The 144179-nt window shown below is 37.8% G+C and overlaps 1 pseudogene; it reads left to right on the top strand.

The window, feature by feature from the left end:
* Positions 1-32643: 32643 nt before the first annotated feature.
* Positions 32644-138786, top strand: LOC130028626 (uncharacterized; annotated as a pseudogene).
* Positions 138787-144179: the final 5393 nt, after the last annotated feature.

Here is a 144179-nt window from a genome sequence, read left to right as displayed (position 1 = left end):
TTGCTTTTACCTACTTGTGATTCAATGAACTTGGATCTTTGTCTTGTAATTTATAGTTTTTTATTTTTCCTTTTGGTCATACAGATCTCCAAGCCTGCTCGGATTCGGACTGGGCCTCCTCCACCCAGATCCCCCATTTTCCAGTAGCTAGGTGGATACACCCACAAACTGCCCCAGGCACCACGAAATCCCATCAATGGCCAAGATACAGAGACTATAAAACAAAGCCCTGGAAGCGTGTGGCCATCTCTTATAGTCTAGTTCTCCTTTTCGGAGAACCAGGCCAGCTACCAAGAGTATCCTGCCCGGACGGTAGAGCTTGGCAAGCTCCCGTGGTGTATTTGATGTGCCAGAAAACAGTAACAATGATGTGTCTCATTCCCCTGACCCTGAAAGAGCCTCCAATGGGAAGGACGAGTAAGGAGAGGCTGCTAAAATCTCAGGGCTAGGACGAACGCAGATGCAAATAGATTAATAACGGGATGATAGTGATACAGTGATACAGTGATTGGCCATACCAGGCGATGCACAAAGGTTACTCCTGGTTTTGCACTCATGAATTACTCCTGGTGATGCTCGGGGGACATATGGGATGCTGGGGATTGAATCTGGGTTTGCCATGTGCAAGGCAAACAAATGTGTACTATTGATCCAGCCCCATATATTATATCTATGGTTAATGCATATCTCATTAATTTCATGTTTGAGATTTTTTAGTCTTTTTATCTGAGTTTATTTTGTATGATTTTTGTTTTATGTAAAATGTAATGCTTCTTTTCACAGCCTATAATTTCCTCTAAATCTTTCTATTTTTATGCTAGATATTATTATTATATAGAAGTTCAGGGAGTTTTTAAAATTTAAATGTTTTTTATTGTGTTTGTTTTATCTTCTATCTTGCTGAACCCATGCAAAATATTAAATAGATTTAATAATTCTATTAAATCGAAGAGTGCTGGTATCTCTACTATTTGGGGATCTTTTATATTCATTGACTTATTGCTGGATTGTGAATTTTGCTATGCTATTTATTTATTTTTTATTGAATCACTGTGAGATATACCTTACAAAGCTGTTCATAATTAGGTTTCATTCATACAGCGTTTTTAAAATTATAATGATTTATTTCCTGTTACATGTTTAAGTTACCTGGAAACAGTTTGATCTTACCTGTAAGATTTGTTAGAGTGTATACAGACTCGGTGTTCATCAAGAGCTAATTTACCCCCATTACATAGTTGTTATCTCTCTGAAGACTACCCCAATGCCCACTGAGTTATGATTTGTCATTATTATTGCATTTTGAACACAAATAGGAGCCCTGAGTGAGCTCCAGTTATACCTATTTCTGGTCTTATTTCTTCTTGTCTCTCCGGTATGTGTGACTCAGAATGCAATGACCTAAAAGAACCTTCTAAATCTCTAGAAGTCAGTCTCTTTTTCTTTGTGCAACTTTCTTTTTTGTCTGCCACTCACCACTCAAATTCTAGTTTCCTTGCCTCTCCATATTTCTTTTCATCTCATCAAGAAAAAATGATCATGCTAGATTTCCCACCCTAATGTTTTTGTACTACAGTCTGGAAACTTCCTATAAGTAGCTAGTTGAAAAACCTACAGGACTTATAGAGAGAACAATTTTTCTTGGTTTAGACAGATTTTTTTCCAGTTTTAACACTGAAAGTTGTATAGCCTGGAAAACTTTCAAGTTCCATGTAAACTGAGATAATTAATTATTACTGCAAATCTTATTGCTACTTATAAAGAAGGTGGAAGAATCACAGGAGCTTTTTTGTCAGTTGTGGAGACTGGTTATTTTTAAGTTTATTTACTTATATATGAAAAATTAATTGTACATGACTAAAGTAAAATTGGAAAAATCAATTAATGTGTATTGCTGTGGTCTTAGGCAATAGTAGTCTTTGTCTGTCTGTCTGTCTCGCCCATCTATATATATGTATGTATTTGAATATACAAATATACATATATATAAAATATACATATATATGTATATTTGAAAATGCTCAAACTTTTCCCTTTAGAAATGACTGAGGATCCATACTTCTACAGAGAATTTGGTAATTAGTGAGAAATTTTGAAAAAAGTGAGCCATTTCAGAGAATGTAGAGCAAGAGATTGCAATTAAGGCATAGAAGTGAGACATTGTGGTTTCTTCTTGTAATGGAAATTCCCCTTGAACCTAGGATCATTTGAAGGAAAGAGGATGTTATGTATCTATTTACTCAGTGGACCATCTTCTTTGACTTCTGATATGTTCAAAGCTCTTCAGGTATTATCAAAGTAATGACCCTGCTAAAGTATATTAAATAGAGGCCTGGTCTTCTTCCCCTCCCAGGTCAGTCCAAATTTGAATCCGGAATTCTGCTTTCCCTGTGCATGTGCCCCAGGCATCCTCTAGACCTCCTGGGCCTCCCACCATCCCTGAGTCTCTTGCCTTTCATTCCGAACGCCCAGGTTGTACCCCCAACATACACCAGGTAACTGTAGGGGGTGTGGCCTCTTCAGAAGTGGGCGTGGCCTCTTCAGAAGTGGGCGTGGCCTAATTCTGGGCCAGTGGACACTCATGTGGCAGTAGATGAATTACTCATACCCAGCAACCTTGTGTAACATCTCAGTCTCTGTACCACCAAATCAACATGAAGAAACAATGAAAATCCCCACCACGAGGAGAGGACAACGAAGAGAGTCCAGAATCCTCATTACGTGTTACTCACTTAAGGGAGCTCTGGGAAAGAATTCAGACATGAAGTAATGAAGATTTTCAGTAAACTCAAGGAAACAGTGTGACAGATATCCAGTAAATTAAGGGAGGGCATGAAAGAAACAATCAAGAAAATACGGGAAGAAATGAGAACAGAAATTGGAAAGCTATGCACAGAAATGTCACGAATAAAAGATTCAGTAGATGAAACAAAAAACTCAGTGTGTGCCTTCAACAGTAGAATGGCTACAGCTGAAGACGAAATCAATGAGCTGGAAAGTCACCTGCACAAAACCTACAGGCAACAACAAACAATGGCAAGAGACTTCAAAATAGCTCTGGAGCGAATCAGAGTCCTAGGAGATGATTCCAAGAGGGACAACATTAAAATCATTGGAGTACCAGAAGCTCAGGGAAACAGTCCCAATGAAAAAGCCACAGTTAAACAATTCATTGCTGAAAAGTTCCCAGAGCTGGACAATGCAGCCATCCAGATTCAAGGATCCTGAAGGGTGCCAGCTAAAAGAAATCCTAACAAAAACACTCCGAGACATATCATAGTTAGAATGATGGATGCCACCGATAGAGATACAATATTGTAAGCAGCAAGATCATAAAACGAAGTCATATACAAAAGAGCACCTCTAGAGTCACAGCAGACCTATCAGAGGAAACCCTCCACGCCCGAAGGCCGTGGTGGAATATAGTGGAAAAAAAAAACTCACTGAAATGAACGCTTCACCAAGAATATTTTATCTGGCTAAATCTCACTCAAATTCAAAGGAACGGTACACTATTTTTTGGATAAACAACAGCTCAGGAACTTCAAAGACTCAAAACCAAACCAAAAAGAAGAGCTAAAGGGGCTGCTGTAAGACTAGACAAACCCCTACAAGCACAACAAACCCTCACAGAAAGATGACACAAAACCCCATAACATTAATCTCTCTCAATGTCAATCGTCTAAATTCACCAATTAAGAGACACAGAGTGGCAAAATGGATTCAGAGACAGAACCCAACATTCTGCTGTCTACAAGAAACACATCTGAACAATCACAACAGACTCAAAGTCAAAGGATGGAAAACAACCCTGCAAGCAAACAACTCCCTCAGAAAAGCTGGAGAGGCCTTACTAGTATCGGACAACATAGATTTAAGGTTGAAAAAGGTTAGAAGGGACAGCGATGGTCATTTTTTATTAATCAAGGGATATTTACAGCAGGAAGAAATCACACTCCTAAACATATATGCACCCAAGGAGGGACCACCCAAATACCTACAACAACTGCTAACAGACCTTAAGAAGGACATTACAAGCAACACAATAGTAGTTGGAGACTTCAACACTGACTTATCACCTCTGATCACTCCTGGATACCCTGAAAATGAATACACACTCTTTTCCAGAGCACACAAAATATTTTCCAGAATAGACCATGCGCTGGGCCACAAAGTATACCTCAACAGAATCAGGAAGATAGACATTGTATTGAATATCTTCTCAGACCATGATGCACTGAAGGTAGATGCATGTACAGATGCAGAAAACCAAATCAAACACATGGAAATTAAACAACTCATTGTTGAACAAGGAGTGGATCAGAAAAGAAATCAAAAGATACTTGGAAACAAGTGAGAATGAAGACACGAGCTACCAGAACCTATAAGATGCAGCTAAAGTAGTGTCAAGGGGAAAATTTATAGCCCTGCAAGCATTTCTCAGAAAGAGAAAGCCCACATAAACAACTTGACTTCACAGCTCAAGATCTTAGAAAAGGACCAACAAAAGGAGCCCAAACCAGGCAGAAAGAAAGAGATCATAAAACTCAGAGCAGAAATCAACGACATGGAAACCCAAAAAACAATTCAAAAGATCAATGAAAGCAAGAGCTGTTTCTTTGACAAAATAAACAAGATCAATAAACCATAGCAAGAATCACAAAGAAAGAGAGAGAAACCTAATAAACTGAATCAGAATGAGAAAGAGAAAACCAAAGAAATTCAGAAAACAGAAACCAAAGAAATTCAAAAGATCATCAGAGACTTCTTCGAAAGTCTGTATGCCACAAACCATGAGAATCTAGAAGAAATGGATAAATTCCTGTAGTAATCTCTAAAGTCTGAATCAAGAAGATCTAGAATACCTGAATAGTTCTATTAGTATCAAGGAAATTAAAACTGTAATCAAAAGTCTTCCCAAAACCAAAGCCCAAGTCCAGATAGACTCACTAGTAATTTTTTCCAAACATTTATTTTATTTTTTTATGTAGGAGTACTACTATTTATTTAGCCACTGGTTAGCTGATTGAATTGTGCATGAACTTACTTTTTTATTTTTTATAATTTTATTTATTGAATCACCGTGAGAGCAGTTACAAAGCTTTTGGGTCTAAGTCTCGGTCATACAATGAAACACCCATACCTTCACCAGAGCCCATTCTCCACCCCCAACAACCCCAGTACACCCCCATCTCACACCCTCCCCCTACCTGTGGGGCAGATGATTTACACATTACTCTCTCTCTACTTTGATCACATCCAATATTAGGACCTATTACCAGTTCTTCTCAAGCTTTTCCAGGAAATTGAAGAAACAGAAACTCAAACAGTTTCTATGAAGGTCATATCACTCTAATACCAAAAGGAAATAAAGACACCACAAGAAAAGAAAACTACAGGCCTATATCCTTGATGAACATGGATGCAAAGATTCTCAACAAAATACTAGCAAATAGAATTCAACAACTCATCAAAAGATCATACACCGTGACCAAGTGGAATTCATCTCGGGGATGCAAGGATGATTTAATATTCTGAAATCAATCAACATAATTCATCATATCAACAAAAGAAAAGATAAAAATCATATGATCATATCAATAGATGCAGACAAAGCATTTGACAAGATCCAGCATCCGTTTATGATGAAAACCCTCACCAAAATGGGGATAGAAGAGACTTTCCCCAATATACTTAAAGCCATCTACCACAAGCCTATGGCAAGCATCATCCTCAATGGGGAAAAACTAAGAGACTTCCCTCTAAGATCAGGGATGAGAAAGGATGCCCATTCTCTCCACTGCTGTTAAATATAGTACTAGAAGTACTTGCAATGGCAGTTAGGCAAGAAAAAGATATTAAGAGCATTCAGGTAGGAAAGGAAGAAATCAAGCTTTCACTATTCGCAGATGATATGATACTATACTTAGAGAACCTTAAAACCTCTACCGAGAAACTCCTTGAAACAATACACTTCTATAGTAAATTGGCAGGCTATAAAATCAATACCCAAAAGTCCATGGCTTTCCTATGTGCAAATAATGAGAGAGAAGAAAGTGACTTGAAAAAAACAATCCCGTTCACAATTGTGCCCCAGAAAATCAAATACCTAGCAATTAGCTTAACTAAGGATGAAAAAGACCTGTATAAAGAAGACTACAAAACGCTACTTCAGGAAATAAAAGAGGATATGAGGAAATGGAAAGACTTCCCCTGCTCTTGGATCGGGAAAATTAACATTGTCAAAATGGCAATACTCCCCAAAGCATTGTGCAAATTCAATGCAATTCCTGTAACGATACTCATGACATTCTTCAAAGAAATGGAGTAAACACTCTTGAAATTTATATGAAACAATAAGCACCCATGAATAGCTAAAGAAATTCTTGGGAAAAAGAAAATGGGAGGAATTAACTTCCCCAACCTCAGTCTACTACAAAGCAGTAATAATTAAAATAGCAGTAATTATTTAAAACTGGAACAATGGCAGAGCCGCAGACCAATGGGACAGGGTTAAATATACTGAGACCTCCCCCCAAATATATGATCACCTAATGTTGGATAAGGGAGCAAGAAATGTGAAGTGGAGAAAGGAAAGCCTCTTTAACAAATTGTGCTGGCAATACTGGATGGCTACATGCAAAAAAGTGGGCTCAGATCTCTGCCAAACACCATGTACAAAAGTAAGATCAAAATAGATTAAAAACCTCAACATCAGACCGGAATCCATAAGGTACATTGAAGACAAGGTTGGCAAAACCCTCCATGACGTTGAAGAGAATGGTATCCTCAAAGATGACATGCCACTGACCAAGCAAGTGAAAACAGAGATAGACAAATGGGACTATCTTAAACTAAGAAGCTTCTGCACCTCCAAAGAAACAGTGACCAAATACAAAGACAGTCTACAGAATGGGAAAGGATATTCACCCAATACCCATCTGACAAGGGGTTGATATCAAGGATATACAAAGTACTGATTGAACTACGGTCCTCCCGTTGTTCATCGATTTGCTCGAGCAGGTCCAGTAATGTCTCCATCATGAGACTTCTTGTTACTGTGTTTGGCATACCGAATATGTCACGGGTAGCTTGCCAGTCTTTGCCGTGCAGGCGAGATACTCTCGGTAGCTTGCCGGGCTCTCCGAGAGGGGCGGAGGAATTGAATTCGGGTAAGCCATGCTGGCCGCTTGTAAGGCAAATGCTCTACCGCTGTGCTATCGCTCCAGCCCAGAAGAAAACATCCAACCCCATTAAAAAATGGGGAGACAAAATGAAGAGAAGCTTTTTCAAAGAAGAAATCCGGATGGCTAAAAAGTCACATGAGGAAATGGTCTACATCACTAATCATCAGGAAGATGCAGATCAAAACAACAATGAGATATCATCTCACACCACAGAGACTGGTCCACATCTAAAAGAACAAAAGCAAACCGTTTTATTGCGGATGTGGTGAGAAACAGACCCTCCTTCAGTGCTGGTGGGAATGCTGACTGCCTCTTTGGAAAAATTAGAAATTGAGCTCCCATTTGATCGAGCAATACCACTTCTGGGAATATATCCCAGTGAGACATAAATGTACAGTTAAAATGACATCTGCACTTCTATGTTCATTGCTGCACTGTTCACAATAGCCAAAATTTGGGGGTAAAACAAAATGAGTGCCCAAGAACAGATGACTGGTTAAAGAAAGTTTGGTACATCTACACCATGGAATACTATGCAGCTGTTAGAAAAGATGATGTCATGAAATTTACATACAAGTGGTTCTACATGGAATATATCATGCTAAGTGAAAAGAGCCAGAAAGAGAGGGACAGACATAGAAAGATTGCACACATCTGGAGAATATAAAGTAACAGAATGGGAGTCGAACATCCAAGAATAGTTGAGATAAGTACCAGGAAGTCTGCTCCATGACTTGGAAGCTGGCAGCACATGCTGAGGGCAAAAGGAAGTTCAGATAGAGAATGGAACACCAAGTAAAAGATGTTTGGAGGACTCGCTCGGCATGCAAGATGTGTGCTGAAAGTAGACTATAAACCGAACATGGTGGCCATTCAACACCCCTATCACAAACTACAACACTCTAAAGGAAAGAGTGAGCAAAATGTAATGCCCTGACACAGAAGTGGGGTGTGGTGGTGGATGGGGTGTTAGGTGGCAGGGCTACTGAGATCATTGGTGGTGGAGAATGGGCACTGGTGGAGGGATGGGTGCTCGGTCATTGTATAACTAAAACCCAAGCACAGAAGTTTGTAAGGCTACAACTGTACCTCACGGTGTTTCACTAAAAAAAAAAAAAATTAAAAAATTAAGTATATTAAACAGAAAGCTGACCATAAAGCTTCATCCAGGACTCACTCAGAAGAAATGTTCTTATAGGCAGCCACTATGTTTTATTCACCCCAATCATCAAAATTCAGATTCAACAGTTAATCAGTTGCAAGACTTACTTATTAGTCATAGCATATGGGTCATCAGATGAGAATATACTTTGGGATGCATGTGGTCAAAAATTCATGCTGTGTACGTGGACTTTCTATTGCACCTACCAGAAGAATACAAAATCCTGTATTCTTCACCTTATTTTAGAGGAGTGTGTGTGTGTTTGTGTGTGTATGTGTCTGTTTATGTGTACAAAAAACAGGTGTACATCTCTGTATGTTTATCTCTGTGTGTATATGCATTACCTAATAATGAAGAGAAAATCACACAAACTAGTAGTACTAGGGGAAAAAAACTAGCAATTTTGAGAAATATACAACTAAAATCTTTGTTTCATTGCCTTAGAATAGTTAAAACAAATTCATATGACTACCAAATCTTTCCTAAGTGAGCAGAGGGACCGAAGTGTGAGTATTTATTCTTAAATCCTGATACATGGGAAAGAATCAGGTCCAAGGAAGAATATAGAAAAGAGGTGGGTGATGTTGTAGCCCAGTTAAGAATTCCATGCTCAGCTAAAACACAGACTAAGCCAAGAGAGGAAAAAGAGAGATGGAAAAAGCATTCATATCATGCCTTATTTTGAAAGCAGTTTTTAAATTACATTTTACAAAATCATGTCTTTCTTGAGTAATAACTTTTTTGAATAGTGATTTGTGTATTTCTGTTAATATGTGCCTTTGCAATGGAAGAATTCTGGAAAAATGACCTAGAGCAAATCTTTCCATAGAGAATTCCAAGAGAACAAAGGAAACCCTATTAGAATATTGATGAGCATTAATATTAATGAACATTAATAAACATTTGATTAGAACATAAAGTCTTTCACAATAGTGATATAATTTTGGTTAATCTCTGGTACTCATTATCCCTTGTGCATGCACATGATAGGTGTTTGGCAAATATTTAATGAATCTAAGATCAAAGCCAAATGTTTGGAAAATAGAAGCGTTTTTCCAACAAAGTATTTGACAATGCTCAAGCATCCCTTTTAGAGATGACCAAGCACATTTTTGCCACAAAAGGCAATAGCTCAGGGCTTGCTCCTCACTCTGTGCTCAGAGATCACTTACAGTGGAGTTCAGGAAACCACATGGTGCTGGGATGCAAATAGTCTGCCATGAGCAACATAAACACCTTAACGATCTTTACAGTCTCTCTGGTCCCTAAGACACTGCACTCTTTAAAGAAATTTTCAAAGTAGCACATTCTGTCGAAATACTGTTGTGCTGATTATAAATTTCAGATAATGAAGACTTTTCTAAAAACAAGAATTTTAAAAGATGATTGTGACTAAAAATTCTTATCATAAGAAAAATTAAAAATGCTATGGTGATAGATGCCAACTAATTGTTCTCTCATTGTGCAACATACACAAATATAAAGACATTAGTACATCAGAAGCTAATGTTATATGTCTATTATGCCTCAAAAAAAAATAAAGAGAAGAAAAGATGATTGCAACATCACATTGTTTCCTTGTTAAATTGAATGCAAACTGCAAAACCGTTTTATGTATTCAAGTTAAACTGGTTTATTATATGAGCTATACTTGTTAGGCCGAATAGAAAGCAACTTTAATTTGTTTCTGCCGTTTCAACTTGTGGGTTTGACCACTCACTCCCAACCCTAAACTCCCATGTATAATAAAACTCTGGACCCTAGACATTTCTGATTGGCCACTCTAAAATTATTAGCTAATAAGTTTAGAAGTTTTTTAGAAAAAAATGAATATATATATATTGAATATTGTATATATATATATATTCAAGGCTGCTTTCAAGTCAAGGCAAGCTCCAGCCTCAGAAAAAAAATGTGTTTTAAAGATAGTAAAATTTTAGTTAAGTAGAGGTCAAATTTACTTGACTTAGTAGTTTTTCTTTTCAGTGGAAAAGAGAAACTACTTTTATCACTCATTGTGGAAATCTAGAAATAAGAGAAACGAATTCATTTTTTTAAACTGCTCTTTTGTTTATCAATGCTTTCTTTTTTAGTATGTGTTTTTGGCTTTTCCAGAGAGGGAAGAAGGTGGGAAACAAGAAATAGGTGGAAGTGTAGGATAAATTTCACTTTGCCATTGCAATCTCAATCTGTCAATGTAATCTTCTGTGTACTGTACATCCTAATTTTTTTCCAGTAAGGATTTTGGTGAGCTTCTTAAAACGATAACTCTCTTTGTCACTATTATAGCGCATCTCACAGTAACTGTTCTCCTAACTCCAGTTATACTTTCTCAAGCTAGACACTACTGACTTCTTCATTTTCTGACTTCTAGTTGTACATGCCCATAATCAGGTCATGACATCCTTCCACGCAATCTTTCCCAATGACCAAGATCATCTTGGTCTTGAGTTATCTTGAATTGGGTTCTTTCATAACCCAAATATGTATTTCCCACATCAACTTCTTAAATAGCTGCTTGTTATTAACAAAACTTTGTACTAGATACAAAAAAGGGTATTCTCTTACATTTTCGGGTATGAGTCCGACATTGGATCCTCTGTCCCTTAAAGCTGAGGACCTATCAAACTCTTTTGGTGGTTCTATTGGTGTCTCCTGGTTTGTATTAAAGGAAAAAAACTTTCTTATTGGAACTGGACACTTATTAAATTGATAACATCCTCCAAAGAAATCCTTTGTGCCAGCACTTTAAAGTCATTCTTGAGAGATTTGAGGCTTTCAGTGTGATAATTTGGAAAAATCAATTTGCATAAGCTCTCAGAGGTTCCCTTTGTAAATGAACTATTGTCTAAATTTAAAATTTGGGGGCTACATGGCACCAACCATCTCCAGTCTTTTCTGAAAGGTCTAAAAAAGAGAAATGTCCAATTTGGCCTCCCGTGCATGTGATAAACTTAATCTACATGAAATTCTATAAAAAACAGAGCAAGAAGAAGCAGAGCTGAAATCAGAACTAGCCAGGAATATAACTGCTGAAAGGTCATCATATTTTTATAATGCATAAATCAGGCCTACAGAATAAGAAAGTAAAGTAGGAAGTATTAGCTCCTTGCACTAATTATTAATGTGGTATGGTGAGTTTATTGACTATTGAGATGTAGGCAGAGATTGAATTTCACTTTGCTCCATTTCCCAGTTCATGGCCATCAGATAACAAATTAATTTCCCCAATAAATACTGATCTCTGCTTAGGCTTGCACTTGGCCTTGGCTTTTGTTGTGTTTGGCCTTCACAGCAATACCTAGTTTTCTCAGTGAGGGACTTGTCAGCACTGGGTTCTAATGACCCCAGAGACATTAAGATCCCTCCATTAATGATGCTAGAGAATAAAGAATACCAATTAAAAAATACAAAATAAATGTTTACATTTAATTTTTATCCTTGGATATTCATTCAAGATGCATTTCATCTGGTTAACACGCACAGTTTATGAAATGCTTAAACTTTTCACAGTATCTTAATACAGTGCCTTTCAATTAAGATTATGTGTTGGAATCACTGGGACAGTGCTGAAAGTCCTCATGTTCAGATAGCAGCCTATTTTCTTCCAGTGAGAATCATCGTGCTTGGACATGGGTATTGTTTTTAAAATTACCAGATATTGTATGCATAGCCAAGACTGCCTATTCTAACATTATTGTCTGATATATTACTTCTATCCATTCAGAGCAAAGCATGTAATTAAAATCCTTATAAAATCCCTATTTATAAATAGAAAGTCATGCAAAATACACTGGCTAGGCTGACAGAATATTTGGATTGATGCCCCCCTAAAAGTTGGACTAGCTTTCATCATTTAAAAACCAAAATTCTCTGGTGCTTAGGGATGGCTTCATGGGTTAAGTAGTGTCTCTGCAAGTTGTATTTGAGTCTGGCAGCCCTGCTGTCTCTGATCTATAGCATCATGGTGATTTCCAACCATATCATAGCCAAGAATAGCTGAAAAGATGTGCAAGCATCATTGCTGGGAGTTCAACCACTCAACAAGCAAAGATCTGAATGCCACAGTTGAATGTGGCAATCCTCAAAAACACTACAACCTGAATGAGCCCACAAATCACACCTAAGGGACTTGTTATGTGACTCACTGGCAGAGCCAATGTCTTATATGAGTCCTTGGGTTCAATTCCTGTCAATGCAAAAACTGAAAGAAAAAAAACTTTAAAAAGAACCCTGGAAATCATGTATGCAAGCATTGCAACTAAAAGAGTAAAACTCTCAGTACCACAACCATGTTTGTGTGAAACCTACAGTTGCTGACGTCATTGAAATAACAGCATCAGCTGAGAAGAGGAATGGAGGGGGAAAAACTAGAACTCTAATGATAAGATTCTAGTTTAACAAATGGCCGCGTACAGGGTAGCAGCAGATAGCTTTCAAGGGTCTACACTTTACAGTTTGTGCATATGTTTCACTCACTGGAAATCCTTGCCTGTTGTATTCAGATAGAGTTCTGCACTCATGCTATTATCCAAGTTGGAGAAGTCTTTCAAGCTTGGCCCTTCCATTTCCAAATGTAGGCCACTTCACTTGCACCAAGAAGCCTTCTTTGATCCAAACAGTACAAACAATCCCTTAACCCCTGGATTGTTTAAAAGGTTACTCGTTTTCTTTCTTTCATTCTCTGCAGACACAATTTTCCCCAGAGATTTTGTTCTGTTCTTTTGCTTTAAAAAGAAAAACAAAGTGTGACTACACATCTATTCTCTGAAGACCATACCTCCACAAGGCAGAGAGCCAGATGCCTGGTTTGTTTTCCATCTAGAGCTGTATATACAGAGAAAGTCATCAATGCAAGGCCATTCTGCTTTTGACCTTCTTAAGGCTGAATGCACAGCTAGTCAACAGCAGAGCTGAAAATAGAACCCAGGACTTTCAAATCATTGTTCTGCTTGCTGGGCTGTGCTTCCTCCCATAAGGACTTGGTTAAACAATGTCCTGTTTTTCAAAAGTAGAAATTATAATATACATATGAGAAACTGGATCTAGAAGAAACACAGACACTGCTCTCAGAAAGATGGCACTGCAACATTAAAGGAGTGAATTAATTTCTCACACAGCAGCTTATAAGTTGGATGCACTGAAAAAAATGTGTGTGTTGAATCATTGACTTTGTAATGTGTGGCATTTTGAACAAGGATTTCTCATTGAGAGCCAGGAATATATCTGCTTGACAACCCACGGATAGGGAATTTAGAACCTAAGAAAGGTTTTGATGATAATGATAGGCCCTATATATACATGTTTTCAGAGAATGGATATTTGGGTGCTATACTGGAGAAAAGGGAAACAGGGGTTTGAACCTTAACTACGGTTTGCAGGTGAGGATCAGGGGTTTGGTAACACTGACATTTTAAATTAGAGTATGAACTGACTCATGCAAAAGGCAAAAAGCAAATAGGAACAGTAAGACTGTTGGGAGTAAAGGGAACTTCCCCCAGCTCCTTGAAGGAGTTCAGATCTCTCTCCAGTGTCACCATCCTGCAGAATGTACTCTGCTTCTAGGTGTCATCACACTGCATTGGTTTGGGTGAGTCCTTGACAGCAGGATCTGCGTGGTTCTTGTTGCCATTCTCTAGTTCTATGCAGCACAGCAGAGTCTAGAAGCAGACTGTCAATCTCCAGTTTTCTAGTCTCCGAGGGGTGACACTCTGGATAAAGGTACTTCACCTCTCTGGATAGCAATTTCTTTGTTTGTAAAACAGAGATATTAATAATAGCTTTTATCTCTAAGAATCATTATAAAAATTAAATGAATTCACTTTAGTTTTGAAGTAGATAGGATAGTACTTGGTACATAATAAGAATCCAGTATTTGTTATCTGTGGCCATCAAATTTCACATCTGAGAATGGATAGTCTAGCTAAAAAATTGGATGGTTAGAAAATGCCAGGTGGCTTTCATAAGTATTTTTCTTGGATTATCCCATTTAATACTAAAATAAGATACTAGAGAGACCTACCCTTATCACTTCAAATTACAGGTGAGACAGTGAGGCCATAAAGGGTTGAGTAGTTTAAAATTACATAGCTGATGAGTGACAAAGGATTTGAAACTAAACACTCTCATACTTCATCTTTCACCACATTCTGCCAATCAAGCATTTTCTTTGAGGAATACTAAGGTAAAAGCAGTTTTATGATGCTCTTATGAGGTTGAAATACAATCACTTATTAATACATTGAAAGTATTAAAAATGCACACATATGGTATGATGGTGATGATTATTAAAAACATGAGAAATTCCACGCTCTTAGACTCATTTAGCATATCAAAAGGTGTTAAAATAATAATTAGCCTTAGGAACCAAAGAACAAGTAAAACCAGTCATTTTGACACACCAAATGCAAGTTGTGAGTGTTATCTATTCAAGGTAAGTCATTGAATAAATTAACAAAGAGCTTGTTAAGAGCTGTAGTGCTATGACATTTTGTTTATTTATTGCTAAAATATAATTACTTATAACATATTTTCTCTGTTGATGTACTTTATCTCTGAATAGTTTCCCAACAATGAATATAAGAAATGAAAAGACTTATTCTTTTGCAGAAATTATTTGGAGTAAGAAGTGAACAAAATGGATAAAGGGATAGAAAGGCACAAAGTCCAGTTACAAAGGAAGTATGTCAAGATGAAGCATGTTTATTATACATCAATAAAGTATGCATTGCAGCAAAGAAAGAAACAGAAATGAAATATTCTGATGTCTTCAAAGCAAATCAAACTTTAGTCTGAGAGATGAAGTTTCTGACTCTAGTTTTACTGTCAAAATCTGGCTCATTAGAACCAGAAATAAGTCTCTCAGTCTACATGAACCTCAGATTTCTCTGCCTGAGAACAAGAGTTTTGGGTACCACTGATTATAAAATTCCTACTACCTTAAAAAATGTAATTTCTCCCTTGCATAAGTTTATTATGAAGTATACTACCCATGTATTTATTTAAACCTTGTGGAAATCAGATTATTTTGTAATTAAAATACATTAAGCTGGAGCCTGGCAAGCTACCCATGACGTATTCAATATGCCAAACATAGTAACAACAAGTCTCACAATGGAGATGTTACTGGGCCCGCTAGAGCAAATCGATGAACAACGGGAGGACAGTGCTATTCTAAAATACATTAAATTTTACTCTGTCCTCATATTTTTCTCCTCTTTTATCTACTCTCTTTTTTTGTCCTGAAATATTTTCATAAAATCCGTAGCATATCTTGGAATTAGAGGGCACACACAAAAAAGGAAAAAATAAACATATTCCAACAAAATAGCACTCACCACCATGAAAACAGTTAAGGTTGTTCTAAAGGCTCGTTTGATGCACATGTGAATGAAGTTGTATATTGAAAATTAGAGAAATGGCACTAAACATATCATTACTGCTGAACTTTAAAGTTCAGGCCTTCTTCCAGGAAATGAATTACAGTTTATCAGTAGCAACTCTGATTCCCCTATGTTTCCCTTATTTCTCCTGCCAATGGTGACAGCACCTTATCAAAGACAACATGTATTTAGCACCTCAAATGTCTTCGTATGTATGACTTTGCCATCATCTGCCTGTACCTATGATCAGTCAATCCCTATGAAACTGAGTCATTTCTTCCAGTTAGCTGAGATTAACTAGACCCCTTCTGTATACCAGATCAATCCAGGGAGAAAATAGCTGCCCATCATTTCATGAAATGATAGATAAAAAATAAACTCATGGGTAGAGTTTCCTGTTTGCAATGTCTAAACCAGAAAAGATCTAATAGTTTTGCAGGTTTTAGGAAGGGGAGGAATAGTTCTTGCTGGGTTGTGCTTGTATAATCGATGCCTTGGCATTTCCTTTGTGTATAAGACTATTATTATATTACTTTCCTGTAAATGGTCCTTCACTCTCTTTTCTTTGGTGCTAAAATTCAAAAGATTTAGCACTCTCTAAACTCTGTACAGAATTATATTCCATTCTTTGAATCGCATGGCTTTTTAGTGCTTGAAGTGATGTCAGTGGGCCCCACGGATGACTTATGTGAAGCGGGGAGGAGAAAGACGGCCACTTTCTCCCCACCCGCCTCTGCCACCCGGGATCCAGGGTTACTGGGTTCTTGTCTCGCCTGGCAGAAAGCAATTTCAGGAGTAGACAAGCAGTGAATTAAATAGATTTTATTTGGAGGATTTTTAGGTGCGGTTGGGGGGGGGGGGAGAGAGAGAGAGAGAGAGAGAGAGAGAGAGAGAGAGAGAGAGAGAAGTTAGACACGAAAGCATGAAAGTACACACCTCAAGAGGGGAGATGCAGGCGACACACGTGCTCGGGCACCACATGTGCTCAGCCACGTGGGCGCAAGCAGCACATGGGCTCAGGCAGCATATGCGCACCCTTCCTTTGTTCAAGGTGGCCTTTATAGGGTTTCTCCAGCCTGTCCCCACGTGGGGCTTCTTCCCAAGTAAAAGTCCGTTGCTAAGGAGATTACCAGGGAGGTTGGGAGTAAAGGGGAGGTCTAAAAAGAGGAACTTCATGGAGAGGTGGTTTATATCCTCAGGGTCTGCAGATGGTCTTGGATGGTATTATCAGGCCTTTGTTTTCTGTATCCACAAGATGGGTCATTCCTAGAGTTCTTCCATGAAACTTTGTTTTATTGCAAAGAGCCTTTCCCTATCTACCTGCTTACATCAGATCGACTTCATCACTTATTTACCTGGATAATTCAACCTATTCACATCTAGTTCAGTATTCTGTACTGCTAGACTTCTCTACTTAGTGTATATGGACAACTCCATGTACAGTGAACACGAAGAACCACAGCTTTATCTTAAACTTCACAAAATAGTATATTAAATGTTTGCATTTATCTTTCCCAGTCTGAGTTTCTTGATCAATGGAACATTTGGGGGCAGAAGGTTGAGCTCACATATGACTATGATCAGGACTCATTCCAATGCTCATGTATCCAGATATGGATCAGAGATTATCAATAGTGTTGGAAACCAAACTTGTGTTGGCCATGTGCAAGTTAAGTGTCCTTCCCACTGTACTATCTCTGTGTCCTGAGAATCAAGTATGAGGGGGTTTTTAATAAGTATACTATGAGAATAATTAAAGGAATAAATGAATAATGCAGAATCATACATACACATCACAAAATATCACACACTTATGTTTAAGAACTAATATGTGCTTATGTAGTTGATTAGGAATATAGTTGATCAGGATAAGGGAATGGGGGAAAATAGCAAACTCCATGACAATTCCAGGTGATTAGGACAAAGGATGTATTCTAAGAGAAGTTAGAAGTTAGTGCCTGAGAAAACCAAATTAGGTCTGAAATGAAAGCTGAGAAATAATAGATTAATTAATGTAGATACTAAAAAAAGGAAGAGGTCAAGAGGGAGGAGATCCTCATAAATAGCAAGGAAAGAGTCCTTTGACCTCAGGGGAGGGAAATTTCTAGATCTCAGGAACAGCCTGTGTCCAAGTCCTGGAAAAGGGAGTGTTATGTTCGAGGAGATAGATGGGCAGCAGTCAATAACAGGGAAAGATCTAGAGAATAAAGAAGAGCACGAGGAAGCTCCTTGGAGACCATGAAGAGTCCAATAAGACTCAGAGATACAGTGACATTTTGGGGGTGGGGCACTGGGGGCTGAGCAGAGGGGGGCAGGTAGCTATCTGTGTGGGAAATTATCCAAAGCTGAACCTCTGGCTCCCTTCTTTAAGTCTTTCAATTCATTCTAGTATCTCAGTGTGTGGGAGTTGTTTTCTTTAACTGATTGATTTAGGTATAAGATCTTGAATGTTAATGTTTTGTTTGACCATTTTTTTAAAAAAAAAAACTTGAATGCCTGTTCACTTTGGAGAGCCTTGAGAAACTGCATTTGTTTGTTGGAGGGGTGTACATTGCAGAGATGGAACCCCAGGACTGACACATGCAAGATAAATGTATTGATGAGCTACATCCTTGGCCTTGATTGCAATTATTAAAATGCTTTGCTTTTGGGTCCACTTAGAATATAAGCTTCATGCACGCTAAAACTGTAAGTACTGACTTTCAGCGATGCTTGAGAGATGATGGGCATTCAAAGTCCATTTGCTGAGTGAAGGAATAGGTCAAAGAATGAATGAGTCCTGAGACTTATCCAGACAGTCCCCCTCTGCAGTAACTCTACTGACAGAGCACAATAGTCCTCAAATGCATTCCATGCAAGTTCTGGGTAGACTGAGTAGCAGGAGGGGTCATAAACAAGAGACAAAGCAGCATGTCCAGAAAGAACAAGCAACCACACAACAAGCCCAGCAGCCCAGATTGTGGTGCCCTTCAAGTGGGCATCTATCACTTAATCCATCCTCTCTCCCCTGCCTCAAGTCTAGCTACCACTCTCTAGACCCTGTGCTCAGGCTCCAGTCAGCCCATCACCCCTTTTGCCTAGCTCTTTACAACACAGATTATAAAGACATGTCTGCAGAAGAGGTTCTTAACCAGTAAACAGATTTTTGAAGTCATTTCTTTTCAGAAAATCTCTTCTCTATGATGTCAGGATTTCCAGCAGAATGAACACTTCCTGGTGAGCTGTGGGGCTAGATGAAATCCTCTCCTTTTTCCAAAGAGTCAAGACTTCAGAGGAAATAATAGGAGCCATGACCTGCACCCATGTGGGTGTAGGGAAGTGGCAGTGGTAGAATGAGAAGAATGGTGAGTGAACACACCCCTGACTTTTCAGCAGTGTCCAGGGGGTGCCGGGCCCCCTGACCACCCACTGCTATGCTCACAATCTTTTCTAGCTATGCACATTGCTTCTATGAGTTATCTCCCTCACATCAAATATACCCAGTACATTAGGAGCGATCAGGCTGAAGCGATAGCCCAGCAGGTAGGGCATTGCCTTGCCAGTGGCCGACCCGGGTTCTATGCCTTCGTCCCTCTTGGAGAGCCCGGCAAGCTACTGAGAGTATCCCGCCCACATGGCAAAGCCTGGCAAGCTTCTTTGGCATATTCGATATGCCCCAAATAGTAACAAGTCTCACAATGGAGACATTACTGGTGCCCACTCAAGCAAACCAATGAGCAATAAATGGAAGGACAGTGCTGCTAAAAAAAAAAATCATTTATTTTGGCCTGGGCAGGATTGCTGAGACAGACACTATTGCAAGAGATTCTGGAGCCAGGGATCAGGAAAAAGGAACAAGCAGGTCAAAACATAGTCTATTGGATATAGATTACTTGGTATTCACACCAGAATTATAATGCACCTGAAACCTGTACAGAAGAGACTTGTCCTTTCCCCAATACTCCCCAATACAGGGCCTAACAAATTAACCTAGTGGCCAGAGACACTGTTAGCAGATCAGAATCAAACTTGAACATCTCTGGACACTGAACATTCTAACAGTATGGATTTGTTCTTTAAGGAACATAATATGCATTTATACTTAATATATGTTATCCCACATGATATAAAATAGGTTTTCTTATTGCTAATTTTATAGATTAAGACACTGACATTAATCTGTAAATTAAGGAACCGACTAGGGGTTCCATCTAACCTGAATGATAAATGGCAAATATCAGCTAATAAATTGTCACTGGACATTAATGACCTGAAGTCCCCCCCCCTCGCCATATGAAGCAGATATACTGTAGAAATGAAAGGAGGGGCTGGTGTTTCAAGTCTCCATCTCCGAAGTGGGATTTATCCCCCAAGTCCTGCTGGTGGATTAGTAGTCATTAAGGGATGAACCTTCTGTTAATAGTTGTCTCAAGTGTTTTTATTTTGAAAAGCTCCTACTTATCTGGTTCCAGAATCATTAGATTGGAGTGGTGAAGTTGGAATCCTTAGCCACGAATGGTGAGGTTATAAATCTCTTCACTTTGGAACTCTTAGCAAATGTATTTGAGGAGACAAGTTCCCTTCCTCAGAGGAGGAAAGATATACAAGCTTACTTAGAATTCAAGAACTCTATAAGATGAAAGAATGAGTATAAATGTTGGACCAATGTGCCTTGTTTCCTAAAAGAAAATAATGACCCATTAATGTATGAATTTTATAAGAAAGAGATGACCAAATACCATATAATGAATCATTAAAAATTTTAGTCTTGAAATATTCACTTCCCCATGTTATGGGGAATTTTCTTTACCTTGAGAATTCTTTTAAACTGTTGATAGTCTGTGTTCAGACAAGTATCTCATCTCTCTTGTCTTAATATATGAGGTGATTCCAAAATAAGGCAAATTTTGGCTATTAATCTATCTAATCAGTTTACTCTATGTAATGATGTGGTAAAGATGCCTGCCAATATTGATTCAATAATGTCAGCTTCGCTTATCAATCATCTATTATGATTAATTCTTCTGGAATTGTCGCTGTTGTAACAGTCTTCTTGCCAAGTACATTGGAACCATTGATTTTTGCCAGCCCTGAACACAACTTTTGCCTGTGAAAACTATGATCAGCCTTTTGTAAGATATACTTGCTTGTCAAATATCTCAGCTTCAACAATTAAGATGGTGTTGGAATATTTGACTATTAAGAAATAGCCTGTTTTCTTTAGGCTGGGATTGGGATAGCAGTAGGGTGAGAAGAGACAGTCATACTCAGCAGTGTCAGGGATTTCTCTGATGCACTTATCAGAATAATAGGTGATGCTGAGGATAGCACCTGAACCCAGGGCTCCTGCATGCCAAGCTTTATGTCCTTTGGACTATCTCCCCAACCCTAGCCTGGGTTTTGAACCTAACAATCTGTGTTGAAATGCTGACTATTTCATTCGCAAACTGTATGGGATCATGGAAATCTCAACCCAATGTAAGTTCCCTTCTCTATTTGTCTTTGTGGATAAATAATACGTGCTCGCCCTCTTTCCTAGTAAATCATTTTTGTGATTCAGTTATAAGTACACTCTGATCAATATGCCTACCCACAAAGCACATGATTGTGGATTTTATTCTCTACTACCTTTGTTGTCGTTGTTGTCATTGTTTGTCAAGAAGACAGAATTGAAAAACAAACCAAAGAAAAATCAGCTAGCAAACAGTAAGCGTTTCGTGGTCTGTGAAAAAAATATACCCCCATCTCTCAGTCTGTGTCTTCTGATAACAAGTTTGGACAAGTATTTTGCTAAATAATAAAAAGGGTGACTTCCAGAGACATTTATAATTGACCTTATTTCAGAATTCAATTGGCAAGTCTTACCTCACTTTTCAGAAAGACACACTGTGTTCTGTAAGAACTCTTCAGAGGTCTCAAAGCAAATGGTAATGTCTGACCCTAGGTGTCTCACTCACCCTCTCTGGTCCTTGTTTGGTTCTTTCTGTTAAATGGCATGTGGAATCTAACAGTTCTCAAATATTTTTATCCACTTCCCGTTGATGTATAGGAAAACACAACTTATCTGAAGTGTGATATTAAATGGCAAATATTTAGCAAGAGACCTGGCCTTTCTTGGTTTCTCTTTTATCTTTATATTTAAAAATTATTATAATTAATACTTTTCTATCACCTATTGTATCCTATAAAACACATCTCCCTATATAAATCTACTTGGCTTGTCTTCCTAAAGCTATTACTCATCTTGATCATGGGAGTCACATCTTTGGTAAAGGCTGGTGAAGGAGCCAGTATTCTGCTAGCAGATTTAACCTTTCTCTCTGCATAAAAAAATTTCTGTAACTGAAACCAACTCAGCATCACTCTACAGTCCTAAGAGAGAATTTCTAAAACTGCTGTTAGATGGTTTAAACACTGGCAATATGTACCATCAAAATGGGAGAAGGCAAGGAACATTTACTAGTAGAAATAAATGAGATAGAATACACTCTCCTTATTGTGCCTCCCTATATTGTTTGGTATTAAAATAATTGTACACAATTATTTCATATCTACTTGCATGTCCTTGATGGCTGAGACCATGGAAGCTCAGAGATGTTAATGGGATTCCCAAGGTCATCCACTTCTCTGGCTATAAATCCTGTGCTCATCTTATTTGGTTTATTTTCCCCCTGCCAGGAACTCTAAATATGCTGTTAGTGGGTAAACAAAAAATATTTGTCCCAGGGATAAAGAACCCCTGAGGGGATCTGTACCACTGGGATACAGCTACCAAAATGGTATATTTCTCATGTTAATAGCCTCAAAGATGTATCCTATAAACCTAGAAAATGTACTAAAATACCTGATACCCTTCTGCAAGCATTTCCCCCAGCAGAATCATATAAATCATATATTTTTTGAAATTCAATAATAATAGGTATCATTTGGTAGAACTCATTGTGCTCTTTGATCTGTGTTAAATGCTTCACAAGCTTTGTCTCATTTATCTGGACAATGTCCCATGAGATGGTCAGCACTCTCTCACATAGATGTGAACACTGAGGTCAGTACAGGGGCAGCACTTACCCCAATGGATTACCTTAGGAAGATGGGGATCTGGACTTATAAAAATATAAATAATTGCTTTATATTAACTCCCCCAAATACCTAAATACGACAGGGCAGAATAAGACTTAAGAGTCCTATTCATTTCCTCCATTGACTCTAGATTTCTCTGTGATAACTTAAAGAACTTGGATAAATTACTATTAAGAATATATGGAATATCCACAACTCACAATAGAATCTATAAGGAACATTAGTACTGCATGTTCTCACAGTCTTGTCGTATTTCTATTCATTAAAAATAGAAATCAAAGGGGAAGAAGGCGAAGGGCGAAATCTCTGTCCCAAATGTGGTCATTAGAACAATAGAGCCATCTCAGTAATTATTTAGAGGGAACAGACTGATTAGACACAGAAATAGAACTACAAAGAGACCCTCTCCAGAAGGCCACTTCCCTTGCAGTTATTTCCCTGAAATATCTCTGTGTTTATTTTTATAGTTTCAAAATAATATGGGATATCATGATCCAAGCTGAGTTGATTAGAAGATAAAATATTCCCAAGTAATGGAATGTTTTCAGTTAATTGCAGGCTAAAGAAGCCTAAACTGGTTGATCATCATTAAGAAAAAGTATGTAAATACTTCCTTTGTATTTTAGGGACATCATTAAAGCATTCCTGACCGAATTTAAGTTTGATCACCACATTGATGCTAGATTTTTATATCATGACTTTCTCTTTTAGCTGTGAACTTGTTGATTGTGGAAACAGAATGTTTCTTGGAAATTGAGCACATTTGAAAAATATAGTGATCTGTTATCAGTACATTGGAGAGGCAGTTTGAGAGACAGGTGATGACTCCCATCTGATATCCAGCTCTCACTGCTCTTGTTGCTGCCTGGCAGCCCAAAGGGCAGCCATTGCACTCCTCGGACTCTATGCAATGGACTTGCCTGGGGGGTTCTGCCAGTTTCTTTTCATCCGACTATAGGCACTCACATATCTTTCTTCAAATGGCAGAAGCAATAACCTCTGTTTCTGTACCCAGTTTAGAAACACTGTCAGCTCCAATTGTTAACTCAAGCCGAAAGTGCATAGGCCATTTGGAAGATGATGAGAAAGCAAATCCATTCACTTTTCAACTATTTACAGACCACTGATTAATGCACCAAGCATTGTGGTGCATGCGGTATAGATGAAGAAGCCCTCGAAAAAATGATTAGTGACGCTAAATGGCCTGCACACTGCAAAAAGAGACATAGGCCCTTTACACATTCACAGAAGTATGAGTGCATACAGCAGATGCTTAAGACAGAAGACTGCTGCTCTCAAAGAGTTAGTCAGACAAATCAAAACTTTCTTCAATGAGGAAGGTAGCATGGCTTTTCTGAAGTTAATCTATGTCTAATACTTTGATGAAAAAATTGTAACAAAAGAAGACAGAAGGAGAAAGGAAGGAAGGAAGGAAGGAAGGAAGGAGGGAGGGAGGGAGGGAGGGAGGGAGGGAGGGAGGAATGGAGGGAGGGAGGAAGGGAAGGAGGGAGGGAGGGAGCCTACAATGCAGCTCAGTAGTAGTGGAATACATGACACTCCCCTTCACTCACTACCCAGCCCTGCGAATTAGCTCATAAAATCCCACATTGGTACCACAATGAGAAAGCATGGAAGAGATCTGGGTTTAAAGACAATTTGGCCATATGGATGTGTCATTTGGGAAACATCAGGCCTTCCCAGGTGATGCTATGAAGAAGAGATAAATCTTCACAGACCAGTCTTGCTTGAACTACAGATTTGTTTGCAAAATAAATGACTGCTGTTTCTTCGTGTGGTTGAATTAAAGGTGGCTTGATACATTCTGATAGTAATAACTTCTGATCATTTGTGTGTATAACTAATTAACTGTGGCTTTTTCTAAGAACAAACCCTGCCTGATTGTTGAAAATGTTGAATGGCATCTTTTAGTCACATGTAAGTACCTGGTTTTACCTGGTAAAACCAACATATATGGACATATGCACATAACACTGACATATACATATATATGTATATATAGTTGTGTAGATATATAAGTATATATATTTATAGCTGACCATTAGGCACTGTGCATTTGAACTGTAGGTTGGTTGGAAACTCCAGATATAGAACCATGGATGTGTAAAACTGAGTATAAGGGACCTTAGAACTTTACATCCTCAACGATGCTGGGGTATATATTTGTATATGCAATACTGAGATACATTAATCTAGGCATTAATTTCTGATAACTAATGAACTCAGTGAATTAGTTTATACTCTGTCCTTAAAATATCTTAAATTAAAAATTACATATATTCAACACTGATAGAGCTGGCATTTATTGCAATCTTTATTGACTCTTATCTATAAGTTATAGATGTACTTTTTTTTCTGTAGAAATTCTCGTTTCAACATTTCTTTTAAAAATATGAAAACACCTTGTGTTGTTTGTTGGTTTGGGGGCCAAATCCAGCAGTGCTCAGAGATCAACCCTGGCTATGTGCTCAGGGATTACTCATGGTGGGCTCAGGAAACCATATGGGTTGTTGGGGACTGAATCCAGATTGACTGTGTACAAGACAAACTTCCTACCTGCTGTACTATTTTTCAGGTCACTGAAAATGCTTTTAATATCCCCATTTTAGAGATAAGAAAGCACACTCTCAATGTAACTAAGTGACCTATTTAGCTCACATTGCTAAAGATTCCTGGCCATGATCTAGACAATCCAGATTTCATATCCATCATCCTCTCTACTCATGTGACTGAGACTTCATCATAAAATGTTTCATTTACTACTGGCCCCAGAGAGCCTCTTTATACCCTGAATATTAGCCTTTATTTGAAGATGAAGGAATTTGCTCCCACTGCAGGGGTCAGTCTAAAATTTGTCTCGAACAACAAGATTTATTTGTATTAGGAGTCAGCAATTCTTGAGAAAAAATATGTCCAGCTACCTGTTATGTAAATATTATTTGTCTGTGTTTTAAACACAGCCACTCTTATTTATGTTTTTCTATGACAGCTTTTGCATGACATGGTAGAGTTGAGTAGTTATGACAGGAACCTTGTGGCCTGAAAGTCTAAAGGATTGTTCTCTGGTTTTTTAGAGAAAAAGGGTAGCTTACTCCTGACTTTGAGGGCAGAAACCTTTCTTAATGAAACTCTATTATGTCTTAATTGAGTCCATGGGAATCAGTGACAGAGATATCTGAACAAAGTGTCATTCCCATCTTGTTTATATGTGATCTCAGGAGAATCTCTCCTTTGGGTCTTACATTTCCTTTTTAATATTTGGAGAGACTAGTGTGACTTATTTATTAATTCACAGGACAGAGTTTTAAAAAATTATCAGTAATCTTTAAATGCTAAAACTTAAAGAAAAAATTCCTGGCTGTCATTGAGCTTACCAATACTTCTTTTATTCTCCACTATTACTGAATATTTTTCTTTGAGATTATGAATGAATTTAGAATCCCAATGACTAAACAACTCGATTACAAGTATTTTTCCCATGGCTGCTGATATAGTCCAAGCAACTGTCAGCAGGTTAGTTATTCGTCATCCCAAGCGTCATGATTTATTATTTTGGATGTTTGAAATTTTTGAAATGGAGCTAAGTAGCTGAATTGACTCAGTAACTTGGAAAGATGAGATATTAAAGTCTGCTTTCTTGGGGGAATTAGGAGAACCAAGTTTCAAGAAGGAAATTTGGGGTGTGTCTATTCCCATTTGATCTTGTTGTGAGACTTTTACCCCGGTTGTGAACCATAGGTCATCTCCACTCTCTTGGGAATCAAGTCAGCTTTGCAGGAGTTGATTGCACCTCTCCTTTCATGGGGGTGGTGGGGGAGGGTGACAGCTAGAGGTGTGGGAGAGTTTCTGCTCTGAGAAGAGGCCTGTTAGTCTGTAACACATAGTGGAGGCGGATGGGGGGAGTTAAGATGAGTGAAGAGATGAGTGATGAGGACTTGATGGGGCAGGCTAAGTAGGAACCGGCTGAACTCGATCTCAAAATCGCTGTGCTGAACTCAGGTTACCTTCACTCAAGTTTCTTTTCTTTCCCCTGTTTCCAATTGTCACATGCATAAAGGACAGTAAAATACCAACCTGACCCAACTGAAAGTCCTGGAGATATGAAACTGTAAAAGAAGATAATGAATAAACATGTGGAGATGATCAGAGCCCCCTTGATGGCAACTTTATGTTTCTGTTTAACCTTTTAACTAGGAAAAAAAGCACTAATTCAACAAACCTAATTATCATGAAAGAAGGAAAGGAAGGAAAATAAAGGGAAGTCAAGCAAGGAAGGAGGGAGAGAAAAAGAAAGAGAAAGGGGAGAGAAAATTTGTGTTAAATTATTTGGGTGCATGTTTAGTATGTTTAGTATGTTAGCATTCCATTGCTTTAGACTATTCAGGAAAACACAGACCCTAAAGTTCCTTAGAGGTTGCTTTGCCATGATTTGGACTCACGCAGAATTCTGTGTGAAACTGCCAAGGTAAGTTCATTTATTCATTCAACAATATTTTTAGAACGTGATTTATGCCAGTAATTAATCTAGGCAAAAGGCTGAAAACAAGAGTCAAACACTATTGCATTCAAGGAGACTGTTCCAAGACTGTGCTTGAATATTTCCAGTGACAGAAAACTGCTGTCCACTACAGTCTAAGCAATTAATCCAATTCCTCACCACAACATGTAGAAATAAACAGCTCTCCCTAGCTGAGCTGGCTTGAATATATAAAAAAAAAATCCTAAACTTTCCCATGCTGGACTAAGAAGTAAGAGGTTAGATAAAATTTTGAAAAAGCAGGGACAAAATGATGAATGAGTAGGGCACTTGCCTTGAATGAAGTCCAAAGGGGTTCGATCCCCAGCATCCTAAATTGTGCCCTAACCATTGCCATGAGTGATACCTAAGCATAGTGCCAGAAGTAAGTCCTGAGCACTGATGGGTGAGACCCTAAATCTAAATAAGAAAATAAATAAAATTTTTGATTAGGGTTCTAATGCTTTCCAAATGCTTCAAGTCAAATCACAGTTTGTCATAGTCATTTATTTGGGAGGAACTTAAATAATGTAATGTAGGTGTGTTCTTTCAAAAGCAATAGTCTCAATTCATCTCTTGGCATCAAATATAGTTATTTCTGGGCTGTCACTGTCACTATCCTCCTGTTGTTCATCGAGAGCAGCACCAGTAATGTCTCACAACAAATTGTGAGAACTTGGTTTTACTGTTTTTGACATATTGAATATGTCACAAGTAGCTTGCCAGGCTTTGCCGCGTGGTGAGATTCTCTCGGTAGCTTGCCGGGCTCTCCGAGAGGGCCAGAGGAATCGAACTCAGATCGGCCACTTTCAAGGCAAATGCCCTACCCACTGTGCTATCGCTCTATGATGGCATTGTTTTTCTAGTTGACATTACTAGTTTACTAGTTTCAGAGTTCTTTGCCAGTGAGTTTCAGAATAAATTTCTTTTTATTAGTCTTCTTACTTGCAGATTTTTTCTATGAAATATCGAATTACTTTTTCATGGTCTCTTCTGCTATTTTATTCTAAATAAAAGATTCTATCCCATTATTCCCTTGCTTTTTGACTCATGCAAAGCTCACAAGCTCACCTTATATCTTGTCCTCTTTTGCATGTCTTCTTTTCTTTTTTAAAGTTAATTTTTTATAAAGTTGTTCACAATAATTCATTACATTTAATATTCCAACACAAATTCCACCACCATTGCACCTTCCCATCACCATATTTTGAATGTTTCCACCCCAGCCCACAAGACTGCCCCCAGTCACATCACATTTAAGATCAATAAAGTTATAATAACAAATGTTGAGGTATGTAGAACGCAAATACAGTAGCTATTCAAGGTGGACATTGAGATTATAATTTGTTTGATCCTGTAAATAATTTATTTTGTATTGCTTGTTAGGAATAATATGGTAAAATTATCCAAAAAGATTTCCTTAGAGAAAAGTGTGTGAAGATTGTTGTATTTTTCCCTGGAACCATTAAGCCCTTGTCTTGGTACATCAGTGCTGTAGAGTATGAGATGTAAATCCAGGAATTCTAAAATTTTAAATACAGTGATACAACTGAGGTTAATTTAAATTTTTTAAACTGTATTATGACTTTGGGGTTCAGAGGCATCCCTGCAGTGTGTTGCTTTCATGTTGCTCTCTTCTGAGAGATTTATTTGTGATTCTCTAGATCATGGTCATTCATGAGGTTATATAGTGCCAGAGGCAGTTCGTGGGCATGACTACCAGGCTGCCGAAAGCACAGGGAGATGGGGGGAGGTCATCTATTCCTGACTCCATGTGAGTCTGGAGATTTTGGCCACAAGTCCTACATATCTGGGTTTTTCAGCAGATTAATTCATGGATGAGGTTCATCCATGTCTGTGGAAATTGCCATGAGCAGGCAGAAATTGAGTTCTGGAGATTTTCGGCTGCTGGGGTACTGTTAGGGTGGGCCTGGGGGATTCACTTGCCCCTCTGGGTTGCCCTGGATAAGACAGCCTGGTTCAGAGTCTGGAGACATCTCTCCTGCGTGTTGCTCCACAAGTCTTCTTTTGCTTTTCTAATCATTGCTCTTCCTTTTTCTGCTGACCTCCACTTCAGTTCTACCATAGTGCCGTTTTGTTATCTGTTAAATTGTTGTTTACAGTGAACAATTCCAAGCATGGTGGCAGTCACATCACATTTAAGACCAATCAAGTTATAATAACAAATGTTGAGGTATGTAGAAAGCAAATACAGTAGCTATTCAAGGTGGACATTGAGATGATAAGTTTGTTTGATCCTGTGAAAAAGAAATATCCTTTCAAAGTTTTTCACAGGCTTTCAAATTAGTTTCAAGGAAACTATGAGAATGCTGTCTATGCACATCTGCAAAATAGAATATTTTGGAATCAGAAGAGATAGTAGATAGTACAATGAGTAAGGCTCTTGATTTGCACATGTCTGACCCAGATTCGATCTGTGACACCACATATGGTCCCCTGAACACTGATTGGGTGATTCTTGAAGAAAGAATAAGGAATGATCCACAAACACAGCCATATATGGCCCAGAAACAATAAAATAAAATAAATAAAATAAAATAAAGGTTTTGTTTTTTGGAGGTGGTAGTGTTTAAGTCACATCCAGCAATGTTTATTGCTCTGTATTTAGTGATCATTCCTGGTGGGGAAACCACAGAAGTGCCAGGTACTAAACTGATTTTAGTAGCCTACAAGCAAGCACCTTAACCACTATATTTTCCCTCTAATTCCAATAAGTGTTTTAAATCAATAAAATTTTTATATCTTAACATCCATACATAAAACATGTTTGCAAGGGAAAGTTGGAAAAATTGATTTGAAATATTGCAACATCTCTTGAAAAATTTGGCTCAGATTCTGAATCCCTAAGACTAAGCATAGTTTCTCAGAACTCAGGTGAGTTCCTAGTTAACTCATAGGGGATTCTTTTTCTTTTTTCTAGCTGAATATTTTAAGTGCCTCCCGGTTATTAGTAAGGAAAGAAGTGGAGCATGAGTCATTAACTTAAATTAAAAAAAATAGGCATGAATGTTTTGGATGGATTTCTATTGCATTATTGGTTGAGTATATTCTTACCACGATAATCCACTTTTAGTAGGTTCATTTACATTAGCAATCACTCTGGAGAGCCATAGTAAGAGGCCCCTGAATTACCCAAGAGAAATTACTCTTGAAAGTAATCATAGTGAATAAATTTTCATCACTTGGTCTCATCATTTCATGCTGTTTCTCTCTCTCTCTCTCTCTCTCTCTCTCTCTCTCTCTCTCTCTCCCTTTCTTCCCCCGATAAAAGTAAAAATGTTTTTTATTATTATCAAATTTTCTTTAAAATTTTTTTTGCCTATTAATTGTAGCAGCAGGTTACAGAGATAACTAAGGGGTAAAATTCTAACACTCATGCACATTCACATAATCATCCATACACAGAACCCATATGTGTATGTATTTCTGTTTTATCTTTAAAGTTTTTAAAATTGGTATTCCTTACCACGTATTGTAGCTGTGCTGCAAAGTTTGTGCACTTGGTTATGGAGCCTGGAATTGCTCTCAAAGCACATGGGGTCAAACTGCAGCTTAAGCTTGCAGGGCTGATGCTTTGTCATTCTCAAACTCACTGGATTTCATCTTCTCATTATTTTACTTAAGCTTAGTCTACCATATCTCACAAAACTATTTTTCACATAATTTAATTGTTACAAGGTTTATGCTTAAGTATAGGGTTTCACGTTTTTAAGCAGAAGAACTGTGCTGAATTTGTTTCAAATTACCAAGACAAGAATAATAAAAGATGAAATTTAAACTCTGGGCAAAATAAACTTGAATAAATGAAGAACATTAATTAAAAAGTATTAAACAAACTCTAATGTCACACCACACCCTATTTTGAAAGCTTTCTAAAGATATTTTTGGTTGTTTGTTAGCTTTTGTTACTTCTCTTGCTGCTATAAAGTTGGTGCTACTATTTTTTCTTTTTTCCTCATTTTTAGATGAGAAACAGAATCTCAGAGAATAAAAAACATGCCTAAACCCACACAATTTTTATGTGGTAGACTCAGAATCCAAAATCTAATTTCTTAATATTTCCACTATATAGCACTGTATTCATAGTATTTCTAAAGGATGTGGAAGTGAATGGAAAGAAATAAGGGTTTGATTTAGTTATCATTTGATATGGGATTATAATGAAAAGATGATGCCTGACTTAGTTGTGGAACTGTTGAAAATGTTGCTTCCAAATGATAATTTGCCATCTATTCAAAATAAATTTTTGTTTTCGCATAGTACCTAAAAGTTAGCTGAAAAGCTTGTAATGTTTCAGTTTTGTTTGTTTGATTTTCTTTTGAAGTATCTAAAAATGGGTTAACAATGAGATAACCTCTGGGGTGAATAGACATCAACAGCTGTTTTCTTCTCCAAGAACATTGTGTTCAGGGTCACATTCAGCAGCATGAAATCAAGAATTTTGTAGGTTGAGAAACTGGAAGAAATTTCTGCCAGATTCCATTCTTTAAATGTTAAATTTAAAGTAATACAGAGAGACTGCAAATGTTATCTTTAACCATTGATAAATTTGGGTATTGACACTGTTTCCGGATGCCCACTTAACAATCCTTTTAACCAGTGACTGTTAACCCCTTGCTCTATAACAAGCTCTCTTGAGTGTCCCCCCTCCCCCCAAACCCCAGTGTTGTGGCAAACAGAATATACAGCTGGCTCTTAGATTTCTCTTTCACAAGGGAATTATGAAGTTAAACAAATAAATTCATAACTACATAATACAGTATCAGGAAGTGGTACATTCAATGAAAAAAAAAATCTGGGAAAAGGGAAAGAGAGAAGAATAAAGACCAGAAAATCAGCAAAGTCTTCTAAGAGTAATATTTGAGAAATTTTTGGAGGAGATCACAGAGAGATTATAAAGGATGATGAGTGAGTGACAAAATCAGAATGATCTCTCACACATGCAAAGTATAAAGAATTATAGTAAGGATCTCTTCTCCTCCCTGTTCATTAGAAGCCAACTCTTTTTGCTCAGTGTCAGCCAGATACATCCCTGAGACCTGATGGTAAAGGTCAGAGTGAGTGAATTTGGCAGTATTGGGTTTCTGGTTCCCAGGGCTCCCTTTACCTCTAGAAAGTGGAAATTGTGACCATCAACAACCTGTTCATTTAACTGAACTGAATGGTCTACATGAACTTACCCAAAGCAAGTTCAGTGTCACACAAGACCAAGAATGAGCCCATCTCCATGTCATATCCAACATTAATTTCGGTGACACTTCTGGTGCTAAATATTTTGCAGAGTCCACAGAGGTCTTCATGACCCTGGATGAGGTTGGGACTCATTTGAAAGGTGGCACCAAAAGTATTATCATCTCTGTTCCTTCTGTTGATGTCCCCACATCTGTGATGGATGTGAACCATGAGAAGTATGATAAACCCCTCAAGACTGTCAGCAGTGCTTCCTGCACTAACTACTTGGCCCTCCTGGCCAACGTCATTCTTTGTGGAACACGTTGTGAGGCATAGTTGGGGGCAGCTGCGGGTGAAGATTGAGCCCCTGAGACTTGACCCAAACGATGGGATGAGCAGTAGGTGGCCCCTTCCCCGAAGCTCCCTTTTTGGCTTCCCAGCAATGGTCCAACTCCAATGTGATGGAGATAAAATAATAATGTAAAAAATAAAAATAATGTAAAAAATAATGCCAAGGGATGGTTGAGAGAACAGGAAGTCCCCAGCCTAAAGTAATTAGCATCCCGCTTTATCCTGTTTTTATTTTGTGCAAGTATGTTCTGGAAGTCCCCTTAAGATGTTTGTTTCTTGGGGCTGGAGTGATAACACAGCGGGTAGGGTGTTTGCCTTGCATACAGCTGACACTTATTCGATTCCCAGCATCCCACATGGTCCCCCGAGTACCACAAGGAGTAATTCCTGTAACCCCTGTGCATTGCCAGGTGTGACCCAAAAAAACAAAAGCAAAAATAAAAGATATTTGTTTCTTGCTCCTTATAGTATATAAGGTTGACCCTGCTTACAATAAATGATCTCTGTATCTGAAGAGCTCCCAGAATGTATGCCATTTTTGCAACTCTGTGTACTCATCCTTCCTCAAAAGGGCTGCTTGTCTCCTCCACGATGGTGCACAAGGAGAAGATCAGGGAGAGCTGTTACGGCTGGCCTCTCTATCAGCCCAGAGACAACTGTGTGCTGAGAGTGACAAATCTGGCATCATGAAGAGTCTCATGACTACAGTCTATACCATCACTGCCACCCTAAAGACCATGAATAGCCTGTCTGTGAATCTGTAGTGTGATGGTTGAAGAGGGTCCCAGAATATCATTCCTGCTGCCACTGGCATTAACAAGGCTGTGGCCAAGGCAAACAGAAGCTGCCTGGCCTGGCCATTTATATCCTCATTCCCAACATGCTGATCATGAATCTGACCTGCCAGATCAGGAGATTTGAAGGAAGTTTTCAAATAGTTCAACATCCAGAAAGTGGTGAAACAGATCTTTCAGGGGTCCCACAAGGGCTTCCTGGGCTATATCATGGATCAGGTTGTCTCCTGCGACAGCACTCTTTCATATTCCATGCTGGGTTTTGCATGGTCTTCAAGAACCACTTTGTCAAGCTTATTTCCTGGTATGACAGATTTTGAGTATAGCACTAAGGTCTTAGATGTGATGGTGCACAAGTCCTCTAAAAATACACACCCCCCAACCACCAACCCTAGTGGTAGCACTAGAGAAAGAAAGAGGCTCTCAGCTGTTGAGGAATCCTCCCCACATGCACCCAACACACTGAGAATTCCTCACCTCAATAGTTTCCATCCCAGACCTCTTGAGGAAGAGGGAAGAATTTAGGGAGCTCTAATGAGTCCTGTTCTGTCAAATAAGTACACTGTATTCCCATCAGCACTGCCACAAAAGGAATAAACAGTAAGGAAATAATAGCTCTTCAGTAATGACAGTCCCTGAGAGTAGGTCTACAGAAATGAGTTTGCTGAAGAGGTGGAACAGGAAGGGCCCTGGTGACAGTGGTGGGGGGACATCAGCTCTGTGGTGATAGGTGCTGTGTAGTAACACTTTATGCCTGAAACCTTAATATTCACACTGCTTATGATGTAAATCATGATGCCTAAATGAAAATAATAATTGAATAAAAAAATTAGAAGCATTTACATAAAAATAAATAATGATGAACACCCAAAAACATGAGGTATGGAGACTTCTGCACACTTTCCGTTTGAATGTGAGAATCCCATTTTTAATCTACTTGCTACTACCAGCTCCTCCCTGCAAATGTTGTCTTTCAACACTGTTTAGAATATAAATTGTGGTTGCTTTGAACCAGTTGGCTTTTAAAAATGTATATAATTGTGGCTTTTTTCACATCTGTGAACAGTAGCCTAATTTGATAAAATATTTAAAAGTATTTTATATTTTTACTTTTTGAGCATTTGTTAATAAACCAACTTAAAACCTAGTCATTTGTAAAATGGGTGAAGAACCCAGTCCATGATTTTCCACTCCAACCTATCTTCTTTTCCCCTCATTGAATTTTTTTCTCTTCTTTTCTTGCATCACTTTGACTTAGAGTTCAGGAGACTCTTCTCATTGACCATGTGGGTGAACATGGAAAGCAGAACTGAATTTTGCTATAGATTCTACAGAGCTTCTGCTTCCATTGATTCCAGTTGAAATTATTGTCTCATGGAACTACTTTTTGATGAATTCTATGTGTTTCAGCATGGCCGTTGGTAATTATGAGTGAGTGCAGAGTTGGGAGCTGGAGCCAGAGATTCAACTACAGGTGAGTGTGACAGGGCATTTCAATTGCACTAGGTTAGGAGTCTGGAATCAAACCTGGATGTATGAATAGTCTGTGAGAGAAACATTTCATTAAAATATATCCATTCCCTTTCTGTTGATGGTGCCTTGATCTTTTCTTGGGCTGGGAATATGCTTTCTCCTGGTCATTGAAGACGATTCACATCCTTTCCGGTATCTCCTGGCATGACCAAATAACCAAAACTGGTCTGTTCAGAGCATTGAAAATCATTGCCTCAGGATGAATACTCCCTTAGATCTTTGCAGTGAAGCATAATGCCGGGCACTGGGCTAGACCGGGGGGAAAGGAAGTCTACTCTCCAGGAAAACTGTGGTGGTAGTATATGTGAGTGGGGTTGCTAGTAGCTGTTTTACCACTTCCTAGGGAAAAAAAAAAACTATCTGAAAAGGAGTCCAGTATACTTAAAGAAGTAGATAATTAGGACCAAGTTCTCTAGTTTATACTGGTTCTTGGATCTAACTAGGCTTGAAGCCAGTTATATTCACGGACTTCTGCAGAAGTCTGTGAGCTCACAACTCTATGCAATTTAATCTGGGTTTTTGTCACATACCACAGGACTGCTTATTAAACACTGAGAGAACTGCAGTAAAAACACACAAGAAATCAGTCAAAACAGGAAGATCAAAACAATGAGGTAATAGAAGGCTTAGGATGCAGATATGGATACATATTTTTAGACAGTCATACCAAGGAATAAAAGCATTAAGTTAGTTCGCATCCTAGGGTATGACCTCCTTACCTTCTGCTCTCTTCTATATTCATTGATGCTTGAAGGATACAAAAATATTTAAGACTCAGCTATGAATGGAGAGAGATTCTACAGTGATAACATAACCTAATTCTGATGGGAGAAATATATGAAAAATTAGTATTAGTTGCAAATTCTTCCCATCTTGAGCAGCTATATCATCAGTAAAAGGTCTTTAGCACAGGCCTGTAGTTTCTCCAACTTACTATACAAAACATCAATAAAGCATTTCCTGCTTTTTCTGAACTTATTTTTTTCATTGATGAACAGGGAAAAGTTCTACTACTTATTCCTTTCACCATTTCTAATGTTGTCCCAATGGTGGCACTTCTGAGAACAGCAGGACTGTGCATAATCATGATAAGCTCACCAGACTTAGTTATGACTTTCCAGAAGATTCATCAAATGTCATCTGTCAAAAAAAAAGAGGTGGATGTTGGAGTTCTTCCATAACTCCTAAAAGATCTTAAGAATATTTAGTCACAAATCACTCTTTTAGATCTCCTGGGTGACCTCAGGAAGAGGGTTGGCCAAATCCCTGCCCAGCTGATGCCCAGGCAGCCCCACTCACTCCCCAACAGCTGCTGCCGTGCCTATGGTCAGGCTCCACCGCCTCTTGACTGAGCTCCCAGAGATGCCAAACTGCTGAAAAAACTCTGAGCATCCTCAGTGTGGGGTACTTTCAGAAGCCCCAGCCAGCCACACCCACTTTCAACACCACCACCATGTAATCTCACTGCTCAGTTCAATATTTTGGATTTTCCGGAGCGATATCTCCAAATTCTACAATACTAACATCCCAGTAGGAGCACATTGGGTTGGACGGAAATGTAACACAGAAGCTGATCAAGCTTGCCTCACAAGTATAGTAGCACAGAAAATTCAACTGTAACAACAGCTTAGTAAACCCTGAGACAAGGACTTAATATCCCCATGATAAGTATAAAAATTTTCACAAATTTTCTTTTACTGAAGTTTCTTTTGATAATTTTATTGGCCATTTAATGCTAACAAGTAATATAAAGCAGATCATTTGGTGTCTGCTATGGGGCAGACTTGATGGGTGATTGGGAAAATGCAGACAATGGTGGAGGATGGTGGAATTGGGGTTGGAATATTGAATGTCTGAAACAAATGCATCTGGAACAACTTTGTAAGCCACAGTGTTTAAATAAGGTGGGAAATAAGTAAATAAATCACTCTTAGAACTCTACACCTACAAGCTGATGCTCTGGGATTGTCACAAATGATGTCACAGCCCTCACCAGTGGGACTCTTATCCTTGTTCACATTCCCTACTTTTCCTTAGGTAAGTGTGCTTTTCATATTTTAAAAAAATCTTATTTTAATAGACCTTATTTGTTTTAATTAATTTTTTCTCAATTCTTTTTTGTGTTGTGGATCTATATTTATGCAACTATAATATTTATTTTCAATTTCTCTGACAAGAAACCGAAGACAACTCACAGTAGACTTCTTTTCCAAAGTAAAAGGAAAAAAAGAAGAAAGACACCAATGGAATCATGAGATCAGGCTGATTCCTGGGGGATCTTGCATAAATTATCATAGTGCATTAAATTGTAACCCTTCATTGGTCAGTCAATAATTATTGAGCACCTAGTTTGTGCAGAATACTGTACATACAATACTGTGGGTAATGATGGGAACATATTTCACAACAGACATTGAAATATTCATGGACTCAGGCTTTCTTGGCAATTATGCTTTCAAGATTCATTTATAATAGAACTTATTTAGAAGGGAAGAAAGCTGGAGGCTCTTACCATGATTTGATGCAATGCTTTTTAAATAATATTTAACCATCAATGAAACTGAGCATTCATCTGAATACCTACCCATTCTTTGCACTTAGCAATGCTATACCACATAAGGTAGACAGGTAATAAGTGAGCAAATGTTCTGGGGTTGAGGGTTCAGTGAAAAACCTGCCCCGCACACATTTTTCCTTTCTATTTCTGTCATTTTGCTACAGTATTTTCTTCTCTGGAATTGTCTTCAATACACCTTTATTTTCTGCAACAGTGTATTATTCAGAAGAGGTTGTTTCTACCTAGCAACCTGTTGAGTAAAACATCACAGCAACACAATGCAGGAAGGAACTCCATAAGCAATTGCAACACAATTTATCTCAGATATAATGGGATTGGTTTGGGGAAAAGTTTGAAGAAAGGTCCTCTTCTGTAGCTGACAGAAAGAAAAAGAGCACTAGATCTTTCTTTGAGAAAAAAGGAGTATAGAAAAAGGAGTATAGAAAAAAAGGAACAGATTTTGAAGAAGAGAACTTGAGAACCATCTTGGGAGAATTGACCATGTTGCAATTTAGCTTCCATCCAGTCTAAGGAGGTAAGTTCTAAGAGTGAGTGGAGTGACTTGCCGAAGATCATAGAGAAGCTTTCATTCACCATCTGAACCAGGAAGCTCAGTCAGGGGAACTACTCATCAGGGTATGCATGGGACTTCCTAGGTTTTAACATTAAACATCTGTCTTCATGGAATTGCCCATTCATGTACATGCCAGAATGTTGGTCTTCATAACTATAATCAAAATAGTGAGAACACCACCACCATTCTATTCATAAGTCATTTTTTCTGTTTGTGAGAATATTTTATGAATAAAATAAAACAATTTAGAAAGTATGTACTCCCTTCGAGAATTTTAATTCTTCGATATAAAGTGTATCGAATTTATCACACCTAATTGATATTTAATGTTTTTAAATAGAGCTGCATTGTATTTATTTTATGTCTTTATTTTTGTTTGTTTTATTAAAGCATCATGATTTATTAAGAGAGTTTCAGGCATAGGATATCCCAACATCACTCCCACTATCAGTATGAACTTCCTTCCTCCAATGTGCCCAGGTCATAAATAATTTTTACAGGAAATCTGCATGAAAGGCACACATAGTATATTTTAAACTCAAAATATTGATTTCTATTTTTCAAAGCCCTGAGTTTCTGAACCTACCTTACACAAGAATATTTTGTTTCGAGCTTTTATGGAGATAGTCTTTTTTCAGCTGTCCAGTGTTCTCCCTCTGTACCCCACTCCCCATAATTGTTTTTATTTTTAATTTTAGAAACAGATTCATTCTAGGAACATTACCTTCTAACGTTATTTCTTGGTGTTATGCGAGAAGATTCTCTAAGGGCTTGAATAGGGGCTGTGAAGCCAATTGCAAATGTGTTGTTCTCACTAGAATTTAGCCGTGAACACCTATTTCCACGTGGAGACATGTGTGAAGTGCAGTGGTGACTTCAGGAATGTTAGATCTTCAGTTCCAAAAGATAAACTGTTAGCAATTTTCTCTTGGGAGGTCTGAAGCATTCTGATTTATGAAATGCATGTTTTTCTTTGTCCTAACAGGTCTTTAATTATAATTTCTGAAAAATTTATTAAGCTATAATCATGGTCTTCTATGTGCTAATAACTACAGTAGCCCCATAAGGTCATTTGTAAACTGCATAACTAGGCTATGTTTTCAAATAGTTTTTAAAACAGATTAAATAGTTTACTTAAATTCACTAGGTTAAATTTAATATATTCTGCTACTTATAGAGTACTTGTAACAATGCTTTATTTCATGCTAATTCTTTGCTGCAGAAATGTCAAATCCTAATTTCCTAAACAAGGAAGAGAATTACAACTTCTATAAATTTTAGAATTCTGTTCAGAAAACTCACTTTTCACTAATTTAATTAGCAGTGGAGATAAAACTCTTTGTTTTGCCTTTTTAAGCTGAGTTAAATCAAAGCTGGTAAACCGCATTACAAACCAGGCAAACATGCATGCTTTTCTCAATGCTTAGAAAAATTTAATCACTATTAAATGGATGGCATCTCAAAGGAAGAAACAAACTAAAGGACATTTGTTTAGGAATATTTTTAAACACTGAACAAAATGTGGCTGGGACAGAACCAATGAGAAGGTTTTGATCTCAAAATTGTCTATACGAATCTGAAACCTCCACAATGTTAGAAACCCATAGTACTTCAAAAAAAGAATATTTAAAAGCAGTTACTTTGTTATTGTTTCTTAGATTACTGCTTTATAATCAACTATTTGAACAGTAATCTCAATAGCTAAAGTTTACTAGTTTTTGAGTGAAATATGCAATGCTTACTGCTGTTTGAATATATAAAAATCTCATTTAAGTCACACAATCGTCATAAAAGATAAACAATTATCATCTCCTCATTTGCATCTTAATGTGTAGGTAGTACATGAAGAGGAGAATATATGTAACATTTAACAATTACCCATCTTTTATTCCTATTAGCTGTGCTTTTATCTCTTTGCGACTTCCCTGACTTAGCACATTGCTTTCAATTTTAGCTAGAACAGCTACATGAATTTTCCCTAGTTAGTTGGTAATGGAGGAGACTTTCTATTCACAAGAGGAAATCCATCTCAACAGAGTTCATTTTAAAATGTGACTATGGGATTGGAGAGAAAGAGCATGATTGGGTAGGGCCTCCCTTGCATGCATCCCACTAGAGTTCAAATCCTGGGCACATATGGTCTCCCAAGCCCCACTAGGAGTGATCCCTGAATACAGAGCAAGAAGTAAATCATGAGCACAGGCAGGTATGGACCCAAAATAAAAAGAACAAATATCTGCATCTAGCAAGAAGTTAAAGTGACCTGTTTTGATACAAACACCTTTAAAAATTGCTCCATCATTAAGGAAACAAAGTGTTTTATGTATGATTATCACATAGTTTCTACTGTGAAAATCCATCTTGATTCATGGTATCCTCTTACAATATCTAGTACAATTAATGAAGAAGTAGGCACTGGATTATATGAATATCAGCATAAGAACATCACCCAGGAAATTTATTTTAAAATGAGAAACATATGATATAAAGGGAGCTTAAGAGTAGACACCAGGGAAAAGCTGCTTAGCAATAATGCTAGAAAGTTTTGGCAAACAAACAAAATCCTTTGTATAAATTAGCAGAGTAGAGCAAATATTCTGAAATCAAGCTTTAGACAAATAGTTCATAGTTTGGAGTAGATTTCCCTAAAGTAACTGAAATAAAGGTTGGCAAGCTCTTTTCTGTCAAGGATGCATGGTGTACTTTCATATAAATGTGATCATCTAAATGTAAGTTTATGGAAATAGCTTTTAAGGCCCAAAGTACATTTTCCTCAGTGTAGCTTCTTAGGAATTTCCTTCTCTAATTATATTGCTTGCTCTCCCCAGAATCAAGAACACTTTTTTTTACCATTCCCTTTCTTTCCTCCCTTAGCTCTCTTATTTCTTCTAGAAATCTTCATTCCCTTGATTCATTTTTCTCTGTCTCATCTTTCTGAATTGTGCCTTTTCTCAATCATATTCTAATTCCCTCATCTTATGTTCCTGGCTGACCCACGCCACAGTAATATCTCCTTTTCCTGACTTCTCATATTACCAACTGCTTGTGCCAAAGAGAACGACTTTGGCTCATGGTTATTCTAGCAGTAGAGTCATCCAATTGTATTTAAACCCAGTTCTTTCAATTAGATCCGAAATACTTGGAATCCAGAAAGAGAACATATATGCCTTAATAATTTCCAGCAGATTGTGTAACCAGCGTTCAACAAATGTACAATATTTCTCGGCAGATAGCTTAAAGGGTGGATTTGGAAGTCATGGATTTTATCTCTAGTACTGCCTAGTTCCCTGAATAGTTCACCAGGAGTGCCCCTCAGCATTACCTTGTTTTCCTTCCTGCACCTCCCAAATAAATAGTATTTTGAATAACACTGAATAGTTTTCCACTTTCTCAATTACATGTATTTTCTTCAGAGTTCTTGCCCAGGTATACTAATTTCATTTGTAAATTCTTGAGAAGTTAAAGGGCAAAGAATACTTTATAATGATTATTTATTTGCAAAAGGTAATGCATTAAAGAACAGAAACTCTCCTGAAGTTTTTTCATGAATTAAACTGAATTTAGTTTACAAATGTATTTCTGTAAGGCAAGTTAAAAGTTACATTTCAACTCATAGATAAAATAGCTAGCAGTCGATTGATAGATCCCAATACTACATAGACAGTCAATGTACTACCAAATAGTCAATATAAGTTAAGTATAAACAGCTTTAATTTAGAGGTCAAAGAGAATACAGGAGGAAAGGTGTTAGTCTGGCACTCAGCCAGTTCAAGTCTGAATTCCCCATACCACATAGGATACCCATCACTGCTGAGAGTGATCCCTGAGTGCAGAGCTGGAAGTAAGCCCTGAACACTGCTGGGTATGACCTGAAAACATAAATAAATAAATAAATAAATAAATAACTTAGATTTATAAAAATGCCCTTTCTTATTAATTATATTGCTGCTTATACTGGAAATGGAGATTTTGTATATAGTTGTTTGATATTTAATGCTGACATTAACTTTTGTTGATTGAGCTGTTAGGTTTTTCTTATTTATAGTAAAACACTTCATTCTTAGTAATAACATTTTATCAAAGAAGAGTATTATCTCTCAGACAATGAGAAAAGTCAAAGGACAAATCATCAGCAAGCTTCAGGTCATTTTATGGAGTGAGAGGAAGATCTTAACAGAAGCAGACACTGGTTAAACATTGGAAACATATGAAAGAAAACACGTATTCATGCACTCATTCCTCAGTGTCCTGGAAAGGACATGAGCTGTGGAGTAGAAGAGCTTTCATTCCAATCCTACTTCTCTACTGTCTGGATTTGAGATCTTGGACAAGATTCCTAGTGCTTTTGAGAATTAATACTCTCTTCTGAAAAGTATACAAAATAATATTGCAAAGAAATTTTGAAAGTACCATAAAAATCTCTAATGCTTGGTAAAATAAAAATAAAGAATTGCAAATGCTTTTGAATGAGGTCAGTCATACCTCAGTTTCTCCATTTTGACAGCATATGACTAACAGATGCTACAAAACTAAGGTCATTAAAATTTATAGAAGACTCAGGCATAAAAAGATGTGACACAAGGGTTGAGAATTAATGTTACAAATATATTTGAAAAATTGTGCTTTCAGTGTGTGTTATCAAGACAAAAACAATACTGCAAAATCCTTCATTTCCTACACACACAAAAAAAGAAATAGAAGTTATAATGAATACACATACTTATAGCATGAGGTCTCAACATGCAGGTTAACAGCTCCAAAAGTGGCACGTATAGAATCATCCTCAAACCAACGATAGAATGGCACCTCCAATCAGATGTTAGGATTGTTGCAGAGTAGTAGATTGGTCAGAGAAGTCACACTTCCTAAGAGAAAGCACCAAACCTCAACTTTCCTTTTTTTATTAGGTGCTGGGTATTCTGCTCTATGCACTTGATCACTTTTTTTTTATTAGTGAGACATCATGAGGTACAGTTGTAGACTTACAAATTTTGCACATGATCATATTTAATTCCTTCAACCCCCTTACGTAGGTTTTGGAAGCAGCCTTCTGACTCCAAAGGCTGCTCCCTCTGACTCTTTCGGAAAGCAAACCACATTCCATCCACTTAGATGGACACCAAGGCTGATGGATGTGGGTCAGGAAGACTGAAGTATACAGGGAAGAGCAGCTTTGTCAGACTGTCTGAGTGACTCGGTGGGTCTGGTATGCTGTCTAAATGGCAAGAAATCTGCTCCCTGGACAAATGCAGCCTGAGAATGTCTGGAGATAAGAATGGCTGGACTTGCTGTGTGTGTTCCAGCAACAAGAGTGTTGTCTGTTTCTAAGATCTGGGGGCTGCTCTCCCTGACTTGACCCAGATAAGTGCCAGACAACAGAGCACAGGTGCAAGTTCAACTGGTCTGCTTCTTAGGTGGAATTTTCCTGCTTTTAAAAAAGGATGGTGCAGGAAAACACAGCTTCCTATGACCTCATTCTATTTAAAATTCCTGGATATGTCTCTATTTCCTTTCTGGTTCCAGACTTCTTATTTACTTTTAGACTAAATTCAGCCTCTTTAAAATGAAACTAGCATCAATTAAAGAATTGATGTTGAGGAGCTGGAGAGATAGTACAGCGGACATAGTGCTTGCCTTGCCAGTGGCCAATCTATGGTAAATCACTAGGACCACATACGGTCACTTTCCTGAACCCAGTCAGGTGTGAACCCTTACTTAGCACAGAGTCAAGAGCAAACTCTAAACACCTCCAGATGTGGCCCAAAACACAAACAAACAAACAAGAACAGGTGTTTATCCCCCCTCACCCCCATGGTATTTTAAAAGCAGAGTCAAAGAATTTTATTTAATTATTAATGCAGTTTTTTCTCAGGTAGTCAAATTCTCAAAAAAACATAAAAGTATATGTGGTTCATAGACTTTCTGCATTCATAAAGCACAGGGAGTGTTCATGAAATATAGTCATTCATTGTTCGACCTATTTACTGAGTGTGTTGTATGTGAAGATATTTTAGTGCTTTGTGGTACTTTCTAAAAACCATCTGTATTAGTGTCTCTGGAAGTGAATCAAGTAATCCAAATTTTATACATGTTATCCCATAAATTTTATGCCCTCAAAACTTTGACAATCACTGTGTTATACTGTATATTCTTTAAATCAAGAGATTGGGAACTTTTGTAATTTTGTTTCTAACCCATAACTGCTTGGCATGATAGTGTTTATGTGTGATTTTTTACAATTCAATTAAATTATGAATTTCCACACTCGTTTTTTGCAGTAACTTTGAAAGTTCAAGCCTATCATTTATTCTCTTTCATCTTTTCATACTTCTAAATTTGCTGGTCTTATGGCTACTTTCTCAGATCCTTATAAATCAAGAATATGTTTATTTTAGAATTTTAATTTGGGGGTGGGGGTGGTATCTAAGACTGTATTAATCATTTGGATTATATTTTTCTCATATAGTTTAAAAATACACTTTGCTTATTCAAAAGTTTAAAAACACAGAGTCTGAGTGGACCTTCAAAGGCAAAGAGGTAAACCATTCACAAACTTCTTAAATTCTCCTCACTATATGCTCTCTGTATTAAACAGATTGCTTTAGCAAACAATCTTCAAATTTTTGTTGGCTTCATCATAAAGAAGTTTATTTCTTATTCATGCTTTATTCCAATGCAGATTTGGAGGACACAGTGTCCTTTAGGGACCCAGGCTCTGTTCTTCAGATAATCAGTTTTCTTTTCCCCTTTTGATCAGAACTGGGATGAAGTCCTAAGGTGGAATTAAAAGCATAGCCAGAGGCGGGGAAGTATCTCTGCGGAGCGATAGCACAGCGGAAGGGCATTTGCCTTGCGTGCAGCTGGCCCGGCCTAGCCAGGCTGGATTCCTCTGCCCCTCTCAAAGAGCCCGGCAAGCTACCGAGAGTATCTCACCCACACAGCAAATCCTGGCAAGCTACCCGTGATGTATTCGATATGCCAACCACGGTAACAAGTCTCACAATGGAGACGTTACTGGGCCCGCTCGAGCAACTCCATGAACAATGGGAGGACAGTGCTACAGTGCTATAGTACTTGCAGTAGACTTTATTTCTCACACCACTGTCATCCTGTTGGTCATTGATTGCCTCGAGCAGGATCCAGTAACGTCTCCTTCGTCCTAGCCCTGAGATTTTAAAAAGTGACACATTCGAGGCTCTTTCAGGGTCAGGAGAATAAAACCCATCATTGTTACTGGTTTTTGGCATATTGAATATGCCATGGGGAGCTTGCCAGACTCTGCTGTGTGGGCAGGATACTTTTGATAGCCTGCCAGGTCCCACACCACAAAGAGTAAATAAAGTGCAACCTTACTGTAGCAGGTACTACTTCCACTCATATCAACTTTTAGATTCTACTCCTGGCACATATTGGACCACAAAGAAGGCCAGCACACCTGAAACCCATGTGCACATGTGCCCTGCCTTAATCTTCATGTGTTTCCATGTTCTTTCTGCAATGCATCAATAATAGTGATTTAACTGCTTTTTTGAGAAAGATAACATACTATCTTCAGATATTCTGCACAGTGAGAGTTCTTTCATTGATCTGAAGTATATTTTGCAACATTGGCAGGAGAACACAATACTTTAGAACTTAGCCTAGGGAATCATATTGCTTGAATGTGTATTCAAAATATCAATTTGGGGCAGTTACATATTCCTCAAAGTCTGTTTCCTCAGAGGTTAATCCAAGTTAATCCACTCCTGGCCTGTGTCTGACATGTAATAAATTCTGAATAAATGTTAGCAGCTATACGAAATAAAGACTACAAAAATGTCAGTTGTAGGTAGTATATTAATCATGTTCCATCTCTTGTCCTTTCAAAGATACATACTCATCCTGAGATATTTGAACATTCCTCTGCTTCTATTTTGAATATCTTCCAGTATCTTCAAGTGTCCTTTGAAAGGCCTCCGCCTGCATTTTCTACCTCCCCTGGCCATGCCTCTCAGCTTGACCTCCAGTGTTTGAGTGAATGAAAGAATGAACAGTGTCATTCTTACCATGGGCTAGAGTGATAGCACAGCGGTAGGGTGTTTGCCTTGTGTGCAGCCGGCCCGGCCGAGCAGGGTTTTATTTCTCCACCCCTCTCAGAGAGCCCAGCAAGCTACCTAGAGTATCTCGCCCGCACGGCAAAGCCTGGCAAGCAACCCGTGACGTATTCAATATGCCAAACACAGTAACAACAAGTCTCACGATGGAGATGTTACTGGGCCCACTCGAGCAAATCGATGAATAATGGGAGGACCATGACCATGATTCTTACCAGAATATAAGATTCAGGAATGCTCTGACTTGGGTTAAGAAGAGTAAAAATCCAAATCCCTAACTCTTAGCTGTTGTACACCTATTTATATAGATTTACATTTTATTATTTTCACTGCCTTCACTTTACCCAGCTAACATATATATTGTTCTTTTGAAAAATTAATTTGTTTATTTGGGGCCTCCCAAGTGGTACTCAAGGGACCCCCAAAAACTCCTCACAGAGGTTCTTTGTCCAATCTGCTTGTGGTTTTGTCCATAGGATACAGTACTGCCCTGACCTGTGATACCCAAAAGGCTTCAACTGGTCCTCAGGACACCATGTGATATTAGGGATTGAACCAGAGTCAGACATGTGAAAAATACCTTGTGACCCTGATCTTATTTTCTAATGAAAGTTTAACTTTTTTTTAAATGTAGGAGTACTGCTATTTATTCAGCCCACTGATTAGCTGATTGAATTGGGCATGAACTCCACCTTACTTTTTTTTTCATAATTTTATCTATTTACTTTTCTTCTTATATTTATTTATTGAACCACTGTGGGAAAAGTTACAAAGCTTTTAGGTTTAAGTCTCGGTCATACAATGATCAAATATCTTTCCCTTCACCAGTACTCATTTTTCACCACCAAGAACCCCAATATACCCCCCCTCCCATCCCTCCCAATGCCTGTGAGGCAGATGATTTCTACTTCATTTTCTCTACATTGATTACATTATTTTGACAAAAGATGCACCATTGTTGTTTAGAATTCCCCCCCAACAATCAGAATAGCTGAAATAGCTGTAAAGGCATTGTGAAATACTTTGTTTTCAATAGCTGGTTATGAGAATCATATAATGATTTTGGGTTCGTACAAAGAGCCAGATAATTACGAGGTTGGTTTCTATGCGTCTGGTGTTATGGCTGCGTCAGAGAGCCACTCGTGGGGGGCAACTCGTGACCTCAGTAGGTCGTGAAGGACTAGTTGGTACTGTGCCCCTTCCCATGAGACTGCAGTTGCCCCATCACCGCCGGCTCATACCTGGCTTTCCAATAAGCTCTCAGGCAGCAGCCACCTTGCTGCCGGGGAGGGGGGGGGGGGGTGGGTGGAGGGAGAAAGCAAAAGGGAGTAACACCCTTTCCCTCACAGGGAGGCATGGCGCCAGAGTTTAACACATGGTCCATTGACTTTTCTGCCGCAAGCTGCCAGGCTCTGGATTAAGTCCTTTTGCCTCTGAAGCCATGGCCATGCTGGAGAGCCTCTCATGGGGGGAAACTCATGACCTAGGTAGGCTTGAAGGATGAACTGGCACCGCCCCCCTTCCCATGAGACTGCAGTTGCCCAGTCACCGCTGACTCATACATGGCTTTTCTATAAGCTTTGAGGCGGTAGCCACCTTGCTGCCGGGGAGTGGGGGGAAGGCAGAAGGAAGCAACACCCTTTCCCTCCTGGGGAGGCATGGTGCCATAGTTTAACGATTGGTCCATTCAATTTTCTTCCACAAGCTCGGGCTCTGGATTAAGTCCTTTTGCCTCTGGAGCCATGGCCGTGCCGGAGAGCCACTCATGGGGGTAAACTTGAGACCTTGGTAGGGCGTGAAGGACGAGCCGGTACTGTCCCTCTTCTCATGAGACTGCAGTTACTCCATCACTGCTGGCTCATACCTGGCTTTCCTATAAGCTCCGAGGTGGTGGCCACCTTGTATGAAGTCCAGATGCATTTCTGCCAAAAGCTGCAGTATTTCGAGATTTGTTTCTGAGTATCTGGGATCATGGCTATTAATCAGCTTGATAAGGAGCCAGAAAGGCATTTGTAGTTGGCAACTCGGGGTCTCGTTTGAATGGCGAGAAAGGGCCGGTTTCATCCCCATCTGGTGAGGCCCCACGTGTCTTGTCACTGCAGGGTCAAACCTGATTGTCCATTGGCCTCTGGAGGATGGCGGTCACCAGTCCACCAGGGAGAACAGGCCAAGTCACGAAACCCATTCCCACCTGGAGTGGCCCAGCCCCAGTAACCTACTGCAGGAACAGGACACATTTCTGCCAAAAGCTCTTGGATTCCGAGATTCGTTTCTGAGTCTCTGGGATCATGGCCATTAAGCAGTTCGACCAGGAACCAGAGAGGCCATGCTTCCAATTATATAGCTGAGCAGGAGGTGGTTTGTGGGTGTGTCTCCCACATACCTAACTTTTGGCCTTTTACTTTCTTGGTAAACTTTGCCCCAAGTTTTTGGGGTCTGGCCAAAGGCACAGCAGCAATTTGGGGATATCTGAAAGTCTGATGGTGCCATTAGGCTGCTGATGCACTCACCTCACAGGTACAGATTGACCTGCTGGCGGCACCATAACCCCAACTTTAACTTTTTTTAAAATATAAATACCATTCTCCCACCCTTCAATTTTTTTCAAGAGATGATTCTCATATCTACATTGATGAACTCTATGTATGTTTCACTTGATCTTGTATTTTTAACCTAAAATGAATGTTTGCTATACTCTGGAGACTCTTTTGCTACTTAAAAGCAGCTAATGACATTTACTCAACAGGCAAAGACAGTGCCTAAGATCCTTATGTTAGTGTAGATTTAATTTAGCCTAGAGTATAACAAATAAAAAAATAAAAAACACTATTATCAGGGATATTTTGTAAGCTAGAACTTATACATGTTTTAAAGTTATATAAAAATGAAGTAAAAATGCCAACATATTTTTGTATTGTTTCTTGGAATAAAGACTATTCCTAAAACCATAGTTTTAGATTTTGAGTTTTGGGACCACACTCAGCAGTGCTCAGGTTGAATTCTAGATTCTGTGATCAGAGGTCACTCCTGGTGGTGCTTGAGTGGTGCCCTGTGGTGTTAGGGCTTGAACCAGGGAGGGTTGCTTGCAAAGTCAGTGCCTTAAATCCTATACCATTTATTTAGTCCCTACACCATAATTTAACCCAAATTTCTTTGGACTTTTTGTAGGCAAGCATTTCTCTGGACATGTTGTCACATCATGTGGATTTGGAGGACAGATGTAAACAAATTTATGCTGGAATAAGCAGCTGTCAGCTGCTGGGTACTGCAGGAATTACTTCCAGCTCAAGTTGGAGCAAGTTGAAATTGAACTAGATCATCCAGAAAGCTTCTGGTATCCTATGCTTCTGAACTTATCAAAATAAGTGAATTCAACCTCCAGTAGTCTCAAACTATCAGCCTAGAAAATAGGAAAAGGCTGATTTTGGAAAAACTTCTAAGTGCTCTACAAATCAACAACAATATTCTTTCTTCTTAATAACATCTTTCTCCTTCACCTCTATGAAAACCTGACCTTGGAGTCATATCCTCCAAACTTCCTGAACCTCTTTACTTAAGAATAATCTTTTGATTTGCAGTACAAAGACTCCCAAATAGTTGCTCAGGAGGCTCAGGCACTTCTTCCAGAGATTCTTAGTCAGCTGGGGCAGTGGTTCAACATGAAGGCCCCGAGGTCTATTGCAGCTACAGCCCCTACAGTGCTGGACATTACCCAGCCCATCCCTGTCTGCAGTGCCCAGGGGCCTCCAGAGTCACAGTCATCAGTTTGTTGGGTTCAGCAATGCTCAGAGTATTGCGTGGTGCTGGGAGTTGAACCAGACTCTGTCTTCAACTCTTATACTCTCTCTCTCTCTCTTCCTCTAGCATTTTAAGACTAATCTTCAGGGCAGGAGCGATAAAACGGAGGGTAGGGTGTTTGCCTTGCACGCAGCCGACCTAGGTTCAATTCCCAGCATTCCATATAGTCCCTCAAGCACCACCAGAAGTAATTCCTGAGTTAAGAGACAGGAGCAATCCCTGAGTTTCGCTGGGGGTGACCCAAAAAGAAAAAAAAACACAACACTAATCTTCAGTAAATCTTTAGAATAATGCACTGGCCTTTCCAATTAGAAGTGAAGCAACAGCCATAGCAATACTCATTGATTATACTTATCAGGCACACACAACTTATCAGGAGAATTCTATGGAGTAAGTAGGTTAACAATAATCAAGCATGCTATTGGAGAGAGAACTGAGACTAGAAAATATAAATGGAAGATTCAGTTAAGTAGATATCCAGCTGCGAAATGCAAACTACCACCCACATTATGAGCAAAAATGGAGACATTCACAACCCACCAAGGCCTCAGATGCTGCTACATTGCTGCTGTAATGTTTCAGAATGTTTGAGAATGTTTGTTATGAATTATCCTGCCTTTGACAGGTTCTCCTTCAAAAATAAGTATCTAATACCATAGATATTGGTAAGAAATTGGTAACATGCTGTTTTAGTGGGATTTCAAAATGATCAGCATGAAACACTGGACAGTATTTGAATCAGGGACATTTCAAAACAAACAGGGAGTCCATGAGGCATTTTAACATGATGACTGGAAAAAAAAAACACTAAAAAACCTCACAGGACCAAGGCTACTACTTCTACTTCACCTGGTTCCAGGGTGGGGAAACCCCCAAGAAACAGAACCATCCACGGTCTTTGCTCACAGACCACATGCACAGCTGACTTCTGAGAAATGGACTTGACTTTTAGAGGTTTCATGATCAGCTGCTAGACAATATCCGGCTTCAATATAACCAGTAATCTCAGATCATATAGCAACATGGATCGTCTGGAACCCAAAATAGTTCCACCCAGAGCTCTTTTCACTTCTTATCACCTGAGCAAGAGCATGTGTAGAAAAGGTGTCTGTCAGCCAACAGCTGCTAATTTTCCGAGAAATGAGTGGATGTGTGGCTGCTTTTATTTAATCAGTCACCATCTATTTCAGCAGTGTTAATGCTTCCCCTTCAGCAGCTACTTCTATCTATGCATATTTCTTTTTTATCCAAGAGTCTACTGGACTTTTTCAAATTCACTTACACATGAGATAGTTTCATTGGGCTTAACTTTGAGTGAAATCCTTTTTCAAGAAAATCTGCTTTTATTTTTTATCATGTTTCCTAACTTATTTCTTGGAAAAGCAGCTGGAAGTGTGGGGTGGGGTTAAGTTCCAAAACCTTTCAAAAAGCAAGAAAAACTTTTGGACTTTGTTAAAGAGCTCTTTAACCTGCCTCAAGATTGGAGATCATCTGATCAGAGCCACTCATTTCTTTAACCCTTGACCTCAATTAAGGACTGCCTGCATAATTCAGGAAGAGGAGTAGTGCTATACCATTGCTCATTGCTTCTGTTCATGACAGTTATAGAAACTGCACCATGAGAACACTTGGCTTGATAGTGAATGTAGTTTTGAATGGAATACTCACCTAAAAAGTCTTCTCTGGGTTTGACTTAGAGAGCTGGCTCACTAGACAGAGTGCATGCTTGGTATACTGGAAGCTTTGGGTTCAATTTCCAGTACCACACTGTTCTCTAAGCACCACTAGGAATGATCCTGAGCACAAAGCAAGGAGTAGCCTCTGAGCATCACCAGATATGTCCCAAAACCAACAAAGAAGGGAGAAGAACTGGGGACATTGTTGGCAGGATATGTGCACCACGGGTGAATGGATGGCTGTTGCACCATTGTATAACTTAAATCCAATCACAAACAATTTTGTAACTATGTACTTCACAGTGATCCAATTAAAAAATCTAATTAAAAGAAACAAGAAAATAAAAAATAAAACTCTCTGGTATTGTTGAGAAAAGACTACATAAGCAGAAAAGATTAACAACAACAACAAAAAACCTAGTGGAGTATTTTGTTGAAATTTGCTGCAGTAAAACTGTGTTATTTTATGATAAAAACCAATAATGATTTTAATAACATTTCTAGGTCACCTAAATGTGGTAACATTCCTACACTAAACTTAATATAAGAAAGCAACGCAGAAATTATTATTCTTACCTTAACACCTGCAAAAACTCTCCCGTCATTGACAAATTTGATAACCATAATATGGGAACAATTCCCATATGTTCTTATTCAAGGTAAAAACAACCAGAAAGACATTTTTGTTTCCTTTATAGGTGCCAAATATTTAAAATTCAATTTAAATTTATACCCAAAGAGATCTCCAAATTATGAAGAAAGCGTGGCATATGAGAGTGTGTTTATAAAAACCAAGTAAAACTATGATACTGCAGTAGGACCAAGTGTTTGGAATTCAATTTGTGAACAATGAACAATATAAATTATTTACTGTGGACAAGTCATTTGTTCTATTTAGAGAATTTTTTCATTTTTGTAAAGCAAATACAGAGAACAGAAAGAAAAGAAAGAATAATAAAAAGCAGAAGGAGGGAGAAAACACAATCTGATACAATTTTTTAAAGTGGATTAGGCTTAAAGGAATCTATGCACCCTTAGCAGCAGGAAGGTGTGGTTTTGATCCCTGAACTGCAAGAATCACCGAGCACCACCTGGAGCAACCTCCAGAACACAGAGCTTGTAATAGCACCAGAATACTGCCAGGTATGGTTCTAGCAGCCCCTACCCCCAACTGGATTTGTTAACCACCCCACCCTCTCTACTCCCCCATCCAATCCAAGGCATTTTCCTACCTTAGTGCTTAAAACAAACAGAACAAAGGACAATAAGACCTTCCAAACTTCGTGCCCCAACAATCTTCTAAGGGCCATGCCCCTCAATGCCTGAAGACTTATATAGCAACTAACATTTATTGACTTTTTAACTCTCCACACGTCTTAATACTTGGCTTCGTTTAATTCTCAGAAGAAAAAAAATGAGGTGGCCTATGTTATCCCCATCTGTAGAGATTAAGTTCCAGAAATTGAAAAATCGCTCAAAGTCACACAGGAGACTTGCTGGCAATCAAATATACAGATCTGAATTGGACTGCAAGCCATTGCTTGTCCCTTCATCTCATATTAAAGCCACCTCTATTTTGCCAGAAGACTGAGTGAGCATCGTCTTTCCAACCTGCAGGGCATGGTTATCTGGTATAGTTTATCTCAGTCTATGTCCCCATACTTCACAGGCAAGACACGCCTCATGTATACATTTTGCTTTTGCAGATCACTTTCTCCAATGTGGCTATGCATTTATTGTTTCCCACCATCTAGCAAAAGAGAGACTGCCTCTTGGATATAAATACCAACCTCAAAGTCCACTGGACAACCTCAAATCTAAACAATATTCACTAAAAATTCAAATATTGTAAACATGAATTGTTTTTATGTGGTTGGTAATATTGACTTAAAAGATCTATATATGTGTCTGGTCACATCAACGTTATCCTGAAGGGAGGGACGTCCTCTTAGTATGTGTTTTGGGGGTTCCCAGGGGCCATTCTCAGTGTTACCCTGTTTAGTGTTAGGAACTGAAATTGTGAAGCTGCTTTGACTGGGTGTTGCTGTGCACAGCAAGTAACAAATCAGTGATTCTTGGGTTCTGTAGGCTAAATTTCATGGTGTTCAGATGGATATGTGGTCGTACTGGGGTTGACATTTGGGTCTGCTGCATGCATCCCCCACTACTGAGCTATCCTCCCATAAGAATCATTTTTATGTAGAGTAGAATACTCTCTACTTTGGTGTCCATAGCTTCTTCAGTTGAGGTAATAATCCCCCAAATGTTTGACAAAGTATTTTTAAAGCATAGAGTGCAAAAGAGAGGAAAAATACTCTAGAACACACTTTGTCTAGGCTACACTGCTGAACAGAGGAGTTGGATTTGACTCTGTGACTCTCTGTATTGTTTTGATGGTGTTGCACAATCTTTTAATGATCAGGGCTCCATTTTGGGCTAGGTGAATTTAAGAGTCATAACACAAATGCCCTGTACCAAGAGGCTTAGGATTTAGGTAGAAAAATACATCAATTTAAAAGGAAAATAGCAACAAATATAAAGGAGGGGCGGGGGGAAGAGATGGCAATAAAACTTGCAGAAATTCAAACTGATTCCAGAAACTTCAATGGGTGGAATACTCCTCAGGAAGAGCAGACAGATGCTTGGAAGGAAGTAGAAGACTCAGAAATGTGGAGAAGAGATCAGTACCATGTAAGCAAAGGGGGCTAAAGTAATCTAAGACAATGCACAATGGGTTCTGGGAGCAAGAGCCAGGGTGGTGGTAATTGCTGGTGCTTCTAGAAGTGAGCTTAGAGGGGAGATAAGAAATGTCCCCCCAAATGGTGCATGAACCAGATACATAGAACACAGATCTACCCTCAGTGGGACTGTTTGAAAAATGAATACCTCAAAGAATGGTCTGACCCTAGTGGTCACTTATCAGTTATACCTCTATATACTTATACAGCATGTCTCTATATTATATTTCTGTCATAAAACCTAGTGCCCTGTTATGGGGAAGCATGTTAGAAATACAGATATGGGCTCTGAGCCAGAGGCATAAAACCCAGATCTGCATCTTAACAAGAATCACACAATTCAGGCAAATTCAAGTGTGAGGATGCCTTCTTTGAAGTAGGTTCTCTCTAATTTTCCTTTCTTTAGCTTCGCAGGTATGGCTGAAGAGGACTGATTCGTCTTTTTTTTCTTTTTACCTTTCCAGGGACTTCTTTTCTTTTCTTTCTCTAGAAGCCCAGGTGGCTGTCGGTGCACTCGGGGCTGGAGTGATGCTTCCTTTCAACTGCTTTGCCTAAAACCCAACATCCTCTTTCTGTAACTTCTGTGCGTCACGCTCTTCTTGCCTTTCACTGGCGCCCACTGATCTGTGAATGTCACACTTAAGAAAGTGGAGCAAATGCATTTTGTACACAAATACCTACAAAACGGACCAACTCAATTACCTTCCCAGGGGGCAGCTGTAAACAACTGTCCAGTTTGTAAAAGCGGTTGACCTGCTCTAATAGAACATTCTGTGCTGGAGTCACCCACTTCTTTAAGCAGTTAGGGTTGAAAGGGCAATGCTATCCTCAGTGGGACTGTTTGAAAAATGAATACCTCAGGAAGAAAGAGGCAGTTTCACTGTTTCACCCAATTTATTTGATTCAGATTCTGCGTCTCAGTTGCTTTTATTGATCCTCAGACAGGGCCATATGGGAACTTTCCAGTTTAGGGGACACTGGGGATTAAAGAACACTGCATACATAAATTGAGGACACTTCTGCTTTCCTGCCTGACACATAAAGAGCTTGGAGGTCATCGCTTGTGTGCACATAACAGAAACAAAACTGAACACACTGGAAAACCAACAACTCTTCTTGGAGCCTTTAGAGACTTGAGGGCAGAGGAGAAACCCATGTCCCAGATACTAGAGAAATAAACGGATGAATGTAGAGAGTATCTGTTCACTGGGATGAGTAGGTTTTGCAGAATCAAAGGAGAAAATTTTAAACTGCATTGAAAATTGGTTGTAGATCTTGTGTGGATAAGCTAGAGAACCATAACCTCCTAGAAGGCCTAACAATAGGGGTCTCCCTATATTTCTGTGAATTTTTTATAATCAGATTCTCACTGTGAGGTTGGACTGGGAAGCTTCCTCTTATTTTTTTTTAAGTTTTTTTTCTTTTTTAATTTTGGTAGGTCTATTTTGATAATTTCTGGAGTTCTCCTTTTTCCATAAGTCCTGCCCATAAATGAAACTATTTTAACAGAATCTGACCTAGCAGGGTTTTGCCAAGAACCTCACCAGAGTCTGGGGTACCAGGGTTTTACCACATTGAACTTCAATGGTATAAAACTAGGGTTTTACCAAGTGACTTCAACGATGATATAAGGGAAGAAAATACCTAAATCAGAATGATTGAAGAACTGAGTTTAAGCACAAGGTCTAAAATGCTTCCCCTAGTCCTGTGCTTCGCAACACAATAATGGTCCACTATAACAAGAGATTACAGCTGAAACAAACTCCTCCCCTTCTGCCAACCTCAGATCCAGGGCAACAAAAACAAAGGCAGAAGAGGAAATTTTTAGTCTCTAACATCACAGCTACAGTAAAGAGTAAACACAGTCTAACTCCTGGCCATATAAACATAAAACTTCTACCCACTTGCTTATCTACATAAACTAGGAGAAAGAGAAAAAAATCTGAAATAAAGAAATTCACCTCACCATATTTAATCTTTCCTCATATTGCTCTGCTAAGGAAAGGAAACAAAGGAAAAAGAAGCAGGCAGATGATTTGAGGGCTTAGGGAGAAATGGAGGGTGGGGTGTTGGGTGTGGTAAATGCCTTTCTGCAATTCTACCCTCTTTCTGTAACCACAGGTAATTCCTTATCTGCAGTTCTGTCCATCCTAGAAAACATATTTGAATACCCTACAGTATCCAGAAGGTTTGTATGTTGACAATCAATATTCTTATAAAATTTTTATAGCTCATAGAGGTAATTTGTCCACCAAATGTTGAAAGCTTGTAGTGATAACTTTGTCTTGGCAAGTCTTAAATGTTCAAGACTTTCTCAAACCTCTTTTGTTCAAACTGCTTGCCAATGTGTAGTATTATGGAGAAACTGAGTTCTTGAAAAATAAGAACATTTAATTGTGTAAATTTGTGATACAGTCAAGGAAAAGTCACATGAATTTTCTGGGGCTCATTTTTGCCATCTGTATAAGAGGCTAATGATATTTGAACTATTTGAGTTGCAAAGCCAGGATCCAATAAAGTAATAAGCTGTCATATCAATGTACAATTCATGATGCCTGTAAATTCTTAAGTGTGTATGTACCTACAGTGATAAGAATAAAGAAAAATAAATAATGCTAAATATAGTTCAAATGCAACTTAAAAGTCTATCTTAAAAAAGTATGTTCTAGTATAATTATGAGTTTCTCTTAACATTAGTTTTCTTGATATTATTTTCCTTGCTTTCTCCTGAGGTTCTTATTCCATTTTCTTTTGTATTCTTGTGCAGAACTCTATTATGTTTTGAAGGTGTTTGGGGAAAAACAGGTTTGAAATTTGCAAACATCTTTGGGGCACTCTAGACTACTTAAAATTGGCTCTGTGTGGATTTTCTCTAAAAGGAAACCAAATATAATGCTCTTGACATGGCAAACAAAGACACATCCTGAGGGCAATATTTTTAGGAGCGAAGTGAAAATGAATCAAAAACATCCGTGGTGATCCCAACCGTCCCCTTCCTTCTGCAACACACACACACACACACACACACACACACGTGCGCGTGCGCACAAATACACACAGTTTAAAAAAATAAATTCCCATTCCAAATGTAATTCAGATTGTACTAAATTGAAAATAATTGTGAAAAATTATTAAGACTATTTGAGGATCTCATCATCAGGCAGCTGGATCCCACTTCTGCTTAAACATCTTACCACTTATATATAACATGCAATTACTGGTTCACTGAGCAAGAATAAATCGTTCCAGTAATCCAGGAGAGGACAAAATTAGAAAAACAGCATTAGTCACCTCTCTGCAGGCTTGCTCCTGATGGCAGACCTGTTAAGGGGAAGTTCTTGCTGTCCTTGTGTCTGTGGAATGTGTAGGCACTGTGTTGGCTCTGTGAGAGCTCCACATGTTGGCTAGAATCTGGGAAACTTGAGGTAAGTCCCATGCATGACTGACTGACTTGATTAAAATGAAGGAAATGGAGCAATGGCAGGATTCTTCATGTCTTCAAAATAACTTTAGGCTGAAAGACAAGTTCAAACAGGACTATGAACTATGAATCAAGAGATCAGTTTCCCAATGGGTTTGGTCTTCTACACCCACTTTCCTTAGGTTGAACACAGATATTAAGAAACTGGGCTCTGCTGTATTACATAAACTCATAGCCTCTCTTCCTCAATATCCTCCCTATAAAATACTCAACAATAACTCCATGGGTTGTTGTGAGCATCAAAAGACGGTCACTGCCATGGTCCTCCCATTGTTCATCGATTTGCTCGAGCGGACCCAGTAATGTCTCCATCGTGAGACTTGTTGTTACTGTGTTTGGCATATTGAATACATCACGGGTATCTTGCCAGGCTTTGCCAGGCGGGCGAGATACTCTCGGTAGCTTGCCGAGCTCTCCAAGAGGGGGGGAGGAATCAAACTCGGGTCGGCCATGTTGACTGCGTGCAAGGCAAACGCCCTACCTGCTGTGCTATCGCTCCAGCACCATCAAAAGAGACAACCTATACAACACAGGTAGTCTTTTGTCTCACCCATGGCAGCTGCTATTATGCTTGAACCCCTTTCTCTATTCTGCTCTGTGTCCCTCTTCTCTGTTTGGCCTTAAGATACTATTATCCTAAGGATACTATTACCCTTAGGATATTACTAGCCTATACTCTAAGAATAATCCAATAATCCAAATAAAGGCCCAAAGTATCTTCTGCCAATCCACTAATATTTACATAGAGTCCCTGGGGACCTAAATAAAATACAGATCTTGATTAAGTCTATTTATGTGACTCCCAAGGAGAAGCTGTATTTCTAACTGGCTCTGAGACTCATTTGGGGTATCATGGCTTGGTATAACTGGCTATCCAAAGTCGTCATCATTTCTTTGTTGGGCCATTTGAACAATTGAGTTTTTCAGTGAGATCCTGGTTGTCTTTGACCTCTAAGCAATCACATCTTCATTTGATTATGGAATCAGTTGTTGCCTGGAAGACCCTTCACTTGGGCACACTTCTTTCTGTGCTGCACTTAAAATTCATTATATTAAATTAAGACATTGTGAAGAAAGCATCTTGAAGTGTGATCCAGTTTGGAGGCAATTTTATGTCTACTGAGCTTAACTCAAGGTTAATATGTAAGACAGGATTTCTAGGTAAATATATACAGGGAACAGGACAACACGTTAGTAATCCTGAAATATTATATAGGTATGTACAATGTTAAGCATCCAGTAACAGTAACTTAATGAATAAAATAAATGGCAAAATAAGCCCCTTTCCCCATCACTACTGGGTTAAATAATGTTACCTCAAATTCACATAACCAAAACCTATTTTTGGCAATAGGGATTTTGTGGATAATATTAACTGAAGGAAGTCATACTAGATTAGAATGAGTTTCATTCTAGTCATTTGTCTTTAAGAGGTGATCCACAAAAACACAAAGAGGAGAATGGCATCAAAGACACACAAGAAGAATACCACGTGGTTATGGAGACAGTGAATAGAATCAGGGAGCTACAAACCAAAGTATGCCTTGGAATTACCTGCAATCTCCAGAATTTAGGAGAGAAGCATTAAAGATCCTTTCCCTGATCCAAAAGAACCAGCCCTGAAGACATCTAGATTTTGGACTTTTGGCTTGTGAACTGCAAGAGAAAATAACACTTCTGTTGATTAAGCCAGTCCATGTGTAGCTATTTGTTATGTTGCATCTAAGAAATGAATGCAACATCCACAAAGAACAAGGTCAGTCCAGAGACCATGTGAGCCTCTGGTGTTCAAATTCCCAAGATCTTCTGCTTCTATTATCTGCCTTTGTTGGTAAAAGAAACATTAACTACCTGTGCGTCTATATTGCCTGAGAGGTACTCAGGATTATTTTGCTTTCAAATTAATAACGGAGAGGAGAAAGGGCTACATACTCCTCAGTTTGAGGATTAATCTCTGTATTGTATGGAATGCTCCTAAAAGAGGATCTAACCAGTCACTTTTGCTTTCACATTTGGCCAAAATACCCAAACATAACCCTCCCCACTCCATACCACCACCACCACCACCACCACCACAACCATCATGTAGACAGACCTATGGTGAAGTGGGTAGCAAAGAATATATGGTGATAGATAAAGCAGTAAATGAAATGTCTTAGGGATTACACCACTGAACATGAATTAATGAAGAGAGATAAGAGATATTTAGGAAGAGCAGGAGGACATGGTTCTAATTCTTCATTGCTGTTTTATTTTTATTTGGCAGGGTACTTAAAGTGTACTCAGGGGGTTACTCTGCATTTAGAAATCACCCCTGGCAATGCTCGTGATACCAACCCCTGGCATCCCATATGATACCAGGTTGGAAGTATGCAAAGCAAGTGCCCTACCCTCTGTGCTATCTCTCCAGCCCCATCATTGTTATTTTAACATCACTGGAGACACTCTGATTTTGAGCTTCTTGTCACTGACAGAACTTGGACTGAGATCTGAATCTTTTTCCTGGCATTCACAATCTCAGACAACTTAGAAAATTTTGCTTTGATTATTGAGGAGCCCGAGATCTACATTTATCCCAAGGAAACATACTCAATTAAGGAAAACATACTCCGCGCCCATGATTATTCTATATTCAGTAACACTGGTTAAACATAGACCTACTGCCAAAAAGAATCTTCAGTCTGTTTAAACAGAAAAAGAGAAATGCTTAAAATTACTCTTCCATTTCCAGCCAGTGTGTTCATATCTTCATTATTCTGTGGCATGGTTTAAAGCAGCACAGAGCTCTCAGAAAGCACCTTTTATCTACAGAAATTAAATGTTTCTACTAAGAGCCTCTAAACACACTTTTAATCTGCAAAGCCTGGATGAAAATTACATCAGTAAGTGATTGAGAGAGTTGTCAAGATGAACGCGTGTATCTGAAGAATTTTAAGATCCAGCATAGACAATAGCACCAGTGCAAAGTAATGCCTGAGTTCAAGGTCTGCCAGTTGCTAGGAATCCGGAGAACATTTATTGAAACTTTTGAAAGTCTCTGACTCTCAGTGTTTCAACACACACACAAAAAAATTACTGCCAGGGTTGCAAAGAAGAGTGTGTAATGATTCTTGTGTCCTATTATGGATCACTAAAGAGATACATCATTCAGATTCATCACATGGATGCACATTAAATGAGAAAAGAACTTCACTTTGAGTAGCTTCATCACTTTCATAATCTTATGAAACCATCTCCTTTCTGTAGAAAGTTCCTCTTTCTCTAACTTTATGTGGTCTGATCTATGCTTAAAATGGAACCATCTCACCTCACTTTGTTTTCACCAAATATGGACTTATAACCAACCTCCATATTTGTTATCTAGAATTTAATACCTTTCTCTGTCTCTACCATTTAAACATTCAAAATGTGTGCTTATTAGTTTCAGAAGCTTCTGGTGTCACTATAGTCTGAATCACAGTCTCAGTCTCCCTATCTACTCAATTTCCTCTCTCTTCCTATTATCTATTCCTATTATCATCCATAAGACATATTATTACTCAAACAACATGATAGGAATGACAACAACAACAAAATGGTTAGATTATTAAATAAGCAAAGTGAAATGTGAAATTGAACATATGTTAAAGAATCACAAAGCTCTGTAAGAAAATTGTTCTATATGTGAAAATTAAATTATTTTTTATTTAATAAAATCTTTCTGAGCATGTTGTCTGTGGCATGATTTTCAAACTCCTAAAACTTATCTCTAACACTTTAGTTATAGGGTACTGACTTAAAGATATCGTGGATGTTTATAATATTTTCAACAAATATGTTTCAAGCACTGAATATATCACTGATGCTTTTCTAAGAACTTGCTATAGTTTTATATTCTAGCAATGGAAACTAATAATAAGCAAATAGACAAATAATACAACTATTCTAAATTAGTTTCAATTATGAAGAAGATAAGTGAACAATGGAAAAAGACAAGTGAACAAAGAAAGGACAATTTTAGGTGACCACTTTGAAGAGACCTCTCTGTAAAGAAACATGTAAGTTGAGACCAAAGAATAAAAAGGAGTTCAATGTGAGTAAATACTTGGGAAACAATCTTCTAGGGAAAATAATGGCTGTGTCTTGAAATAACAGTAAGTAAGAGAGGTGAAAGAGTTAAGATGAGGGAAGAAGTTTTAGTGGAGTTGGAGAAGATCAAGGGTCAGATTCTATAAAATTCTGCATTGGGCCATCGGATGTTTTTTTTCCCAAAGTTTGTAGCAAGTCATTAAAGGAAATTGAGCATAAATGAAGTATGATTTTGTTCCTATATCATGAGGATTTCTCTGAAATATATAAAGAAAACAGTTTGGAGAGAGACAGAAAAAATATCAGAAAAATTCTTATTGAAGTATTGCAGTGTTCCAGCCAGAAGGTGATATTGAGTTGCATTTATAGACAAAAACAGAAAAGTAGACATAATTAAAGGTATGAAGTGTGGTAAAGCAGACACAATTGAAGTATGTTTTTGAGTTACACTGAGCAGGACTCACTAAGGGATTAAATAGGGGAATAGAAAAAGATGAATAGAAAACGATAGAAAAAGAAGAGGAGTAGAGTGAATAGTAGTGGGTAATGCATTTGCTTTGCACCACCGTGTGCACCCCACCCACAAAAGATGGAGAGAGAAATAGAGAGAGGCTAGAAAGAGAAGGATTCAGAAGGATTCCTAAATTCCCTTTTATGTCCCCACACTTTAATACATTTTTGCGAATCTATAAATATAAAATTGAATTTTTTAAATTCATTTTATTTCTCCCTTCCCCAGAGAAGCTAGATTTCCCAAACTGATAATATTGGAGAAAATAAACAGAAAATGAAAGAAGGAAGGAAGGAAGGAAGGAAGGAAGGAAAGAAGGGAGGAAGGGAGGTAAAGAGGAAAGAAGGAAGGGAGGGAGGGAGGGAGGGAGGGAGGGGAAAAAGGGAGGGAGGGAAGAAGACCTAAAATATGTCTACAGGATAAAATCACACCATTTCTGTGATGCTGAATAACCATCAGTGGTTCAAGGTTAAGGTCTTTCTTCATGTATCTCCCCAGGGAGTTTTCCAATAAATGTTAAAGAATGTCTCAGACCAGCAGCAGCAGAACGGAGTGTGGTGGAAAAGGAATAGACTGTATATAGAAATGACATTTTTTAACTTGTCTTGTGATTTAGGAAATAATTTTTCATCATTTCCTTGACTGACTTTGAAGAGAAAGTTTAAGAATAAAGAAGAGGATAAAGCAGATTGTCTGAAAATGATAGGACCCAGTGATTCTGTCTTGGTACATTGATTTGGATATTACAGACAACATTTTATTAGCATTCAATCCTAGCATTAATATCATACATGCACTAACATGTTGCTTTTCAACAAAATTTCTAAAAAAAAATCTAGATCTAGATAGGCAATAAAAACTTTGCAAAGATTTTTAAATAGGAAACATGGATATTCTCACATTTCAGACAAGTGAGGATAGACAAAAAATAGACAAGGGTCATGCATATTAAATAGTAATGCAAGTGACTACAGACACCATACTTTAATTGGCACCCATGGTTTGTTTCAAGAACTTAAGATATTCTAACACTCTTGGAAGAAGGATTTCAGGTGTCCACATTTGTCCCTAGTCTTTCATGATTTAATTTATGAACCATTTTTAAAAATACTGCTGCCTCCTCATGTAATTTTGAGTGGTGTCTACTAAATGAATGCCCTCTAAGTGAACTTAAAAAGAAAATAAAATTCACTTGCCTTTAGTCTCCCACCCTTATACCTAGGTCAGATGACCAATTTGAAGGACCTCCACCAGAGTTTCCTCTGGCTTCGGCCTGCCCAGGCATAGTTCACCATATTTCGGGTCCTAACACTTGCGCTCATGCTTGCGGCAGGTGAGACGGGCTGGTGGTGCGCCCTTGGCAGATTGGAGAAGCCTTGGGATCCCACCTCGGCTGGCCACCGACCCGCCCTGGCACCTTTGGGCTGGAGTGATAGCACAGCAGATAGGGCATTTGCCTTGCACACGGCTGATGTGGTTGACCTGAGTTTGATTCCTTCGGCCCTCTCGGAGAGCCTGGCAAGTTACTGAGAGTATCTTGCCCGAATGGCAAAGCCTGGCAAGCCACCCTTGACTTATTCAATATGCCAAACACAGTAACAACAAGTCTCACAATGGAGATGTTACTGGGCCCACTCAAGCAAATCGATGAACAATGGGAGGACAGTGCACTTGCCTTTATGCTAATACCATTTGGAGTCCAAAAGCTGATATTCACAGCATTAGTCTTGCTCTTTCTCCTCCGACTGCTCTAAGTCTGCCATTTGTGATTAATGGATAGGCTTTGATCCTTTAAATGTACCCTATCATCTACAACTCAAATCTATTCAATTAAAACAGTAATGTTCATGGCATTCTATTTATTCCCTGCCTCTACTTATGACTTTTGCTATTCTTCCTGCCAAATGTTATCTGAAGTATTGATAGCTTTCAAAACTTAATTTTATGAAAGGAATGATCTAGCTATTGCAGAAATGAAAGGAAACAGCAATAGTTCTTAGAGAAAAAGGAAGAATACCACGTAAGCACTGGCAAGGGGCATCAGTAAGCCCTGATGTAGAAACTGAAAGATCTCAGGGAGCATCTGACCTTCCCATTCTTTGAAAGCTATGGAAGCTCTGTAGGTAGGAGCTCCAGATGTGCACTGAGTACATGGATAAGAACATAGAAACATTTTAGTCAGTGAGATACACAGTAGGCATCCCAGTTTTACTTGTGGCAAGATTTCTTCAAATGCACTGGGTATTGTTCACACTGCAACCACCTTCCCCCGCTACCCTAGAGTGAAAATAGTGTAGAGCACTCAGAATCCTTTTATTATTTTTCAATGGTTATCCCATAATAGAATTTTATTTCTTTCTAGAGTCTTTTCTGAGGTCATAGAAGTGGTACTGGAGTTGAGAGTCTTGTCTTTGGCAGATTCCAGTTTAATCCCCGGTACCAAGTTGTCCCTTGAGCATAGAATCAGGAAAAGCCCCCGAATATCACTGTGTGTGGCCCCCAAATTATACACAAAAGTATAGAAAGTAAAATAAACTCTTTTCTTAATTCCTAACTATTTTCTCAGATGCAACTCATGTATCATCCTTTCAAATCTCATGTATTGGCTCCTCCTCTAACTTCCAACACCCAATTTATTGCATTAAGTCATATACTGTATTGCTGGTCTCTCCACCATTTGTCTTAGTAGAAGTGATTCATCATTGACAGATGAATGAATTAAAAAGTTGCGGTTTGTAAATACATAAAATATTCTATTATTAAAAGAAGATTGAAATCTTCCCCTTTGTGGAATGAATTGACATTAAAAGCATTATGCATTGAGAGGATTAAAAGGTTGTGGTACATAAATACATGGAATATTCTGCACTGTCCTCCCATTGTTCATCGATTTACTCGAGCGGGTCCAGTAACGTTTCCATTTTGAGACTTGTTACTCTGTTTGGCATATCGAATACATCACGGGTAGCTTACCAGGCTTTGCTGTGCGGGAGAGATACTCTCAGTAGCTTGCTGGGCTCTGCGAGAGGGGCAGAGGAATTGAACCCGGCTCGGCCGAGCTGGCTGCATGCAAGGCAAATGCCCTAATGGAATATTCTGCATTTTAATAAATAAATAGAGAAAGATATTATTATGGAGAATTCTTTTTTTCTGAAGTAGAAGATAGTACAGCTGGAAAGGCACTTGCTTTATACCCAGTTTAATCTCTGGTACTCCCTATGGTACCCTGAACCCTGCCAGGAGTGAACCCTGAGAACAGAGCCAGGAATTAGCACTGAGTACTGCCAGGTGTGGCCCCAAAACAAAAATAAACTGAATAAAGATTTAATTTTTTTTCATTGTCTTGAATGAATTATAAGTGCTAAACTAAATTTGTGCAATAATCATTTTACAAAATAAGTCAAACCATTATGTACATATGTTTCTTTTATTGAATCACCATGAAACACAATTACAAAGCTTTCATGAGTTTCAGCCGTACAATGATCAAACAACCATCTCTCCACCAGTTTACATTTCCCACCACCAATGTCCCCAGTATCCTTCCCACCGACCCCACCTCACCTCATGCCCTGTTTTTATGGCAGCCTTTCCTTTTTACCCTCTCTCTACTTTGGGACACTGTGGTTTGCAATACAGATACTCAGAGGCCATCATGTTTGGTCCTTAGTCTACTTTTAATACACATCTCCCATTCAGAGAAATCCCTCCAAACATCATTGATTGGTAGTCCTTTCTCTTTCCCATTTGCCTTCTACCCTAGCACATGAGACATGCTACCAACAGTGAAGATATCCTCCTAGCTCTTGTCTCTACTATCCTTGGGTGTTACTCTCATATTATGTTATTTTATACTCCACAAATGAGTCATTCTATGTCTGTCCCTATATTTTTGACTCATTTCACTTAGCATGATACTCTCCATGACCATCCACTTATAGGCAAATTTCATTACTTCATCTTTTGTAACAACTGCATAGTATTCCATTGTGTACATGTACCAAAGTTTCTTTAATCAGTCATCTGTTCTAGGGCACCTGGATTGTTTCCAGATTCTGGCTATTGTGAAAAGTGCTGCAATGAATATACAAGTGGAGATGTCGTTTATACTCTTCTTTTGTGCACCCCTGGAATATATTTCCAGAAGTGGTATTGCTGGGTCATACAGAAGCTCAGTATCTAGTTTTTTGAGGAATGTCTATATTGTTTTCCAAAATAGTTTGACCCACTCAGCATTCCTGCCAACAATGAATGATACTTGATGTAGAAATTCCTAAAGACTTTGCAGAAAAACTCTTATAAACAATAGGTTTGCATAGTAAAGTGACAGATAACAAAATCAATACCCAAAAGTTCATGCCGTTACATGTATACATATAATAAAAGAGAAGAAAGAGACATTTAAAAATATCCCCTTCACAATAGTGCCTTGGAAAATTAAGTACCCCAGAATCAGCTTACCTAAAGAGGTGAAGGATTTGTACAAAAAGACTACAAAATACTGCTTCAAGAAATAAAAGAGGACATTAGAAAACAGAGACTCATCCCCTGCTCATGGATCAGGAGAATTAATATTGTCAAAATGGAAATTCTCCCCAAAACATTATACAAATTCAATGCAGTCCTTATAAGGATACCCATCACAGTTTTCAAAGAAATAGACGAAACACTCCAAATTCATATGTAGCAATAAACCTCCATGAACAGCTAAAGCAATCCTTGGGAAAATGATGGGTGACATCACCCTCCCCAACTTCAAACTGTACTACAAAGCAGTAGTAATTAAAACAGCATGGTATTGGAATAGAAACATACTTGCAGACCACTGGATTAGAGTTGAATACCCTGACACAAAACCTCAAATATACAATTACTAAACCTTTGATAAAGGAGGAAGAAATGTGAAATTGAACAAGGAAAACCTCTTCAACAAGTGGTGCTAGGAAAACTGGGGAGCTACATGCAAAAACTGAACTCAGAGTTCTGTCTAACATGAGGCACAAAAGTCAGATCTAAATGGATTAATCTAATGGATTTAATATCAGACCTGAATCCATTATAGGTACAAGGGAGAAAATGTAGGCAGAACCTTCCATGACATTGAAGCGAAATGCATCTTTATACATGAAACACCACTGTCCAAGCAATTGGAAACAAACATAAACAAATGGGACTACATTAAACTAAGAAGCTTCTGCACCTCAAAGGAAGTGGTGACTAAAATACAGAGAAAACCCACGGAATGGGAAAAAATATTTACTCAATACCCATCATATAAGGGGCTAATATACATGGTATATAAGACACTGATAGAACTTAACAAGAAAAAAATCCAACTTCCTCAAAAATGGAGAGAGAAGATGAATAGAAACTTCCACAGAAAAGAAATATAAATGCTCAAAAGGCACACAAAAAAAACACTCCACATCACTAATCATCAGGGAGATTCAAATCAACACAATTAGATATCATTTTATACCACAGAGACTGGCACACATCAAAATGAATAAGAATAACCTGTGCTGGTGAAGATATTTCATTCATTGTTGGTGGGTATGTACATATATTAAACATATAGATCTCAAAAACACAGGGCTGGAAAGAGAAGGATGTGAGATTTATTCATATTTTATCCCAAACTACCTTATTTAGATGTTATTTTGAAATCTCACCCAAACAGAATCATAAAAAAAAACTCTGATTTTAGTCTTAGGAAATAACAAATATAAAAAAAAACTTGAGTTCTGATGGCACAGAAATACATCAGAAAGTTGGATCTGATATCCCAAATGTAACTTTTTTAATATGCTGTGTTTCAGTCAATAGAAAAATTTAAGGACCTTTTCGGTCCATTGAAAATGAAAGCTATCTTAAAAGAATTATCAGAATGACTTAAAAGAGAAGAGTTGGAACAATGAATAATAGTTTTAATTAGATGCTTCTCCATAGTCTCAGAAGCTGTCATTATTAAAAATCTCTAAATAATCATTTATGGTGCAGTATAAATTTTGTTATCTCTGTAACTCATAGTTCTTATAAGTTTTCTTTCTCCCTTCCTCGATTACTTCCTTCTACTTTCTAGGCCTAGATACTTTGGATAGATGTTGGATAAATTGGGTTGTCCTTGCTCCTCTGACAGGGATCTTAGGTTTATTGAGCTACTCCCACAACAGTGCCCCTGAGGCACACCCAATTCCATCAGCACTAATAATTCTAAATTGCTTTTCTCTTTCCTTTATGTCATTTGCGTAGTTTATTTAGCAATGTCCTTTTTGTATAGACACAGGAAGTTAGTTCATGCTATGCTTTGTAACATGAAAGTTATTGACTCCAAAATAATATTTACTCCGGGGTATCCATATTTACTTCATTTAAGCCTCAATTGCCCTTAGTTTCTAGCACTCCAAAAGGAGAGACCAGACGAAGGAACAGGATGGACCCAGGGCAAGCTGTAAGCTACTCTGTCATGGAAAGGAGATAAGCTAAGCACTGTAAGTATAATAAGTTAAGAGGATGGTCATGGGACAAATGCTGTCATGACCCAAAAAGAAGTAACTAAATAAGGACCCTGCTTGGGTTAGGAAAGACTAACCTGGCCTGTGGACTATGGTCTGGAATATATAGCAAGATGTCCCTAGGAAGAGCCAACCCTTAAGCTTAATATATCTCTTACTGTGTTCGTACAAAATGACTAGAAATATAAGAAGTGGACTTATTATGATTGGTCAAATGTATTTCTAGCTGAGGAAAGGATAAAGCAATACACTTTGGATGGAATCCTGTCCTTGGATCTCCTAGGAATCTGGATTGTTGAACCCTCAAATGATATTTTGTCCTTAAGTTAATCTCCTAAAGGAATGGCTTTACCTTTGTTTGTCATTATGACAATGTTCAACCCTACCTATGAATACCCCCACACTTTCATGATTCTCATATAAGTATGCTATAAGAGGAAAGAGGAAAGATGAGAATAGAGACTTTGGGACTTTGGAATTAGGAGAAATAGATGATAACTATGACTGGAAATGGAGGACTATGAGACTATGATGAGACAAGAAAGAAGATATAACAGAAAGAGAGGACGTTGAGCTCTACGAGGAGACTAGGACGATGCAACTATGATGACTGGGACTATGACTAACACTACGACTGCAATTTTGCTATAAGGGAGAGATGGTACTACATTCAGGAGGAGAGAGAAATAAACCGACTACCAACCAGCCTGGGGCCTAGTTCCCCAGTTTCTCTGTTCTTCTGGCCCTCCATCCATCGCTGTTGTCTGGCCTAGGAACATGGCTCTCTGCCACCGAATGCTTACAACCCGCATGCCCACACTTTTTCCTTGGAAATTCACAGACATAAATATATAGATATATAGATATCCATGTCAGAATCATAATTCAAGCCCAGCATTAAAAGAATAAGATATCCTGGTAAGCCAATTCTATCAGTTCCTGAGTTATTAGAATCAAGTTTTTATTTGATTAGCAAAAAGGAAAAATATTTAAAAAAAGATAAATCAGGAACACTTACATTTTATAGCACTAAACAAAAGATCTTGAAGTAGAAGAAAATAGAATTAAACAAGGATAAAATGTGAGTTGAGCCAATATTTCTCTTGACATATTCTAAAAATATTGATCATGTGTCCCTAAAAGTAAAACATCATCATCTGGGTTCAATCACTTGGAAATGAAATACAATTCTATGAGAGCACTCTAATATTCAGATCAACAATTATGACTTCCAGGAACAGAGAATAAAAATACAGATAGAGACATGTGTGAAAGGATGTCATTTACAGAGAGCCCAAGATATTTTACTGTAAGTTTCCTCTTCACTCCTTATTTCACTCCTTATCAATTAGCTTGGACTTCTGCTGAAGCATTTCCAATTGAATTAAAAATGAATCAAATGATTGGTTGTTCTTAGATTGCATTCTTAAATCCCTAAATCTCCTACAATAGTGTGAGATCTGGCTTTATAATCCTTTCCCCACTATCTACTTCTCATGTCAACTACTCTTACATGTAATCTACATTCTTCCACTACTGCTCCTTGTATTTTCCCAGAGTTCTTTGTTCCTTCTATTTCAGCATATTCTTTACAATTTTTTATTTTTATATTATTTATCTATTTTTAAATGTTTTATTAGTGAATCACCGTGAGGTACAGTTACAGGTTTACAAACTTTTGTGCTTGCATTTCATTCATACAATAATCAAGTACCCATCCCTCCACCAGTGCCCATTCTCCACCACCAATGATCCCAGTATCACTCCCACCACCCTTACCCCACCCCACCTCTGTGGCAGGGCATTTCCTTTTGTTCTCTCTCTCCTTTTGGGTGATGTGGTTTGCATTAGAGGTATTAGGTGGCCATCATGTTCAATCTATAGTCTACTTTGAGCATGCATCTCCCATCCTGAACAGGTCCTCTAAACACCCTTTACTTGGTTGTCCCGTCTCTATCTGAGCTGCCTTCTCCCTCAGCATGTGAGGCCGGCTTCCAAACCATGGAAAAAAACTCCTGGTACTCATCTCTACTATTCTTGGGTGTAAGTCTCCCATTCTGTTATTTTATATTCCACAGATGTGCAGCATATTCATTTTCTTCTTGCATTTTTTCTAGCTATTCCTCTCACCTCTCCTCTCTATTTTCTAACCTCTTTGCAGTCTTATTTATGGCTTTCTTTTTTCTTAAAGAGAGACCTTGACCACACAGACCACATGGTGCTGCTCACTCCAGACTGAGTACTTTCTAGTTTCCAGACACTGTTCTGAATGTTTCACAAGTTCTAACTCATTAATTCCCATAACATTCCTTGGAAGGAACAGATGCTACAGCCTCATGCTGGAGAAACTAGGACAGTAAGCAAATGACTCTCTGTCACAGAGCTGGTAAGAGAAAGAGCAAGACTTGAGTCTGATAATTGAATTAATTAAAGAGCCATCAAACATTTAATCACTTGCCAAAACTTTCTCTCTCAAGAAGCCCTACCTGAATTTCTTTGTTGCTGTACTATTCAGAACATTTAAAACGTTAACATTGACTATAAAGCCATAGGTATTGTTTTAATATATATTTATATATGTAATATATAGTTTATTAATGTATATACAAAACATAAATATATACATAGATTATATGTGCACACATAAATATTTATTATACCAGTTTTTAAATTAATTTTACTACAGAACTCTTTTTTTTCTCCACAGCACATCTTGTGGATGAAGGGTATTACTTAAAAACATGAAGAGGCCAGAGAGATAACACAGCAGGTAAGGCGCTTGCCTTATCCTAGGTCCAATTCCCAGTACCTTATTTGCCCCCCTCTCCCCCCACAAGAGCTCCAGAAATGAGTCCCTTGGTGCAGAGCCAGGATTCAGAGCTAAGTACAACTGGGTGAGGTCTAAAAACAAAAAAAATGGAAAAAAATATTTTTAATTTCACACATTATGTTCTCCAGATTATCATTGTATAACATTATTCACCAATGAGTTTATTAAGTGTATTGAGCAATGCCCAATAAGCAAGTCACTTTTTATTTTCTATCTTAAAAAATAATTAGAATTTGATCTCCCATTTGACTCAGCAATACCACTCCTGGAAATATATCCCAGAGAGGCAAAAAAAGTATAGTCAAAGTGACATCTGCACTTGTTTGTTCATTGTAGCACTCCTTACAATAGCCAGAATCTGAAAAAAACCTGAGTGCCCGAGAACAGATGACTGGTTAAAGAAACTTTGGTACATTTACACAGTGGAGTACTATGTAGATGTTAGAAAAGATGCAGTCATGAAATTCACATACAAGTGGTACTACATGGAAAGTATCATGTTAAGCGAAATGAGTCAGAAAGAGCGGGATAGACACAGAAAGATTACATTCACCTGGGGAACATAAAGCAACAAAATGGGAGACTAACTCCCAGGAGTGGCCGAGATTAGTACCAGGAATTTTGCTCCATGACTTGGAGGCCAGCCACACGTGCTAGGTGAAAGGGAGACTCAGATAGAGAAGAAATCACCAAATAAAGGGTGTTGGGAGGATCCTCCCAGGGTGGGAGAAGCATGCTGAAAGTAGACTATAGACCAAACATGATTGCCACTCAATGTCTCACTTGCAAACCACAGGACTCAAAAGGGTAGAGAGAGAGAACAAAAGGGAATGCCCTGCCACAGAGACAGGGTGGGATGGAGGGGATGGGGGGTGGGAGGGATGCTGGGACCCGTGGTGGTGGAGGATGGGTGCTGGTGAAGGGATGGGTACTTGATCATTGTATAACTGAAACCCAAGAACAAAAATTTGTAAGTCTATAACTGTACCTCATGGTGTTTCACTAATAAAAAAATTTAAAAAATTAAAATAGCCTATATGTTTACTCCTTGAAGTACTGATGCACATAATTATTTGTGAATATATGTAGCTATGCATATGTCATTGTGACTGGAATCTAAAAGGTGATGAATAACATTAAAGAGCAAATACATGCCAGAGAGATAGTACAAGTATCAAGCTTGTTTTAAATACAACTGACCCACATCAATCCTTGGCATAGTTTAAGGTCTTGTGGTCCTCCGAGCTTTGCTAGGAGGGATCCCTAAGCACAGTGCCGGGACTAAGCCCTGAGCACAGCTGGGTGCGGCCCTAAAACAAAGAATAAATAAATAGATGGCCAAATTAATGCCTTTTTTGGTGCCAGTGAATATGGAATTTTATAATTTATCTACATACAAACAAAGCCCTGTCCCTGGAGCAATACTATCATCATACATAAAGAACAGCGTGCTTGTCAATGCCTGTTTTGGACAGATTATGCCTTAGTTCAGCAAGTTTATTTTTCAATTGAAAGCATTGATATAGGACATCCCAGATCTCCTTAAACCTCTAAAAGTTCATCTCTAAAATTAATGTGGGATGAAATAGAATAAAATGGATGGTAGCCTTTAGTTAAAAAGGACCATAAAGAACCCCAAATTCAGCTTCTTCATGGTGCAGTAGTAAAGATAGCAATGATTCTTAAGTACTTGAGCCAGATTTTTTCAACTATTTCTTCATCTGTTTTCAGATCAGGGAAAGGAATTCAGAAGTGTTTTGCCAGTGCCCTCCTGCCTTGGTTCACTCTGCTGCTGTCAGATAAAGATAAGACACAAGACATTTGAGAAAAGCTACATGAATATGATACAGCCCTTTCATCCAGCTACGGAAGGCACAGAGACTGATAATAACTTCAATAACATCACCTGCTTGAAAATGTCTGAACTCACACCTAAATAGACAGTCTCAAAGCATAAAGCAATTATTTCACAGAAGTAGAGATTTGAATACAGGCTTCTGAGGATAAATCATTTCACAAAGGTATTCCATTTGAACATAGCATGGCAATTTTTGTTAAGATCAAAGTCTGATTTCAAAGAAAAAAATCTCTGAATAGTTTTTCTTGCTCTGGTGTCTGCATAGAAATAGAGTGCTAAGCACAGAGATTGCACGGGGCACAGAACGTGGGACTAGGAAACTGTGTGCTGTGCCCTTGGGCAAGGCATGTGATTTCCCTCAATCTTAGAGTTCTCATCTGCAAAGCAGAAGTCTGTCTTCAGCAAACACCAGTGTGGCGTCTCCAGGGGTGAGGATCATGAATGAAGAGCTACAATTTGTACTGCACGCTTGAATTCATTATCTGTATTGCCTCATTCAATACACAATAAAGCCCTGCACTAGAAACTAAAAACCAAAGCTTGAAAACAGAACCGTCCGCATTGAGTGAGAAACCTGGGTTTCAACTCCAAGGCCATTGATAACCCTTATCCAATTTTTGTCTTTTCCAAGCAGCTTCATTCAGTCTCTCCTATGGGAGGGATTTTAGAGATTGTGAAGGGCTCGATAGGTGATCGTGATTGTATTTGCTTGTGGCTTTGACTGGATTTATGTCCTCCTAAATCCTTTCTGTGACCATTGATGGCTTGAAGTGAAAGTCATAGAGAAATTTTTTTCACCCTCTGGGATCCCTGGAAAAGAAATGCAATGGAACTTGCAATAACTTTACCTGCATGCCTGCTTATTGGTAAACAGTGGCTCTTTATAGACTTCATATTTCATACTGGGGTGAGGATGAGAAGATTCTCCAGAGACCTCACAGGCTAGAACCAGGACTCCTTTTCTTTCTCTCTCTTTTTCCAAACATTACAGTCTCTTCAAATCACTCATTTTCCAACATAACCCAATCTTTAAGGGAACACTGATTCTTTTGAAGGTAATTTCCCTTTAAAAGTCGTGACTGTTTGACACCATGCTTTATATTTCCCTTTTTAAAGTTTATGTTTGTAGGATTTACTTATTTCATATAAACTATATGAGCACTGAACAATCCATAATATTATTTAAATTTATACACTTCAATAAATGATTGACTCTTTGAAAAGAAGTTTTGCTAATTTACAGTTTTCCGGAATTTCAAATTAGTTCTACTTATCTATGTTTGTATAGGGTCACTATTTCACCTCTGCCCTCCCCCCACACACATACACACAAAGAGATCTCTTCCATATATGGGGGAAATGAGGGGAGAAGAGGAAAAGACACAGCGAGAGAGTAAGAAATGGTTAAAGTCAACAAAACTGAAGGCTTTGTAATTGAACTGAGCTTACATGAAGAGAGTGGCGTGGATCAAGACCTTGGGACATTGGTGATAGGTCCAGTGTTAGAAAAAAGTATGCATGAAAAATGAGACCAACATTATTCTAAATCCCAGAATCTCAATAAAGATGGTAAAAAAATGCAATTCACAAATGTTTGAAATGTTGATAATTTTACTTTTTTACTTTTGCCCATACTATAAATATGTCTCTATAAAAGACATAGGTGGCAAACAAAACTATATATATATCTTAGCTAGACATTATAAAATTATTATCATAATCTATAAGTTACGTTGAGGAGAACACAGGCAGAACCCTTCCTGACATTGAATCTAGAGGCATCCTTGGTGATTCAATGTCATTGGCTAAGCAAGAGTGGGGGGTGGGGATGGTGGCTGGGGGAAAAACTGGGGATACTGGTGCTGGGAAATTACACTGGTGGAAGGTTGGGTGTTGGAACATTGTATGACTGTTACCCAATCATGTATGCTTTGTAATGCTCTATCTCACATCAACAAAATAAAATATCAAAAAAAAAATGTTCTCTCTCATGTGTGGGATATAAAAGAATAACAAATGGCCAAAGCAAACAGGATCTGAAAAGTAGTCTATAGAATTGAACTTACCGTGGCAGGGAGGGCATTCTGGTGGAGGATGTGGTATTGAACATTTATGCATAAAACCCTATGATTAACAGTATTAAAAATTATAGTGCCTACTCTAGTACATCTACACAATGGAGTACTATGTAGCTCTTAGAAAAGATGAAGTCATGAAATTTACATACAAGTGGTACAATATGGAAAGTATCATGCTAAGCGAAATGAGTCAGAAAGAGAGGGATAGACATAGAAAAATTGCATTCATCTGGGGGATATAAAGCAACAAAATATGAGATCAATACCTAAGAATAGCTGAGATCAACACCAGGAGGATTACTCCATAACTTAGAGGCCACCGGATATTCTAGGGGAAAGGGCAGTTCAGATAGAGAAGGGAACACCAAATGAAAGGTGTTTGGAGGATCCTCCCAGGAGGGGAAATGCATGTTGAAAGTAGACTATGGACTGAACATGATTGCCACTCAATGCCTCTTTGGCAGACCACAACACCCAAAAGGAGAGCGAGAACAAAGGGGAATGCCCTGCCACAGAGGCAGGGTGGGAGGGGGGGTGGGGGGAAATGGGCACTGGTGGAGGGATGGGTATTTGATCATTGTATGACCGAAACTCAGGCACAAGGATTTGTAAATCTACAACTGTACCTCATGGTGCTTCACTAATAAAAAAAAAATTATAGTGCCTAAATCCTTTTTAAAAAGTAATGATTACCATGATCAAGTTAGGATATCCATAGTACCAGCAGAACTACACTCATGTAGTATCTTTTTTTCTTTAAAATGTTTAAGATGGACTCTTCCAGCAAATTTTATGTATTCAGTATTAACTACCATGCTGCATACTACATCATAAGAACTTCTTTATCTTTTCAATAGAAGATTTTGGATAACATCTCTGCATTTCTTCTCTCCATTGGTCCTGGTAACTACCTTTGTCTGAATTTGGCTTTTCTCCCCCAGATTCCACAGAGTAAGTAGTCTCATATGTTACTAGTCTTCTCTGTATGGCCTTTTTCATTTGGTATAATGTATTTCAGGATAATCTATGTTGTCTCAAATGATAGAATATCCTTCTTTTAATAGTTTAATATTTCATTGTGTCCATAGTTATGTATCACTTCATGGAGGTACATTCCAAGAAATGTATCATTAGGTCCTGTGGGAAGGAATAAACAAAAGGAAGGACATGGACAAATTAGTTGAGAACTTTTTGGGTGGGGTGAGGAGACGGGTTAGACAAAAATCTAATCTTATGACTAAGTACCAAGAACAATAGGATTATTATTTTCAATCTCTAGATACGTTCACATAGAAGGAGTTGGCACAAGGTGCAAAGAATCTGGGTGTCTAATAGAGGCTGTGTAGTAATGCTCAATTAGTGGATTTAGAGTTGGAGGAACATAACACTACTTCGCTTCATACCCTGGAAAGCTGAAAGTGAATTTAGAGTCTTGCTTGTCAGACTCAGATTTGAGTTTTTGATTTTGAGTCAATGTCTATCGTATGTGTGCTAGCTAGTATGTTCATGCTTGTCAAACTTTCATGCCACACCAATGGCATGGATCTGACACAGTTCATATTTTAACTTAAGGGGCAGGGAGACCCTAGAACCTATGCTTCTAACTAATTTCTATATGATGCTTACAATTTTGGGTTCATATACTATATTTTCAAGAGCAAGATTGAAGTTTCAAAGGTATTATTTACCCTGAGGTTTCCATACAAGTAAAACACCATGCTTGACTTTATTTGAGCAACCATTTTGGGCCTGAGTGGTTCTGGCTAATGAATTTTCAGTAAAGTATCTTCTACTCAAATAAAATAATAGGAGCTAAAGGGTTTTTTTTTTATAAACTCACTAATTTGGCTTTAAATTCAGGTAGGTAGGAGACTTCATTTCCTAATTATTCCATAAGTTGGTTAGGACAACCTAACTTAGAGTCCATTCTGAAACCTATCATAATCTTTCCCATGGAGCTGCTTTCAACATGACTTCTCCCATGGTTAATAATCCTAAAAAGATAGAATACTCAAGATAGAATCTGTGGTCTTTTATAACTAATATCAGAAGTTACATACTTGTTTCTTGCTCCATTGACCACACAGATCAACCCTGAATATATTTGGGGAGATGGTGAGTATACAAACGTGTGAATGCCAGGAGGTAGAGATAATTGCAAACCATCTGAAAATTTGGGCTTAGACATGTGTAATCTTACGAAGTACTTCAGTAATGAGCATAGCATTAGTTTCGATTATGGCTGCTATTTGATTGAATAAACTTTTTATTGAATTCCTATTGAAAAATAATTCACATCTCATGAATAAATTTTAAAGAGCAAGAAGTTGCAGTGAAATCAGTTTAAGCTGGGGGAGAGCAAGGGGATAGGATGGAATATCATCTTCAGAGAAACTACCGGGGCTAAAGACCAAATTTTCCAGGAAAAGAACTGAACAATGAGAATTTTGTTCATGCAAGAAAGGGAAGAACAAGACAGTGGCTGAAGAAAATGGGACTAAGGGTTATGTTGAGGTAGAGGGATATTTGTGCATACTTCGTAGATCTCACAGTCCTCATGGTTTTCATATTCCTTATCCCACTGAAAATATTTTGATACATGCTTTCTCATTCTTCTTTCATTCTGGAAAAGACTTCTCCCCAAACTGAGAGCATGCCCTCTCTCAGGAATAGCTCCTCTGCTCCCATTGTACATCCTTTGTACCTGGTCCTAACTTCTATTTCATTCATTTTGAACCCATTGACAATTGATTTCTTGCTCTCTAGTTTCTGTGACAATCTGTTTTGAATTTCTTGGTCTAAGATTTTTTCTTATTTCACAAAGTGTCTTGTGCATAGAATGGGGCTCTATAAATGCTGGTTGAAATAAAACAGCATACGAGTAGCATTTAGTTTTCATGTACTCTAGCCCAAATTTGTACAAAGTCTCATTATTTCAATTAAACACCAAGCATTTTATTGCCAATGGAAAATAATGACTCTCCCTCCTGAAATATTCATTTTGATCTTTTTGGAACCTGAAACCAGGCAGGTGGGTGAAAGTCAGACTATTCATGAGTTTGACTGTGACAGTAATAATTGGTGTTGAAATGGAAAAGAGAACAAAGAGAGAGAGAGAGAAAGAGAGAAAGAGAGAGAAACTTCAATGGGGCAGGGATATCCCAATTAAAAAGAGCTATGGATACTTTAAGAGCCGAATAAAACATTTCAAAGAATTTTGCTTACAGGTTCCAGTTCTTGCACATTTCTGTTTAGGTATTTCAACAAAGTGTACTTGAATACATCCTAAGCACATTTTCCTTCACTGTTTCTGGTCATTCTTTTATTAAAAACCCATCATAATCAACACCCTTTTATTTTATTTTGTTGGTGGGAAGGAGACTCCCAAACAATGCTCAGGAGACTGGGAACCCACCCAGTGCTTTTCTGTATGAGGCCTCTGGATACAGTGCTGCTCCAGCCCTCCCATGCCAAGGATTACCCATGCAATCTCTGTGGTGCTTGGAGCCTCCAGGACTGCACCCAGCAGTGTTCGGGGAACATTTACCACCCTTTTTAATAAAGAAGATTTTCAGCATACTAAATGGATTTCTATTACACTCTTACAGTTGGTAATATTATCTTCTCTAAAGACACTCTGAATCCCAATTATTTCTCAGAGGTCTGGATCCAATCGTGGACAGTTATCACAGAACATTAGCTTCAAATAGTGCTTTAAGGATCTTATGAGTTGAAAGGAAAATCTGTAATGATCTCATCATTGGAAGTATAAAAAGTACAAGTATTCCAGGATGATCCCTGTTAATAGAAAAGAATTCATTAGAATCTGCCCCTTCACAGGTCTTTGTCCTGATTTGTGAACCAAGTCCAATTTGTGAATCAACCTTGACCCAGGCTGGAAACACAAGTTATATATAACCCATGAATTCACTTCAGAATTAATTAGTCCTGATTTTGAGTCCTGCCAGGCCCATATGCCCTGAATCAAGATTTTTCCCATGAAGTTAAAGACATTTTTCAGGAATAATTCAACATGAATTAGAAGTCCAATAAGACAAATACTTTGTGCTTCTGTTTTCTCACTTGGTCTTCTTGTTGGCTTCATGGGAATATTATGTAAAAGGCAATGCAATATATATGTCACTGTCCTCCCGTTGTTCATCAATTTGCTCAAGCAGGCCCAGTAACATTGCTACAATTTGATATGTGTTTGGTATATCAAATACTATGTCACAGGTAGCTTGCCAGGCTTTGCCTTGAGGGCGAGATACTCTTAGTGGCTTGCTGGGCTCTCCAAGAGGGGCAAGGAATAGAACCTGGGTTGGCCATGTTGGCTGTGTGCAAAGTAAATGCTCTACTGCTGTGCTATCGCTTCAGCCTGCAATATATATGATAGACTGCAAAATCAAGAGTCAAGCTAATCTAGATTCATCTTTCCATTTTCATCTCTTACTGTTGAGTATTAGACAAAGTATTCAATCCCTTTTCTTATCATGGTCATAGGAGGAATACTACAATTATTATTCCTGAGTTTCAAACCAATAATTAAATGAGCATATTGTATGAGGACCCTAAACATATCATAGATTCCCCAAAGGTTATTTCTGTCTCAGTCTTGTCCTTCCATTCCCATGAGTATATTTCAAGTATCTCTCCAGAGAATGCACTCTACTATAAGATCCTCCTGCCAACCTAAAACCTTGAAAATTACACCAGCTAGAATCAAACACAAGGTTACTGTGCTCCTTTCGACTTGTTAGACTATATTGGTGGCTCTCCACATTGAGACATAATTTGGCAACCTGACGTAACTTTTCAAATCTTGACTTTGCCCAGTCTCAAAAACCTCCCCATCCACTTTCAAGTGCAAATAAGGCATAGACCTGCAGAATGGGACAATGTTTAGGTATACAGGCTTTGAAATTCCAAGGCCTGACTTAAAATCCCATTGACATTCTTTTCCCACTGTGTGACCTTTGGCAAGTTATTAAACTCCTTTGGAGTCTCTGTCCCTCTGTCTATAAAGGAGATTCATAGCTGGATAGAGCCTCAAGATATTTGGATAGAGCCTCAAGATATTGGTGAGAGACACATGAGATAACGTATATCAAGTTCTCATCAATGGCTCAGTTACTATTGGCTACTATTGATGTTTTGCTGTTGAGTACACCTATGCAATGATAATAAGAACTAACCATGAAGCAATGTTTCTATCTTGAGTACTGCTTACCTGTCAGTACTTGGAATTAGGCAACCACTACTGTTTCTGCCAAATTAAGCATTTACAAGTTTTTTTTTATGAATTTTGAGTGAATAAACAGGAGTAGGAAGTTTGTCACTTCCCTGGATGTATGTGGAGCACTGGAAAAATACATGAGATCCAAAGAAGCATCTCATACAACTGGGAGAACTCCTTGTTTCCTTGTTCTCTTAAAGAAGGCATATTTCTATTGGGGTGCTGATTGATTCTTTTTTTCTCAAAAAGGGGACATAAACCAGAGAATTTTAGAACTTCTGGTCTAATAGAAAAACCCATAGGCAATTTAGTAATACAATCTCAGTGAGACTGTCTAAAGTCCTGAACAAAAGCAGAGATATTTTAGAGTTGAGTATCCATGGTATCTGAACTTTAGAGTACCATGTACTTCAAAAAGAATTATATATACAATAATAGGAAAATGCTATTTGTTATCACACACAAGGCTCACTTGGAGACTGGAATCCTGCATTTAAGAGCATGACCAAATCCTGAAGACATCTGTTCTTGTGGTCAATGTACTTAAGCCTCAGGGAAATATTTTCCCAAATCAGGTAATCTTGATCCGCAAAAGGAAAAAGCCAACTGCATACTCATGCCGGGGAAAGTTGTGGATGATGCCATGTGGACGTGCAAGTCAGAAATTGCTCAAGAAAGCCATGAGCATTTTCAAGGCAGCAAGAGTTAAAGAAAATAAAAACAAATTCAACTTGTCAAATTCTTCCTGTGGGAAGCATGTGTAAAACAAGATTTTTGTCCTTTACATTGGCAACTAAATGTAGAATTTTGAAGAGTTTAGATTTTATAAAGCCATTTCATAATAATAATTAACTATGTTAATAGAGAAGATACAACTAATTATTTGGGTTCAAATGTTTGCTACTTCTTAATTTTCATTTGTGTTTTTTTAATTAAAATATTTGAATAGTTAATAAAAACATGAACATATTTTATCTTGTTTGGTTTTCATTTTTATTAAAATATATTTGCATGTTCTGTACTTTAGACATAATTACATTATAGCAGACTGAAACTGGACATTTTATAACATTTTTATTGTATTTTATTTTATAAGTCTACATACACTTATGTATTTTAGAGTAATAATGTTACTACACTATGATCACTACCAAAGTGCCAATATCCAGCTTCCAAAGCTGAAAATATAGATAAGAATGAAATAATTAGTAATGTTGTTGAATTAAGGGCAATGTATCTCATTGCAGAAGCTTGGTAATAATTTTAATTGTGTATGCTTTTTACTTAATTACTCACCAAACTTTGACAGACCATCAATCGGATATCCATATATGTCACTATTAATTAAACTTAGTCATCTTTAATATATTATAGGCTTTCAATTATACAAAAACAATCACTTTACACATTAAATTTTTCTCATTAGAAATATATACTTGCTAAGGTAGAAGATACAGTGGACTCTTGAGTTTTAAGTTTTAAACAAAATATTTTACTGGCCTCCATTATTACTAACAGAGAAGCATTGCTGGGAATAGGTGCCAGATAGTTCTCTTGTCCAAGAAGAGACAGAAATAGAAAAAATAAAGCCACTCATAAAGATTTGAAAAACAACCAATCAACCAAACTACTCAAGACATAGAAGATATACTCCATGAATGTTTCCATTTGCTCTTACTGAAGACTTAATTTGCATCTTCGATAGCACAAACTCAGATTTTTAATGCATTGCCAAGCATTTAAGCTATTTATTTTTTAAAGGTTAAGAAAGGTAGGAAAAGTCTATGGAATCTTTAATTTCTGACTTGATGTCATCCCATTCATTGGCCATCTGATGTTAAAATGGTATGCATTCACAATATATTTAATTCAGAATATTAATGTTCAGATATTTTGACATTCTTAGGATCTAAGACCTAGTTATAAGTAATGATGATTAGAAATGATAAGAGACACAGAGCTACAATAATTCAGAGGGATTAACCAGAAACACCAGAGATAAATCTGTATCCTGGATACCCTCACTGACTCGTCAGGAAATGATACGTGGATGCTAGACAAATGCTGAGATAATAAAATTATCTTGCATACCACTAAGGATAGCACTTTATTTCCAGAACAATGGGTGGCCATTAAGATAAACTGCTGATGAAATATGCAACAAGCAGCACACACACGCACACGCACACACATACACATGCATGCACGTACATACATATACCTGAAAACATAAAATAGAAAAAAAATCACATCACGACTTCTGAGTTCTGAATTGAGAAAGGGCATTCATGAAGAGTTGGTTCACTCTTGATGCTATTTGCTTGCTTTTTCAATGTTTTATACATTAATGGATACTAAGAGAATTTATTGTTCTTGGATTGATAGCATTTCAGAAATGAGTTAGGATTAGGAAAGCCCTTTCATAAACAACTCCTTGGTTTTTATAAATTCACATGAAAGAATGAAATGTTGTTCTCTACCATATTCTAATCTCCTTGGGTATAATGCTGTAGTACCTGGTTCCAAGCTTATGTATTAAGTCTAAGACCTACATATAGGCCACAAGTAAAAATGTGTAAGTCCCCACTGCCACTGTCTAAATCAGACTGTCAATGTGACTATCTTGTGCCAACTTCACTGGAAGAAATTTAGGGAGCCTGTTTGATATACTTGCTACTGGCAAAATAATGTGAAGAATCTGTATGAATGGGTCCATTGTTTGTACTTTAAATGTTCTCTTTTTTTGCAACACTGTATGAAGAACTCTTAAAAGGTCTATTGGTAGAGATACTCATTAAATGTCAGTTCGAAAAGTGGTGCTGTTGATGTGATGAAATATGATATGCTTTTACATATGACCTTTTTATCCCTTGTACTGTGAAGTACTTTGCTAACCCAATGCTAACACCAAAATCCAAGATGTAATTCATGAAAACTAAGAAAGTGCCTTCGCCATTTAAAATCAGAACCATGGGATATTTGTTAGATCAAATGCTTCAGAAATAGTTGGCATAGATTTGGTCCATGATCTGTCTCTATGATAGCTAGACATTGCAAATTCTCTCATTCAGTCACCATTTATAAGGCTAGAGAGAAAGTACAGTGGGTAAGGTACATAATTGCATATGGATGACCTGGGTTCAATCCCTCACACCCCATAACCTCCCTGCCACTAGAAATGACAGAAAATGTCACTAGAAATATCACTAGTAATGATCTCCGAGTATAGAGCCAGGACTAATAGCCCCCCAAACAAACAAAAATAGCCATTTACTGCATGTCTACTATTAATCAGGTGACTGTGGAAAAGTCATTGTCCTTTATTTCTTAAATAGGTGCCTAAACTTACTGATAACAATGAAGTATGATAATTGCACTTTAAATGCAGTGAATGTCATAACAGGGTTATGTATGGGAACCAGTGCAAGTTTAAACAAGTGGGATTTATTTTTCCTGATTGGTTTTGTTTAGTTTTGTTTGGAGTCACGCCCTGTAGTGCTCAGGATTTACTCCTGGCTCATTCCTGGCAGTGTTTGGAGTTCATATGAGATCAAACCCTGCAAATGTCCTACAGCTGTACAATCCTTTTGGCGACCACCCTCCCCTCCCAAATTGGAGCTTCAAAAGAGCACTGAATCTCAAATTGTGGTTCCAGTACCGGCAGACTCAGAATTACCTGGGAATTTACTATGAATTCAAATGCTTAGATCTCAGGACTCCTGAAATTGAAATGTGGGTGCTTTAAATGGACAGGGATGTCCAACTCAAGAGATGCACACCAAGCAGCTAAGTTTTATGGAATTATGAGACCCCATAGTTGAAAATTCTGGAGCACCATAGGAGTCAGGCAAGCTAAATACATGCCCAGCCAAACTCTGGCAGTAGCACCCTCACCCCTCTACTATAGCTATGCCAGAGGCTCAAGTCCACCACTTCACAAATATTTTCACCGGAGACATCAATATGCGAATAACTCTAGGTACCTGGTGTCCCGGCTGAAAACTCTGTTTCTGTTTATTTTAGTCGGTGTGGGTAGCCTCCTACCAAGCTTCCAGACTTCTGGTAGCCTCCGCAGCCACACCCACTTCCCACAGCTGCTGCTACATTGACATTTTGGCCCAGACGTAGATCTTGAAGTCTCTGGACTGTGCAGCCATAGACACTGATGTAACAAACAGCTTAATAAATCTGTAGACCAGGAGGGAACAAATCTGTGATATGATATAACAACATTCACATAAATTGATTTTCTAGATCTATTGATTTTAACATTGCAACTTTGTAATGTGATTTTAATTCTAGAATTGCATCAACAGTTGTGGCTGTTTTGTACATTAAAATAAATAGTTAAAAATGGGAGGGGGGAAGGAAAAGTAAAACATTATGAATTAAAAAATTTAAATTAAGAAAACTAAATTTAAATTAAGAAAATGCTTTAAAATCACATATGTGGCAGGAAACTGATATACAGAATATAATCTAAAGATTATTTCAACTCAGTATATCACTGTATCACTGTCATGCTGTTGTTCATCGATTTACTCAAGTGGGCACCAGTAACGTCTCCATTCGTCCCAGCCCTGAGATTTTATTTTATTTTATTTTTCAATTTTTATTAGTGAATCATCGTGAAGTACAGTTATAAACTTACCAACTTTCATATTCGGTCGTACAAAAATCATTTACCCATCCCTTCACCAGTGCCCATTCTCCTCCACCAATGTTCCCAATATCCTTCCCACCATCCCCACCCTATCCCCCCCTACTCCACCCCACATCTGTGGCAGAGCATTCCCTTTTGTTCTCTCTCCTTTTAGGTGTTGTAATTTGCAATAGAGGTATTGAATGACCATTATGTTTGGTCTGTAGTCTACTTTCGGCACACATCTTTCAACCCGAATGAGTCCTACCAACATCTTTACTTGGTGTTCCCTTCTCTATCTGAGCTGCCTTTCCCCCAGCATGTGAGGCCGGTTTTCAAGCCGTGCATCGGACCTCCTGGTCCTTATCTCTGCTTAATTAATTCCCCTTGGGAATTAATCTCCATTCTGTTACTTTATATTCCACAGATGAGTGCAATCTTTCTGTGCCTGACCCTCTCTTTCTGACTCATTTCACTTAACATGATACTTTCCATGTTGATCCACTTGTATGCAAATTTCATAACTTCATCTTTTCTAACAGCTGCATAGTATTCCATTGTATAGATGCACGAAAGTTTCTTTAACCAGTCATCTGTTCTTGGGCACTCGGGATTTTTTTTCCAGATTTTGGCTATTGAACATACAAGTGCAGATGTCATTTCTACTATACTTTTTTGCCTCTTCAGGATATATTCCCAGGAGTGTTATTTCTGGGCCAAATGGGAGCTCAGTTTCTAATTTTTTGAGAATTGTCCAAACTGTTTTCCAAAAGGCCAGCCCTAAGATTTCAGCAGCCTCTCCTTACACATCTTTCCCAACGATTGGAGGCTCTTTCACGGTCAGGGGAATGAAACCTGTTATTGTTACTGTTTTTGGCATATCGAATACATCATGGGTAGATTTCCAGGCTCTGCTGTGTGGGCAGGATACTCTTGGTAACTTGCCAAGAGTAATAAACTCAGTTATAAAAAAAAAAAAGATGGGCTGGAGCAATAGCACAGCGGTTAGGGTATTTTCCTTGCATGCGCCTGACCCAGCTTCAATTCCTCCGTGTCTCTCGGAGAGCCTGGCAAGCTACCGAGAGTATAAAGCCTGTGTGCAAAGCCTGGCAAGCTACCAGTGTTTATATATGCCAAAACAGTAACAACAAGTCTCACAATAGAGACGTTACTTGTGCCCACTCAAGCAACTCGATGAACAACGGGAAGACAGTGTTAAAAGTGCTAATGAAAAAGATAAATCAATTCAAAGAGAAAAAATAATAGTAACTGAAAAAAAGGACGAGGGTGTGGTTTAGTGATAAGTACTTGTAATGGATGTGCAAAGCCCTGGGTTTGATTCTCAGTACTGTTTCACGTGACCCCGAACACAGAAACTGAAGTAGGTCTTGAGTACCACTAGATGCGTCTCCCCCTCACTGCAACCATTAAAAACCCTCTTCGTGATCTGATGTTTTCTGAAATATGGAAAATATTGAACTAATCAAAGCTTCGTAAACTTTTTGCCCTAGGAATCCTTTTATTTTTTTTGCCCCAGAATTTTTTTGTACAACTCTGGGTACGTACATCTATAAAATAAACAAATCAAAACGCTTACTGAAAATAAGCAATAAAGAAATTTATTTTAAACACAATTTTTTGAATGTCGTATTTCCCCACATGGGTTTGTGACCCACCATTTAAGAAAGTCTGGTCTGGACTTGTGATTCTCAATCTCTGTTGTGGTACCTATTAGCATCATCTGAAGATTACAGTGTTTAGACCGCAAACCAGACCAATTAAATCAGAATTACTGGGGGTAGATGAAGCAATGCCTGTTCCAGATTTTAAAAGTCAAAGAAGACAAATAGGATGATAGAGTGAGGAGGCATTTCATGCAGAAAAGATTCCACAAAAGCTCAGACGCATAAAATAGCTCTGTCTAAAGGAAGTAAAATTTTAGTCTCTAAAGTATTAAATTTGAAGGGAAAAACTAAAGAAAGAATGAGCTGGAACCAGCCAGGAATCAGTTCATGGAGGACTCTGACTTGAAGAATGACGTGAATCTTGATTCTATCTACTTTCCTGTTCAGTGAGAAATTGCTTTGGGTTCCATTTTATTACCTCCCCATATTGCTTCCTGGTCTTGGCCCGCCCAGCAAAACCATTTCTCTCAACTCAGCTGTTCATAATTAAGATCAGTGATTATTCAGTGTTCAGTAAAACTCAATCGCCAGCTTATCCGAGAGAGAAGAGGATGAATTTATAGCAGACAACTCTAAAAAATAGGCCTTGAGACCAAGTGAAGTAACTCTAGAGAAGGAATGGATTGATTTAGACTCTTGGATTTTTTTTGTTGTTTTTTTTTCTTTCTTGCAACTGAATCGGTGAAGACCCTGAAGTAAGTGCTGCTGCCATCTAAGAATCAAAGCCAGACACAGGAAGTGTGTGAAAAGAGCCTCAGCTGCCATGTAGCCTCTTGTCTGTTGTGAGTACAGCAGCTGCACAGACTGGAGGCTTTCAGTCCCCTAACCTCAGCCTTATGGCCAAAGGTAGAGATAAAAATAACTGAAATTCTTCCCTGTGCCTGGGTACATGGGAATGTGACAGTTGTTTGGGCCAGCAAGTTTCCAGTGGTCCCTGTGGTCAACAGGACTATTGTGTGGAGAGAGGACATCAGAAACTGTGTCAGCAGAGTGAAAAGGAGGAGTGGGAGTCAAGAGCAATCCAGCCTTTGATTCACACAATATGAATATTTTTGAGATTGGCAAAGCATCATCCATCCAGGCAGCGGGGACAATTGTGTTTGCACAAAACATTCAACACGCCTCCTTCCTCTTTCCCCCTTAATGTTTTCAGGTTGTCAGCTGCTCTATTGTAATCAACTCTTTCAACTGAATTCAAGGTCAAGTCTAACTAGGTGTTCATATTCACAGCCTGCTGAGGAAGTCAGAGTAATGCCGCCTGATTTCCTATGAAGAAAGTTGGGATCTTCCCTCCATATGAAGTGGAAGGAAGTGGGGTGTGCATGTACTTTGAACAGGATGTATCAGCTAACTGAGCCTGCGATTGTGTGGAACAATTTAGGAATGAGTCCAAAGTCAGCATCATTTGGAATGGGAGTAAGTTCATTGCTTGATTCTGAATTTGACTCAGACTTCTGGGCCTTTTCTTACCCCTTCTACAGCACATCACATCATATATTTGGAAGAAAAGGCCAAGAGAGTTTCCTCCTGGTGTATATCTGGTTTTCCGCCTAAATTATATTTTAATAGATCTCTTTTGGTTGACTCATATTTATATATTGAAGTCTTACTTTGTGCCATGCTGGGATAGGCTCTTAACTTGGCATTTTTGATCCCTTAATCACAAGCATTAGAATCATTCTGTAAGCTTCAAATCTCAACTCTCCTTTAAAGCACATGATATTAGCAGATTTTCTCTAGAACTTTTCTCAAAATTAAACACAAATAATAATAATACTTATCTAACTGAATTAATGCTAGTGAACGGGCTTGTTTCATATAAGTAGTATCTCACATAGTAATCTCAACAACTTTTGCAAATTATTGGTATTAAGAAATATTATGTTTACTACTTGAGAAAGTATTTACACTATTCCCTACTTGCAAAGGAGTTGTTATCTGGGGGGATTGTTGTGGAAGAGGTTTAGAAAATTCAAATTCTTTTTCAAATTACATTAATTAAAAGTGGGAAATTCAGGACTCAAACTCCTTTCTTGGGGAAGAATCTATTCTTTTGAACACTATGTTAGACAATCCATATCACACCATTACTTATTATTTAACCATTTAAGTAAATCCACCTCACCACTTTTTATTGAAATTACTAGTTTGTCCAATGCATAATTTTTATTCAAATCTTATGCTTTCTGCCCTTGTTGCATTCTTCTTTGTGTGTGATTTCAAGCTTGCATTTCTGCATTGTATTCACAAGTTTTGAATACTGTATGCTATAAACTAGTCATTTTGCTTCCATGCATTCTAAAGATAAGACTTTCTTGAGGAAAACTAGAATAAAGCTGAAACAGATATAATCATCATGATGTGCAGTGAATATTTGAGCACTTCCAAGGTCATTATACTTTCAAATATTCCTTTTCTTCTCCGCATGGCAAAAACTCAGTAACACTCTTCTAAAGACAGCTGGCTATTGTAGTCTGAGTGAAAAGCTTCACTAAAGATCTGTGCTCAGTTTAACAATGAGAGAACCAAAATGGGGTATTTAAAATGTCAGATACATTTATCTATGATCTATGTGTATAAACTATAGATATATGCATTCATATATAGATTACATGCCTATATAATCAATTAAAAAAAGATAGTGAACTTAGATTATGCCCACAAATCACCTTCTTAAACTATAAATCAAATATCTGGTAACCTAACATGATATTGAAATTGAATAAGTCTGATAGTTTGAGAAGTCAGTAACTTAAAGTCAATTTTGTCACATGTATATGATCTCAAACATATTCATTTTATACCTATTATAATATCAAAAGAATCTTCTCAGGTCCAGAGAGACCAGCACAGGATTAAGCCATTGCCTTGCATGGGCCAAATCCAGCACCATTCCTAATCTCCTAATCACCATCAAGAGTGATCTTTTACTCCTGAGTAGGCACTGAGGACTGTGAGCATAGCCTCAAAAAAGAGTATTTTCTCAATTATGGAAAAACATAGCTGTATAATGATCAACAGTAATTGAAACTTACTCTGTGTGTGTATGTTTGTTTGTGTATGCATGTTACCAACTTACATGTTCTTTTATCAATTTCCAGCACAGCTGTGTTGTTTGGGGCAGGGAAGGTGCTGTTTCTTGGTCATACTTTTTACAGCACATCCTGCTCCTTCTCTGGAATGTAATACATGAAATATGATTTCACCAATTAAAATAAATCCTTTAGTGAATTTCTTTCTTTAATAAGCTACTATTTTTAATAATTTTAATGCATTTATAATTAGTTTACCATTATTTAGCAAATTTACAATTTCATGGAATTTCAGGGGTTTAGTTTTATTCTTCTCTGTATGAGTAAAACACAATCATTGCTACTACAACATTCAGTATCATCCCATAACCAAAAAGACCTCTCTAATCATGTCAGCACTCCTTTTCTCTTTTCCTTCTGATTACTCCTGTTCGAGTCAGTTTGGTTTTATTTGTTTATTTGACGACCATACCCAGAAGTCTCTGGGTTTACTCCTGTCTTTGGGGTCAGGGATCACTCCTGACAATGTTGAAGAACTGTAAATAATGCTGGTGACCAAACCCAAGTCAGTCATAAGCAAAGAGAGCTGTTGAGATTTTTTTAATTATTTTTCAGCAATCTAGGCATTAGATATGTTGATTTTTTCCAGATACTTTGCTTTAGTCATATTCCTCAAATGACTGAAATCATCTGTTTACTAAAACTGGTTAGGAAGTCAAGAGTTAAAATCATGTTTCTGTATGTAAATAATGAACAAGAGAAAAAGAATTAAAAGAGACAATCCTATTAAAGTATTTTCTAAAATTATTATATACCCAGTAATAAACTTAATAATAGATATAAAAGACTTATACATCAAAATCTTTAAGTCACTATTGAAAGATATAAAAGAGGGCACGGTGAAATGAAGAAACAATTCTTGTTCACAAATTGGAAGGATTTTCATTGTCAAAATAACCAATCTACTGAAAGAATTATGTGAATTCAGTGCAATTCTCATCAAAATTCTAATGATATTCATGAAGGCTTTAGAACAAACCCTTTCAAAGTTTATATAAAATTATCAAATGCCCAGTACCCAAGCAATTATAAGAACAAATATCAGTGGAAAGTAATGCATTTCCTAATGTCAAATTATGCTATAAAGCTATAATAATCAAAACTATTTAAACAAAGGCAGACCCTCAAAGCAATGAAATAAAATTGAGAAGCCCAAGATAATTGAGAGCTTCAGATATTTGGACAATTGATCCACAGTAAAGGATCTAGGTACAGGAAGAGGATCAAGGAAAGCCTCTTTAACAAATGGTGCTGGGAAAATTTGATAACCTCCTGCAAGAGAGAGAGAGAAAGAGAGAGAGAGAATGTGAATCTTCGTTTTCCACCATACACACAAATACATTCAAAGTGTATTAGACCTTGAGATTAAGCTATCATCCACAAAATATATATTAAAAACATAGGTAGAATTATCCAGGATATTCTGACTGGTCTTCAATGATTTGAAATCATTGGCAAAGATAATAGATAGATAGATAGATAGATAGATAGATAGATAGATAGATAGATAAATGGACTTATACCGAACTGAAAGTTTTGCTTGACAACAGAACCTCAGGAAAAAATGAAAAGATACTGGGGCTGAAGCTATTGCATAGCGGGTAGGGAGTTTGCCTTGTACAAGACCGATCTGGGTTAGATTCCCAGCATCCCATATGGTCCCCCGAGCACCGCCAGGAGTAATTCCTCAGTGCATGAGCCAGGAGTAGCTCCAGTCCATCACCAAGTGTGATCCAAAAAGGAAAAAAAAAACCCTATTAAATGGAACGAAACATTCACATACAAAACATCAGATAATGATAACAGGGCCTATATTAAAGATATAAAAAGCACTCTCAGAGCTCAAAACAAACAAAATAAAACAATAATTCTATCTAAAATCAAGGAGATGAGATAAATAAATAACTCCCTGAGATAAATAAATAATTCCCTGAAAAAGACATACAGATAGCCAGTATATATGGAAAATTGTCATTGTTACTTATTATCAAGGAAATAAAAGTGGAGACAATCATCTCATCTCATACTAGTGACAATGACATATATCAAGAAGACTGGACCCCCTGCACTGATGTTAGTGTGGTGAAAGGAGCCTTCATTCACTTTTAGTAGGAATGTTGTCTATTGTGTCTCTATAGATAACAGTATAGATATTCCTGAAAAACTTAAGAATAGTACCCCTATATAATCTAGTGATTTCTTCTTAGCAAGTAAAATATAAAAACAAATTTAAAAACCAAAATATAAAGTCATTCAAAAATATATATGCACACCTATATTCATTGCAGCACTTAATAATCAAAATATGGAAACAACTCAAATGTGCAACGACAGAAGATAAAGAAGTTGTGGCATACTGACACAGTGAAATACTATACATATGTAAGGAAAAGATGGAATATTTCAGTTCACAAAGCTTGGATGGATCTTGGATGTATCATGCCAAGTGAAGTAAGTCAAAGGGAGAACGCAAAATAGTGGATGATCTCACTCATCTGAGGTACATCGGGAAACAAACCAAATGGAATAGAGAACACTGAATAATGACAAACTCTCAGCCTGGTATAACACAGCAGTTTGTTAAGCAGGGGTGGGGGTTGGGGGAGAGACAGTGGGGGCTGGAAGAAAGAGGCAGACTGCAACTAAAGCACAGTAATGTAAGGTCCTAGGTACCTTGGTGTTGGTAAATCAGTCTTGTACAGAAACTTGATAAACTTTAAATCCTATTGCAACCATGATACCTAAGTTTTAATAATATTAATAATAGGTAATAAGAAGAAATCATTTATAATGATAAAGTGAGGTTACAGAGTATGAAGAAGGAACCATACAGGTTAGTACTATTGTTATCCTGTTACCTAAACTACAATAAAATATTTTTAAGAATTTGTATGTTTAAACAATGCCACTTTGCTCTTAACACTTTTAAATTAGTTAACTGAAGGAGTAATAGACAAAAATCAACCACTGTCTCCTGCCTTCAGGGTGCTCCTAGATTAATTGCATAGGCCAATATCTAAATAATTACCAAGTTCAACTCTTGTCTCCCTGGTGTGGAAACCTAACCAAATTCTAGAAATAGACATACCATCACTTCCTGTGTTAACTCCATGAACTAACAGGAAATCACACATACTGTGCTCTTCACTTTTCTTTAAATTGGCTCTTCCAGGTTGCAGAACTCAGGAAACCACATAAGACGAAAGATAGCTTTATTGTTATATTTTAGTTTCCAATATGTAAACATACTTAATGCACCAATTGTTAAGATATAACTTCCTGTTGGAACTGGTTCTGAGCCACATGCTCATTTACTCTTGCTCTTCAGACATGTTTCATACAGGGGGACAATAATGACAGAGTAAAGAGGTACCAGGAATGACAAAAGCATTTGCAACTGTACCCTGTCAATCTGTCATCCAAGCTTTGCCAAAGAGATCATTACTGAAAAATAATAGGTGGATACTTTGAAATGTTCCAAAATAGAATTTTTAAAAAAAAAACAGAAAGAACATTTTTCTGTGTTTTATTTCAGTGAAATTTTTCATCACAGAACTTGTTTGTCTGTAAATATTACTGATTCTACACACATCTACTTCATTGTGCCAGGTTTTGTTTACATGTGAACAACCCATACATGATATATGTAGCACCTGACCATAAGGAATTTATATGTTTAGCTTGACTACTTGAAGGCCACAAATGTGTTGCACTCACTGCACTCACTCTTAACCCATCTGAAGGAGCAACTGTTAGATTCTGAAAGTGTATACAGTATTTGCTTTAAGAGTCGACAGCACAGGAAGTCCAGAAATATACCACAGAGCATGAATAGCTTGTGAATGCTATTACACTGCAGCTTAATGCATACTCTAGCCAAGGGCAAGATATCTCATAACTAATTATATTCATCTTGCACTTAACAGAGACATTCAAAGTGCAGATCTTAAAATGTGTAAGTTGGACTTCTATTAAAATTACATTCTCCCTAAGGAAAATAGTTCTCTTCTCCTGCTATATACTTTAGCCTACATTTACAGCCTGCCAAAACACTTCATTTAATTCAGGAGGAAAGTCTGTCCAACTGTTGTCAGGGATCATGTAACAACCAGTTGTTTTGCTGATTTTTTTCTCCCCTTCAACCTTGTAACTTTACATTTATGTCTTGGTGACCCAGACTTTTGCTCCTTGAGAGACAGAATTGAAAGAGGTAATTCAAACAAGCAATGAAAGAGGGAATTTGAATCCTTACAGAGTTTTGTAGTTTATACTATTTCTCCATAGATTGTCTCATTTAATTCTCCCCAAAGCCTATAGATAGAGGTACTATTATTATCACTGAATTTTTCAGATGAGATTTTATATTTAAAGAGGAAAGAGGTGGAATTCAAGGATAGATGGTCTGACTCCAAATTGTGGTCTTTTTCCAAACCAGTTTTTCTAAAATACAGCAGGGGTTAGCATAAATCTTTACTAGAATGATATTCTCTGATTATTGATACCACAATTCTAGTATTACTAATTTCCTCTCAGCATAGAGTATATAGGAATAAGGAATCTGGTATGCTTTAGATATCAATAGGGGACTGTTTGAATCTTAGTATGGAAAAACAGCATAGCATTTATTGGTAGTCTTGGATTCTTTTTGTTAAAGCTAGGAATAAGAAATACCTTTAATTCTGGTTTTGACCTATCTTACTAAGGTTCTTACCTCACTAAGAACCCATTGTTAGAGAAATTGAATTGGAGCTTACATTAAGTTCAAAATACTTTTCAGTATAAAACTTCTTAAACTCATCTCAGCTAATATTCATAGTGCCCCTAAAATGTGCAGACCACTGTGTAGGTGGTGATTGGGTGGGGTTTGACCATTGGACAACACTATCTGTTTTGCTCAGAACAGCCACAATTTATACCAACTGCCCTAGTCCTGTCTGCTTCACTACTAACCACCTCAGTATAACAAATTACAAAGTAACCCTAGTTACAGTAGTTATAATTTTTTAAAAAGCCCAGGAAGAAGGATACTAGAAAAGTATACCACTACACTTAGAATGAAAGAAATATTCCAAATGCTATTTTTAAGTGACACTATAAAGAAAGTGTTGTGAAATTTAAAAATATGTATTTAAGGACTGGAGAGATAGTTCAGCTGGTAAGATTATTGCCTTGCATGTGGCCAACCTGGGTTCCATCCTTAACATCCCATCTGGTCCCCTGAGCCTGTCCCATCACAGTAGTAATTCTGAGTGCAGAGTGAGGAATAACTCCTGAGCACCACCACACCCCCCACACACCTCCACACACATGTAAATATACAGATATACAAACACATGTATGCATATATGTGTGTATGCATGTGTATATGTGTATATGTAAAATTTATATGTGTGTGTGTATTTTGTTGAGCTTAATAAAAGGACAATACCTCTTTAAGCCTCCTCTTTTTTTGTTTTGTCTTTCTTTGTTTTTCAGTCATCCTCCAGTTGTGGTGCTCAGGGCACTCCAGGATCACTCCTGGCAGGCTCAGGGACAATATGGGGTGCTGGGTATATAGCCAGGTCAGCTGCATACAAAACAAGCACTCTACTTCACCCCTTCTTTAAGCAGAGACGATGAGTTAAAATGTGGAATTATATGCATGATATATGCTAGTGTATACTAACCCACGGTTTAGATATTCTTTTTTGTTTTGGGGCCATTCCCAGTGCTGCTCAGACCTTACTCTTTGCAGAATTCAAGGGACTGTATGTGGTGCTGGGGATAAAACTCAGGTCAGCCATGTGCAAGGCAAGTGCCGTAATTGCTGTACTATCTCTTCAGTCCTCAGATATAATATTCCCTTTTGCTTTCTACTTCTTAAGTGAAACACACCAACAACTTGAAACATTTTACCACATGGAGTACTATGTAGCTGTTAGAAAAATGAAGTCATGAAATTTACATACAAGTGGTACTACATGGAAAGTATCATGTTAGGCGAAATGAGTTGGAAAGAGAGGGATAAACATAGGATTGCATTCATCTGGGGAACATAGAGTAACAAAATAGGAGACTAACACCCAACAGTGGCCAAAATAAGTACCAGGAGGTTTGCTCCATGGCTTGGAGACCAGCCACACATGCTAGGGGAAAAGGGAGCTCAGATAGAGAAGGGAGAACCAAATAAAGAGTGTTAGGAGGATCCTCCCAGGATGGGAGATGCATGCTGAAAGCAGAATATAGACCAAACATGATTGCCACTCAATTTCTCTTTTGCAAACCGCAACACCCAAAAGGAGAAAGAGAACAAAAGGGAATGCCCTGCCACAGAGGCAGGGTGGGATGGGAGGGGTGGAGGGTGGGAGGAATACTGGGACCCGTGGTGGTGGAAAATGGGCACTGGTGGAGGGATGGGTATTTGATCATTGTATAATTGAAATTCAAGCACAAAAATTTGTAAGTCTACAACTGTACCTCATGGTGTTTCACTAATAAAAATTTTTAAAAAATAACACTAAATGCAGAAAAAATTCTAGACTGCTGGCAATATTTTGTATTTTGGTTTTGTTTCATTTTGTTTTATGGGCCACAACTGGTGGTGCAAGGGCAAATTTCTGACTCTGTGCTCAGGGATCATTCCTGGTAGAGCTTAGTGGGCCGTGTGTGTGTGTGTGTGTGTGTGCGCGCGCATGCGTGCGTGTGTGTGTTGAATGTGGTACAGCCACATGCAATGCTAGCACCCTATGCACTGTACTGTATCTCCTGTCCCTACGTCTGTATTTTTCAAATCCAGCTCTGTCCCTACTTGTTCCTTCCCAGACAAACACAAATAATAAAATGATGATGAGAAAGTGAGAGTCTTTTGATACAAGAACACATGCTCCCAAAATGTCCACTGAAATCATGGACTTCCTTCTATTCCTGAGTCCTCTCTATATAGCGAGAGTTCCACATGAATCTGGTGCTAAGAATATAGATTCTGGGGACTGGAGAGATAATTCAGAGATTAAGGTGTTTGCCTTTCATGTGGCCACCCTAATTTATTTCATAGTATCACATATGGTCCCCTGAGCACTATTGCAGGTCACTCCTAAGCAAAGAGCCAGGAATAGCCCCTGATTATTTCATAATGTGGCCCAACACCACCACGAGCCTTAGGGAAAAAAAATAAAAGGATATAAATTCTATGTTGGCATTTTTTATAAACAATCTTAATTTTCCCCTCCCCCAAAAATAAAAAAGAACTTAGAAAGATATTTTCCTCCTCACTAAAGCCTCTACTTTGTAGTCACTTCCTATATTAAACTATTAATTCACCTACCATTAGGAATCTGACCTATTCTCCTTCTATTTCATATCCCTTGTAGGGAAAATATTTGTTGCCTTGCCAAAGTATTTATTTTTAAGAGAATAGAGTTCATTTTCATTATACTATAACCTGTGAGTGTTAAAAAAAAGAGAATAAATTTATGATGGCCTTTGATGTGTTCTTCAAGAGCCAGCTCAGTTGTCTTCGAGGACTTTATAAGACCATTGAAGTCCTTAAGAGTCTCTTGAGAATGTGGTTCTAGTCATTGTTGGTGACTTAGATAATCCATTTTGTATTAATCACACGTTTTTTTGTTGATTTGCTGTCTTTTTCTGTTTGTGTCTCTTATCTCCCTGATTACATTTCAGGTCTCTAAGCTCTAGAAAATCACATACTTCCAAGTTACATATATCCCAATTAGGATCCTTTGGGATGCTCTCAGGATACTGAGCACAACTTGAATGATGATGAATACAAAATGGATAATCTAAGTCATCAACAATGACTAGAACCACATTCTCAAGAGACTGCTTGAATACAAGTGAGCTGGTTCTTGAATAACACATCAAATTCAAATAGGTAGTGCAGCAGGAAGATCATGCAATAAGTCTGTCACTTGAGAGTCTGATAAAATCAAAGCAACGCTTAAGTTTTTCAACCTGCAAAAGAACTTGTAAGAGTCATTGCCTCCCATTTTCTAAGCAAGTCAATGTTGCAAGAAAACCAATTTGGCAGCTTGAGAAGAAAACACATTTTAGTTCATTTAACTACATGGGCATTTTCCAAATGTTCACTCTGGTTCCTTCTTATATTTATGAGTCAATGTCTTGCTAACCCAATCTCTTCCCTGGGGAATAGTAGGGTCATCACGTGGGCTCAGCCAAGGTGTCCCCAGAGGATAATCTGACTTCAATGGCATTTGCTGATGTAGTAGACATTAGCCTTCTAATTTTTCTCCAACCTTTAGATGAAAATGTCTATGGAAATATGCATAAAGCTACAGACTTCATTTTCAAAGACATTGTAGGAAAGTAATTTTGACAATTACTTATTGTCAAAAATATCTATAATAATGTCAGAGCAATAGTACAGGAGGGAGGGGATTTGCCTTTCACGTGGCCCACTCAGGTTTTATCCCTGGCATCCATATGGTCCCCAAAGCACTGCCAAGAGTAATCGCTAAGTGCAGAGGCAGGAGCAACCCCTGAGCATCGCTGGGTGTGACCTAAAAAGCAAAATAAAAAAATCTATAATCAATCTGATATGACATTTGCCTTCTATGAGTTTTCCCTGACCTTCAACATTGAAACCTCCTATGGCACCCTGAGTTTTGCCAGAAGTGATACCTAAGTGCAGAGTCTGAGACCTATAGACTGTGTCTGCCAAAGGAACAAACACAACTCCACAATGAACAACATTTTACACCAGTGAGAATGTCCTATATTAAAATATTTAAAAAAAAACTTGAATTAAAAATCTGTGAAGGAAGAAGAATCTTAGAACACTAGGAGAACCTAAATTAGTGAATGTAGGCTTTATGAAATTAGTGTGGGAACTCTGGAAATAGCATATGAATCTGTGATACTTCTCCTAGGCACTTATTCAAAGAATACGAAAACATTGATTTGAATGTAAGTTTGTACCCCACCTGTATGCATGCAGTATTATTTATAACAATCAAAGTATAGATGCAGGGCCGGGCAAATGTTCAGTGCATAGGACATTTGCCTTGCTTGTAGTTGACCCATGTTCCATCTCTGTCATCCCATATGGTCCCCGGAGCACTGCCAGGAGTTGTTCCTGAGTGAAGAGCCCTGAGCTTCACCAGGGTGACCCCCCCAAAAAGAAAAAATTAAAAAACATAGACTCAACATAATTGCCTGTCAATGGATGACTGTTAAATGATCTTCTAGTATTTATATTCAATAGAGTATATGACTCTTTCATTTAAAAAAGACAAAAGCATGCCTTGGAGAACAAAATGGCTGAAATATGAGGTAATCATTCTAAGTGAAAGACAGCTACTAGATGGTCTCACTCATACATGAAATAAAAATAACCAAAACAAGTTGTTGAAAAAAGTAACAAAACTAACTTCTTGACTTGGTGAACATTTATGTGTGGTTATGGGTGGGGCAGAGTGTGTGTATTGGACAGTGGGTAGAGAGGTCTACCCGTTACAAAATGTTGCTAAAATTTTGGTGGTGGGTATGATGACTAAATTAGACATATAGAGCTGACTTTCTATAATATTGTAAACAAACTACAATCAACAGAAAAGGGAAAATTTAATATTTTGGAAGCTAAAGTGTGAATATCATAATCATCCCATCATCTTTGAGCATGATTCCATTAAATTTAAACCACATTATTCTATTCTTACTGCTTGATTACAAACATGGTTTTCATTATTTTCTTTAGGGATTAAAATCTTTTATTCAAAATCTTAGAGACAATGCTTGTTTGAATGTGACAGAATAGGTTACTCTCCAACTCAACATTCTCCCATTTCTTCTTTCTTATTAATGAAAGACAAATTTTCATTTAGAGCAGTAATTTTCCCAGCTGAAGATAATAAACACTAAGTTTTCCAGTTTTGTTTGTACCTAAAGTTAAAAGCTAGTACAGTTCTACTTTTAAAAAATCAATGTGATATTCTAAGACGTCTTCTCAAAAAAGATTGAGTTACATGCTATATCATTTTGCTCTTTCTCTTTTCTACCAAATCTCTTTCCTGAATTGTAGACAATGGTAACTGCAACTCTAGCTGCTTTTTTAATCATATGAAGTTGGGACCACACTCAAGATATAAGAACAAAAAAGGAAAATAAAAAGAAGAAGCATGTATATTTAGTGAGATCATGAACTCTACTCTAAACTTCATCCTTTCAGACTTCTTTGTGAGAGTATAGTTTGTTTTCCCCTTTCTCTCTTTTTCTTTGTCCTATCATTCTTTCTTTCTCTCTCACTTTCTTTATCTTTCACTTTTCTTTCTCCTTCCTTCCTTCCTTCCTTCTTTCCTTCCTTCCTTCCTTCCTTCCTTTCTTCCTCCCTCTCTTCCTCCCTTCCTTCCCTTTTTCCTTTTCTTTTTTCTCCTTCCTTCCTTTATCCTCCTTTCTTCCTTCCTTCGTTTCTTTTGGGAATTGCATGTCCAGTAATAAACAGGAGCTATTTCTAGCTCTGTGCTCTGGAGTGACCCTTGGTAGTGCTGAGGATTTGAACATGGTTGTAAAGTACAGGAACCCTATTTAAGGTAAGTATTTTACCTTCAACACTCACTGGCTCCAGAGTTATTGATTTATTTAGATTTTCAAACAAACACAAAAGAGAAATTTAAATGTAAAATGTTACTCTATTGAAGGCTAAGCTGACAAAGAGATCAATTCACTGGCCAAAGTAAAGATTAATCAAGCCTAGAAATCTACCTACTCAATCTCTGAATTAAGATAAGTTTAGTAAACAACCTCTGAAGATAATTTACAAAACAGCCTTGAGTTCCATATGCATTCTTGAGGTCAAATAAAATACTCCATGTAAATTGTTGTTATTATAGCCATGGCCCTTTATCTTGATATAGAATGCTCTCTTAGGTAGAAATATTGGATAAAATTCTAATTTCTTTCTCTGTTACTCCTGTACAAGTCCTAATAAATCCAGGATAGTCTACTCCAGACCACAAAATATGTTATTCCTTAGTTTATAAAGCAGAAGAGGTTAACAAATAATAATAATAAGTGGATATATTTAAATAAATTCTAGCCATTTCACTTATCATCAGACAACATTATGACCTATAAGAGAGGGGGTAGGGGAACAGGGAGAGAAAATGTGAAGAAAGAGGGAGAAGATATCCCATGTCTTCTGAGTTCAGGAACATCATTTAGAATAGTGTGAGAGTCCTGCTAGAGTTGTGTGCATGACAATCCTAAATTACATGATACAGACTCTTTCTTTGTATAAGTGGCCTTTACCATCTATGTGGTTTTGTGGGCCTGAATCTTCTTGCCAAAACTTCATTTTTGTCATTTGACTTAGTCTTGGCCTACCTGATACTTTAATTTAATCTCAATTCAAGGATGCTCCTGGCCAAAGGCAGTAAGAAAAGCCCTGGGACATTTTCTAGAATCACAAAGTAGGACATTATCTTCCTCTTAGGTTCTGAGTCATAAGAACACATACTTTTAATCTGCTATCAGTCTATAAGTATGAAGCAAGAGTTTGTTGAAATGAAGCTATAACCTTATTTGAGAACACAGATGGAGTCATGTTGAAGACTCTGCATGTTTTTAGTTACAGAAGTCCATTAATATCTTTTTCTCTTTAAAAGCTAGCTTGATTTCTATTTCTATCATTTGCTATCAAGAAGTCTCAACTAATGCAGGTTGCTATTACCATCTCCATGAGGCTCTGAGAAATTAGGTAATTGGTTTAGCAAAGTCAGTAATTGATGGGAACAGGATTCTAATATAGGACAACCTGGTACTCACATCCATCTTCTTTTCATTACTCTATGCTGCCCCTGCAAGCCAATAAAAAGCAATCACAATTTATGGAAATCGTGTTGATTTATCATTAGACTTTCTAAAATGTGACATCATTTCTATAAATACAGTTTCCATGTACCAAATTTTATGCTAATTCTAACTGGAAAATTTATGAAACTGCTCTATTACTTTTTATTATGGAAGTATTTACATATTTACAAAGTCATAGAGAATGTTTTAATAGGATTTATCAACAAATTCTTTAGAACATTCACTATATAAATCAAATTAGTTGTTAACAAAGAAACAAAAGAATAAAACAAGTGGAAATTATAGTCTAGTGAATTACAGAGTTTTATAGATGCCATCCCCACTGGAGCTCAGGGATCTGGGGCCATTCCTGGGAATACTAAGCCTGGAGTTGTAGGTTCAGCATTTTGGTACTTATCCAGTGATGCACGGTTGCTTGGGCCTTGTGGTAATTGGAGGGCCACAGTATAGAAAATAACATTTCAAAAGACAATATAGTCCAATGTGGAAAGTTTTAAGTACACTATAATATCAACAGATAGCTATTACCCAAAGGGGTGAGTCAGTAGAAGAGGTTTCATTACAGACAATGAGGATCATATAGGATCAAGTGTGAAACAAAATAAACAGGTTATTGTAGGTCAGTGGTATTAAGTAGAACTTTCTGCAATGATGAAAATATTCTGTATTTTCTGTATAACAGATGCTGACCACATAAAGCCACTGAGCAATTGAAATGTGACTAATTCAGTAAATGAATGGTTAATGTCTACCACATTGATGCCATAGTTTGAGACAAATAAAGAAGAAAGTAACACAAATAAATATATAGGATCAGATAAATGGGAGTAGGAAAGGCAGAATTAAGATTGGGTGACAGCTCCAATGATAGAGTATAAGGTTAATATATACTGAATTTGATCCTGAGTACTGTATGGATAACCAACATCTCTTATTAAGGTACCCCTGAACAGCACTATCCCAAGAGAAATTTACTTCCATGCACCAAGCTGAGCTCTACCAGGAGTGGCTTCTATTTAAAAATAATGAGGGACATAATTTGTATGATAAATAAAACAAGTTGTTTACTTCAGCTGGAATTAAGTTCATAAGGCAGCAATTTGAGAAGTAATATTTGGTAATGTTTCCTGGTATAGATCATGAAACAGTTTGACTTTGGGTTTTGTGGAAGGTAGTGGAGAATGTTTCCCAATTTAAGAAGTGGCATGATCAGCTTATTTGGTTTAGAATTAAACAGGCCACCAAGGGTATGGGAAATAGAAGGGATATGGCATAGAAATAGGGACTCTGAATATAAGGTCACAGTGAGAGTTCAGAAAAGTTAATGAGAACATAAAGCCAAGTTAATAAAAGACAGTGACAAAGGAAGTGTAGTAAAAAGAAAAAGGCATATTAAAAATATATCATGAAAGTAGAAACAAGAGAACTAAGAACTGATTGAAAGTTTCCTGAAGAGTGAGTGGGTGAAAAGCACACTAAAGAACAAAGAATGGAAGAGAAAATGTAAGAACATAGATTGATAGTATAGTCACTGGTTTTAGAGAGAATTTTTGATGCTTACTTAGATGTAAGAGCCAGTGTTAGAATTAGAAGTAAATATGTTTCCAAATAAGAGAGAAATTTAGAACAAAAGAAACATGTCTAAATATATGCTAGTAATATGGGAATCATATGCATCTATAGATCAGGAATTATCAAACTACAGCTCTCAGGCCAAATACTAAATGCAGTTCTAAAGAGTATTAGCAAGTTGCTAAGCCCACAAATCCAAAATTACTTATTATGTAGCCCTTCACAAAATGCAGTTGTTAATCATAATACAAATGGTAGAAATCATCAAGTACAATATATTTTATTAATATTAGAATAAGAAATTCTATTTTTCAACTTTACATTAGAATTCAATGAAGTATTCTATAATAGAAATAAACACATCTATAACACTAAACTATTATTATATAGTAATTTTCTATATACCATAATGTATAATATATTAACATTTTAAAAAATACAGAGGTCCTTCATGACTCTAAAATACATTGACATCAACAAAAACAAATTATTCTTTGCATAAAATGCTGTTTAATTGTGTCGCAACCTATTTTGGTTAGGCTATTTAGAAATACATACTCCATAAATATTTATATTTGATTATCTGTTATAGTGTTTAATCCATAGTAAGAATTAAGGAGAATGTTTCATTTTTTAATGTCAAATGAAGTTATATAAAATTTTAATCCTTATAAAATTTTTACATTATTAAATTTCCATCAGCTTATAGAAAGTAAATGTGGTCTGAATTACAGGTTTAGGATTAAACTTATGGTTTATAAGGACTGTGAGTGGCCATTTGCATCTCACTGTAGCACTGTAGCACTGTCCTCCCATTGTTCACCAATTTGCTCCAGCAGTCACTTCTTACAAGGAGAATATATTTAAGTAAATATCATAATAGGATAGAAAATAAAGGAATAAGAGAAAAAGAAAAAACAAAAAACAAAAATATTGACATGGAATTAAGGTTGAACGGATTTGGGTATGAAACTTGGTCTGCCACTAAAATGTATCCTGAGTTATGTTAATGACTCTGACATTAAATTTGGTGCCTCTAAATTATAAATAATAACTCTTCATCACATTGTTCTCGATGTAAGGATGCACAATAAAATGTTCTATGTTGATGTATTTGAATTTCAGAAGGGGGAAAAAAAGAGAGTTATTTTCTGTAGAAATACATCCCATGTCTGTTATCTAAAGTTCTAGTTTACCCAAGCATGATATATACAATAATAGTTTCCCAGGTATAACTAAGGTCTGATCCTGAGTCTCTGAGAATGTTAAGTTCTGTAAGAAAAGGAATTCATAAATGTGATGAGAGATTTTGAGATGGGAAGATTATTCTAGATTTTCTGGGAACCCAATGTCCTTGTGAGGGTTAAGGTTCAGGAAGAGACCAAGGAGCTGATGCTGTAATTAGGAAAGCAGTAGAGGGAATGTTGCATTTTGTATACGGAAAAAGAGATCATAAGTCAAAAAACCAGGTAGGTAACTACTAGGCGCTGAAAAGGGGCAAATTCTTTTTCAGAGCCTCCAAAAAAATAAACCAGCCCTCCTAATATTTTATCTCGGTGAAGCTGATTTTGGATTCCTGAGCTCCACAACTGAAGCAGATTATATTTATATCACTTTTCAGCTAATATGCTTATAGAAATTTGTTACAGCAGTAATAGGAGTGTACTGTATTTTAATCATATTAGTAAGCTTACTAAATTTGGTACCCTTACTGATGAATAAGTATGGTAAGTCTGGTATAAACTTTCCATTAAACATGCAGATTGAACATTTATAATTCTCTTTGTTTCACTTCAAATAGTCACTAACATATAAACTCATAAAAACAGAAAGAATAAAGAAAAAAACAAGAGCAAAATAGATGCCTATTTACTCCTGGAAATTGGAACTCATTTAAATAAACAAGAATAGAGCTATTTAAATAAGTCATGCCTAAAACTGAGGCAGCTGAGGGTGAGAACAAGAAAGAAATATATTGCCTTGATTCAATTCATATTGCAAAACTCTAAAAAGCAGAGTTATTGGACACACTGGATTCCAGAGCAGGTAAAATAAGAGATTCGTTGCAAGTCTGCTTAAATTAACTTATTAATGGATGGACATGGAGAGTATCATGTTGAGTGAAATGAATCAAAAGGGAAGAGAGAGATAGAGAATGATTGCACTCATCTGTGGGATATATAAAAGCATAATATGAAACAAATACCCACGAACAGTAAAAACAAAGGCCAGGAGTACTGTTCCATAGATGAAAGCTTGCCACAAGTGGAAGGGTGGAGGGGACAGCAATTCTGTTAGAGAAAGATTCAGTTAGACAGTGATCGTTGGAAAGGCTCACTCTGAACTGAGTGCTGAAAGTAGGTAAAAGGATATACATGGTAACCTCTCAGTACCTATAGTGCAAATCATGATGCCCAAAGGGGGGGGGGAGAGAGAGAGAGAGAAAGAGAGAGAGAGAGAGAGAGAGAGAGAGAGAGAGAGAGAAGAAAATTACCTGCCATAGAAGCAGAGAATCAGGCTGGAGTGGGTTGGGAGAAGGTCAGAAGGGAAGGGTGGCAGGAGGAATACTGAGGATATTGGTGGTGGGAAATACACACTGGTGAAGAGATGCGTATTGGAACATAGTATGATTGAAACCCAATCATGAACAACCTTGCAACTGTCTATCTCACAGTGATTCAATTTAGAAAACAAAAAGCAATCAGATACTAAATTCCTTCTTCTACCCCCAAATTCTCCAATGACCATCATCGTTTACCCAATTTGCAGGAGATATAATATTTAATTTACTTCTGTATACATTAAGAGACTTGTGAATCTAGAGGAGGGTAAGTTTGTACTAAAATAGAAAATTATGTATGTGTCAGTATACCAAAGAGTTAAAAGTCTAACTTTCTTTCCTGATACAATTTCAGGATGCTAGATATAAAGATTTTATTTCTTTGGCAGGAAATTACAGTGTTCTTTATGAGAGAGTCTGACAATATTAGAGAAAAATTAGAGATGTTAACAATTTTTCCTCCAAGCAAATGCAGAATTCGGGTTGAATTAAAGAGTTGAATTAAAGAGTCAAATTGTGAGGTACTGTAAAACTGACGAATTGAAAAATTATATCATGAATACCTCATATGTCCCTTGAACACGAAGCTGAACACCCACATTGAGCCTGTTCCCTGTGGCTCTTCTCCCTGAAATCCTTGCTCTGCAAATGTATGCAGTTACCAGTGCATGTGCTTGAGTGTGCACTGCAGCAAAGAATGTGCAACCCCGGGCAAGCACCACAATAAAAATATGTGCAGGTACTGTGGCCAAAGATGTGACTTGCAGTAAACAGTAGAACTAAAATGCTTGTGAAAAATGCGACTATTTATTTCTTTAATCTGAGGCATCTGGTTAATTATTATTGTTAATGACAGGGTTTCATGAGTATAGTGTTCCAACACCACTCCCTCCAGCAAAGCAGCATCATTCCTCCACCTCTCTCTCAGAGTCACCATCCCTCACATCTTCCACTTACATTCTGTTGCCATGGTAAGCTCAGTTCAAACAAAATGAAGAGCTCTACCCCTGGTGAACGTGTTGCAAGTACTGCAACTAAGTGTGATCAAAGTGGTCAAGTATGAGACCCTGCAACCAGATGTGTAACCCCCTACCACACCTAGTGAGAACTACAATCAAGTGTGTGAGCCCCACATTCAACATGTGTGTGACACCTGGTCCTCGTAACAACAAAGAAAATGCAAGAGGAGAAATGAAATGAATAGATAAATAACTTTTTAACATTAAAACTCTCACACATAAAGTATAGCTCTTCAGTACTTCACAGACACAGAGAAACATTAGCTGCCTCAAAAAGTTTGAGATATAAACAGAACGACCAAAAAAAAATTCAAATGAAAAGGAAATAACAAAAATAAAACAGTCCAGAAAATAGAAAAATAAAGATGTTGATTCATAATGATGTAGAAATAAAACCTATATAATGTTCTAAAGCAATGTTATTTCAATAAAGAACTAAAAAGGATAATTCTCTTGCAGAGACCCATTTAAATACATGTTACCAAAAAAAGTTATAATTAATATCCTCAGGGAGACAGAATTTTTAATAAAATGATCAGACCACAAATGAATATAGAAAACTAAAAATATGCAAGCTAAACTAAAACATCCAATTAAAAGTTTGGAAAATAAAACTGGTAAAATCTCCCAGAAAAATAAAAAGTACAAGAACATGAAAATATTAGAAAATAATAAAAAAGGAAATTAGAAAATTAATTCAAGATATGTATCTTTAGACTCATGACTGATTATATCTGGGAAAGAACAAAATAAAAATACATTAAAAATATGGGAGTAATTTATGATTTCCGGATAGAAAAACAAAAAAAGACACATCAATATACATTATCAGGATAATCCTAAATACCCATCAATATAAGATTCCCAAATCTTCCAAGAGAAGAGAGAGACAGAGACAGAGAGACAGAGACAGAGACCAAGAGAGATAGAAACAGAGAGAGGCAGAGAGAGAGAGAGAGAGAGAGGGAAAGAGAGAGAAGGAGAAGGAAGAAGAAATGTGCCTGGGAAAAGTACATTGGTGAAGAGATGGGTGTTGGAACATTATTCAACTGAAACGCAATCATGAACAAATTCGTAACTGTGAATCTCACTGATTCAATTTAAGGGTAAAAAAAACTTCCAGGGAGATAAAAACAGGTTACATCAATCAATAACCATGCATCCTAATTTACCTGGAATTGCACCATTTTATACTCCAGTGTCCTGAATGTTGTCATTTATCTAGATAATTAGCTTGTCAATTAATTAGAATTTTCCATTTTCCATTTCTTAAATTATTATTATTAGTATCTTAGGCATTAAAATAACTTAAAACAATGGCTTTATAGGTCTTCACTTTGTATTACAAATGTCTGCTAAAAGTTTCATCTACAGAATGTAAAATACATGTGTAATAAGGACTATGGGACATAACTAAACTAAAATAATTAGCAATTACCCCTTTTATTCCTACTTATTCATCTATTTTCTAGCTTTTTAAAAGAAATAATTGAAATGCAACGTTGGGTAAATGCAAAAAAATCCATCTTCCCACACAACTTTTCTTTTTTGTAAGATGATTAAGGTCAACTCCCTTAGAAATGTTTAAGTATTTAATATAGTCTGGTAATTATAGTCAGATTGCTGCATATTGAATCTTCCAAACTTTATCGGTCTTATAACCAAAATTTTTATTGTATAATTTTTAAAAATACTTTTTTAAATTGAATCACAGTGAGACACAGTTACAAAGTTGTTGATAATTCCATTTCAGTCATATAATGTTTCAAAACTTGTCCTTTCACCAGTGTACATTTCCTACCACCTTGTCCCCATTCATTCATTCATTCATTCATTCATCATCCTGTTATTCGTCGATTGCCTCGAGCAGGCCCCAGTAACGTCTCTTTCATCCTAGCCCTGAGATTATATTCAAGGCTCTTTAGGAGAATGAGACCCATCATTGTTACTGGTATTTGGCATATTTGGTACGCCACGGGGAGTTTGCCAGACTCTGCCCTGTGGGCAGGCTACATTCGATAGCCTGCAAGTTTGTCCAAAGTAGAAATGAGATAATAAGATGTCATAAAAAGATGTCCTGATAAGATGTCACTCGGCCGCGAATGCGATCCGGAAACTGGATTTTATAGTCTCTGAGTCTTGGCCGCTGATGGGATTACACGGCGCCAGGGGGCCAGGTGGTGGGTGTGACCACCGCCTACTGGAATTTGGAGGATCTGGGTGGAGGATGCTCAACTCCAATCCGAGTAGGCTTGGAGATCTCGGCCCCGGAACCCGCGTGGCTTTGTCCCTCTGCCAGTACCTTCATGTGTGCTGAGAGTGGTCTCGGCATGGTGGTGGCTGGTCCTGGAGGTCTTCCGCTGCCGGAGCCCTGGTCGGGGCGAGGAGGAAAGCTCAACCTGCTCCCCTCCAAGGGACCCTAGCGAGGAACAGCCAGGCGCAGGGGCAGGAGACTGCACTTGTCCCCAGGAGACATTTATTGTATCATTTGACCAATATCTCCCTATTTTCCCCAACTTATGCCACCTGCATGGCAGAGTTTGGCGAGCTACCCGTGGCATATTCAATATGCCAAAAACAGTATAGAAAAAAATGGACAGTACAAATCAAACTCCACAATGGACACTGGAAGAGCCCCCAGTACGGCAGCATTGAGGACAAACAAGGAGAAGCTGCTAAAATCTCAGGGCCGAACTAAGCTGCCAAAATGAAAAAGGAATAAAATGACAACTTGCATGTGTTTTTTTAAAAAAATTTTATTAGTGAAACACCATGAGGTACAGTTATAGACTTACAAACTTTTGTGCTTGGGTTTCAGTTATACAATGATCGAGTACCCATCCATCCACCAGTGACCATTTTTCACCACCACGGATCCCAGTATCCCCCTATCCCCCCAACCCACCCTGCTTCTGTGGCAGGGCATTCCCTTTGTTCTCTCTCGCCTATTGGGTGCTGTGGTTTGCAAAAGAAAAATTGAGTGGCAACCATGTTTGGTCTATAGTCTACTTTCAGCATGCTTCTCCCATCCTGGGAGGATATTCCCAAAACCCTTTATTTGTGCTTCCTTCTCTATCTGAGCTGCCTTTACCCCTAGCATGTGTGGCTGGCCTCCAAGTCATGGAGTAAACCTTCTGGTACTTATCTCGACTATTCTTGGGTGTTAGTCTCCTATTTTATTATTTTATGTTCCCCAGATAAATGCAATCTTTCTATCAATCTTACTAACAGCTGAATAGTACTCCATTGTGTATATGTATCAAACTTTCTTTAACCAGTCATCTGTTCTCAGGCACTCAGGTTTTTTTTCCAGATTCTAGCTATTGTAAACAGTGCTGCAATGAACAAACAAGTGCAGATGTCACTTCGACTATACTTTTTTGTTCCTCTGAGATATATTCCCAGGAGTGGTATTGCTGGGTCAAATGGGAGCTCAATTTCTAATTTTTTGAGAATTGTCCATACTGTTTTCCAAAAGGGCTGAACAATTCGATATTCCCACCAGCAATGAAGGAGTGTCCCTTTCTTGCCACATCTGTGCCAACACAGATTGCTTTTGTTCTTCTGGATGTGGGCCAGTCTCTGTGGTGTGAGATAATCTCATTACTGTTTTGATCTGCATCTCCCTGATGAGTAGAGATGTAGAACATTCCCTCATGTGCCTTTTAGCCATTCAGATTTTTTCTCTGAGAAAGTTTCTGTACATTTCGTCACCCCATTTTTTTGATGGGGTTGGATGTTTTCCTCTTGTGGAGTTCAACCAGTGCTTTGTATATCCTTGATATCAACCCCTTATCAGATGAGTATTGGGTGAATATCCTTTCCCATTCTGTAGACAGTCTTTGTATTTTGGCCACTGTTTCTTTCGAGGTGCAGAAGCTTCTTAGTTTTAGATAGTCCCATTTGTCTATCTCTATTTTCAATTGTTTGGCCAGTGCCATATCATCTTTGAAGACACCATTAGCTTCAATGTCATGGAGGGTTTTGCCAACCTTGTCTTCAATGTACCATATGTATTCCTGTCTGATGTTGAGGTCTTTAATCCATTTTGATCTTATTTTTGTACATGGTGTTAGGCAGAGAACTGAGCCCATTTTTTTGCATCTACCTGTCCAGTTCTGCTAGCACAATTTGTTAAAGAGGCTTTCCTTGCTCCACTTCACATTTCTTGCTCCCTTATCATAGATTAGATGATCATGTATTTGGGAAGATGTGTCATTTTATTAAACCCTGTTTCATTGGTCTGCAGCTCTGCCTTTGTTCCAGTACCATGCTGTTTTAATTATTACTGCTTTGTAGTAGAGTTAGAAGTCAGGGAAGTTTATTCCTCTAATTCTCTTTTTCCCAAGAATTGCTTTAGCTATTCGTGGGAGGCTTATTGTTCCATATGATTTTCAGGAGTGTTTGCTCCAGTTCTTTGAATAATTTCATGGGTATTGTTTTAAAGATTGCATTGAATTTGTACAATACTTTGGGAAGTATTGCCATTTGACAATGTTAATTCCCTGATCCTTGAGCAGGGAATATCTTTCCATTTTCTTGTGTCCTCTTTTATTTCCTGAAGTAGCCTTTTGTAGTTTTCTTTGTACAGGTCCTTTACTTCCTTACTTAAGCTAATTCATACATAGTTGATTTTCTGGGGCACATTTGTGAACTGGATTGTTTTTTCATGACACTTTCTTCTCTCTCACTATTTGTGTATAGGAAAGTCATGGACTTTTGGGTATTGATTTTATAGCCTGCAACTTTACTATACAAGTCTATTGTTTCTAGGAGTTTCTCAGATTAGGTTTTAGGGTTCTCTAAGTATAGTATCATATCATCTCTGAATAGTGAGAGCTTGATTTCTTCCTTTCCTACCTGATGCCCTTAATATTTTTTTCTTGCCTAAGCACTATTGCAAGTACTTCGAATACTATATTGAACAGCAGTGGAGAGAGTGGGCATCCTTGTCTCATCCCTGATCTTAGGGGGAAGCTATCTCAGTTTTTCCCCATTGAGGATAATGCTTGCTGAAAGCTTGTGTTAGATGGCTTTAACTATATTAAGGAAAGTCCCCTCTATATCCATTTTGGAGAGGGTTTTCATCACAAATGGGTGCTGGATTTGTCAAATACTTTCTCTGCATATATTGATAAGATATGTTTTTTATCTTTTCTTTTGTTGATATAATGAATTATGTTGATAGACTTCTTAATGTTAAAACATCCTTGCATCCCTGGGATAAATCCCACTTGGTCATGGTGTGTGAAGTTTTTGATGAGTTGTTGAATTCTATTTGCTAGGATTTTATTGAGAAACTTTGTGTCCGTGTTCATCAGAGATATTGGTTTTAATTTTTTTTTCTTGTGGTGTCTTTGTTTTCTTTTGGTATTAGAGAGATATGGGCTTCATATGAACTGTTTGGGAGAGTTTCTCTTTCTTCAATTTCCTGGAAAAGTTTGAGAAGAGCTGGCACTAAGTCCTCTCCAAATGTTCAGAAAAATTCACTTGTGAATCCATCTGGACCTGGGCTTTTGTTTTTTGGAAGACTTTTGACTACAGTTTCAATTTCCTTGATATTAATAGGTCTTCAGGTACTCTATCTTCTTGATTCAGACTTGGAAGATTATAGGAATCCAGAAATTTATTCATTTCTTCTAGGTTCTCTTGTTTCATGGCATACAGATTTCCAAAGTAGTCTCTTATGATCTTTTGCATTTCTTTGGTTTCTGTTGTGATATCCCACTTCTCATTTCTGATTCGGTTTATTAGGGTTCTCTCTCTCTTTCTTTGTGAGTGTTGATAGTGGTTTATGCATCTTATTTATTTTCTCCAAAACCAGTTCTTGTTTTCATTGATCTTTTGGATTTTTTTTTGTTTCCATTTCGTTGATTTCTGCTCTAAGTATTATGATCTCTTTCCTCCTGCCTGATTTGGGCTCTTTTGTTTATCCTTTTCTAAGATATTCAGCTGTGAAGTCAAGTTGTTTATGTGGGCCCTTTCTTCCTTCCTGGGAAATCTTGCAAAGCTATAAACTTTCACCTTAACACGGATTTAGCAGCATCCCATAGGTTCTGGTAGCTCGTGTCTTCATTCATTCTCATTTGCTTCCAGGTATTTTTGGATTTCGTTCTTGACTTCCTGCCTGACCCACTCATTGTTCAACATCTCATCCTAGCTTCTTAAAAGATGCAGCAAGAGCACCAATGGTCATGGTCACGGTCGTCCCGTTGTTCATCAATTTGCTCGAGCGGGCCCAGTAACGTTTCCTTCCTGAGACTTGTTGTTACCATGTTTGGAATATTGAATCCGTCGTGGGTAGCTTGCCAGGCTCTGCCCTGTGGGCGAGATACTCTCTGTAGCTTGCCGGACTCTCCGAGAGGGGCGGAGGAATTGAACTCGGGTCGGCCATGTTGGCTGCGTGCAAGGCAAACGCCCTACCACTGTGCTTGGTTCATCATGTTGTGTGCGAGTCACTTCTATTCTCAGTGCATCATGGTCTGAAAAGATCGTTTATACTATTTCTATCTTCCTGGTTCTATTGAGGTATGTTTTGTGTCCTTGCACATGGTCTATTTTGGAAAATGTTCTGTGTGCAATGGAGAAGAATGTGTATTCTTTCTTTTGGGGGTGTAAAGCCCTGTATAGGTCTATAAGCCCTTTCTTTTCTATTTCTTCTTTCAAAGTCAATGTTTCCTTGCTGAATTTTGTTCTTTTTGATTTATCCAGAGGTGATAGGGTGAAGTTCAAGTCTCTGGCTACTATTATGTTGCTAGCATTGTCTTCCTTAAAATCTTTTAGCAGTTGTTTTAAATATTTAGCTGTTCCCTCATTAGATGCATATACATTTAAGAGTGTAATTTCTTCCTGTTGTACGTATCCCTTGATGAATAGAAATTACCTTCGCTGTCCCTTCTAATCTTTTTCAACCTGAAATTGATGTTGTTGGATACTAGTATAGCCACACCAGCTTTTTTGAGGGAGCTGTTTGCTTACAGGATTGTTTTCCATCCTTTAAGTCTGTGTTTGTTCTGACTGTTGAGATGAGTTTATTGTAGGTAGCAGAATGTTGAGTTCTGTCTTTGAATCCATTTTACCACTATGTGTCTCTTAATTGGTGAATTTAGACCATTGATATTGAGAGAGATTACTGTTATGGGGTTTTGTGTCATCTTTATGTTATGGTCTGTTGTGGTTGTAGGGTTTTTCTTGTCTTATAGTATCCCCTTTAGCCCTTGTTTTAGGTTTGGTTTTGAGTCTATGAAGTTCCTGAACTGCTGTTTATCTAGAAAATAGTGTACCGTTCCTTCAAGTTTGAGTGAGAGTTTAGCCGGATAGAGTATTCTTGGTTAAGCATTCATTTCAGTGAGTGTTTTCACTATATCCCACCATTGCCTTTGAGCTTGGAGGGTTTCCTCTGATAGGTCTGCTGTGAATCTAAGGGGTGCTTCTTTGTATGTGATTTCCTTCTTTGCCCTTGCTACTTGCAGTATTGTGTCTCTATCAGCAGTGTTGATCATTCTAACTATGATATATCCTGGAGTGTTTTTGTTAGGGTCTCTTTTAGCTGACACCCTTTAGGATCCTTGAATCTGGATGGCTGCATTGTCCAGATCTGGGAATTTTTCAGAAATGATTTGTTTAACCATGGCTTTTTCATTGGGATTGTTTCCGGAGCTTTTGGTACTCCAATGATTCTAATTTTGTTCCTCTTCGAATCATCTTCTAGGACTCTGATTCGCTCTAGAGCTATTTTGAGGTCCCTTGCCATTGTTTGTTGTTGTCTGTTGGCTTGGTGCAGCTGATCTTCCAGCTCACTGATTCTGTCTTCTGCTGTGGTCATTCTACTGTTGGGGGCACAGATTGAGTTTTTTTTTTATTTCATCTATGGAATCTTTTGTTCGTGACATTTCTGCTTTCATTTCTTCCTGTAATTTCTTGATTGTTTCTGTCATGTTACTGGATATCTGTCTGACTGTTTCATTGAATTCATTGAACATCTTCAGGACTTCATATCTGAATTCTTTCTCAGAGAAGTCCTTTAGGTGAGTAGCACCTACTGAGGCTTCTGGATTCTTCATTGTCATCCCTACGTGGTGGGGATTTGCATTGTTTCTTCCTGTTGTTGTTAAGGTATGGGAACTGAGATGTTACACTAGATTTCTTGGTATGACTAAACTATCAGCAGTCCCATGAGCATTGGCTGGCCCGGAATTAGGCCAAGCCCACTTCTTCAGAAGCCACGCCCTCTGCTGAAGAGGCCATGCCCCACGGGGACCTGGTGTGTGTGGGGGTACTAGCTGGGAGGGGAAGAAGACTGGCACAGTGTTGGAGACAAAGAGCAAGAGGCTCAGGGCTGCTGTTGTCCCAGTGTCTTAGAGGACGCCTGGGGCACTTCACAGAGAAAGCCAAGTCCCGGATTCGAATACTGGCGGGTTAACTGACCTGGGAGGGGAAAAAAACCAGCACAGCATTGGGGACGAAGAAGAAGAGTATCTTCACTTTTAACACATGTACACTGGCATGGGAAGCTCCATTGAGGACCTGATGGTACAAGCACAGAAGACCAAGGACAACATCATTGGATTGACCGAGACAAAAAGACATCGATCGCATCACGTCCTTTTCAAAACTGGAGAAGAACTGTTCCTCAGAACATGTGACAGCAGAGATGTAGGTGGTGTCGATGTCTTTGTCAACACAAACTTGGCCATGAGCATTGATTCATTTGAATGCCTAATAATCTGAATCAGACTATTATGCTTGAATACATGTGGCTCATTGTTGGCAGATTCTATCTTCATCGTCTATGCACCAGCATCCAACTACAAGGAAGAAGAAAGTGAGAAGTTCTACATGGAGCTGGAGAAGTTCTATAAAGAACATCACACCTTCTATAAGGTAATTGTTGTGATTTTAATGCCAAGATAGGACCCAGAAGGTCACCTGAAGAACTCCACATTGGGACCCATGGCCTAGAATAGAAGGAACAGGTGAGTGGCTGTCTGAGTTCATTATGTTGACCAAGACCATACATGGTAACTTGCAGTTCCAGAAGGCTGAATCTAAATATTGGACATGGGAGTCTCCCAGTGGACAGTTCCATAATGAAATTAATGACATCATATTCGATCAATGGTTTTGCCTGACCAGTGTCACTATTGTCCCAAAATTGCAAACAGGATCAGACCACTGTCTTTTTTGTGCAAAATTCTATTTCACAGAGTGTGGAGAAAGGGCTGCAAAGTTTAAGAAGAGAACTCCCAGAATGACCACCAACTGGGAGCTTCTTGGCACTATTGCAACAATATTGGAAGATGCTATCATTGACAACATCGACTAAGAATACAATCGACTAGTTCAGAATCTCCATGATTATGTGAAGAATGCTGAAAGAGAGAAAGTCACAAAAAGACACCTGTCTTCAGAAACTCTCAAGCTCATTCACCAACATGGTTTGGCATGAGCCTCAGGCAATCACAAGCTAACTCTGAGCTCGCAAAGCTGTGCAGAGAAATGATAAAGGAAGACCTCAAAGAGAGAAGAGTAGCAGTGTTGGCTGATGCAGCAGAAGCCAGGAAAAGTATTTTCAATGCCCGCCTGTCCTTCACCAACTATAAGACCAAGATGACTGCCCTCCAGTGTCCTGATGGATCTACCACATCTTCCAGAAGGGTAATGGAAAATGCTATCCGCCACTTCTACTTGGGACTCTTCAAAAACCATGTCTACCTGCCTACATACAAAATTTCACAGGATGGATAAGCTGTTCCCAATGTTCTCCCTTCCAAAATCCGACATGCCATTTCGTCGGTAAAGAAGTGAACAGCACCCATCCCAGACAAGGTCAGACCTGAACACCTGAAGAACCTGCCACGAGCACTCATGAATAAACTGGCTCAGCTCTTCACATGCTACCTGTCTGAATGCAAGGCTCCATGCGAATAGAAAACCAGCAGGACTATACTGTTGTACAAGAAGAAAGACATCCATGGCATCAGCAACTATCTACCCATCTGCCTGTTGTCCATCATCTACAAGTTATTCACTCGAGTCATCCTGAATTGGACTAGCAGAACATTGACAAAGGACAACCATGCGAGCAAGCCAGGTTCTGAAAAGGATTCAGCACAATCAATCATATCCACACAGTGACCAAGCTCATTGAGGTTTCTCGGGAGTTCAAGATGTGATGCTGCTCTATCTAACTTTCATTTATTTAAAGAAGGCCTTTGATTCTTTTGAGACTGAAGCATTCATCGAAGCCCTAGCCAAACAGGGTGTTCTAACTCAGGACATCAGGATCTTCCATGAGCTGTATTACATATTCACCACCAGGATCTCACCATTCTACAAGGATGTTATCATTAATGTAAAGAGGGATTCAACATTGTGATACCATTTCACTGAAACTCTTCAGTGCCACCCTCAAGAATGTCATGCGATGACTGGAATAGGAAGTAATGGGAGTGAAGATAGACGTTTGGCAACAACACCACCTCCACTTCACTGATAACATTGTTCTAATAACACCAAATATCAGCCAAGTGGCATGAATGCTGGCCGACTTCGACCGTAAGTGTGGAAAGGTCAGACTGCAGTTAAATCTCATGAAGACAATGTTCATGAGTAACTGACTAGTTCCTGACAATCCATTTGCTCTCAACGGAATGAATATTTCTGAATGCAGCAGTTATGCATACCTGGGTCGAGAACACAACATGACAAACAACCTGACACATGAGCTGCGCAGAAGGAAGAAAGCAGCGTGGAACTCCTTTAAGAGCATTGAAGAAGTTGTTAAGATGACAAAGAACCTCCAGCTCCTGCACACCTTTTCAAGTCCTTCATTCTTCCTGCACTAACGTATGCCTCAGAGACCTGGGCCCTACGAAAACAGGATGAGAATGTTATTCGGGTATCCCAAAGAAGAATCAAAAGAGTTATGCTTGGAGTATCACACTTCACTCAAGTAAGAGAAGGAATCCGGAGTTCTGACCTCTGTTGATGATCAAGAGTCAGGGACACTGTCTTGTTTGCCAAGATGTCAAAAATCATATGGGCCAGACTTGTAATGCGATTTAGAGATGACTAGAGCTGTTATAGACTGGATTCCATGGGATGTTAAAATAACGCATGTCCACCCACCTAAGAGATGGTCACACTTCTTTATCAAAACATTGAACAAACGGTTTGAGACTTTAAGTGTTCCTGGAGCAAGCTGATGCCACTGGGCTACACTAGCACGTGACAGGGACAAGTGGAGACGTTACTAGCACATGCTAGAGCAAAACTATGATCAACAGGATGACAAGTGAGACAACTGATTTCCCCCCCTTACAGTCCCTGGCAACTGCCATTTTACTTTGCATATATCTGTTCAGTTTCTTTAGATCCATATATAATTGAGGTCATACATTTTTTGTTTTCTGTTTAAATTGTTTCATTTATCATAATATACTCAATATCCATAATATTATCACAAATTGCAGTTTCCTTCTTTTGATAGCTGAATATATATCCTGTTATATATTTGTACATTATTATAAAGGATAATCCTCTTATAAAGACTCACTAAACTTGTCATTCAAGGTTACAACTAATGCTCTCAGAGATATAAAGTGCCTAATAACTCAGAATAGAAATAAATATTTGAAATCCAACTAAAGAAATCAAAGTAAAACTTTTGGGATTTCATTTTAGTAAAGCAAACCTTTACTAAACAAACCATTATAAAACCCAGTTAAAATATTCTATATGGGTGGATGGCAAGATATTACAAGGCCAAGCACTTTTTTTTCTTTTCTTTTCTTTTTTTCTTTTTTGGTCACACCAGGCAATGCTCAAGGGTTACTCCTGACTCATGCACTCAGGAATTACTCCTGTGGGTGATTGGGGACTATAATGGATGCTAGGAATAGAACTCTGGTCGGCCACATGTAAAACAAATGCCCTACCCACTGTGCTAATGCTCCAGCCCTGCTAAGGCACTTTTTGTATGTGATCCATCTGGTTGAATTCCCCAAAGACACACATAGTCCCCAGATACCACCAGAAAAGATACCTAAGCAAAGAGCCAGGGGGAAGCCCTCAGCACTGATCAATGCAGCCCATTCCCCATCAAACAAATTCTGCACTGAAGACATAACATATTTTTTGAAATAATAATGTAATATAAAATTTTGTCAATTAAATTACAAATAATGCATAAATGCATTTGGAATTTACTATGTTATATACATAATATTCAATAGCTTTCACTACAATGCAGTAAAATTAAAATTTTACTTTGTTCAAAATTTTAAGTACTTTTTAACATAGTTAAAGTCATCAAAAAAACCCACAGTTTTTATTGTTATTGCCATTTTAATAAAGATAATGTTACCCTCCCCCTCCAAAAAAATAATAATGGCCAAGGAGAGTCACAAAGGACTGGTGCTCATGATTTGCATGCTTGAGCACTAGTTTATATTTCTGGCACTTTATGGGTGCACATGGACTGCAAGGAGTGACCCTTGACCACTGCTGGGTGTGCCTCCTCCACACACACAAAAGATAAAAATATATCCCTAGGATAAAATGGTTAAACATATGCAAATCAACCACTTTAACCACTTTATCAATAAATGGAAAGATAAAAATTGCGTGGTAATATTACCAGAAACTAAGAAAGCATTTGACAACATTACCCATTTATGGTAAGAATTCTTAGTAAGATGGGGACATAAGGACTATGTTTTAGCATAGTAAAAGCCATATGCTATAAAGTCACAGATAATATTATATTTAATGATTGAAACTGAGAGCTTCATCTTTCAAATCAGCAATAAGATAAGGCTGTCCACTCTTACTATTTCCACTTAGTTTAGTGTTGCAGATCTTAGCCAGAGTAAGAAATAGGAGCAACAAGAAACGGTTTTTAGATTCTAGAGCAGAAAAGAAGTGAAAAGAAGGGTAGATGATATTATAATATAATGTAGATTATACGACATGTAGAGCATAAGAGACTCCATTAAACAGCTTTTAGTGACAATGGATTCAGGAGGTGATTGGTTATAAAGTCAATGTACAAATATCTGCTGTATGGTTTTATGCAAAGAATGAGTGAGAAGAAATAAAAAACAATTCTTATTTTTGTACTGTATACACAATTGTATTCAAAAGAACTAAATATTTAAAACATATTTAGCAGAAAAGGTAAACATATGTATATAATTATATATTCACATATACAAATAACATATATGTATATATATGTATAATGAAAACTGCAGGAAACTGTTAAAAGACATAGAACAAGATATTAAGTAAGTAGCTCTCTATCCTTCCATGGATGCAAATGGCAGAATTAAGGCAGAAAAAAATATCTATTTAATGAATGCAATATAAAGATTTAATGAAATCCCAAATAAAGTTCCAATGATATTTATAGAAAAAGAGGTTCAAAAAACATTGGATTCATCAGAAAGACCTCAGCACTGAATTAGGAATAGCACCCTTTCCCCAGTACTACTAGATTTAAACACCACATGTGTAAGGTAAGTGAAACTAGAATAAAAGTAATGCATAGGTCAATGAAATAGAAATGAAAGCCCAGAGATAAACAATTTATCAATATTTAATTTATGACAAAGGATTCAAGGGAGAAAGAAAAATAATGACAAAAGTGTATAATGAAGAAAAAAATTCTCTTCAACAAATGTTGTTGGGTAAAGTAGAGCTGCATATCAAAGAATAAAACTGACTACATATTACTCATATATACAAAATAAATTAAAAAATCGAATCAGGACCTGAATGTAAAACCTGAAACCTTAAACTACACAGAGGTAAAATACACTGTGGTAACAGCATTAGAGATATTGGAGGGAGCTGAACCCCAATAGCAAAGGAATGAGAGAAAAACTTGTTTAGCAAAATATAAATATATATATGAGCAGAAGACAGTCTGTAAAATATGAGAAGATATTTGCATATCATGTATAAAAAGGAGTAGTTATATTCAATATATACAAAGAATTCAACAAAAAAGGAAGTAACTGAAAAAATGGATAAAATATTTGAATAAAATGTTTATGCAAAGAAGGTATGCACATGATCAAAAGGCATCTAATACTACTTATCATCACTGATTATCACAGAATTGCAAATTAAAGGTATAATGTGACACCACCTCACACCCCTGAGAAGAGGTTATAACAAAAGGACAATAAATACTGGGGAACATATGGAGAAAAAAGAATCCTCATGCACTTTTGATAGAAATGTAAACAGGTCCAACCATTTTGGAAAACACTATGGAGTAGACTCCAGAGGTAAAAGATAAAGCTGTGATATGAATGAGCAATCCCACTTCTGAGTACCTAGGTAAAGAATATGAAAACATTAACATGAAAAGATTGTTATAGTCTGTGGAATATAAAGTAACAGAATAGGAGACTAATACCCAAGAATAGTCAAGATAAGTACCTGGAAATTCACTCCATGACTTGAAGGTGAGCCACATATGCTAGGAGAAATGGCAGCTCAGATAGAGAAGGGAGCACCAAGTAAAGGGTGTTGGGAGGATCCTCCCAGGATGGTAGATGCATGCTGAAAGTAGACTATAGACCAAACATGGTTGGCACTCAATTTGTCTTTTGCAAACCACAGCAACCAAAAGGAGAGAGAGAACAAAAGGGAATGCCCTGCCACAGAGGCAGGGTGGAATGAGGGGATGGGGGCGTGGGAGGGATACTGGGATCATTGGTGGTGGAGAATGGGCACTGGTGGAGGGATGAGTACTTGACAATTGTATAACTGAAACCCAAGCACAAAAATTTGTAAGTCTACAACTATACCTCATGGTACAGTAAATAAAAATTTTTTTAAAAAATTTAAAAGATGGGAAAAAATTAAAAAATAATCTCGTTCAGAAATTATTTTTAAATTATGACTATAATTCAAAATAGTTTGCATTAACATATTAAAAAATAAGAGAAATATCTGATGATTATCTCAATATTGGGCTGGAGCGATAGCACAGCGGTAGGGCGTTTGCCTTGCACGCAGCCAACATGGCCGACCCGAGTTCGATTCCTCCGCCCCTCTCGGAGAGCCCGGCAAGCTACCGAGAGTATCTCGCCCGCATGGCAGAGCCTGGCAAGCTCCCCGTGACGTATTTGATATGCCAAACACAGTAACAACAAAGTCTCCAATGGAGACGTTACTGGGCCCGCTCGAGCTCGAGCAAATCTCAATACTAAAACTAGTACAAGAAAGACCATTATTCATGTGTAATTTAATCTTTTAAAGCTATATCTGGTCTGGAGCGATAGCACAGCGGTAGGGCATTTGCCTTGCACGCAGCCAACATGGCCGACCCAAGTTCAATTCCTCCACCCCTCTCAGAGAGCCCGGCAAGCTACCGAGAGTATCTCGCCCGCACGGCAGGGCCTGGCAAGCTCCCCGTGATATATTCGATATGCCAGACACAGTAACAACAAAGTCTCCAATGGACGTTACTGGGCCCACTCAAGCAAAGCTATATCTAAATCTCTTTGGATTTTGCCATTTTGATTACTGTAAGAGTTGGCATTGTTCTGTTTAGATTTATTTTGCTTCATATAAAACTATACATAAATATAAGATGACACTTGAAATTTTCTGAAGAATGCATATTTAATGATCTTATTTCTATTTTCTCTATTAGATGGCCCACAGAGTTCTTTAAAGTTGAATTTTTAAACGGCTAATAAATTTGATGTTTTGACAACCTAAATTGACTTTTTTTGGGTTGAACATAAATTCTTTACTGAAATCTACTCTCTTAAAGCTGCTAAAGTATTTTGTAATTGCAGAGTAATTTCTGCTCAATGAAAAGTATTTGAAGGGGGTTTACTGAATAGTGTAAATATTTTATCCTATTTTAAACATGCTGTCTTCATTCCCTTTGCCTTTTCTTTGAAAATATTTTTAGAAGAAAGACACATCAAATAAGTTCTCTCTATTTGCAATTATTTTAGTTTTATTGAAGTTAAGTGCTGTAATATCATGGATCTTTGTGGCCAAAAATTTTATAATAAAATTTAGCTTTTTGGTTGATTATAGTTCCATTTCATACCATCACTGCCACTAAAAAAGGCAAACTCAGAAGCAACTACCTTATAATTCTGCTTTGTATGACCTGGTAGAGTTCTTACAAAGTCTATGTTAAGGCTTTATAGCATATACTTTGTTCTTACAAAGCTCTTACAAAGTATATGGCTGCATATACTTTGTGAGAAATGAACTCAGACTGTAACCCAGAGAATAGAAAGACACTATGGTCCAGAATCCACACAATTATAACTGATGCTTAGGTAAAGTTTTCAGGTTGCTTATTTGCTCCTTTGATAGCAATTTCAAGAAAAAAATCCAAAGTAAAAATCATCATGTTCCACATTTTCAACCCAACCAAATAAACCTTTGTAGCCTATCTTAGTTCAACTGTTTCTAATCACATTAGGCCTATGAAGAAGGCTGGCAAAAGAGTATTCATATTTTTCCAGAGAAAGTTACGGTTAAGTATACAATGCATAGAATTTACTTACTTACTAACACTCAGCAGTGTTCAGGACTTCCTCCTGGCTCTGTTCTCAGGGATCACTCCTGGTGGGGCTTCCATATGCATTGCTGGGGATCGACATGAAGTGAGTCACAGTCAAGGCAAGTGTCTATTCATAGTGCTATTGCTCTAACTCCTCCAATTTTTTAAATAACTAAGACAAGAACAGTGCAGTCTTCTGCCCCCGCGCCTGGGTGTTCCTTCCCGGGGCCCCTTGGAGGGGAGCGGGTTGAGCTTTCCTCCCCGCCCCGACCAGGGCTCCGGCAGCCGAAGACCTCCAGGACCAGCCACCACCATGCTGAGACCACTCTCCGCACACATGAAGGTACTGGCAGAGGGACAAAGCCTCACGGGTTCCAGGGCCGAGACCTCCAAGCCTACTCGGATTGGAGTCGAGCATCTTCCACCCAGATCCTCCAAATTCCAGTAGGCGGGGGTCACACCCACCACCTGGCCCCCTGGCGCCGTGTAATCCCATCAGCGGCCAAGACTCAGAGACTATAAAATCCAGATTCCGGAACCACGCGGCCGCAAATGCGGCCGCGCGACACCTTATCAGAACTTTTTTTATGACATCTTATTGTCTCATTCCTACTTTGGACAAACTTGCAGGTTATCGAATGTAGCCTGCCCACAGGGCAGAGTCTGGCAAACTCCCCGTGGCGTACCAAATATGCCAAATACCAGTAACAATGATGGGTCTCATTCTCCTAAAGAGCCTTGAATATAATCTCAGGGCTAGGATGAAAGAGACGTTACTGGGGCCTGCTCGAGGCAATCGACGAATAACAGGATGATGAAATGAAAAAATGAAAACTAAGAAGTCAATTTTCAATGTAATCCAAAACTTATAAAAACTTTGTATAAATCCATAAATAAATATCAAAAATATTAATATGGTTGAATGTAAAAATGAATTCTGATTGACAAAGAGAGAAGTTGGCCTTAAAGGACTTATTACAGGATTTGAATTCTGAAAGTTTGAATGTGTATTGTCTTATTTTAATTTTTTGTCACTGTTACTGTCCTCCCATTGTTCATAGATTTGCTCCAGAAAGCACAGTAACGCCTCCATTGTGAGACTTATTGTTACTGTGTTTGGCATATGAATATGTCACAGGTAGCTTGCCAGGCTTTGCTGTGAAGGCTACACACTCTCAGTGGCTTGCTGGGCTCTCTGACAGGGGCAGAGGACTCGAACCCGGATTATCTGGGCCGGTTGCGTGGAAGGCAAATGCCCTACCACTTTGCTATCACCCCAGTCCAAATTTTTTTATTTTATTTATTTGTTAAATTTATTTATTGAATTACCATGAGAAAAGATACAAAGCTTTGAGGTTTAAGTCTCAGTCATACAATGATCAAAAATCCTTCCCTTCACCAGTAATTATTTTTCACCACCAAGAACCCCAATATACCCACTCCCCACTCCTCCCAATGCCTGTGAGGCAGATGATTTCTACTTAACTCCCCTCTACTTTGATTACATTCATTATTTCGACAAAAGATGCACCATTATTGTTTGGAAATTTTCCTCAACAATCAGAACTGCTGAAAAGGCATTGTGAAATAATTTGCTGGTTTTAAAACCATATGATGTTGCCTGGCCGTGATAGCTGCCACATGATTTTGGATTTCTGATATTTTACTAATTAAGTCTGGAGGGATTTCTTCCAAGAGCCAGATAATTACAAGATTGGTTTCTCTGCGTCTGGTGCCATGGTCATGCTAGAGAGGCACTCGTGGGGGGCAACTCGTGGCCTCAGTAGGTTGTGAAAGATGAGCCGGTTCCGTCCCCATCCCATGAGGGGGCAGTTCCCCCATCATCGCCAGCTTATACCTGGCTTTCCAATAAGCTCTGAGGCGGTGGCCACCGTGCGGCTGGGGGTTTGGGAGTGGGGAGGTGGAAGAGACAGATACCCTTTTCCTCCTGGGGGGATGCATGGAGCCATAGTTTAATACATAGTCCATTAACATTTCTACCACAAGCTGCCAGGCTCTGGATTAGGGTTATTGAGATTCTGAATTTTGATTCTCTTATTTTTCAGAATCTCAATAACCTAAGCATTTGTTACAGATATATACAATTGATTAGATTCTCTTTATATTTTTATGTGGCATTCCCAATATCCCAAACTATAATCTAAAATATTACCAATGATCCTCATATATTCTTTTCTCCATGTTAAAGTAAAAAGTTTCTCAAGCTGGGGAAGAAATTTCTAGAAAAACTATTATCAATCCAAACCAGTGGTAGGTAGAATTTCTAGAATTCAATAAAGGAAGTCTTTCCCAAAATTAAGTTTGTTAATAAACATGTCTTACTAGTCACTGACTTTGGTTTCTGGGTAATAAAGTTAAAAATTCTGAGAGAGATGTGTGCAGAAAGTAGATAAAGGACCAAATATGACAACCTCTCAGTTTCTGTATAGCAAACCATAATACCCAAAAGTAGAAACAGAAAAGTAAATAAACTTAGACATTTTTAATAATTTCCTAATGTATATAGAAAGAAATTGTTTTCCTTTCCTATTTTCCCTAATTTTTGTAAGTTTCTGTTCATGTTTTAGACTTTCTCCTATGTACTGACAATTTCTCCATAAGAAATAATTAGGTCGCTGTGATCTCAAGTCATACTTATCTGAATAAAGACTTATCTGAACAAACTTAAAATTCTAAACCAATATGAAAGAAAAAGAGTTAAGGGCTGGTCCCCAGGGCTTCCTGTGGTGCATTGTCTGGACTCTATTACTAAAACACACATCATTATCTGGGGTTAGTCCTTCAAAGCCTTTGGGAGCTGCCATGACTTGTTCTTTCCCGGGGTTCTAATTGTGCAAATATTGGACTAACACTTTCTAAAAAATGATTGAATGGGGGGGGGGGGGAGCTTGGGCACATATCTGGCTGCACTCAGGGCTCAGTAATGGCTTTGTGCTCATGGATCACACCAGGTGGTGGTTGAGGACCACATGTGGTGCTAGGATCAAACCTGGATTTGGGCATGAGCCTGACCCACTGTACTATCACCATCACTCCTAGGTTAATAATTTTGTATCAAGTCATTGATCAGGAACGGCAAAGTATGCTCATTCTAACTAGCAATTCTTGAATACTCCTTCATTATATTCAGGCCTCAGATAAATTTTTGGCTAAGAGAAAATTGACAACAAAAAGAAGGTAAGGAAACATTTTGTGTTGAAATTGCCAAAAGGGGCCAGAGAGATATAGTACACTGATTAAGGCGCTTGCCCTGCACATGTATCTCTCTGACACTCTATCCTCTCGCACAGATAGGAATAATTCCTGAACATGTTGGAGAGAGAAAAGGAGACAGAGAGAGGGTGCGGGGGAAGAGAGAAAAGGAGAGAGGAGAGAGGAAAAAAGAGAGGGGAAGGAAGAAAGGGAAGAAGGAAGGAAGGAAGGAAGGAAGGAAGGAAGGAAGGAAGGAAGGAAGGAAGGAAGGAAGGAAGGAAGGAAGGAAGGAAGTTTTTCACATGTTATGTGTTATCACATGTTATGGGCTATCTAAAGATTACATGGAAGATGACAAAGGGTTGTGATCAAACCAAGGGTTTTGACATCATGCTGATAGGATTCATATTAAAATATGATCCTGAGCCTATCTATTTATGGGATCTTTAAAAGAGGCAGTCACCTCATTAACTGTGTGCTTTGCAACTGTTAAAATAAAGATACTTTATAGAATCTTTAAGATTATAAAAAATTACACTTATAAAGTTTTTGTTATATAGTAGTGACTCAACAATGACTACTATAATGATAATGAGGTGGAGAGAATCCAGGAAATACCTTGATGGCATAAAAGCTGTGCAATAAAGGAGTTATTTTCTTACCTTTACCTTTCTAATCAGCTAACATAAATGATATTCTCATCTTGCCAGTGATTCAGGCATATCTTGCCCCTCTGTCAGGTCACAGAAATGCTGTACCGAACAGGAAAGGATAGATAGGTGGATTAAATGTTCCTTACAGTAATGCTTCAAAAGAAATGCATATGTACATCCAGTGGATCCCAGAAAAAACCTAACACACAGTAAACTAAGAAGTAGAACCAAGCAAGACAGGAAGCAAATAGAGTAGAAATGCCATTTGCCTACAGAAAAGAGTAAATTTTATTTTTCTGAAGGCATCAGGGATGTGGAATTCACCAATGAGGATTCCATGGAACCCACAAGTCATCTGCTGTTAAAGTGCAAATGACCATATATAGGGAGCCAAGTATTTCAACCCATATGGATAATTACAGACAGCACCGAGAGAAAACTTTGAGTGAGGCAAAATCAAGAATTGGATAGATACAGGGTTCCAGACCACATAGAGAAGGAAAACAACCAGCTCCCCAAGGAAAAGAAAGTGCCTGCTTCCAGCAGACCAGCACTTTTATTTTTTACATGTTAACTTACAGTGAATTATTAGTTCTCATCTTATAGTGTACTCATTGATTCTCCATGACTAATTTTATTTAAAAACACAAATCTCTTTAGAAGTAAAGACAATAGCCCAAGTGATAGAACGAACACATGGCTGCTAGCATGTGTAAGGTTCTTAGTTTTTTCCTTAGCACCATATGCTCACACACACACACAACACACACACATGCACACACAAATACAAGTATACAAGTGCTGCTAGGTGCATCCACTATTTTAAAAATAGGTAAGAATATCTTTAAAAACAAACAAACAAACAAAAACAAAAAAACCTTCATTTGCCATGAATGAAACTTGATAGGGTTGACGATTTTTATAAACACTTTAAGAATGTATAGTCCAAACTACATTGATATCATATTAAAATATACTTAAAGAGTATTCTTCATTAAATATAATCCAATCTGGTTGTTCTTAGCTCTATTTTTCACATGAATTTGCTCCTGTGATCACACCACCACTTTTGTGAGTAGCTAGGGAAGTGTTATCAGACCCACTTTAAAGATGAGGGACTTAAACTTCTTGACATTCAAGTTAATTTCCTAAGTTTACAGAGTTTTAGATAGAACTGTGAGTAAAACCCAACGCAGCTGGGGCAAATAAAATCCCAAGATCTGTCCTCTTGATCACATGGCTTTCTGAAAAATACGTTTGTGACTAATATGATATTTATATTTGCTTCTGGCTTCAAAATTTTGCATTATAAAGTCCAATTTGGATTGAAATCAACTATATGTCTGGTCTGTGAAAAATCTTGTGGTATTTCTAAGAATCCAAGATCTATCTATATATAGTCTAAAAGAAAATCATTTATAACAAAAATGATGGATACTTTGCATGAGTTTGAATCTTTAAAATATTCATTTCACACAAAAATATTTTAGAGTTAGGGTCCATATATGTAACTAATATACCATAGAATATATAAATATCAATTTCTCTTTAAAATAAAATTGTTGCTGAAATTTAAACCCAGGCTCCACTTAAAGTTGTTTAACATTTATTGAAATAGCCACGCTCAGTAACATTTTGAAGATTACAACTTGTTTTGTTAAATATGTATACGTATGTGCATATATATTCAGAAAGTCTAAGAAATATAAGTGCAAAACTGTTTTCACATGTTATGTGTGAAAATGTTCTCCTTTTAGTTGATTGGTTATGAAAGATTTTGAAATCACAGACTCCCCATGCCTGCAGTTATATGCACATTTGTACATGGTAATTAGAGCCTCTGCTCAGTGCCCTCACCCCCAATATCATTTATTTATGTTGTTAGTCTTTGCAAGACTCGCAGAAGAGACTATGGTGCTGGCACATCGCCATTGCAGAGTTTGTATCTCTCCTTTCTAATGTTTTGAACTAACTTCCTTCAGGTTGTGGAATAGGATCTCAAAGGTTAGAGAGTTTCCTTGTGTGCCAGACCTGAGGATGATTGTGTGAAGAGGTCAATCCTAAGTGAGCATGTTGGGTGGTCTGGGAGGAGTTCACCATTTTATACAAAGGGTTATTGGTGTATGTCAGTAGGACAAGGTTTTCAACATCCCTCATCAATGCACTCTTTCTGAATTGCCTTTTAATGATGCAAATAGAATAATTGCTTTAAATGGCTTGTTGAATTTTTCAGCCAGGCGAGATATTAAGGATTTATGGAATGCCATTGCAATACTTATATGGAAACAGATACAGAGATGCAACATGTTGTAACCAAGGTCACATAACTAAGAGTGACAGCTGGAACCCAGAAACTAAGTTTGCTGACACTGTTTTAAAAACCACTAAGTTGCTTTAAACTCTGCCTTCCATGCAAGTCACATAAGTGATTTAACTGAGTGGGTCACTAAATTAAGCCATAGTTTTTACTGAATTGGGATAATAAAAACAAGTTCCTGTAACTAGGATTCATTTTTCAGTTGAGCTACAATGCTGATGAATAGACTCAAAACTGATCAAGCATTTTAAATTCAATTCTTTCTGGATTCTTTAGGCCAGGCTCTCATCTGGCTCAACCTCAAAATAAAATAAATAAATAAAGACCTAGAACATTTTATTTCTCAAAAATTCAATTAGGCATGCCATGTAAAGTGTATAGTTTGGGGTGATTATAGGAATTTTGCCATTATATCTTCTCAGCAAGAGATTATTTTATTATGTAGAATTGAAGTCATATAAATGAAAAACAGTATTTTACAAACACCAAGAAAGAGCAACTGCTGCAATGCAATTCATATGATAACATCGACTTCTCATAAATGCTGGGTTTTGCCTAATGCTTAATGTTATTTCAGACACCGAATAATGGAATCCGTGAAAGAAATAACTAGTACCACCTTAAAATTTCGCAAGCACATCTCAGAAGGAAAATATACCATTTAGTAGGCATACTTTCAGTCATCAGAAAAAAAATAAGAGCTTTCTTTCAGTTATAGTACAAAGAAATTTGTGTCAACCAGGATGGGAAATTGGATGTAACGATCAATATTATTTCTGTAGCTTGTGGCCTGATGCTTTAAAAGTCATAGAGTCTTATTATTCATGGCCACAGAAAGATAGAGGTGAATCAATCATGAAATTGGTTAAACAAGGACACATTTAAAAGCACATAAAATTGAAATTGACGCAAAGAGAAAAAGTTAGATCATCAGTGTGTTTAGCATAAAAATCTGCTCTGTCTATGTGCATCCTTCAGTTATAACCACATTGATTCTGTTTTTTTTTTTAAATCTGCTTTTTCCAGAAGCAAGTTTAATTCCCTCGTTTATGGCTTTCCTTTTAAGATTTCCATGTGACTTCTATTAGAATAGTTGGCTTTAAAACTTACTCTAATGAACAACCTACAGGTTTTTGTTTTTTTGAGTGCTTAAAGAATTAGGCTGTGAAGGACTGGAGTGATAGCACAGCAGGTAGGGCATTTGCCTTGCATCCGGCCTACCTGGATTCGATTCCCAGCATCCCATATGGTCCCCCGAGTACTGCCAGGAGTAATTCCTGAGTGCATGAGCCAGGAGTAACCCCTGTGTTTCGCCGGGTGTGAACCAAAAAGAAAAAAAATATTAGGCTGTGACAGTTGTCCATATATAGATTATTTAATATATTAATTAAACATTCAAGTGTGGCCTCTGGTTGGTTGGTTGAGACAATATCATTAAGGAGGCTCGAAAGTACCTTTAAGATTATAATTATCAGCTGAATTCTTTAGGATTCTGATAATTTATAAATTATCAGATTTATAAATAAGATTGTGCTGTAAAAAAATATTAATTCGAAAATGTTAATTTTTTAAATTGTCCTTAAAATACTACCAAACAGGACTGGAGAAATAATACAGGACTAATGGCTTCATATGCAGCCAACTCCCAGAACCACAGGTACCCAGAGCACTGTAAGGAGTAATTCCTGAGCACAGAATTCTAGCATTGCCACATCTGACCCCAGAGAAAGAAAAAATGCCTATAACAAGAAATGAAACATTACTAAACACATTAAAGTTCTTTATGCTGAGTAAAATAGTCTGTCAAAGTGGAAATGGTATCATCCTTATAGTATTCTAATCGTTAAGTGTATTCTCATTTAATATATATTTCCAAATTTTCAAGAAAATATGATTATGCATCTAAAATGTTAGCTGATGGTTATCATCCTTCAAATCTCTACAATATAAGTGAATATTGAGGCAAAATCAGTTATGACTCTCAGTCTCTTTTAACAAACTATTATCAGACATCATGACAAAATTTCACAACATTGTTGAATACTTATCCTGGAGTTACACAAATTAAAAAACAGTGTAACTCTCATAAATATTTTTGAAAAGTTCTCTGAAGACCTCTGCATTAGTATCACCTAAAATACTTGTTTACTATTGGCCGTAACCTCAAGATCTACAGAATCAGAGGGCTCTCTAAAATTTGAAAACCAACCACTGATATTCTAACTGTGTTTGTTTTGATCTCTCAATTCTCAATCTCCTCAAGATCATATTCTTCCTTCAGTACATTCACTTTCTATGGTAATTCCTGACAGAAGGAGTGGTGTTTTGTCTTTGTGATGTTCTTGAACTTAGTATAGTATCTGACACACCATCAACCTTTAAGAACCCGTTTGTTGAGTAAATGATTAAGTATAATGGAGAATTTCAGCATGAATAAAATGTAACTTGATGATAATCCAACACCTCTGTCACTGTTACTATCCTTCTGTTGTTCATCGATTTGCTCAAGCTGGTCCAGTAATGTCTCCATTGTGAGACTTGTTGTTACTGTGTTTGGCATATCTAATATGTCACAGGTAGCTTGCCAGGCTTTGCCATGCGGGCGAGATACTCATGGTACCTTGCTGGGCTCTCCAAGAGAGGCGGAGGAACTGAATCTGGGTTGGCCAGGTCGGCTGCATGCAAGGCAAATGCCCACCGCTGTGCTATCACTCCGGCCACCACCCCTAGTCACAGAAAAAAGGGTATATTTGGTGGAGAATGTGCTCGCATGGGCTGTTCAGTGGGTTCTATAGGCTGTTCTTAACAGTTCTCAGCTAATGGATATAAAGGGTTAAATATGAGGACCTGGAGATGCAGTGTTCTTCAGACCCTGTGATGCTAAGGACCACTCAAGCCATTCCAGTACTGATCAGGTTCTCTAAGGCTACATCCAGCCATACTTCGGGGAACATGTGATGCAAAGGATCAAACCTGGGTGAGGAGAATTCAGGGCATGCACCTTAGCCTCTGTACTCTTTTTGCAGCTCCAAAAGTGATTTTAAATTAGAAGCAACTTCTTTCTTCTTTCCCTCCACTCATTACCACTCACTGGGCAACAGTGACCTTTGGTCTTCAATTTTCTAATCCACCATCTTTATTGTTGTTGCCTCTTGACTTGGTGCAGCTAATCTTCCAACTCACTGATTCTGTCTTCAACTGCAGTCATCCTATTGTTGAGGGCACAAACTGAGTTTTTTATTTCATCTATGGAATCTTTTATTTGTGACGTTTCTGCTCTCATTTCTTCCCATAATTTGTGAATTTTTTCTGTCATGTTACTATCTATCTGACTGTTTCACTGAGTTCACTGAACATCTTCATGACTTCATATCTGAATTCTTTCTCAGAGAGGTCCTTTATGTGATTAGCACCTAGTGAGGCTTCTGGACTCTTTTCATCGTCGTCCCCAAGCAGTGGGGATTTGTGTTGTTTCTTCATGTCGGTGTGTAGGTATAGGGACTAGGTTTCTTGGTATGGGTAAATTACCTGCGGCCGCATGATCATTGGCCTGCTGAAAATTAGGCCATGCCCACTACTACAGAGGCCACGCCCACTACTCCATAAGCCACGCCCACTCCTGAAGAGGCCACTCCCCCATGGAAACCTGGAGTGTGGGCAGGGGTAAAGGCTGGGTGGCAGAGAAGACCAGCACAGCTTTGGGGGAGGAAGAGGAAGAGGCAGAGGCTCAGGGCTGCTTTTATCCCAGCATCCGAGAGGACGCCTGGGCGGCTTGCAGGGAGAAATCCAGGTCCCGGGTTCTAATACCGGTGAATAAACTGACCTGGGTGGCGGAGAAGACCAGCACAGCTTGGGGGATGAAGAAGAAGAACTCTAATCCACCATCTTTAAAACAAAACAAAAAAATAACCTCAGCAGAGATATTAAAATTGTCTACCACTCTATAAACATTCAAGTCAATTTTTTTTTTCCCAATTCAGATTGAGAACCAAAAAGAAAAAATACTGTATTCTGTGCATTGAGATTAGGCATGCTCTTGAGAGGAATTTTTAAAAATACAAGATAAGAGAAGCTCACTGCAGGAGTGTGGTTGACTTAAGAGTTAAGAGAAATAGAAGGAACACAGACATTAGTAACCTTGCATAATTTTTTGAGGTTAAATCTGAAAGGTAAAGGTAAAGGCCCTCCCGTCGTTCATCGATTTGCGTGAGCGGGCCCAGTAACGTCTCCATTGGAGATTTTGTTGTTACTGTGTTTGGCATATCGAATACATCACGGGTGGCTTGCCAGGCTCTGCCGTGCGGGCGAGATACTTTCGGTAGCTTGCCGGGCTCTCCAAGAGGGGCGGAGGAATCAAACTCAGGTTGGCCATGTTGGCTGCGTGCAAGGCAAACGCCCTACCGCTGTGCTAGAAAAATGTAGTTAAAACGAGTTTAAAAGTACTCCATGGTTGGAAGCCTGCCTTGTAAGCTGGGGGAGAAGGCAGCTGGCATAGAGAAGGGCTCATGAAGTCAATGATGATGGGAAGAATGGCTCAGGATGGGAGACGTGTGCTGAAAGTAGATAAAGGACCAAACATCGTGACCTCTCATTATCTACATTGCAAACCACAATACCCATAAGTAGAGAGAGAGCAAGAGTGAAATTGTCTTCCACAGAAGCGGGGCGGGGGAGGGGTGGGATGCAGCGGGGAGGGATACTGGGAACATTGACGGTGGAAAATGTGCACTGGTAGAGGGATGGGTGTTCAATCATTGTATGACTAAAACTCAAAGATGAAAGTTCTGTAACTGTATCTCACAGTGATTCAATAAAAATAAATAAATCACAAATTACTTGTGAGTGAACAAGTCTCAAATGAGCTGAGAAAACACGTCTTGAAACATTCTTCTGGTGCAGGATAGAATTGGGCTTTTAATAGTAGACTTAAAGTAAAATGTACACATCTTAATTTTTAATGATGTACAACTGGAGCTTACATAATATTATTATTTAATGTTACTTCTACTACAAATAAATAAAAGATAACATTAAAAATAAATTAAAACCTTGGTAGAACCTAAAGGGGAGTAAGAACCTTATTGACTTGAATAGAGAGCACAATTTACTGAAAAATACCACCATTACAATGAGAGGGATAGATCTAGGAAAAGGATCACCAGGCCGTTAACCTTACATCTATCTCACAAACCACCCTTCTGCAAATAGAAAGAGGCAAAATGAAGGAGTTGCCTAAGACATTTCTTCATTTAAATGATACATTTAGTAATAATGCTCCAGTCTCAGAAGGCGTTAGACCATGACTGTCCTGAAATCAGGGATGATGCATCTTTACCTTTGTACCCTCCCACTCCTAAAAGAGCGCTTTCTCATGATAAAAGCAATAGAAAATTTGGTGAAAGAATATTGAGTAAAATACAAAAAAAACTCACAAGGCAAAGAAATAATTGGGGTGCGTTGTTTGCAAGTAATAAGGTTTCAAGTAAATGTGTTTATCTTCCATGATTAAATTTTTTTCTTATGGTTATTGTCCTAATATCATAGACCTATATTAAAAGTTCCTCTGCTTGGACCAGAGGACATGGTGTAGTGGTTGAGTGACCATCTGGCATGCTTGAGTATGGAACCTGTCAACCACCTCTTATCTCAAGTGTGACCTGCAGTACTGCAACCAACTGTGTGACTCCCACACGTCACAACAATGCCAACCACAAAGGAAAGCAAAAACATAAGTGTTTTCAAAATTGATAGAATGACAAAACAAGGGAGTAGTCAATATCAATTAATGACATACTCTTGGTCTTGGATTCTAAAAAGTACCAGCAAATGGTTAGGCAGAGTAATGATCAGACTGGAGTGAGTGGATAGAAAGACATGAGTAGAGGGTTATGTGTACTTTGGGGTTGATGTATGATGTAATTTTGTACTTAAACTTATACATTATTATAAAATTATACATTACTATAAACTTAAGCATGAACTATAAACTTAAACTATAACCACATTACCTAAATTATAATTTTAAAATTGGATATAAAGTTGAAAACAGACCGGAGTGATGGGCACTTGTCTTGAACATGGCAGGTTTGATTCTCATCATCCCATATGGTCCCTGATCACCTCCACGAGTGATCCCTGAGTGCATAACCAGGAGTAATCCCTCAGCATCACCAGGTGTGGTTCAAAAACAAAACAAGACAAGCTGAAAAAAAAAAAAAGAAAATGTAAAAGTACCTATGTTTATGCAAAGACTCGGTGGGAAAGAAGTAGACATGGATAAGCTGGTCACTGAAAAGACAGATGAAACCTAAATTGATTCTTAAGAATTATATAGCAATCAGAAATGTATCTTTAACTAAGCATGTGAGATTAAATATTAGTCCAGGGGTTGGAGAGATAGCAGAGCAGGTAAGGTGATTTCCTTGTGTGCTGCCTCCCCAGGCCTGATCTCATATGGTGCATGGAACATTACCAGGAGTAATTCCTTAATGCAAAGCCAGAAGTAATCCCTAAGAATCGCCAAATATGGCCCAAGAACAAAATAAAAAATTAGGTTGGGGCTGGAGACATAATACAGAAGTTAAAACACCTGCCTTGCACATGGTCAACCCCAGCTCTATTCCTTGTACTGCATATGGTTCCCAAGCACAGCCAAGGAATGATCCTTGAGCACAGAGTCAGAATTCAGTCCTGAGCAAAGATGAATATGGCAAAAAAATAAAAAATAACATTGGACTAAAGGAGATGTGTACATGATTAAGTGGACTCAGAGATTAAAGGGAGGTTTCACAATATGACTTCTAGAAAATTCCTCCTTCATCAAAATGAAGTAGGCAGGAAAGCAGAGATATATGTATGAAGTCAGGTAAGGGAACTTGACAAAGAGCTTCAGGAAGTAATAAAGAAAATTAAGTGATTATCATCAGTCTTTTACCAGACCCAAAGAGCAAATTTTGACCCATTTGGGAGATGCAGGAATAGAGATGTGCTAAAACTATAAGGATAAGCCCACCTGAGGCAAGGACAGAATTCAGCATCCCGCAAAAATAAGTTAAAAAATAAAAACACTAAAATCCAAAGAATTCTGAGCTGCAACAATTCCTTAACTTCTCATAGCCTTTTAGGCAATTGGGAGAGAAACTGTATGTAAGCCCTTCCCCAAAGCAGACGGGGGTCTCCCTCCTGTCTACAGAAGTCTGCATTCTCTCTTGAGTGGGTTTCCTTATTTCTCTCCCCGTTGAATAAAGTGCCTTTGCTTCACTATATGTCTTCTCCTGAAATATTTTTCTGCCAGTAGAGGGAATGAATTTGTTTAATCTGGGTGGAAATCAAAGCTGACTTTCTTTCCTCTGAAGAGTAAAATCCCTCCTCCAGTCTGAGAACCTATGGGTCCTGAAACCTTGGGGCATAGAGATCAGTTCCCCAGATGTGTAGAACTGTGGGTCTCGGGTACAGCTTGACGGCTGCCTCGTCAACCTTGTGGCACCTTAGTGTCCACACCTCGCATGTGCTCCTGTTTATGCAGATTTTTTCTAATTCTAAGCCCCGCTCTACCCCTGTACTTCACTTGTTAGGACATGGTGGGTCAAGCAGGGGGGAAATAGCTATTTCTCTGTTGCACTAGAGCCTTCCACAAAGGTTCGATCTCCCTGGCTCTCCATTCTCCCCACCAGCAATACCACTAGTTAACACCACCCAGGCAGAGCTAGTATCAGGTAACCTGTGTAGCATTATTCAATGCTTTCTGAAACTCTTAAGAATTTTATTTTTAAACTTGCGCTTTGAAATTTAGACTCCATAAATCAGTGGAGAACACACCTAGACAGAGAAGCTATGCACACCCAATAAGGGCAGTTACCACTCCCTGCCACCCCGCATGCATATAGTAATTGCGATGCCATATAAGCATTGAATTCTGGTGATCCTGTGTTGGGGAAAGTTCAGCAAAACTGAAAGCAAACACAGGGCAACATTGAAAGCTGAGGAATCTGCTTTTCATAAAGTTGGCACTTAAAGGCTTGGAAGAAACCCCTGTCCTTTAAGAAGCTGAAGTCAAAGCCAAAGCACTGAAGATCAAGTAAGCAGCTTTGAATGGAGTCTGCAGTCCCACACACCTTAAAGATCACATCTTCCTTGCCCATGACAATGGTGCTTAGAAGTAGCCCAAATATCCTTCAGAAGAATGCCTTCAGGAGGAAAGCGCTTGACCATTATATCCTCATCAAATTTCCTCTGACCTGTGTCAGTATGAAGAAGACAGATGACAGCACACTGTGTTCACTATATCAACTGTCTCAAAGGCACCAGATTACACAAACTTGAAGAAGGTCTATGACATTGACATAGCCAAGGTCAATATAGGGATCAGGCAGGGAGAGAAAAAGGCATGTGTTCAACTGGCTCTGGACTATGATGCACTAGATGCTGCCAACAAAATTGAGATTATCTAAACAGTTCAAATGGCGAATGCTAAATACACATTTTTAATTGAATTACCATGAGATGCAGTTTAAAAAAAGCTTTCATGCTTGAGTCTCAGTCATAAAATGATTGAACATCCATCTCTCCACCAGAGCACATTTTCTACCACCAATGTCACCAGCATCCTTCTAGTCACCCCCACCTGATCCCACAAACTGCCTTTTCCTTTTATACTCTCTACTTTGGGGCACTATGGTTTGCAATACAAATACTGAGAGACCATCATGTTTGGTCCTTAGTCTACTTTCAGCACACATCTCCCATCTCGAGTGATCTCTCCAGCCATCATTGACTTAGTGGTCCCTTCTCTTTCCCAACTGCCTTCTCCTCCAGCACACGAGGCAGACTTCCAACGATGGAGTAATCTTCCTGTCCTTTGTCTTTACTATCTTGGGTGTTAGTCTAATACTATATTATTTTATATTTCACAAATTAGTGCAGTCATTCTATGCCTGGCCCTCTCTTTCTGACTCATTTCACTTAGCATGATACTCTCCATGTCCATCCACTTATAGAGAAATTTCATTTTTTACTTTAAAGCAATACAGTAGGAAAATCAAGCTGAGTAATCCAGAGTGCCTGACAGCCTGATCCAGAAGATGTTTTGAATAGAACAAAAAGGCAATGGGATTTTAAGAACTATTAGCAATTTTGTGATCCTAAAGTTTTGTACTCCTTGTTCCCTCACATCTGCCAAACACTTTCACTGAAAATAATGAATGTGTAAGGAAAGTGAAAGATAAAGCAATTAATAGTTCCTTTTTATCTCAGTTCTTCCTTACTATTAATAAGCTGAAGGCATAGAATATTAGTATAATGTTACATATCAAGAATTATAACTGCTACAAGGTAGCATTTCCCTTTTCCTAATAAGCATAAAATACATATGTATATACTAACTAGAAAATATGGCTTTCCCACTCCAGTAGTTCTACATATGCTTACACATTTGCATTTGAAACTGACAGCATCAACATGAGAAAAAAAATATTAATTTAAATTTTCTTGAATAGAATTATCAGAAGTTCTCAGAAGTCTGAAGGAAAAAGATTTTCTGTTAATAACAATAACGACATTTTTCTCCTTTGCATTTTCATTTTGCACTGTGTCCCATATTTTCTATAGCTAGTCTTTCTCTCAGGCAAGTATTCCAAGGTTCATCACATTAGAAAATGCTGGAAAGGGAACTATGCCTCCAGTATTACGTTATTTTCTTCCAAGTCATAGATCGATCAAAGGAATTATTTCTTTGTTGAAATGAGCTGATTTGGACTTTTATGAACATTAGTTTCTCTATATATTCAGTGGAATAGCAATGTACATGGAAGTTGAGAGGGATAGATATAACTCAGGTCAGGTGTCTACTACATAGCAAAATATCGTATATCATAGCTATCAACATCACTATAGCTAAGTGTTCTGTTATTTTTAGGATCCACAAACTATTGTGTGAATGGCTGGCTAAAACTTTTGTAAAATGATTTGATTACCTTCTACAGTCTAAAATTCCACTAACAATCCATACTGGCTATTTCAACTTTTCTTTTTATAGAACTTATAAGAAAAAGTGTAATACAAATCCAGAGCACTCCGTATATAACAGATACAAGCCACAGCTACAAAAACCGTGAATGCCTATTGGGTGAGGAAAAGGAGAGGCTCTTTCTGAAGTAAAAAGGCACACCAGAATGAGAACAGAGAGGGCAGAACAAAATAAACTCCACATTTTTAGAAACTACAACCTAGATTTGGGATCATCAAATAACTTGAACCAATCATCTTACAACTTACGAGCTTCAATTTCATATAAAAGAATTGCTTTGAAAATGCCTTCAAAATATTAGATTAAAAATATCAATCTCTTATCAGATGTTTTACTATTTTGAAGATACAAAATAAATGAGGAACAATCACTACCCTTAAGGAGTTTCCAGTTTAAACAGAAGGATTGGCTCAATATATCTCCGTTTATTCTTACTTTTATAGGAGAAAGAATGAATACTATAGAAATAATAAAGACTGTGTTACAAATACATTTTTAAATGCTACATCTCTTCATATTATTATGTGTGACTTTTTCACCTTTGAACGTTTTTGTTTTGCCATTATTGATATCAAGGACTACATATTTTTTATAATACTCTGTGTCATACACTGTGCCAGAAACTTTCATGCATATCTCATTCTCATATTCATGTAAATATTGCTAGAATGAAAACATGTGCCAATAGAAACTAAGGACTTACGTAAGGTCATGAAGTAAATGGGAATTAGCACCAGTAATCATATTCAAGTTAATCTGACTCAAAAGCCATTTGTGATTCAACCAACCCTGCTCTTCTGATTCACGGCTAAATTTCTGAGGATATGTAAGACAAGCAGCTAGAATCCCTGGACACACTCATTTGCCCATACAGAACATAGATCCTGAAGTTTCTAGATAATGTATCCAACACCTCTAAATTTCTCAATACTGGAATTCCAGTAGGAGCACACCAAATTAGATGGGAAAGTCAAATAGAAGCCAACTAAACTCATCTACAAAAACAATAACAGAACACAGAAGGTTCAGCTAGAAACAAACAGGTTAGAAAATTCTTAGATAAGTACTTTATCCTGTGGTGAAATATAATAATTTTCACATTAAAAATGATATTTTACGCTATCAATTTTATTATTGGAGTTTTGTTATCTAATCAATTTCAACTCTAGAATTGTATCAATAGTTATGACCTTGTCTACATTTTGAAAATAAATATCTTTTAAAAAGTCAATTTTTATCCATTTTGTTTCCAAAGAACTTAACTGAGGTTTCCCTCAAGGCATCATGCTATTAGGGTTTTTCATAACTTTGTATATTCTGCTCCTACTTCTGGAATGACTTTAATCTCTTGTCAGACTAATAAACTATATAATATCAAACCCATTTCATCCATTAACCTCCTTTTCTTTACCACTTTTCCTCTCAGAAAGATTAATCACTCTCTACTCTATGCTGCCTAATACCTCTTATAATGCCATTATTTTATTTCTATGTTAAAAAGGAATAACTCATTTGTTGTTTTATTATCTCTTTTAAATTCCTTGAGGGTCCGCATCTATCTTTTCTGTTTCTTTATGCTAAGCACATGATAAAAGCTCAACAGAAGTTTGCTGAAACATGTTAAATTGGAGATTAAGTTAGAGGAATTATGATTGGCTAAGAATGAAATGCAGGGATGAAAAAACATTCTGAAAAGGACCAAAAGCAAATATTTTAAGTTTTGTGAGCCATAATGTCTCACTTAAATAAATAATGCCACTGCATTCCAGAAAGACTTCATTTATAAAAAATGGCTAGTAGATAGGTTTGCCTCTCAGATAATACTTTGCCAGCCCTTGATGGATTGTATGCCAAAATTAGAGACAGAATAAAAGAGTGAGCTTTGTAAGAACAGATAAATTCCTCCAAACAGAAGAAAGAGCAGATCAACTACCTCTGGTAGTCTATTTCAGGCAAAAATGCGGACCCACAGGATAGATCCCAGTGTAAGAGGCAAAGGAATAGCAAAAATAATTAATAGTAATAATAATATATGCATGTACATAGATAGATAGATATAACTAGAATATAGAGAGACTCCAATGCTAAAGAATCTATTCTGATCCTATTAAATTTGAATGTCACTGAAGTTTTTAATCATATTGATGATATTCAATGTCTGTGTATTAGAAATCAATCAGTCCATACACATAACAAAGGTTGAGCAAGGAAACATTCTGGTGGAGGGTACAGTGTTGGAACAGTGTATGAAGCCCTATCGTGAACAATTTTGTAAATCATTGGGCCTAAAATTTAAATAACTAAATATAATTTAAAGGCACATAGATCAAGTAACTTCTAAAAGCAACTTAAGCAAGGTAATAGTGACCGTAAAAATGAAAAGACATGGCAAGATTGAAAGTGACAGAAGCAAAAACATTAGCGAATAATTTTGTGTCACAGAGTGAAAGAGCACGCTGACTTTTTTACCCTAATATCTGGAAACATGGTACACCCAACAATGAAGCTTGGAAATGCAAGGGAAGGAACTGGTTTTATACACACCCCCCTCCCCTTCAAAAATGGTAAATTTGTTTCAGACATGTTAAGTCTGATTTTAATACTTGTTTTGCCTGGTCAAAGACCAAGTTTAAATACTGTGACTTATAACAGCATTCCTTTCCAAAACTGGATTAAATGTTTCTGCCCCTTGGCAAGAAAAAGACTTTAAAGTTCTTTTCCAAAATATAATGTTCAGTTTTGTTTGATCTCTAATTTTTATTTTAAGCTCCACTTGTCCTAACAACTAAAGAACACTTAGGAAATTCCCTACTCTTCTCTATGTCTTTTCTTTTTTAGTTATAGGCTAGGTAATTCTCATTCATTTATTTGGCAATATTTGAAAGCCCTGATATCAGGCAAGGGTACAGCTGGGCTGGTGTAATGCACAAATTAAGGATCAGAGCAATAATAAAAAGGGTAGGTCATTTACCTTTTATGCAGCTGACCTGGGTTCAAGTCTAGCACCACATATGTGGTATATACATATAGTCCCACATAATGACCACCTAATGTCCCCCAAGCTCCACATGTCTGAAAACAGAAATAAAAGCTGAGCATAGCCGGGTGTGTCCCACCTCAAGAAAAAATTGTACAACTTATGCAACTTAATCACAAAATATATTCAGCACTCTGTAATGTTAAAAACAAAAAAAAACATAAAATATAAATCTATCTCTAACCACCTACAAAGTGGCAAAAATCTGGAAAACTGATAACAGCAAACTAACAAAATTGGAGAGTGACAAGAAAACTCATCTATTGTTGATGGGAATTAAAAATGGTAACTACTTTGGAAGATGATTTGGGAAAGCTGAACATACTCTTGCCATTTAATTCATCAATCACATATTTTGGTAAATATCTAGAGTTTCAAACATGCCCATACAAAAAAAAATGCCCATACAGCAACATGAAAGTGGATCTTTATAGAATTTTTTGTCTCTAAATTGGAAGCAGTCAAGATGTCTCTTGGTAGGTGGATGAAGAAAAACTCAATTATGTGTGTTTTGTGACTGATATCTTCAGGATTTCATAGAGTCGGGAATGGGCTACGTGCCCCCATCTCCTTGTATGTCTGGAAACCCAACACATGCTCATGAACCACCTCCACTGCCTAATAAGCTAATTCATTCACTGCCCATGATCCAGAAACTCATAAATAAATTTTGAAAGAGATCAACAAGTTGCATGGATTCTCCCACACCCCACACAAGGGTGACTCATCTGAGGCACCCTAGAGGGAGGCAGGTAAGCCCAGCACCTGCCCCAAAAGAGCCC

The sequence above is a fragment of the Sorex fumeus genome, unplaced genomic scaffold (assembly GCF_029834395.1).
Source record: "Sorex fumeus unplaced genomic scaffold, SorFum_2.1 ptg000003l, whole genome shotgun sequence".
Lineage (NCBI taxonomy): Eukaryota > Metazoa > Chordata > Mammalia > Eulipotyphla > Soricidae > Sorex > Sorex fumeus.
The sequence above is the reverse complement of the archived record's forward strand: the minus strand, read 5'-3'. Positions and strand labels throughout refer to the sequence as shown.